The 144179-nt window shown below is 40.6% G+C and overlaps 2 protein-coding genes and 1 pseudogene across 3 annotated transcripts; 1 reads left to right on the forward strand and 2 right to left on the reverse strand.

Moving 5' to 3' along the window:
- The first annotated feature begins 16640 nt into the window (after positions 1–16640).
- LOC134758756 (uncharacterized) lies at positions 16641–18198 on the forward strand (annotated as a pseudogene).
- Positions 18199–19901: 1703 nt separating this feature from the next.
- On the reverse strand, positions 19902–87576 carry LOC129525331 (neuroblastoma breakpoint family member 1-like). Of its 2 annotated transcripts, none has more exons than XM_055355299.2 (46): positions 87452–87576; positions 84732–84856; positions 83054–83246; positions 72362–72621; positions 66678–66887; positions 64764–64869; positions 63714–63928; positions 62586–62658; positions 61911–62122; positions 60336–60545; positions 58446–58551; positions 57396–57610; positions 56268–56340; positions 55593–55804; positions 54018–54227; positions 52125–52230; positions 51075–51289; positions 49947–50019; positions 49272–49483; positions 47697–47906; positions 45801–45906; positions 44751–44965; positions 43638–43710; positions 42968–43173; positions 41631–41682; positions 37683–37735; positions 36478–36529; positions 35672–35844; positions 34901–34952; positions 34131–34303; positions 33370–33421; positions 32569–32741; positions 31746–31854; positions 30943–31115; positions 30172–30223; positions 29400–29572; positions 28640–28691; positions 27831–28003; positions 27008–27116; positions 26217–26389; positions 25446–25497; positions 24674–24846; positions 23914–23965; positions 23107–23279; positions 22284–22392; positions 19902–21659 (listed from the first exon to the last, which is right to left on the reverse strand). In XM_055355299.2, exons 4-46 carry the CDS (start codon positions 72525–72527, stop codon positions 21416–21418), a joined length of 6021 nt encoding a protein of 2006 aa, XP_055211274.2. In that variant the 5' UTR covers positions 72528–72621; positions 83054–83246; positions 84732–84856; positions 87452–87576; the 3' UTR covers positions 19902–21415. The 2 variants fall into 2 exon arrangements, with proteins under 2 accessions (XP_055211274.2, XP_055211270.2); XM_055355295.2 differs by having other exon boundaries at positions 37572–37735.
- A 2213-nt stretch (positions 87577–89789) lies between these two features.
- Positions 89790–119018, reverse strand: LOC129525374 (membrane-associated guanylate kinase, WW and PDZ domain-containing protein 3-like). The gene is made up of 5 exons (XM_055355474.2): positions 118993–119018; positions 113810–113904; positions 110643–110831; positions 91575–92180; positions 89790–90348 (listed from the first exon to the last, which is right to left on the reverse strand). The coding sequence occupies exons 3-5, from the start codon at positions 110827–110829 to the stop codon at positions 90248–90250; spliced, it is 894 nt and encodes a 297-aa protein (XP_055211449.2). The 5' UTR covers positions 110830–110831; positions 113810–113904; positions 118993–119018; the 3' UTR covers positions 89790–90247.
- Between the last annotated feature and the right edge of the window lie 25161 nt (positions 119019–144179).

A 144179-nucleotide genomic window follows, 5' to 3' on the forward strand; every position in this document is an offset into this window, starting at 1 on the left:
AAGACGGCGCCCGGAGCCAGCCGGGAGCTGGGCAGCAGCGGCCGAGGAGGAAGAAGCAGCTGCGGCGGCCACACCCTGCATGAGGTGAGAGCATGGCCAGCTCCTGCCTCTGGAGCCCGGGAGGCTGAGGAACGCGATAGGGGTGGCAACGCACGGTGCGCTGGGCAGGAGAACCGCGCGGAGGGCTGGGGCCCCGGACTGAAGATCCCGACGCCTGAGAGGGGTTGGCGCTGAGTGACTACTGCTTGGAGAAGGGTAGGGAGGTAATGGGGCCCGTGCTGGAGGCAGGAGGAGGGACAGTGTTGAGTTGCCCAGAAATAAAGGTGTGCCCCTGGAAGGGTTAAAGCATAGGAAGCTCTATCTCCAGGTCTTTGAGACACAGACATTTGCTGTGTTGATGGAGGTGAGATTGCAGGCTGTGTCTGTTGGGTTGAGCCAAAGGAGAGATGAACACATGACTCAGAAGGCTATACCAGGATGGAAACATCAGAGATGGGCATGAAAGATGAAGGATCGGGAAGTGCACCGGGACGAAAGCACACACTGCCATCTCTTATAGCTCTTCTTTTCAGGATTATTTCTCTTAGTTACAGATCGCAGGGTGGGGTGGGTGGTGATGCCCTCTTCCTGGGCTATCTCTTTTTCCCCTGCAGAGCTGGAGCCCTGCCTGATGGCTGGATGGAGGCCATGCAGGACAAGTTCCTTCTAAAATCAATCCTTTGCTTTGGCCTGGAAGACCGAACATATTAGGCTCAATTTTCTTCGTGTAGCAGCAGTAACATTAAAAATCTGTCATACATACGATTTTTGGGAGAAGAGATAGATTGTGCTGCAGGCTTTTTAGAAATAAACATGTCCTCATCACAGCATTTTTAGCTTTTTATCTCATGGAAGGTAGTACTCATAAATCAAACTACCAGGCCTAGTGATTCCAGCCTCTGAGCTAACGGGTCTGTAAAAAGTTACTTCATTTCTCTAGGCCTCAGTTTCCCATGCATAAAATTGGAATTTGAATTAAAACAGTGCTAATTATAAAACTAAATGTTCATTGGATCTGTATTCTATGTTCAGGATAGCTATATTTGTGAACTATGAAATTTAGCCTATTCACTGACAATTTTATTTTTTCATAACACTATCCACTGTTTATGTCAGAAAACAGACTCACATTCAGTTAATAGAGCTTAAATAAATCACATGTCTTCTAAGGAACCCATAATAAATTACTGCTCCTAAGAAAGAATTAAGCAAAAAGTATTCATTGTTTGATTTTTTTATAAAGTAAAATTTTTATTGCCTTATACAAATTACTTTTATAGACATAATTACTTTTTTAAAAAAGCATATCTATGGGATGTTAATTATTTTATAAAATACTTTGAAATTTTATTCAAAGCTTAGAACAAAAAAATTAATCTGAATGTGTATTTATAATTCCAAGGCTCCTTAATCACTTTACGCACACGGGGTGAATTCTTCTTATCTGGAAAGCAGCATTAATCCTGCAGAATTTAAAATGAATTATGACTCCTTATCACAAGAGTATGATTTTTCTCCCTGTCTTTGGTTAAAAAAGAGTTTGTAGGGTTAGAATTTGATCCTCTAAATTGTGGTTTAATTGTGAAAGTAGATAGCAAACATTCATGGTTTCCTTAATAGTTACTCATCTGACAAACTACACCTATATTCATCTTCGTTGATGTAATGATAAGTCTTGAAATGTTTTTAAAAAATTTCACAATTCCCAAATGAAACACTTACAGTAACTTGACTGAGGTTAGTGCTACTTTGCCCTTCATTTAAAAATCAATTCCCCAGTTTAGCGTACTTTAAAAAATGTAACAACTTTAGCTATAGTGTTAGAGGTTTAATGAATGTTAGCGTATTAGAGGTTATACTTGGGGAGTGGTGTTTTTGGTACGATTTTCTAACTCTCAATCAACTAAAAAATGTAAAAAAGCAGCTTTGCACGTTATCCAAATTCAGTTCAGTTCAGTGTTACTTATTGAGCAACGATGGTGGAGGCCAGCACAAACTGGATACAAAACTACCCTCAGGTAACTCAGAATCTGTAGTTCTATAATATGCTTCAGTAACTGGAGTATGGAGTAAGTGCTGTAACAGAAAGATGAACTGTAGACATCTCTCTCTCTCTCTCTCTCTCTCTCTCTCCAAGGAAAGCTGACTTCCCTAACAGGCCATAGAAAGTGGCATTATCTTGGAAAATATGTTGAAATCTGGTCTTTAACTTGTTAAGTCTGTTTCTTTTCTTTTTCTTTCTTTCTTTCTTTTTTTTTCAGAGATGGAGTCTCACTGTGTTGCCTAGGTTGGAGTGAAGTGGTGCAATCATAGCTCCCTGCAGTCTCCAACTCCTGGGCTCAAGGGATCCTCTTGCCTTGGCCTCCCAAGTAGCTGAGATCAGAGTTGTGTACCACCATTTCCGGCTACTTTTAAAAAATTATTTTGTGTAGAGATGGAGTCTTGCTATGTTGCCTAGGCTGGTCTCAAACTCCTGGCTTCAAGCAATCCTACCACCCCACCCTCCCAAAGTGCTGAGACTATAGGCATGAGCCACTGCACCCAGCCAAGTCTGTTTCTTAAACTGATAAATCACAGGACTACTATATAAACCCAGAATAACAAATTACTAATTTATAATGAGAATTTTAACATCTTAGGGAACTAGACTCTCTTTTATGATCCCAGCAAAATATCTCTTGGTATATGTGCCACATTTGAGAGCCAAATTACAGCCAAAAGGTTGTTTTTGAAACTTGAATCTAGAGCAAGAGGAATTAATAAGTGGATTCTAAATTTCAAATAATTTGATAGCTTCAGAGCATCAAGGTGTACACATAGGTTCTTTTTTCCTGGACAGTAAGTGTCCACTGATGATTGTCCTCCCTTCTTAGGTACATCTCTTTTTCTATCTCTGACATGCTAATATTTTCAGTCAGATTATAATCTGGTTTGGGGATCCTTGTGACTGTTTCAAGTGTCTACATTTATTCTCTAAATCAGTTTATCTTAATTGTAAAGTTTAAATTCTAAGTGGCAAGCTTATTTTCTTTAAGAAAAAATAATGATGGGGTAGGGAGGTGGGGCTGGGGTACCATATTACAGCCCCTACATGCTGGCAATATAAACCAGGTGGTTAATGGCACCTCTCTATGGTGCTAAAAGGCAGATGAGGCCGGTCACGGTGGCTCATGCCTGTTAATCCCAGCACTTTGGGAGGCCAAGGCCGGTGGATCACTTGAGGTCGGGAGTTTGAGATCAGTCTGGTCGACATTGTAAAACTCCATCTCTAATGAAAATACAAAGAATTAGCTGGGTGTGGTGGTGCGCCTGTCATCCCAGCTACTCAGAAGGCTGAGGAAGGAGGATCACTTGAACCAGGGAGGCGGAGGTTGCAGTGAGCCGAGATTGCACCACTGCACTCCAACCTGGGTGGCAGAGTGAGACTCCATCTCAAAAAAGAAAAATTAAAAAATTAACAAATTAAAAAAGGCAGATGATCAGAGACGGCTTTATACAGGAGGTGAATTTTTGTCTGGCTTGACAAGATAACAAAGCCAGGTTGAGTGGGAAGAAAATTTTGCCAAAAGAACACAAGCAGATTTATGACAGTGGGAAGATGCTTTATTGAAGTGAATCCCATGCTGTGATAGAAATTTTCTGTGAGGATTTAATTCAAACTCGATCCTTTTTCAAGTATATAACTATTTAAAAAGAGAAATTAAGTGAATTGTCAGCTGTTGGCCATCTGCCTCAATGTGTGCTTTTGAAGCCCAGCAGATTGCACATTCTGTGTAGGTGGATAGCTTGAAACCTGCAGACAACTGTCAGAGGACAATGACTTCAGAGAAGATTCAGTGAATTTCTAACATCAAACTTCAACTACTGTAATATGCTTGTCTAGCCATCTCTTTGTTGTTGCTGTTCTACAGCTTTATTGAGATATAACTGACATACAATAAACTGGGCAAATTTAAAGTGTGCAATTTGAAGTTTCAACGTATGTATATACCTGTGAAATCATCACCACAATCAAGATGACGAACTTATCCATGATCCCAAAAAGTTTCCTTCTGCCCTTTTTAAATTCCTCCTTCCCGCCCCTCTGCTTTTGTCATTATATATTACTTTGCATTTCCTAGAATTTCATATAAATGGAATCATACAGTATCTACTCTTTGTTGTTGTCTGGCTTCTTTCACTCAGCATAATTATTTTGAAACTTATCTATGCTGTTGTGGGTATCAGTAGCTCATTTCCTTTTGTTGCTGAGTAGTATTTCATTGTATGAATGTGCTACACGTTATTGATTCACCATTCGTTGAGTTGTTTCCAGTTTTATGGCTATTACAAATAAAGTTGCTATAATTATTTGTGCACATGTCTTTCATTTCTCTTGGGCACATTTCTCGGGGTATATAACACTAGGCATGCTTTTAAAGAAACTGCCAAATCGTTTTCCAAAAGGGTTGTACCTTTTACATTCCCACTAGCAATGTATGAAGGTTCTCATTTCTCCACATCCTTCTCAATACTTGTTACTGTACATCTTTTATATTATAGCCATTCTAGTGGGTGTGAAATCTTATTATGGTTTTTTGACTTAAATTTCCCTAATGATTAATGATATTGAGCTTTTTTTTCATGAGCTTGATTATTATCTACATATTTTTGGTAAAGTGTCTGTTGAAATATTTTGCCCATTTTCCATTGAGTTGTTTGGGTTTCACTGAGTTCATTGGGTTCATTTCATATTCTAAGTGCAAGTTTTATTATATATGTTCTTTGCAAATATTTTCTCCCACTGTGCAGATTGTCTTTCCATTTTAGTAACAGTGTCTTTTGAAGACCAGACATTTTAAAATTTTGCTGTGGTAAATAAACATTATCAGTTTTTTCTTTTATGGTTCTGCTTTTAATGTCATATCTAAGAAATCATTACTTAATCCAGATTACAAAAATATTCTATTTTTTTCTAGAAGTTTTATAGTTTTGCATTTTTACATTTAGGCCTATGATCCATTTGAGTTAACTTTTGTATATGGTGATCAAGGTGTGTTTTTTTTCTTTTATATCTTTTTTTTTTTTTTTTGCATGTAGATGTACAGTTGTTCTAACACTGTTTGTTAAGAGCACTATCCTTTTTCCATTTAATTGCCTTAGCACCTTTGTTCAAATCAATTGACCACATATATAATTGTCTGTATCTGGGTTTCTATTGTGTTTGACTGATTTATTTATCTGCCTTTTTTTTTTCTTTTTCTTTTTTTGAGACGGAGTCTAACTCTGTTGCCCAGGCTGGAGTGCAGTGGCACGATCTTGGCTCACTGCAACCTTCGCCTCCTGGGTTCAAGCAATTCTACTGCCTCAGCCTCCCTTATCTATCTTTAGACCAATACCAAACTGATTTGGTTACAGTAGCTTTATATGTTTTGAAATCACGTAGTCAAATTCTTGAGCTTTGCTCTTCTTATTCAAAATTGTTTTCATTGTGTTAGGTTCTTTGAATTTCCATATACATTTCAGAATTCACTTGTAAATGTAGACAAAAAGCCAGTGGGGTATTTGATTGGGGTTACATTGAGTCTATAGATCAACTTATAGAGAATTGATATCTTAACAACATTGGGTCTTCTGATGCATGAACATGACATATTATTTCATTTATTTTGGTTAATGGTTCTCCGCTAAGGGCAATTGTGCATCACAAGGGACATTTGACAGTATCTAGACACAAACAATTAGAGCATCAGAGCCCCTTTGCTGTACCCACAGTCTTGTATTTACAGTCTATACTTCCATTCTTTCAGGAGGTTTGCTCCCAGAACTGGTGATATAAAGAAGGAAAGTAGCAGTATGAGCACTCTGAGGGCTAAGCAATGGGATAATATCTTTCTAAGGGAACAGTTAAATCAACTTCATTTGGTCTTCCATGGACATGAGTTTCAAGTGGCTTTCTGGCCTTTCTTCTGTTGGCCTCTTCGCTATTATGTGAAGACTTCATTTATACTCAATCTAATTCAGCTACCATGGGCCATATCACCAGTGCCCATTGTGTTCTATGCATCCTAATATTTTCATTAATCTGAAGGGGAGAGGGTTTTAACTTTGAAGGATACTCAAGAGGACTTTCTTATGAACTCAGATGGAAAGTGTCCTGAAATTTGTCCTTTTAAAAATATCTGTGCATTTTTTTGTGCTATGACATTCTTACATGTATCATTCTGTGATCAAATCTCCAGCTTACTATAAATGATACCTACATTCTAAAGAGCCAATTCTAGTTGTACCAGCATGGCCTTAGAGAAAAGTAAGGGAATACAATTTTTATTTATCTTCTATTTGGTCGCAGTTAAGTATTTAAAACAGTAAGGTAGATCTCAGATCCACCACCATTAAAAATAAATAAATAAATAAATAAATAAATAAATAAATAAATAAATAAAATAGTGAAGTAGAAAGAAGAGACAAAGATCCAAACCTTTCAAAATGAAAAATGAATTTTAAATATAAGGTTATATTTTATTACCTACTGCTGAGACCATCATTGCATAAATGAATAAATAGAACTAAATAGTCCAGTCACAGTGGCTTACGCCTGTAATCCCAGCACTTTTGGAGGCTGAGGCACGCAGATCACGAGGTCAGGAGACACAGACCATCCTGGCCAACATGGTGAAACCCTGTCTCTATTAAAAATACAAAAGTTAGCTGGGCGTGGTGGCATGCGCCTGTAATCCCAGCTACTGAGGCAGGAGAATCGCTTGAACCAGGGAAGCAGAGGTTGCAATGAGCCAAGATCACACCACTGCACTCCAGCCTGGTGACACAGCGAGACTCTGTCTCAAAAAAAAAAAAAAAAAGAACTAAATAAACTCTTCTTCCCCCACAAATTTACCAGTTTAGCCATTTTAAGTGTACAGGTCAGTAGTTGCATTAAGTACATTCACATTATTATGCAACAAGTACCACCATCCATCTCCAAAATTTTCTCTTTTTCCAAAACTGAAACTCTGTATCCATTAAACAGTAGCTACCCATTCTCCCTCCCCTACCTCCTGGTAACCACTATTCTACTTTCTGGCTCTATGAATTTGACTACTCTACTCTAGCCACCTTTTATAAGTAGGATCATATATTTGTTGTTTTGTCTCCAGCCTATTTCACTTAGCATAATCTCTTTTAGGGTCATCCGTGTTGTAGCATGTGTTGTAATTACGTACTTTTTTGTGTGTGAGGTAGAGTCTTACTCTATCATCCAGGCTGGAGTGCACTGGCACAATCACGGTTCAATGCAGCTTTGACCTCCTGGGCTCAATCGATCCTCCCACATTGGCCTCCCAAATGGCTGGGATTACAAGCAATTTTTTTGGTATTTTTGTAGAGATGGGGTCTCAGTTTGTTGCTCAGGCTTATAATGATGTACCTTTTAAAAGGCCAAATCATATTCCATTATATGTTTATACAACATTTTATTAATCCATTCATCTGTTAATGGAAATTTCAATTGTTTCCACCTTTTGCCACTGTGAATAATGCTGCAACACATATGGATGTACAGATGTCTCTCTGTGTCCCTGTTTTCAATGCTTTTGGGTTGCAAAAGAAGAGGGATTATTGCATATATGGTAATTCTATATTTAATTTTTTGGAACGACCATACTGTTCTCTACAGCAGCTGCACCATTTTACATTCCCACCAACAGTGTACAAGGGTTTCAGTTTCCCCATATCTTCATGAACACTGATATTTTCTGTTTTTGTTTTTTAAAATAATTGCCATCCTAATGGGTATAAAGTGAAATATCATTGTGCTTTTGATTTGCATTTCATTACTGATTAGTGATGTAAAAGATATTTTTAAAGTTTCATATTTACTGACATATTTACCATTTCCAATATTCTTCATTATTTTCATCTGGTATCATTTTCCTTCTGCCTGAAAGAATTTCTTTAATCCTTCTTATTCTTGTGCAGATTTGCTGGTGGGAAAATTCTTTCAGCTTTTGTATGTGAAAAAGTCTTTATTTCACCTTCATGTTTGAAAGATATTCTTGCTGGTTATCAGGACTGACTACATACTTTGTGGGGCTCAATGCAAAATAAAAATGTAGACCCCTCTTCAAATATTATTAAGAATTTCAAGTCATCAACAACAGAGCATTAAACCAAGCCAGTCCTTCTGAGTGCAAAGCACTGTGTGACTACACGGGTTGTATGCACAAGAAATCTACTCTGCTGGTTGTAGAATTCCAGGTGACTGCTCTTTTTTTCCTTCAGCTCTTTAAAGATGTTGCTCTGTTGTCTTTTTTTTTTTTTTCTGAGATGGAGTTTCGCTCTTGTTGCCCAGGCTAGAGTGCAATGATGCCATCTTGGCTCACCGCAACCTCGACCTCCCGGGTTCAAGTGATTCTCCTGCCTCAGCCTCCTGAGTAGCTGGGATTACAGGCATACATCACCATGCCCAGCCAATTTTGTATTTTTAGTAGAGATGGGGTTTCTCCATGTTGGTCAGGCTGGTCTCGAACTGCTGACCTCAGGTGATCTGCCCTCCTCAGCCTCCCAAAGTGCTGGAATTACAGGCACGAGTCACTGCACCTGGCTTCTCTGTTATTTTTTAATTTTCAAGTTATGCTCTCATTCTTATCCTTGTTTCTCTCTATATAATGTTCTTTTTTCTCCTGAATACTTATAAATTTTTCTCTTTATCACTGATCTTAAGCAATTTGATTAAAATGTGCCTAGGTGTGGTTACTTTCATGTTTCTCGTGCTTTGGATTTGTTACGCTTACCGGATCTGTGTGTTTACAGTTTTCATTATACTTGGACAATTTTCAGCCATTGTTTTTTCAAAAATTTTTGTTGCCCTCTATAACTCCTTTCCTTTAGGGACTTCAGTTATATATATATTAGGTCATTTAAATTTTTCCCATTGATCACTGATGCTCTGTTCACTTTTTGTCTTCTTTCTCTTGTTTTATTTTTGGATCATTTTCATTGCTATGTCTTTAAGTTCACTAACTTTTTCTTCTACAGTGTCTAATCTGTTGGTAATTCCATCCAGTGTATTCTTCATCTCAGATATTGTCTTTTTCATCTCTAGAAGTTTGTAACTTTCATGTATTAATTTTTTTTCTTTTTTTTTGAGATGGAGTTTCACTCTTGTCAATGTTACAATCTCAGCTCCTTGCAACCTGCAATCTCTGCCTCCCGGGTACAAGCAATTCTCCTGTCTCAGCCTCCTGAGTAGCTGGGATTACAGGCACCCACCACCACGCCTGGCTAATTTTTGTATTTTTAGTAGAGATGGGGTTTCACCATGTTGGCCAGGGTGGTCTCAAACTTCTGACCTCAGGTGATCTGCCCGCCTCCTCCCAAAGTGCTGGGATTACAGGCGTGAGGCACTGTGCCCACCCATGTATTAATATTTTACTTCATTTGATCAATCTTTGTCCTACTTTCTTGAACATTTGAAATACTATAATAACAATTCTAACATTTGTTCAGTTCTGAGTATGTTTCTGGTAATTGATTTTTCTCTTCATTTTAAGTACTGTTTCCTGCTTCTTTGCACACCTGGCAATACTTTGATTTGATACCACACATTAAACATTTTACATATTGGGTGTTAGATAGTTTTGCATTCCCATAAACATTATTGAGCTTTATTCTGGGTCACAGTTAAGTTAGTTGGAAACAGATCCTTCTTGATCTTAAGCTTCATTATGGGGAACCCAAGCAACTTTTTAAAGATGATTAATTTTCCCCATTACTTGGGTGATACCCTTCTGAGTACTCTAGCCATTATCCTGTTAATTATGAGGCTTTTCCCACTTTAGTAGATGATGAAACAAACTACTTCCAGCCTTGTATGAGCCAAGAGGATTGTTTAATCTGATTCTCTTGTGTGGTTCTTACCCCAACCTTGGTAATTTCCTGATATACTGATCAGTATTCAGCTGAATATTCAGGGAGACTCTCCACAGATCTCTGGAATTTTCTATTCTTTCTGGTACTCTTCCCCATGAACTCTACCTGCCTTGGCCTTCTCAAATCTCTGCATGATCTCTTCAACTCAGGGAGATCACCAGGCTCTGCCTGGATTCCCTCTCTGTGAGCTCTGGGGCAGTTAAGTAGGACAGTGATATGGCTTACTTTGCTTGTTTCTCTCTTCTCTTGGATAACTTTCCTATGTTGTCTGATATCCAGTGTCTGAAAATAATTATTTTATACATCTTGTCCTATTTTTTAGTAATTTCTGTCAGGGGTGAAGGGGAATGAATACCAACCCTATTACCGCATGCTGTCTGGAAGTAGAAGTGTCTCTCTAGCCACATTATAAATTAGTAGTTTTCAACCCTGACTACATATTAGAATTATTTGGGGGAGCTCTTTAAAAGGCTGATGTAAGGCTTCATTCCAGACCAATTAAATCAGACTTTTTCAGATTGAGGTTCCGCACAAGGGAGGGACTGTTCTCAGTAGGAGGCTGGACTCAGAGCGGCGCGGCGCCCGGGGCTGTTTCGTGAGCAGGAGCCAGCGGCTGCCCGGGTGGCGGTGCGCGCACTCTCCAGGCTGAGACACGACTGGCTGGCACGAGTTGCTCGGCACCAGCTGAGCTGTCAACCGCGAGCGGAGGCGGGGCTCCCGACAACCAGTGTGCTGGGGCAGAATCGGCCCAGGTTGCACGCCCCCTGAACCACCCTCGCGTCTCCCCGACCCCTCTCTCGCTGGCTCAGATGAATGATGACGGCAGAGGGCAGAGAGCTTAGAGGACGCCGTACCAAGCCCCGTCCCTCGCCCATCCCAACGAAGGTCTTAGAATACAATCAACCAACTACAGGAAGAATTTGTAGAGGAGGTTTTCCTGTGTGTCTGCATCGCCCCACCCACAGGTAACCCCAGAGCCAGAGATGGAGTCTAGGAAGGTTTAGGAGCAATCCCGGCTGAATGCAGATGTATACCCTACGTGGTCATGGAACACGATGTTGTTTTCCTAGAGATGTGACATGCCAGTTTCACCATTAATCCAGGGACAGGACCCTTCATCAGGAAGGGAAGCATCCCAACAAAACCTTACAGCCCTATTAGCTGCCTGTATCTCAGACATCTCCTGTTTTAGGGTATTCTACCTCCTCGTTTTTCAGTTTCGCCAGCAACTGGGCTCTACCAATAGCTTCAAGGAGGGAGAAGCTTCCTGACTCCCAGAACACTAGAAAAGCCTCAAGACAGTAGCCATCAGGACCTAGACACTCCCTTGTGACTGTTTTAAGATCATGGAAAAGGGCTCTTTGGAGATGGCATTGCCTCAGGCCCTGTACCATGTACTTATGTATCAAGATTTAAACAAGGCAGACATACTATAATTAGAGTGCTTGCCGCCCTGAAGCTCCTTTTTAGCTTTCAAATAAGACCGTTTTATTAAATGACATAATCACTGTTATTATTAGCACTATCACTGACCTTTTTTTTATTTGAAAAAGGCTTTATAGTGCCCACATGTGGCAATGTTAATTTCATTGTAATTGTTTCAGAGATGATAAATTTGAGACCCCAAAAGGCCCAAAGTCTCTGCTAAGGTTCTGATACAGGCTGTGTTCTCCATTGGATGGCCCCAGAGATATGTTCCCTGAATTTCTAAAGCTACGACCCACAAGACTTCTCCAGGATGAATTTATTCTTTCAGGCCTCCTAGGCATTTAACTCAGGAAGAACCTGGCATGCCTGGGTATTGGTGAGACTGTGGGGAGTCTGTGTTCTTGGGGGAACATGTCATCTGTCTGTTATCTCTTGGATTGGTTCCCCTACATACTAGTACAAAGTAGGGGTGGGGAGGAGAGGATAACAAAACATTTGAAGGTTTAGCAGAACTGTCTAAAAAGCCCCTAGTCTAGACTCCTCCAACACTTGATTTATTGGTAGGATCACACTGCTCCAGAGCTCAAAATGTTACCAGGAAAAATTTCAAGGTCCAGTTTGATCTTAGACAAGGCTCACAGGCCACCTGTCTTTAAAAGAATATCCTGTTGCCTCTGATGGGGGGGAAGAAAAGGCAGGGAGAGTCAGATTCCCATCCTTCATACCAAAGTTGGGGCTATATTTAGCTTTGTCTCAAATCAAATTATGGGCTACCGAGTTGTGGAGAGGAACTCTGTCTACAGGCAGCTCACTGGATTCAAGAAATGGTAGCACTAACTAGGTGAGCTGTGGGGTCTCAGAATTGACGCTAGAAAATACGTTCACGTATTTTTAAAATAACTTTTTTCAAAAGTTTATAGCACATTCATTGTAAAAACATTTGAAAAATACAGAAAGTTATATAGATTACTCAGAATACCCAGGGATCTTCAATATTAAAAATGTGTTGCATTTTTTCCCACTCTTTAAAAAATGCATCTTTTAATCCAAACACCAACTCTTTCTTACACACATGGGTATATTCTTGAGAAGAGAAATTTCCTTGTTGTTTTAAAAATTATACTTATTGTCAAAATAACAATTTTTTTGCGTTAGATTTCAGAAGAAAAATATTCACCCATATAACCACTGCTACAGCACAAATGTTTAAATTTCTCCAAATTCCCTTTAGTCATTATCTATATATATTAAATATCTATTTACATAATTACAATTACAGCTTAGGTATATGTTTATATTCTCCTTCTTTCACTTAGTAAATATTTGTCCATGTTTTTAGGGAAAGTTCATAGTTATTATTCTAATGAGTGTACAATATTTTATAATATTAGTAGGACCATAGATTACTTAAAATATTCTACTATTGCATAGTTATGCTGTTTCTGATATTAGACTGTTATAAATAATGCCTTAATGAAGAGCTTTCTGCCTTTATCATTCTCCTTTTTTGAATTATGCTATGGTTGAATGTATGTATGCCTTCAAAATTCATACATTGGTACTTAATACCGAGTGTTATAGTACTACAGGGTGGGGCCTTTTAGGAATATGTCTTAGGAAGTGATAAGGCATGAACACTCCACTCTCATGAATGGGATTAGTGCTCTTAAAAAAGAGGTTGAAAGGATTGCTCTGGTCCCTTTTGTCCTCTGTCCCTCCAGCCATGTGAGGACACAGCATCTGTGGCAACAAGGAGCCATCTTGGGAGCAGAGAGCAAGCTCTTCCAGACACTGAATCTGCCAGCACCTTGATCTTGGTCCAGCCTTCAGAACTGTGAGAAATAAATTTCTATTATTTACAAATTACCCAGTCTAAGCTATTTTGCTATAGCAGCAGGAATGGACTAAAGACGATTTTCATGGGATAAAAGGACTTCCTAATTTTATTATCTTAGCCCCAAAAGCACTAGAAATTCTCCTTTTATTTTTTTCTTATTTAATTTGTAAATAATTGGATAGTTATATTTTAGTTCTATATCTAGCTAGTATACAAATAATGTAACACCATCTCATTTTGCTTTACATTTCTTAGAATACTAGCTAGTAAGGTCTTATTTCATATCCTTTCTTGGAAACCATATGTGTAGTAGCCAGTCTCATGAAATCCTTGTGTTGAGTCACTGTATTAGTCATCTTTTTGCTGAAACAGTGCTGCTCAACAAAGAACTCCCCAATCTCAGTATTATACAACACACATCCATTTCTCCCTCAAGGATCTATAGTTTAGGTATGGATTGGTTTAAGTCTGTCATTTTCATGGCAGAGTGCAGGAGTGCAAGAGAGTTGGCAGAGACTCATGATGACTGGTCTCTGCTCAGAACTGGCACAGTCTCGCTTCTGCCATTTTCCGTTCACCAAAGTAAGTAACATGGCCAAGTCCAAAGTCATTGGTGCAGAAAAGTACAGGCTGCCCACAGAGTGCAGGAGGGGAGAGTAATATTTGTGGAACAATAATGCAACCCACCAGTCACTGTATATGCTGCTTTCTTGCTTTTTGTTAAGCTTTTTTCCTTGTAGATACATGGTAACTTTATTCTTCCTCATCCCATTTTAACTTAGCTATGACTTTTGAACAGTGAAATGTAACTTGTTTCGTTGGCTGAAACGTGAGAGGAAGTCTCATGTGGTCACTTCTGGGAAGAACGCAGACATTTTTAAGAGCTAGTACATAATTGGCCCTTTTCAGTTTCCACTGTTTTATTGATCCTTGAAGATCAATAAGATGAAGCTTTCATCAACCTAAGTCCCTGAGTTACTGTGATGGTCAGAGCCTTCCTGCTAACCCTAATTGAACATGTAGAATGAGCAAGAAATTCATTTTTGTTGTATTAAGTTACTGAGATTTGGAGATTATTTATTACTGGAGCATAATCTAGCCTATCCTAACACATTGCTTTTTATTTCCATTTTGCAACCAAGTATTGTTATGTGTGTGTCTGCTCTCAGTTTTCTGGCTTAGAACTCAAATAACCGGCCGGGCGCGGTGGCTCACGCCTGTAATCCCAGCACTTTGGGAGGCCGAGGTGGGTGGATCACGAGGTCACGAGTTCAAGACCAGCCTGGCCAAGATGGTGAAACCCTGTCTCTACTAAAAATACAACAAGTAGCCGGGCGCGGTGACGGGTGCCTGTAATCCCAGCTACTCAGGAGGCTGAGGCAGGAGAATCTCTAGAAGCCAGGACGCGGAGGTTGCAGTGAGCTGAGACTGCCCCGCTGCACTCTAGCCTGGGCAACACAGCAAGACTCTGTCTCAAATAAATAAATAAATAAATAAATAAATAAATAAATAGAAAGGGAGAGTTGGAAGTAGATCAAAGAGAAGAAAAGAAATCCTAGATTTCCTATCTGAAGGCACCATGAAGATGAAGGCCACCTCTTCTGGGCCAGGTCCTCCCGTTGCAGGTGAACCGAGTTCTGGCCTCCATTGGAGACCAAAGGAGATGACTTTGGCCTGGCTCCTAGTGAGGAAGCCATGCCTAGTCCTGTTCTGTTTGGGCTTGATCCTGTAGCACTTGATTTTCTCTCCTGGACTTTCCATGGATTCCAGGGATGCAACTGAGAAGTTTATTTTTAATGCACTTACTTGAAGTAAGAGTTATTTTAAAACATTTTAGCAAAGGAAATGAATTCTGACAGGTTTTGCACTGAAGACATTCACACGTGAGGAAAACAGGAAAACCACTATGCTAGAAAAAGCAAATGCTATTGAGATTGTCTCACAAACACAAATTGCATGCCAGCAGGTAGGTTTGAGCCTCAGGTTGGGCACATTTTACTTTAAGCGCACTGTTGGTGGAACTTAAGGTGACTGTAGGACTTATATATACATACATACATATAATATATATACATATTTATGTGTATATATATACACACACATACACACACACACACACACACACACACACACACACACACACACACACACACAGGGTCTTGCTATCTTGCCCAGGGTGGTCTCCAACTCTGGGTCTCAAGCGATCCTCTGCCTCCCCTTCCCAAAGTGCTGGGATTACAGGTGTGAGCCACCTCGCCCAGGCCATTTTAATTTTAATTTAATACTTTTAATTTGAATACACAATCCAAAAATCATATAATAAGTACAGGAAACCCACTTTATGCCAAGTTTACAAAAACAGGAAAGATATGTCCATGACAAAGCGTCAAAGTGGCAACATCCTAAAGTACTGAGAGAAAAAAAGTTATTCTAGAATTCTATGCCAAATTGAAATATCTTTCAAAAACGTGACTGAAATCAGGACATTTAAAGACATACAAAAAAATGACAGAATTCACCGAACCACACTACAAGAAATAGTAAAGGAGTCCTCCAGGCCTAAGGATGAGGATACCAAACAGAAATCTGAACCTACACAAAGAAATGGAGACGACTGAAAATCGCTATGTACGTACTTGGATGTTGGGGTTTATAACATGTCCAAAATCAAATTCCCTGACAACACTAGCATAAAGGCCAGAAGGGGAGGTATAATGTCACTTGATGGCAGACGGATAAAGATGTATTCTAGGGACACTAAAGCCATCACTGACATAACAAAAGAAAGAGTTACAGCTAATAAGCCAAATAAGGAAAGAAAATAGAATGATATATAAAAAAAAAACATGTAATCGCTGGGTGCGGTGGCTCATGCCTGTAATCCCAGCACTTTGAGAGGCCAAGGCAGGCAGATCACTTGAGGTCAGGAGTTTGAGACCGGCCTGGCCAAAACGGTGAAACCCCGTCTCTACTAAAAATACAAAAATTAGCCCAATGTGGTGGCTCGCACGGACCTGTAATCTCAGCTACTTGGGAGGGTGAAGCAGGAGATTCGCTTGAACCTGGGAGGCGGAGGTTGCAGTGAGAGCTGAGATGGCGCCACTGCACTCCAGCCTGGGTGACAGAGCGAGACTCTGTCTCAAAAATAAATAAATAAATAAATAAATAAATAAATAAACAAACAAACAAAAACTGTGTAATCCCTATGCTGGAGCAACTGCTCTCCAGGCCTCTACCCTATAGAAATACACAAATGGCCAATGAGAAGTGTACAAGAATGATCACTGCCACATTATTTGTAATCATAAAATAGTAGCGCCAAAGTAATTTCAAAGATACATGAAAATCGTTTTATTTATTTAACAAACACAAACAATTGAACAAACAATGGAAGCAAGTCCTTTTGCCTAAAAGAACACAGAGGGTCATGCGGATGTTGCTCCTCCAAGGATTTCGGTGTTCCCCAATGGCTAGTTTTGGGTCTAGTTCTTCTGGAAGATCTTATTCTTGGAGAGCTACAGGTTCTGGCGTTTGGGGCTCTTTCAGGTTCTATCTCCATTTTCCCCTCAATTCCTCCCCATTCTGCTATAATAAAAAAAAATTCTCACCTCCGGAAGATCCCGCCTGTGCCTCCCCACCAGCCTTTCAGGAGGTCTGGACGTCTGGTCCACCGCTCCCTGGCTTCTTTCCCCGCTTTTGCTTTTCCCCTCCCCTGCTCCCGCCCTCCGGCCTCAGGACCCGACCACCGCCCAGCTGAGCCCCCACGGCTCCACCGCGCAAAAGGTGCACTGGAGGCCCTGCCCGTTGCCGCCCCGCGGGGTGCCAAGAAGTCAACATAAATAAATGCTTTGTAAAAGGAACTTCCCCATGGAAAAATCTCTCATGATTTCCATTCTCAAGGCTCTTCAAAGGACTAAAAGCTAAAAGGATGGATTCATTCGACAAGTCCTAGTCCTGCGCCCTGGTGAGTGCCAGACCCTGCTCCCCGCGAGGGGGACCCACGAGCCACCCTCACCACGATCCCTGCCCTGGTGGAGCCCCCGTGCGGAACACAGGATCCGAAGATGGCAGCGGAAGCTCCGCAGCGGCCCCAAAAGCGACTGGGCAGGGAGGGCACAGGCTCCCTCACTGGGTGAAGGCGGCGCAAAGAACGGGAAGAGCCATCCCGGGAGCCACCGGGCATTCAGCCTCCCTAGGGCACCCAGGCGGCTCGGGCCGGGGTCTCAACCGGGGCGTTTCCGGGGGTTTCTGAAGCAGGCGAGCAGCAGGGCGGGCGAAGGCCATTCGGCTATCCTTCCGGCTCCAGAATCTCCCAACGCGCAGGTGTCCAACGTGACCAGCGCGACTTACCGCTCCAATCTCTCCGGTCTTCCAAGGCCTTGCTCAGTCGTCCTGCCGGGCGGGCCCTGAGGATGCAAGGGACGGAGGAAGTTTCGTGCGTGCCCCCTTCCTATAGCGCCCAGTAGAACTGATAGTACCTGTCTCTGTGGCGCAATCGGTTAGCGCGTTCGGCTGTTAACCGAAAGGTTGGGGGTTCGAGCACACCCAGGGACGCTTGTTCGAGCTTTTAAAGTATTCATGCATTGTCAATCACTAGATAAATGGGGAAGATTTTATCTTCCTGGAGTCCTAAGCCACTAATTTGTGACTTATCCATGTCAAGGGCCAGCCCACCTCCCCGACCGGATTCTTAACCGGGTATCTCCTGAAATCCTGGGTTTATACGTGTGTAACTCAGGAATCCTGAAACAGAGACCCAGGAACCCACTTCTGGTGTGATAAAATTCTAATTCAGTCCGTTATACGCTTAAACGAGTAATTTACATGCCTCCATTTTTTCATATTTTAATAATAGGAGGTCAGTAATATCCCGAGGATGTGCCTGGATTTACTGATTGCTCTATCAATAACGTGACCAGTGGAATCATTCATCATCATAGTGATCCTCTCCATCATTTTTGAAAAGAGTATTTTTCCTCACTTTGTGCATGATTTATTTAACCCTTTTCAAAATGTTTTTGTTAGCCAGGCATGGTGGCATGTGCCTGTAATCCCAGATACTTGGGATTCTGAGGCAGGAGAGTCATTTGAACCTGGGAGGTGGAGGCTGCAGTGGAGGCTGCACCAGTGGAGGCTGCACCGCTACACTCCCGCCTGGGCAACAGAGCGAGACTCCATCTCAAAAAATAAAATAAAATAAAATAAAGTTTTTGAGATGAGGTAGGTTTCATTGTTTTAGGATTACAAAGAATGCTGCAGCCACCTTTCTTGTACACATATCTTTGGCCATTGTGGAAATGTCTACACCACAGATATTTCTATAGTGTAGGGAAGTTGATGCACTATTGCTATATTATAGGGTTTACATGATGCTTCTAATTTGAGTACATTCTGCAAATGTATCTTTCACGGGAGCCGTACCAAATAATATTCCAATAGCAATATTTATAGGAGGAAAAATGTGCAGAAGTGCAATTGAGCTTCGTGCCTCTCCATGGGGCCCATGTTCATAAAATGGTGGCATTAGCAATCATCTGAGAGTGGAGTTTGTGGCCCTCTGACATCAAAAGCTGAAGCAGAGGACATGAAAACCCTCACTGTGCATCCTCTCTAGTCTGGCCAGAATCACTCCTAGGTCAGGAGGGAATGCTGCTTGCTTGTTTTGTCAAAATCACAAAACTGAGGGAAAGCATCAGGCCGTTGGTTGATAACAGTGGTGAAGCAAGTCTTTCCAAAGGGCTGGTTTGTTGTTAACCCTTAGGGAAAAAAAAAAAGCCTAATTCTTTTTTTTTTTTTTTTTGACACGGAGTCTCTCTCTGTCGCCCAGGCTGGAGTGCAGTGGCATGATCTCGGCTCACTGCAAGCTCTGCCTCCCGGGTTCAGGCCATTCTCCTGCCTCAGCCTCCCAAGTAGCTGGGACTACAGGCGCCCGCCACCACGCCCGGCTAATTTTTTTTATTTTTAGTAGAGACGGGGTTTTACCATGTTAGCCAGGATGGTCTCGATTTCCTGACCTCGTGATCCGCCCGCCTTGGCCTCGCAAAGTGCTGGGATTACAGGCATAAGCCACCGCGCCCGGCCAAAAAAGCCTAATTCTTACCAGCTGGTGCCGTGCAGTTCCAGGCTCTTGGTGTCCCAAACAAAGACACCAAGAGCCTGGAACTGCACCAAAAACCAAAACCAAGGTAGGGGCAAGATGATAATCACAGAATGTCACCGGTATATGTTTAGGTTCAAATACTATTATGAGAAGTGGCAGGTAAAGGAGGTAGGAAAAAGAAAACACATCATGTAATTGACTGTTGTATGGAAATATTTGATGCTGAAAGTTATAATTTAAAACTATAAACCAAATATTAGAATTGTGTCTAGTTCAAAGGGAGGAAAACCATCAAAAACATTTTTAGTGCAATATTTAACATGAGCTATACAACCCTTCCTAAATGCCAAAGGCACACACAGACACACACACACACACTCACACTCACAAAGAATACAAATGACTAGAACCAAGAAATGTAAATACATTCTGCTATGTATGGTAAACATAGCCTACAATGTGGAAGAGATTACAAAATAAACATGGAAATGAAATGTTTTTATTAATTCGCATCAGTACCCACCAAAACCAATCAGCATAATCAAATATTATAACACTGAATGTAAAAAACAATCCAAAAGTCCAGAGTGATAGGCAAAAGGTTTTAATTGTATAGATTAAAATTAACTTTGGACAAAAATTAAAACTCAGGCAGAGAATGTTTTCTTCCTTTTGCAACAGCAGACACTAGTAAAAACAAAGGCACAGTAAAAATTGAGACCCAAAATTTGCAGTGTAGAGATATGAATATAATAATAGACACAGGGAGGATTAATAAATGATAAAATGTTTAGAGGATGATCATTAGAATACAGGATATTTATACTCTTGAAAACCGCTTTCCCAAGTACTTCATTATAAGTAAGGTGTCTCTAAAAGGGACAGATCTCCTAGACCCCTCCTTAACCAAGTAACCAGTCCTGATATCATAATGGTGATGGACAAACTAGACCTTCTCTGCCCGCAGATGGGCTGAGGTTGGGAACTCACAGCATTGTCTCTGCAGTGTTCCCGGCAAAACGTTTAGGCTGAATTTAATCATGAAGACATTTTCAGACAACTTCAGAATGTAGATCATTGAGCCAGACAGCTGACCTGTCCTCTATAAACAAGTCCATGTCACCACCATCCATGACAACAACAAAAAGATGAGGAAATATTTGGGGTTCAAAATAACTAAAGAAATGCAGCTACATTATCTTTTTACTTTTTTTGAACCCAAAATATCTCTTCTCCTTTTTGTTGTGTGATTTGTGGTGATATGGACTATGTGAAGGAGACAGGTCAGTTGTCCTGCTCAGTGTTCTACATTCTGCAGTTGTCTGGTGATTACCTCCTATGAAACTCAGGCTAAGCGTTTTCTGCAAGAACATGGCATTGTTCATATTCTGCACCGGCAGAGTCCTGGGTGACATGCTGTCTCCTGCCAGTGGCTCCTGACTCCTGTTCTCTACAGGATGGAAATGAGAGGAGCAGGGCTAAGGCCTCCCAATGCTGTTTGTCCATCTAGCTGTGGTCTTCCTAAGTACTGACACCAATTGGAGGCTGAAGGACTGTGGCTTCTCTAACCAAATGAGCCTAGCGGGTTAACAATTGTCAAGAGCAGTTGGTGGTCCTGAAATACAATCCTCAGCCAAGGATCCCTCCTGTGTTACAGATGGATCAGCTAAAACAAGCCAACACTGAAGACACAAAGAATGAGGTTAGGTTCATTGAAACCAGGGTAACACCTTTGGATGAGCTAAACACAAAGATGACACTGACCTTGAGCAGGTATAGAAGCTCAGAGACATGCCTGCAAAATGAAATCCCTGAGGAATTTTGTAGCTACCCAGAGATACGTGGTTCAAATTAAAATGTCTGACTGATCACTCCCGGCATGTGCTGCACAGTTATGTGAAAGTGTCACACCTAACGTGGGTCCATTGTCTTCAGACTGAGCACAGGTTGCCAATGGCATGGTTTGAGAATAGGCATAGAGCCATGCCCACTGACCCATCCTATGTCTGGGCTTCCAAATGGAACTGTACTTTCATTCAAATCTTCACGTGCCTATAGGTCCTGCCTGCAGGAATGACATCTCTCGGCTTAGTAAGGGCTGCTTATTGTGGGAATATGACTTCCATCTGGAACACCAGGTGGAGACTTGTCACCGTCAAAGTAAAAAACCTATTGTCCACGTAAAGGGCGAAGCTGATGTGCTGTTCCTCAAATGAGTAAAACACACTGCTGTAGGGCTGGAATGAGTCAGGTAGTTCAAAGTACATTGACGGAGTCGAATAACATCTATCCAGTGAGTCCTGTAAGACTTCAGGCTCTTGCACTTCCATCAGCACGCCGTTGAGCCTGGAAAAGGACACAAAACTAAAGAAGCAGCCAGGGAAAATCAGACACCACACAGCCCCACTAGATTTCAGAAGTAACATAAGGAAGTGGTTAGAAAAGAAAAAGGATAGATCCATTAATGAGGTAAAAAAAAAAATTTATTGCCTTCATGTTGGGATAGAACAGGGCCAGGTAGAAAACAATGAAAGAGAAACACAGAGAGACAGAGACAGAGACAGAGACAGAGACAGAGACAGAGAGAAAGTGAGCTAGTGAATTGGCCAGGTGACATACTGGTAAGGGAGTAAAAGGACACTCTGAGTTAGTGCCCTCATGACACACAGCAAACTGTGATCATGAAAAGAGTGAGCTCAATAGTTTTCCATAAAATATGCTCAAAATTCGATGCAGTGGCCATGAGAGTACAGCTTTTGAAGTATGGTCAACCTATGGTACGTTAGTAAATGATAAGGGGAGGAAGAAATGGAAACCTAAACATCTACTGCAATGAAAGCCAACAGCAATGACAGTAGGAGTAATTCAGCCTTCGTTGAAAACGTGACATCAAACACACTCTGGTTTCCCTGAATCTGTTGCCTCCAGGTGTTAACACAGAATTAAGCATCCACAATTGCTGAAAGTTACCTGGGGCATGGTGGGTTTTGATCTTCTTCCCCTTCTTTTCTTCCCCTTCTTCTTTTCTTCTTTGATCTTCTTCCCCTTCTTTTCTTCCCCTTCCCCTTCTTTTCAATTTCTGCAATAAATTCAGACATGGACAGACACATTAAGCTGATTCCCCTACACATATAACAATCCACTGTCTAATCCTCACACAGGGACCTCAGGCTCCTCAGCATAAGAATAGGACACTGTGAGAGATATATTTCAGGAGGCCTGAAGGCTGGTCATGATAGAAATTCCTCGGTTTTTCTCCCAGAAACTGTGGGTAAAATGTCCCTATACTAGTAGATCGTTATCCCAATATCATTTGTCCCAAGTTTGTGCAAACAGTTATGACATATTTTTCCAATCAATTTAAAGCAAATACCCTCAAATGATTTCTAGGAGAAAAACTGCAATATTTAGCCCTGTCTCATCAAATACTCAGATTGTTCATGGTTGGGAGGACTTTAGACACTGAAATTAGAGTGAAAAAGGAAATCTACAAACCCTTGAGTCAAAATCATAGTTCTCTGAATTGGTCACATCTGCCCAGGTCCAATGTCATGAGAATAGAATCAGAGTGCCACAGGTATGGCCTGAGACTAGGAAGAGAGCCATGTTCACTGACCCATCCCATGTCTGGGCTTCCAGGTAGAACTAGAGTTTCATTCAACCTACATGTGCCTATAGGTCCTCACTGCAGCAATGACATCTCTCAGCTCAGTAATGGCCACTTGGAGCAGGAATATGATCTTTATATGGAAGACTCAGTGGAACCTTATCACCTTGATAGAAAGGTACTCACCTCCCACGTCAAGAGAAAAGCCAACATGTTTTTCCTCCAATGCATAAAAGGAACTTCCATAGGGCTGGCAGGAGTCAGGCTGTTCAAGACAACTGGAAGGAGTTGAATAACATCTATCCAGTGAGTCCTGCAAGACTTCAGGCTCTACTACCTCCAGCAGCTCCCTGCTGAGCCTGGAAAAGGAGGAAAAAGTAAAGAATAAGCCAGGGGAAATCAGACACAACAGAGCCCCAACTAGGTTTCATGGGTAGCATAAGGAAGTGGTTAAAAAAGTAAAAGGATAGATCCATTAATGAGGTAACACATTATTGCCTTCATGTTGGGACAGAACAGGGCCAAATGGAAAAGAATGAAAGAGAATGGCAGATAGACACACACACACACACACACACACACACACACACACACACACACACAGAGAACGAGCTCAGTGAATTGTCCAGGTGACACACTGATGAGGGAGTAACAGGACACTCTGAGTTAGTGCCCTCAGGACACACAGCATACAGTGATCATGAAAAGACTGTGCTCAATAATTTTCCATAAAATGTGCTCAAGTTTCCATGCAGCCGCCATGAGAATAGGTTTTGAAGTCTGGTCCACCTACAGTAGGTTAGTAAATGATAAGGGGAGGAAGAAATGGAAACCTAAATATCTACTGCAATGAAAACCAACAGCAATGTTAGTAGGAATAATTCAGGCTTGGTTGAAAAGATGTAATCGATAATGTCAGCCCGCTCTGTTTTCCCTGAACCAGGAGTCTCCAGATGTCAACACAGAAGTAGCTGTTCACAATTGCTCGGTTACCTGGGGCATGGTGGGCCTTGGTCTTCTTCCTCTTCTTGGTCCTTTTTAATTCCTGCAATACATTCAGACAGGGACAGACAAAATAAGCCAATTCACCTACACCCATAACAGTCCACCGTCTAATCCCCACACAGGGATCTCAGGCTCCTCAGCATGAGAACAGGACAATGTGAGAGATATACTTCAGGAGGCCTGAAAGCTGGTCATGATATTCTTTGGTTTGCATCTCAGAACCAAGGGTGAAATATCCCCATTCTGGTAGATCGTTATCCCAAAATCATTTATCCCAAGTTTGTGCAAACGGTTATGCCTCATTGTTCCCATCAGTTCAAAGAAAATGCCCCAGATGATTTCTAGGAGGAAAACTGAAGTATTCAGCCTTGTCTCATCAAATGCCCAGCTCGTTCATGGATGCAAGAATTTTAGACACTGAAATTAGAATGAAGGAGGAAATCTACAAACCCTTGAGTCCAAATCATAGTTCTGTGAATTTTTTACATCTGCCTGGGTCCAATGTGCTGAGAGCAGGCTCAGGTTGCCACAGGCATGGCTGGAGACTAGGAATAGAGCCTTGCTCACTGACCCATTTCATGTCTAGGCTTCCAACTGAGACTACGGTTTCATTACAACCTATATGCGCCCATAGGTCCTGCCTGCGGCAATGACATCTCTCGGGTCAGTAAGGGCCACTTGGAACAGGAATATCACCCCTATCTGGAAGACCAGGTGAGGCTTATCACCTTCATAGTAAGGTACTCACTGTCCACGTCAAGAGCCAAGCCAAGGTACTGTTCCTCCAATGAGTAAACAGCACTGCTGTAGGGCTGGCCTAAGTCAGGCAGTTCAAGATAACCTGAAGGAGTCGAATAACATCTATCCAGTGAGTCCTGCAAGACTTCAGGCTCTTTCTCATCCAGCAGCTCCCTGCTGAGCCTGGAAAAGTGGGAAAAAGTAAAGAATAAGCCAGGGGGGAATCAGAAACCACACAGCCCCAGCTAGATTTCATGGCTAACATAAGGAACTGTTTAAAAAGAAAAAGGACAGATCCATTAATGAGGTAATGAATTATTGCCTTTATGTTGGGATAGACCAGGGCCAGGTAGAAAAGAATGAAAGAGAAAGACAGGGAGAGGGAGAGAGAGAGAGAGAGGAGAAAGTGAGCTCAATGAATTGGCCGGGTGACACACTGATGAAGGGGTCAAAGGACACTCTGAGTTAGTGCCCTCGGGACACACAGTGAACAGTGATCATGAAAAGAGTGGGCTCAATAATTTTCCATAAACTTGCTCAAGATTCCATGCAGTTGCCATACAGCCTTTGAGGTATGGTCAACTTACAGTAAGTTAGTAAATGATAAGGGGAGGAAGAAATGGAAACCTAAACATCTACTGCAATGAAAACCAACAGCAATGTCAGTAGGAGTAATTCAACCTTCGTTGAAAACATGAAATTGAACACACTCTTGTTTTCCCTGGACCTGGCATCTCCAGGTGTCAACACAGAATTAAGCATCCATAATTGCTCAAAGTTACCTGGGGCATGATGGGTCTTGGTCTTCTTCCACTTCTTGGTACTTTTCAATTTCTGCAATAAGTTCAGACATGGACAGACATATTAAGCTGGTTCTCCTACACACACAACAATCCACTGTCTAATCCTCACACAGGGACTTCAGGCTCCTCAGCATGACAATAGGACACTGTCAGAGATATTCTTCAGGAGGCCTGAAGGCTGATCACGATAGAGATTCCTTGGTTTTTGTCCCAGAAACTGTGGGTAAAATTCCCTATTCTGGTAGATCGTTATCCCAATATCATTTGTCCCAAGTTTGTGCAAATGGTTATGCCATATTTTTCCAATCGATTTAAAGCAAATGCCCCCAAATGGTTGCTAGCAGAAAAACTGCACTATTCAGCCCTGTCTCATCAAATACTCAGATTGTTCATGGTAGCGAGGATTTTAGACGCTGAAATTAGAGTAAAGGATGAAATCTACAAGATCTACAAAATTGAGACAAAATCAGAGTTGTGTGAATTTGTCACATCTGCCCAGATCCAACATCTTGAGAGTAGGATTAGGGCGCCACAGGCATGGCCTGAGACTAGGAAGAGAGCCTTGCTCACTGACCCATCCCTTGTCTGGGCTTCCAAGTGGAACTAGAGTTTCATTCAACCTACATGTGCCTATAGGTCCTCCCTGTGGCAATGACATCTCTCAGCTCAGTAAGGGCCACTTGCAGTAGGAATATGACCCTAACCAGAAGACTCAGTGGATCCTTATCACCTTCATAGAAAGGTACTCACCATCCATGTCAACAGCCAAGCCAACACGCTGTTGCTCCAATACGTAAAAGGCACTTCTGTAGGGCTGGCATGAGTCAGTCAGTTCAAGACAACCTGAAGGAGTTGAATAACATCTATCCAGTGAGTCCTGTAAGACTTCAGGCCCTTTCTCATCCAGCAGCTCCCTGCTGAGCCTGGAAAAGTGGGAAAAAGTAAAGAATAAGCCAGGGGGAATCAGAAACCACACAGCCCCAGCTAGATTTCATGGCTAACATAAGGAAGAGTTTGAAAAGAAAAAGGACAGATCCATTAATGAGGTAACAAATTATTGCCTTTATGTTGGGATAGAACAGGGCCAGGTAGAAAACAATGAAAGAGAAAGACAGAGAGAGAGAGACAGAGACAGAGACAGAGACAGAGACAGAGAGAAAGTGAGCTAGTGAATTGGCCAGGTGACATACTGGTAAGGGAGTAAAAGGACACTCTGAGTTAGTGCCCTCATGACACACAGCAAACTGTGATCATGAAAAGAGTGAGCTCAATAGTTTTCCATAAAATATGCTCAAAATTCGATGCAGTGGCCATGAGAGTACAGCTTTTGAAGTATGGTCAACCTATGGTACGTTAGTAAATGATAAGGGGAGGAAGAAATGGAAACCTAAACATCTACTGCAATGAAAGCCAACAGCAATGACAGTAGGAGTAATTCAGCCTTCGTTGAAAACGTGACATCAAACACACTCTGGTTTCCCTGAATCTGTTGCCTCCAGGTGTTAACACAGAATTAAGCATCCACAATTGCTGAAAGTTACCTGGGGCATGGTGGGTTTTGATCTTCTTCCCCTTCTTTTCTTCCCCTTCTTCTTTTCTTCTTTGATCTTCTTCCCCTTCTTTTCTTCCCCTTCCCCTTCTTTTCAATTTCTGCAATAAATTCAGACATGGACAGACACATTAAGCTGATTCCCCTACACATATAACAATCCACTGTCTAATCCTCACACAGGGACCTCAGGCTCCTCAGCATAAGAATAGGACACTGTGAGAGATATATTTCAGGAGGCCTGAAGGCTGGTCATGATAGAAATTCCTCGGTTTTTCTCCCAGAAACTGTGGGTAAAATGTCCCTATACTAGTAGATCGTTATCCCAATATCATTTGTCCCAAGTTTGTGCAAACAGTTATGACATATTTTTCCAATCAATTTAAAGCAAATACCCTCAAATGATTTCTAGGAGAAAAACTGCAATATTTAGCCCTGTCTCATCAAATACTCAGATTGTTCATGGTTGGGAGGACTTTAGACACTGAAATTAGAGTGAAAAAGGAAATCTACAAACCCTTGAGTCAAAATCATAGTTCTCTGAATTGGTCACATCTGCCCAGGTCCAATGTCATGAGAATAGAATCAGAGTGCCACAGGTATGGCCTGAGACTAGGAAGAGAGCCATGTTCACTGACCCATCCCATGTCTGGGCTTCCAGGTAGAACTAGAGTTTCATTCAACCTACATGTGCCTATAGGTCCTCACTGCAGCAATGACATCTCTCAGCTCAGTAATGGCCACTTGGAGCAGGAATATGATCTTTATATGGAAGACTCAGTGGAACCTTATCACCTTGATAGAAAGGTACTCACCTCCCACGTCAAGAGAAAAGCCAACATGTTTTTCCTCCAATGCATAAAAGGAACTTCCATAGGGCTGGCAGGAGTCAGGCTGTTCAAGACAACTGGAAGGAGTTGAATAACATCTATCCAGTGAGTCCTGCAAGACTTCAGGCTCTACTACCTCCAGCAGCTCCCTGCTGAGCCTGGAAAAGGAGGAAAAAGTAAAGAATAAGCCAGGGGAAATCAGACACAACAGAGCCCCAACTAGGTTTCATGGGTAGCATAAGGAAGTGGTTAAAAAAGTAAAAGGATAGATCCATTAATGAGGTAACACATTATTGCCTTCATGTTGGGACAGAACAGGGCCAAATGGAAAAGAATGAAAGAGAATGGCAGATAGACACACACACACACACACACACACACACACACACACACACACACACACAGAGAACGAGCTCAGTGAATTGTCCAGGTGACACACTGATGAGGGAGTAACAGGACACTCTGAGTTAGTGCCCTCAGGACACACAGCATACAGTGATCATGAAAAGACTGTGCTCAATAATTTTCCATAAAATGTGCTCAAGTTTCCATGCAGCCGCCATGAGAATAGGTTTTGAAGTCTGGTCCACCTACAGTAGGTTAGTAAATGATAAGGGGAGGAAGAAATGGAAACCTAAATATCTACTGCAATGAAAACCAACAGCAATGTTAGTAGGAATAATTCAGGCTTGGTTGAAAAGATGTAATCGATAATGTCAGCCCGCTCTGTTTTCCCTGAACCAGGAGTCTCCAGATGTCAACACAGAAGTAGCTGTTCACAATTGCTCGGTTACCTGGGGCATGGTGGGCCTTGGTCTTCTTCCTCTTCTTGGTCCTTTTTAATTCCTGCAATACATTCAGACAGGGACAGACAAAATAAGCCAATTCACCTACACCCATAACAGTCCACCGTCTAATCCCCACACAGGGATCTCAGGCTCCTCAGCATGAGAACAGGACAATGTGAGAGATATACTTCAGGAGGCCTGAAAGCTGGTCATGATATTCTTTGGTTTGCATCTCAGAACCAAGGGTGAAATATCCCCATTCTGGTAGATCGTTATCCCAAAATCATTTATCCCAAGTTTGTGCAAACGGTTATGCCTCATTGTTCCCATCAGTTCAAAGAAAATGCCCCAGATGATTTCTAGGAGGAAAACTGAAGTATTCAGCCTTGTCTCATCAAATGCCCAGCTCGTTCATGGATGCAAGAATTTTAGACACTGAAATTAGAATGAAGGAGGAAATCTACAAACCCTTGAGTCCAAATCATAGTTCTGTGAATTTTTTACATCTGCCTGGGTCCAATGTGCTGAGAGCAGGCTCAGGTTGCCACAGGCATGGCTGGAGACTAGGAATAGAGCCTTGCTCACTGACCCATTTCATGTCTAGGCTTCCAACTGAGACTACGGTTTCATTACAACCTATATGCGCCCATAGGTCCTGCCTGCGGCAATGACATCTCTCGGGTCAGTAAGGGCCACTTGGAACAGGAATATCACCCCTATCTGGAAGACCAGGTGAGGCTTATCACCTTCATAGTAAGGTACTCACTGTCCACGTCAAGAGCCAAGCCAAGGTACTGTTCCTCCAATGAGTAAACAGCACTGCTGTAGGGCTGGCCTAAGTCAGGCAGTTCAAGATAACCTGAAGGAGTCGAATAACATCTATCCAGTGAGTCCTGCAAGACTTCAGGCTCTTTCTCATCCAGCAGCTCCCTGCTGAGCCTGGAAAAGTGGGAAAAAGTAAAGAATAAGCCAGGGGGGAATCAGAAACCACACAGCCCCAGCTAGATTTCATGGCTAACATAAGGAACTGTTTAAAAAGAAAAAGGACAGATCCATTAATGAGGTAATGAATTATTGCCTTTATGTTGGGATAGACCAGGGCCAGGTAGAAAAGAATGAAAGAGAAAGACAGGGAGAGGGAGAGAGAGAGAGAGAGGAGAAAGTGAGCTCAATGAATTGGCCGGGTGACACACTGATGAAGGGGTCAAAGGACACTCTGAGTTAGTGCCCTCGGGACACACAGTGAACAGTGATCATGAAAAGAGTGGGCTCAATAATTTTCCATAAACTTGCTCAAGATTCCATGCAGTTGCCATACAGCCTTTGAGGTATGGTCAACTTACAGTAAGTTAGTAAATGATAAGGGGAGGAAGAAATGGAAACCTAAACATCTACTGCAATGAAAACCAACAGCAATGTCAGTAGGAGTAATTCAACCTTCGTTGAAAACATGAAATTGAACACACTCTTGTTTTCCCTGGACCTGGCATCTCCAGGTGTCAACACAGAATTAAGCATCCATAATTGCTCAAAGTTACCTGGGGCATGATGGGTCTTGGTCTTCTTCCACTTCTTGGTACTTTTCAATTTCTGCAATAAGTTCAGACATGGACAGACATATTAAGCTGGTTCTCCTACACACACAACAATCCACTGTCTAATCCTCACACAGGGACTTCAGGCTCCTCAGCATGACAATAGGACACTGTCAGAGATATTCTTCAGGAGGCCTGAAGGCTGATCACGATAGAGATTCCTTGGTTTTTGTCCCAGAAACTGTGGGTAAAATTCCCTATTCTGGTAGATCGTTATCCCAATATCATTTGTCCCAAGTTTGTGCAAATGGTTATGCCATATTTTTCCAATCGATTTAAAGCAAATGCCCCCAAATGGTTGCTAGCAGAAAAACTGCACTATTCAGCCCTGTCTCATCAAATACTCAGATTGTTCATGGTAGCGAGGATTTTAGACGCTGAAATTAGAGTAAAGGATGAAATCTACAAGATCTACAAAATTGAGACAAAATCAGAGTTGTGTGAATTTGTCACATCTGCCCAGATCCAACATCTTGAGAGTAGGATTAGGGCGCCACAGGCATGGCCTGAGACTAGGAAGAGAGCCTTGCTCACTGACCCATCCCTTGTCTGGGCTTCCAAGTGGAACTAGAGTTTCATTCAACCTACATGTGCCTATAGGTCCTCCCTGTGGCAATGACATCTCTCAGCTCAGTAAGGGCCACTTGCAGTAGGAATATGACCCTAACCAGAAGACTCAGTGGATCCTTATCACCTTCATAGAAAGGTACTCACCATCCATGTCAACAGCCAAGCCAACACGCTGTTGCTCCGATACGTAAAAGGCACTTCTGTAGGGCTGGCATGAGTCAGTCAGTTCAAGACAACCTGAAGGAGTTGAATAACATCTATCCAGTGAGTCCTGTAAGACTTCAGGCCCTTTCTCATCCAGCAGCTCCCTGCTGAGCCTGGAAAAGTGGGAAAAAGTAAAGAATAAGCCAGGGGGAATCAGAAACCACACAGCCCCAGCTAGATTTCATGGCTAACGTAAGGAAGAGTTTGAAAAGAAAAAGGACAGATCCATTAATGAGGTAACAAATTATTGCCTTTATGTTGGGATAGAACAGGGCCAGGTAGAAAACAACGAAAGAGAAACACAGAGAGAGAGAGACAGAGACAGAGACAGAGACAGAGACAGAGACAGAGACAGAGAGAAAGTGAGCTAGTGAATTGGCCAGGTGACATACTGGTAAGGGAGTAAAAGGACACTCTGAGTTAGTGCCCTCATGACACACAGCAAACTGTGATCATGAAAAGAGTGAGCTCAATAGTTTTCCATAAAATATGCTCAAAATTCGATGCAGTGGCCATGAGAGTACAGCTTTTGAAGTATGGTCAACCTATGGTACGTTAGTAAATGATAAGGGGAGGAAGAAATGGAAACCTAAACATCTACTGCAATGAAAGCCAACAGCAATGACAGTAGGAGTAATTCAGCCTTCGTTGAAAACGTGACATCAAACACACTCTGGTTTCCCTGAATCTGTTGCCTCCAGGTGTTAACACAGAATTAAGCATCCACAATTGCTGAAAGTTACCTGGGGCATGGTGGGTTTTGATCTTCTTCCCCTTCTTTTCTTCCCCTTCTTCTTTTCTTCTTTGATCTTCTTCCCCTTCTTTTCTTCCCCTTCCCCTTCTTTTCAATTTCTGCAATAAATTCAGACATGGACAGACACATTAAGCTGATTCCCCTACACATATAACAATCCACTGTCTAATCCTCACACAGGGACCTCAGGCTCCTCAGCATAAGAATAGGACACTGTGAGAGATATATTTCAGGAGGCCTGAAGGCTGGTCATGATAGAAATTCCTCGGTTTTTCTCCCAGAAACTGTGGGTAAAATGTCCCTATTCTAGTAGATCGTTATCCCAATATCATTTGTCCCAAGTTTGTGCAAACAGTTATGACATATTTTTCCAATCAATTTAAAGCAAATACCCTCAAATGATTTCTAGGAGAAAAACTGCAATATTTAGCCCTGTCTCATCAAATACTCAGATTGTTCATGGTTGTGAGGACTTTAGACACTGAAATTAGAGTGAAAAAGGAAATCTACAAACCCTTGAGTCAAAATCATAGTTCTCTGAATTGGTCACATCTGCCCAGGTCCAATGTCATGAGAATAGAATCAGAGTGCCACAGGTATGGCCTGAGACTAGGAAGAGAGCCATGTTCACTGACCCATCCCATGTCTGGGCTTCCAGGTAGAACTAGAGTTTCATTCAACCTACATGTGCCTATAGGTCCTCACTGCAGCAATGACATCTCTCAGCTCAGTAATGGCCACTTGGAGCAGGAATATGATCTTTATATGGAAGACTCAGTGGAACCTTATCACCTTGATAGAAAGGTACTCACCTCCCATGTCAAGAGAAAAGCCAACATGTTTTTCCTCCAATGCATAAAAGGAACTTCCATAGGGCTGGCAGGAGTCAGGCTGTTCAAGACAACTGGAAGGAGTTGAATAACATCTATCCAGTGAGTCCTGCAAGACTTCAGGCTCTACTACCTCCAGCAGCTCCCTGCTGAGCCTGGAAAAGGAGGAAAAAGTAAAGAATAAGCCAGGGGAAATCAGACACAACAGAGCCCCAACTAGGTTTCATGGGTAGCATAAGGAAGTGGTTAAAAAAGTAAAAGGATAGATCCATTAATGAGGTAACACATTATTGCCTTCATGTTGGGACAGAACAGGGCCAAATGGAAAAGAATGAAAGAGAAAGACAGATAGACACACACACACACACACAGACACACACACACACACACAGAGAACGAGCTCAGTGAATTGTCCAGGTGACACACTGATGAGGGAGTAACAGGACACTCTGAGTTAGTGCCCTCAGGACACACAGCATACAGTGATCATGAAAAGACTGTGCTCAATAATTTTCCATAAAATGTGCTCAAGTTTCCATGCAGTCGCCATGAGAATACAGTTCTTGAAGTCTGGTCCACCTACAGTAGGTTAGTAAATGATAAGGGGAGGAAGAAATGGAAACCTAAATATCTACTGCAATGAAAACCAACAGCAATGTTAGTAGGAATAATTCAGGCTTGGTTGAAAAGATGTAATCGATAATGTCAGCCCGCTCTGTTTTCCCTGAACCAGGAGTCTCCAGATGTCAACACAGAAGTAGCTGTTCACAATTGCTCGGTTACCTGGGGCATGGTGGGCCTTGGTCTTCTTCCTCTTCTTGGTCCTTTTTAATTCCTGCAATACATTCAGACAGGGACAGACAAAATAAGCCAATTCACCTACACCCATAACAGTCCACCGTCTAATTCCCACACAGGGATCTCAGGCTCCTCAGCATGAGAACAGGACAATGTGAGAGATATACTTCAGGAGGCCTGAAAGCTGGTCATGATATTCTTTGGTTTGCATCTCAGAACCAAGGGTGAAATATCCCCATTCTGGTAGATCGTTATCCCAAAATCATTTATCCCAAGTTTGTGCAAACAGTTATGCCTTATTGTTCCCATCAGTTCAAAGAAAATGCCCCAGATGATTTCTAGGAGGAAAACTGAAGTATTCAGCCCTGTCTCATCAAATGCCCAGCTCGTTCATGGATGCAAGAATTTTAGACACTGAAATTAGAATGAAGGAGGAAATCTACAAACCCTTGAGTCCAAATCATAGTTCTGTGAATTTTTTACATCTGCCTGGGTCCAATGTGCTGAGAGCAGGCTCAGGTTGCCACAGGCATGGCTGGAGACTAGGAATAGAGCCTTGCTCACTGACCCATTTCATGTCTAGGCTTCCAACTGAGACTACGGTTTCATTACAACCTATATGCGCCCATAGGTCCTGCCTGCGGCAATGACATCTCTCGGGTCAGTAAGGGCCACTTGGAACAGGAATATCACCCCTATCTGGAAGACCAGGTGGAGGCTTATCACCTTCATAGTAAGGTACTCACTGTCCACGTCAAGAGCCAAGCCAAGGTACTGTTCCTCCAATGAGTAAACAGCACTGCTGTAGGGCTGGCCTAAGTCAGGCAGTTCAAGATAACCTGAAGGAGTCGAATAACATCTATCCAGTGAGTCCTGCAAGACTTCAGGCTCTTTCTCATCCAGCAGCTCCCTGCTGAGCCTGGAAAAGTGGGAAAAAGTAAAGAATAAGCCAGGGGGGAATCAGAAACCACACAGCCCCAGCTAGATTTCATGGCTAACATAAGGAACTGTTTAAAAAGAAAAAGGACAGATCCATTAATGAGGTAATGAATTATTGCCTTTATGTTGGGATAGACCAGGGCCAGGTAGAAAAGAATGAAAGAGAAAGACAGGGAGAGGGAGAGAGAGAGAGAGGAGAAAGTGAGCTCAGCGAATTGGCCGGGTGACACACTGATGAAGGGGTCAAAGGACACTCTGAGTTAGTGCCCTCGGGACACACAGCGAACAGTGATCATGAAAAGAGTGGGCTCAATAATTTTCCATAAACTTGCTCAAGATTCCATGCAGTTGCCATACAGCCTTTGAGGTATGGTCAACTTACAGTAAGTTAGTAAATGATAAGGGGAGGAAGAAATGGAAACCTAAACATCTACTGCAATGAAAACCAACAGCAATGTCAGTAGGAGTAATTCAACCTTCGTTGAAAACATGAAATTGAACACACTCTTGTTTTCCCTGGACCTGGCATCTCCAGGTGTCAACACAGAATTAAGCATCCATAATTGCTCAAAGTTACCTGGGGCATGATGGGTCTTGGTCTTCTTCCACTTCTTGGTACTTTTCAATTTCTGCAATAAGTTCAGACATGGACAGACATATTAAGCTGGTTCTCCTACACACATAACAATCCACTGTCTAATCCTCACACAGGGACTTCAGGCTCCTCAGCATGACAATAGGACACTGTCAGAGATATTCTTCAGGAGGTCTGAAGGCTGATCACGATAGAGATTCCTTGGTTTTTGTCCCAGAAACTGTGGGTAAAATTTCCTATTCTGGTAGATCGTTATCCCAATATCATTTGTCCCAAGTTTGTGCAAATGGTTATGCCATATTTTTCCAATCGATTTAAAGCAAATGCCCCCAAATGGTTGCTAGCAGAAAAACTGCACTATTCAGCCCTGTCTCATCAAATACTCAGATTGTTCATGGTAGCGAGGATTTTAGACGCTGAAATTAGAGTGAAGGATGAAATCTACAAGATCTACAAAATTGAGACAAAATCAGAGTTGTGTGAATTTGTCACATCTGCCCAGATCCAACATCTTGAGAGTAGGATTAGGGCGCCACAGGCATGGCCTGAGACTAGGAAGAGAGCCTTGCTCACTGACCCATCCCTTGTCTGGGCTTCCAAGTGGAACTAGAGTTTCATTCAACCTACATGTGCCTATAGGTCCTCCCTGTGGCAATGACATCTCTCAGCTCAGTAAGGGCCACTTGCAGTAGGAATATGACCCTAACCAGAAGACTCAGTGGATCCTTATCACCTTCATAGAAAGGTACTCACCATCCATGTCAACAGCCAAGCCAACACGCTGTTGCTCCAATACGTAAAAGGCACTTCTGTAGGGCTGGCATGAGTCAGTCAGTTCAAGACAACCTGAAGGAGTTGAATAACATCTATCCAGTGAGTCCTGCAAGACTTCAGGCCCTTTCTCATCCAGCAGCTCCCTGCTGAGCCTGGAGAAGTGGGAAAAAGTAAAGAATAAGCCAGGGGGAATCAGAAACCACACAGCCCCAGCTAGATTTCATGGCTAACGTAAGGAAGAGTTTGAAAAGAAAAAGGACAGATCCATTAATGAGGTAACAAATTATTGCCTTTATGTTGGGATAGACTAGGGCCAGGTAGAAAAGGATGAAAGAGAAAGACACACACACACACACACACACACACACACACACACACACACACACACACACAGAGTGAGCTCAGTGAATTCGTCACGTGACACACTGATGAGGGAGTCAAAGGACACTCTGCATTTGTGCTCTCAGGACACACAGTGAACAGTGATCATGAAAAGCATGTCCTCAATAATTTTGCATAAAATGTGCTCAAGTTTCCCTGCAGTTACCATGAGAATACAGCTTTTGAGGTATGGTCAACCTTCACTAGGTTAGTAAATGATAAAGGCAGGAAGAAATGGAAACCTAAACATTTACTCTAATGAGAACCAAAAAGCAATGTAGTAGGCATAATTCAGACTTGTCTGACAAGACAAAATCATTATTTTCAGCATGTACTGTTTTCCCTGGACTTGGCATCTCCAGGTGTCAACATCAAATTAACTGTCCACAATTTCTCAGACTCACCTGGGACCTGTTGCCTCTTGGTCCTCCTTTTTCACTTGATCCCACCGATGTCCTGCAAATAAATTCAGATGGGCCCTCTTACATTAAGCAGTTTTTCCTTGCACACAGAAACATTCCTCTGTCCAATCCTAACACAGGGACATCAGTCTTGTCAGTGTGAGAACAGGAGACTTTGAGAGAAATATTCCAGTAGGCCTGAGGTCAAGTCTTGAGAAAACTGGCTTGGGTTCTTTCATGAGCCTTGGGCAAAGTTCCCCTGTTTTGGAATGTTATCTTCCCTATGTGCTCTGTCCTAGGTTTATGTACACAAATGAGCAATTTTTTCCCCAATAAATTGTAGGCAAATAGTTCTAACACCTCATAGGAGAGATACTTCAATATTAAGCTTTCTCTCATTAAATACCCAGAATTTGATAGCTTATGAGATTGTGGACACAGAGATTTGATGAAGGGGTGCAATGTACCAGTTCTTGAGTCAAAATGAAACTTGGTTCTACACAGAAGCATCAGCTATTATGGCTTTTGTGGGTGAAAAGTCAGCCATTTATCTAGAAAACATACCAGGAACATGATGGACAGATGAGCTAAAACAAGCGAACTTAGAACACACAGAAAATGGGACTAAATTCAGTGAAACCTGGGTCACATCTTTCACTGAGACGTAGACAAGGGTGACACTGGCCTTGGGCAGGTAAAGAACCACACAGACATGCTTTGGGAACAAAACTCATAAGGAATTTTGTAGGTGGCAAGAGACATTTAATTCAGATGAGCTGATCTGACAGACAACTCCTGGGCATGTGCTGCATAGTTTGGTGTGAGTTTGCCACACCTGCCTTGAGTTCAATGTCGTGACAGTCAGTCCAGGTTGGCACGGGCATGGCCTGAGACTAGGAAGAGAGCAAAGCTCACTGACCCACCCCATGCCTGTGCTTCAGACTCGACTCCAGAGTGATTGAAATCTACATTGATATATAGGTTCAGCCCACGGTGATGGCAAATCTCAGCCCAACAAGGGGCACAAGGCCCAAAGATTATGGGGTCTATCTGGGCCATGAAATGGAGCTTTATCACCTTCACAATGGAGTACTCACTGCCTATGTCAACAGCCATGCAGACTTGCTGTTCCTCTAATGAGTGAAATGTGCTGCTGTAAGACTGGTACGAGGCCAACATTTCAGGAGGAATTGAGAGAGTCGAATAACCTTCATCCCAGGACTCCTGGGGGACTTCCTCCTCTTCAGACTCCTGCAGATTCCTGATGAGCCAGGCAGGACAGGGATGATAGAAGATTTAACCAACAGACATTAGACAACAAAACCTCCCAGATGATCTGATGGGAGACAGAATGGAGTGGTCACAGAAACCAAAGGCATTTTTCCTTCAAGAGAAATAAAACTATCCTTCTAAATACAGGGTGGAGGGTGACTGCTCTGGGGACAGAGCAAAAATGGGCAGCATGTGCTCAGTACATTTGCCACAGATGAGCCAACTCAGGGCACCCAGATTCTCCCTGTAAACTACCATCATGACTTGCAGCACAGAGAACTGACACAGGGCTTCAACTACTTTGCATAAATTGGGTTGAATTTTACATGCAGCATTCAAGTGAAGAGAGTTCTTGACGCAGTGCAGACACAGATCTTGTGTATTAAGGGCCCCATTTTCCCAATATTTTGATGTAACATATTTACTTTTTCAATTTCTTTTCTTGCAAAAATACTAGCCAACATACTACCAACAAATAGGAAGAAAGCATATATACACCTCTCCCTGGATTTAAACACATGGGAGAGAATAGGCAACACCAAGAAATCCCTGTTTGAGGGTCTGGAGTGGACTTCCAGCAAACTCCAACAGACCTGAAGCTGAGGGACCTGACTGTTAGAAGGAAAACTAACACACAGAAAGGAATAGCATCAACATCAACAAAAAAGACATCCACCCCAAAACCCCATCTGTAGGTCGCCATCATCAAAGACCAAGGGTAGATAAAACCACAAAGGTGGGGAGAAACCAGAGCACAAAAGCTGAAAATTCCAAAAACCTGACATCCCTTCTCCTCTAAAGGATCGCAGCTCCTCGCCAGCAATGGAACAAAGCAGGATGGAGAATGACTTTGATGAGCTGACAGAAGTAGGCTTCAGAAAGTCGGTAATAACAAACTTCTCTGAGCTAAAGGAGGATGTGTGAACTCATCTCAAGGAAGCTAAAAACCTTAAAAAAGATTAGACGAATGGCTAACCAGAATGAACAGTGTAGAGAAGACCTTAAATGACCTGATGGAGCTGAAAACCATGGCACGAGAACTACGTGATGCATGCACAAGCTTCAGTAGCCAATTCGATCAAGTGCAAGAAACGGTATCAGTGATTCAAGATCAAATTAGTGAAATGAAGCGAGAAGAGAAGTTTAGAGAAAAAAGAGTAAAAAGAAATGAACAAGCCTCCTATAAATATGGGACTATGTGGAAAGACCAAATCTACGTTTGATTGGTGTACTGAAAGTGACGGGGAGAATGGAACCAAGCTGGGAAACATTCTTCAGGATATTATCCAGGAGGACTTCCCCAACCTAGCAAGGAAGGCCAACATTCAAATTCAGGAAACAGAGAACACCATAAAGATACTCCTCGAGAAGAGCAACCCCAAAACACGTAATTGTCACATTCACCAAGGTTGAAATGAAGGAAAAAATGCTAAGGGCAGCCAGAGAGAAAGGTCGGATTACCCACAAAGGGAAGCCCATCAGACTAGCAGCAGATCTCTTGGCACAAACCCTACAAGCCAGAAGAGAGTGGGAGCAATATTCAACATTCTTTTTTTTTCATATGTATAGTTTTCCTTTATTATTTCTTGTGTGTATGTATATATATATATTTTTTAATACTTTAAGTCTTAGGGTACATGTGCACAACGTGCAGGTTAGTTACATATGTATACATGTCCACATTGGTGTGCTTCACCCATTAACTCATCATTTAACATTAGGTATATCTCCTAATGCTACCCCTCCTCCCTCCCCCCACCCTACAACAGGCCCCAGTGTGTGATGTTCCCCTTTCTGTGTCCATGTGTTCTCATTGTTCAATTCCCACCTGTGAGTAAGAACATGCGGTATTTGGTTTTTTGTCCTTGCAATAGTTTGCTGAGAATGATGGTTTCCAGCTTCATCCATGCCCCTACAAAGGACATGAACTCATCATTTTTTATAGCTGCATACTATTCCATGGTGTATATGTGCCACATTTTCTTAATCCAGTCTATCATTGCTGGATATTTGGCTTGGTTCCAAGTCTTTGCTATTGTGAATAGTGCCGCAATAAACATATGTGTGCATGTGTCTTTACAGCAGCATGATTTATAATCCTTTGGGTATACACCCACTAATGGGATGGCTGGGTCAAATGGTATTTCTAGTTCTAGATCCCTGAGGAATTGCCACACTGCCTTCCACAATCGTTGAACTAGTTTACAGTCCCACCAACAGTGTAAAAGTGTTCCTATTTCTCCACATCCTCTCCAGCATCTTCAACATTCTTAAAGAAAAGAATTTTCAACCCAGAATTTCATATCCAGCCAAACAAAGCTTCATAAGTGAAGGAGAAATAAATCCTTTACAGAGAAGCAAATGCTGAGAGATTTTGTCACCACCAGGCCTGCCTTACAAGAGCTCCTAAAGCAAGCACTAAACATGGAAAGGAACAACCGGTACCAGCCACTGCAAAAACATGCCAAACTGTAAAGACCATTGACGCTAGGAAGAAACTGCATCAACTAACGGGCGAAATAACCAGCTAACATCATAACGACAGGATCAAATTCACACATAACAATATTAACCTTAAATGTAAATGGGCTAAATGCCCCAGTTAAAAAAACACAGAATGGCAAATTGGATAAAGAGTCAAGACCCATCAGTGTGCTGTACTCAGGAAACCCATCTCACATGCAGAGACACACACAGGCTCAAAATAAAGGGATGGAGGAAGATCTACCAAGCAAATGGAAAACAAAAAAAGGCAGGGGTTACAATCCTAGTCTCTGATAAAACAGACTTTAAACCAACAAAGATCAAAAGAGACAAAGAAGGCCACTACATAATGGTAAAGGGATCAATTCAACAAGAAGAGTTAACTATCCTAAATATATATGCACCCTATACAGGAGCACCCAGATTCATAAAGCAAGTCCTGAGAGACCTACAAAGAGACTTAGACTCCACGCAATCATCATGGGAGACTTTAACACCCCACTGTCAATATTAGACAGATCAATGAGACAGAAGCTTAACAAGGATATCCAGGACTTGAACTCAGCTCTCCAGCAAGCAGACCTAAAAGACATCTACAGAACTCTCCACCCCAAATCAACAGAATATACATTCTTCTCAGCACCACATCACACTTATTCCAAAATTGACCACATAGTTGGAGGTAAAGCACTCGTCAGCAAATGTAAAAGAATGGAAATCACAACAAACTGTCAGACCACAGTGCAATCAAATTAGAACTCAGGATTAAGAAACTCACTCAAAACCGCACAACTACATGGAAACTGAACAACCTGCTCCTGAATGACTACTGGGAAAATAACAAAATGAAGGCAGAAATAAAGATGTTCTTTGAAACCAATGAGAACAAAGGCACAACATACCAGAATCTCTGGGACACATTTAAAGCAATGTGTAGAGGGAAAATTATAGCACCAAATGCCCACAAGAGAAAGCAGAAAAGATCTAAAATTGACACCCTAACATCACAATTAAAATAACTAGAGAAGCAAAGCAAACAAATTCAAAAGCTAGCAGAAGACAAGAAGTAACTAAGATCAGAGCAGAACTAAAGGAGATAGAGACACAAAAAACCCTTCAAAAAATCAATGAATCCAGGGATGGTTTTTTGAAAAGATCAACAAGAAAACCCTGTTTGGCTAGTTCACCTGGCTCATCTGATGGCAAGTTCCTATCTTGAGAGGACTATGAAATTAAAACCAAAACAAGTGCCACAAATAACATACAACATTGTAAATCAGCACAATTTGTAGCTGGGTGAATGGAAGAAATAGTTCTATTCATCACTTCCTCATTTTCCCTAAATCTACAATCTCCAGATGTCACTACTGAATTAACAGCCAACAATTCCACAACATTACCTGGGAGACACTGGCCCTTTTTCTTCCTCTTCCTCATCATCACTTTCATTTTCTGTAAATAAATTCAGAGAAGCAGGTCACATTAAGCAATTCATACTTCACATATGAACAAATCACTGTCCAGTCATAGCACAAGGACATAACTATTCTCAGTGCAAGAATAAGGATTCTGACAGGAATATTCTAGGGTGTCCTAGATTAACTTTGGTGAGAATTAGATGACCCTGCTTTCCAGACCCACAGGCCAAAATCTCCCTCTACGTGTAGACCATAATGCCATATTCCCTGCCTGAGTCAAAGTTAAACAAAATTTTTTCCCCAAAAAAAATCTCCAAAAATTGGTCAAACAATTTTCTAAGAGTGTTGCTGCAATACGGACTTATATCATCAGGTAACATGGACATTAAATGTTTACAGGCATCTATACATGAAACACGACTGATAGATAAATTTGAACAACTCTTGCTTTAAAAAGAATCTGTGATTTGGGAGGCCAAGACAGGTGAATCATTTGAGGTCATGAGTTCAGGACTACCCTGGCCAATATGGGGAAACCCTGTCTCTACTAAAAATACAAAAATTAGCCAGATGTGATGTTGTGCACCTGTGGTCCCAGCAACTCAGGAGGCTGAGGCAGGAGAATCACTTGAATCTGGGAGGCAGAGGTTGCACCAAGCCAAGATGGTGCCACTGCACTCCAGCCTGGGTGACAGAGCAAGACTCCATCGCAAAAAAAAATATATATATATATCCACGATGCTACAAAGAAACATTGGATCAGCCATTGCATTGACAGGGTGGAAAACCAGAGTCCAGCCTTGCTTTATGGAAATATATCAGCAAAGTAAAGAAGAAGTTTCCGTCCTGATTTCAGGGTGACTGTGCAGCTAAGCAAGCTGACTTAAAGGAGATCCAGATGAAAGCTGAGAGCAGTGAAGCCTGGGGAACAATATTTCCAAATACAAAGGCAAGGCTGCCAGCTTCCTTAAACAGGCATAGAAACTCCATGGACATTGTTCAGGGACAGATGACTTAATCACAGATGACAAGAGATACTGAATCGAAGCTAGGAGGCCTGACAGATACTGCCTGCGCACCTCCTGCACTCAGGTGACTATGAGATTGTCACACTTGCCTGGGGTTGAGTAACTTGATACTGGGGACTGGCAGACAAAGGCATGACATTAGCTAAGAAGGACAAAAAAACTCCCTGATATCTGTTTAGAAACACATCATAGTTTTTTATTCAAATGAATTTGTGTTTATAGAGCCTGTCTTCAGAGTTTATCTTCCTCAGCCTAGAGAGAGGTATGAGACACGAGGAAAACAGAGGCTACCTGGAATAATGTGTACAGCATCCTCCCATTCAACATGAGAGGATGAGCCAATGAGAGTTGAGTCGACTTTGTCTTCCTCAAATGTGATTTTGGTTTTCCTATGTGGCTGGTTGGAGTCAAAAGGGCCATGGCTATTTGAACAAGTGATGGCACATTCCTCCAGTGAGTCCTCAGGGACTTCCTTTTCTTCAGCCTTCTGCATCTCCCTGATGAGCCAGGTGGGACAGAGATGACAGAAGATTAAACACAGAGGGATTGGACCCCAGGGAGTCCTAGCTGGTTTTGACAGGCGGCATTAAGAGAGTGGTCCCAGAAAGCAAAATGGAGGTTCCCTTAAAGAGGGAACATGCAATCCTGTTCTCTCTGAAACAGAGCATGGCTGCCATGGGAAACAGAGAGGAAGAGAGCAGCTGGTGTTCATTGCACTGGACAGATAGGAGCTGAGGAGGATGAAGACTCAGCTATCCCTGTACGGTGCAGACATGACACTCGGCACACATAGAGAAACATGACAGCTGCCGCACCCTGTGTCTAACCTGGGATATATTTCACATACTGTGGCCAAGCGAATGCGGGTTTTTGGCCCATCATAGATGCCAGAGAGGGTGTGCCTCCTACATATTCCTCATATGTTACCATCCATTAATTGTTCCTGAGTATTCAGTGTTACCTGGGGGCAGACGATTCCTGCACTTTCTCAGCCACCTCAACTTGAACATCTTCATCGTCATCGTTGTCATTTTCTGTAAATACAGAAGTGTTCATTCAGATATTTCCCACTTCACAGTCTGCAAGCACAGTCAGCCCAATGTGCAACAAAGACATGAACATCTAGGCATGGGTCACCGTTCAACTGAAAACTCTCACGTTTTATCTTTAACAGAATGCCCTGGCATGGTTTCCTGATCCATCAGGCAATGCATTTCTGATGTGGAGGGCCACCATCAAGATGTGGCCAAATATTGAAAAGACCTTTTGCTTCCCATATCACTGGAGGCTTGTGCAGCCTCTCTCTGGACTTTGGCAGCTGTCTCCCCAATCGTGCCAGATCTGATTCCCAGGCACAGGCTTGGTGTCCTGTCACAGTTTGCATTTCAAACCTAATTCTTTCTCTTAGAAGCAGACAAACTTGTCCTACAGTCCTCTATCCATCAGAAAATTTCAAGCCTCCAAGTGGCTTCTGCTGTGTTATTCAGGGACATTCTATCCATGGGGAGTGCTCCAGTCTGAAGCACTTCCTACCACAAAATGCCCCCACATCAAGTGCCTTCTCCAACATCACACGGCGAGGGGCTTCATCTCATTTTGGAAAGCAGTTGTAAGTGTTCCCACATTTGAATGCTTCAGAACCTTGCAAGAGACAATTTGTCTGCCACGGAGAGAGAGAAACTCAGGAAGGACAAGTCATTCACTCTCTGACAGTTACTAAGACCATTGCCGAAAGACAGCCTGGGAACCTCCATTCTTAGTCCAGAGCTCTTTTCACTCTAACAAGCCTGCTCCCATCGCAGCCTCCTTCCTGTCCTTTAAAACTAGACAGATGCTGCCTCTCACTCCAAAGACCACCTTCCATCAAGGGAGGAGGGACACTTCTAATACTGTGACCTCCAACCCCATGGGTTTCCCATCTCCGTTCTTACCCAAGAAGTCCTGGTCATGTCATGGCCACATAAGCTTAGTGGAAAAAAACACCATGGATACAACCGTCATTGTGAAAGTATGGAGGTCTGGAGCCTCTCATAAGCCTGGGGTTTTGGGTCATCAGGGCCTATGGCCACCTTACCTGGGCTGAGCTTTTGGACAAGTTGCTGTGCCAGTCTACACCCCTCAGCCAGCTGTTCTTGGAGGTCCTGCCCCTGGGACTTGTCCGGCTCATCCGGAGTGAGGAGGGCCTGGAGATGCTCATTCAATGAGCGGGAGGCATCTCTCCCTTCCCGTAACTTCTCCTTTAACTGGGTCAGCTCTCGTTCCTGAGAGTGAACCAGGACTTTATATTGCCTAAGGTGAGACGGTAGAGAAAATTTAAGAGTAGAAAGGGTTGAGTGATCCGTTCAAATATTGCAACAGAGACTTCTGAGACAATGTCCTCAAGGAGACCTTCAAGCAGAAGGTCAGCACATGTTGAAAGGAATGTCTGTGGCCAAGAGAAAGAATAGAAAATGGTTTACAGGCTTCCTCTGTATCAGAGAGGGCTCCTGCAAGATCCTCGATGATGTTCCATTCATCTTTCCCTTCTGTAAACAAAAGTAAGTGTCTTCCTAATTCCGTTTCAAAAAGACATCCTTTCAGTTCCTCACTCTGGCCATGGACATTTCCATGTGAAAATACACATAGTGCATCTTGCGGCCACTAGATACAAAGCCATGTACAGAAATGAGGCCAGATGCAGATGGGGCGAATTGAAAAGACGAAAGAAGAAAAGAATGACAGGGTCGAGAAGGCAACATTGATTGAGTGAAAGAATGAGAAGCCGCAGTCAGTCAGGAGGTGATTCTCACTAAGGGTAAGTGGGGTGGTGATGGCACACCATTTTGAGTATACTGAATGCTGCTGTGTGGTTCACACTCCTTTGGTTAATTTTGTGTTATGTAAATTTCACATCAACAATTACTTGTTTGAAAAAGAGAAAACAAAGCTCTGAGAAACAACTGCAACCCATACATTTTTATTATACCTCTTCTCTGCTTGATAAATACTTGTGTGTTGCGAGCCTGCCATGGCAATTCCTGCCCTTCCCCTGGCCCAGCTTCGTTCTTACTTCTCCCCACCGAGCTGTTGTACTTCAGAGATTTACACACCTGCCCCCCTGCCTGCCCCCATGGGGTCCCCTCACCTGAGCTCCTCAGCTTGCTTGAGCTGCTCCGCAAGCTTCTCCTCCTTGAACTGTCGTCGCTCATTCCTCAGCATAGATTTTATGAGGTCTTCGCACTCTTCGTATTCTGAGAAAAGACAGACACGCCTGCCTCAGTGGAAGGCTGGACATGCTGCTGTGGTCATTGCCTACAGGACAGGAGCCAGGTCCATCCCAAGGACAAAACTCTCCCCAGTACCAGGGTCTAGACAGGGATTTCCACATCTTTACTCTTCAGTCTCCTGACTTTCTGGCATCTGATCCTCCAAAATTTAGAGATGAAGAAAGAGAACCTCAAGGGCACATCAAGGAAGTTGACAAGATGATTCAACCACAACGAAGTGGAGTCAGAATTCACAGTCCCTGAGGTCTGACTCTGAATGCGGGGCCACTTTCCCAAGCCTTGCAGCCTCTCCTCTAAAACACTGCACTGGGGCATGAAGTAGTGATTTCTTGTACAGTCGGGAAGGCCCCTAGGACTATGGGACTGATGGTTTCCCTTTTACTGGGAATTTCAAGGACAAGTATGCGAAAGATTTTTAAAATCTTTGATTTTTAAATCATATCTTCAGTTATGATTTTAACAATCATATCTGAAGCATAAAGAGTGACACATAACACCATAAGGCCATGAAGGAAATATGCCCAAATGCTAATAAAGTGTGTGTTAATTTAGAAACAGCAGAATGAAGAACTAATAGATAGTGTTTACTGTGTGCCAATAAATGTTCTAGGAGATTGACAAGAAATAGCTCATGTAATTCACTGCAGCAATTTACAGAGGTAGGTATTATTGTAGTACCCTCTGAACAGGTGAGGAAACTGAGGGACAGACAAGACAAGCAACTTGGATGGAGCCCAGGAGACAGGCCCACGGTCCCTGCTCTGTACACTGCACTGCTATCTCCACACATTCTCGGGTGCGATCTTTCTTCCTCTTTAGCAACAAGACTCTGTGCCCCAGGAAGCAGGACTTCACTCTCACCAAGCTACTCTCTGCTTTTTATTCTTATTTTTATTTATCATTATTATTATTATTATTATTATTATTATTTTTACCAGTCTCGCCCTGTCGCCCAGGCTGGAGTGCAATGGCAAAATCTTGGCTCACTGCAACCTCAGCCTCCTGGGTTCAAAGGATTCTCCTGCCTCAGCCTCCTGAGCAGGGGTGATTACAGTCACCTGCCACCACGCCCATCTACTTTTTGTATTTTTAGTGGAGATGGGGTTTCTCCATGTTGCCCAGGCTGGTCTCAAACTCCTGACCTCATGATCTGCCCGCCTCAGCCTCCCAAAGTGCTGGGATTACAGGAGTGAGCCACCATGCACGGCCCCTACTCCCTGCTCTTGATGCTGTCACTTATAGACAGCACAGGCTCTATTAGGAGTAGACTCCTCTTGAAGCCCCTCAGAGCAGGTACTGGCTACTATCACCAAGTTTCCCTCAGTCACTAGAACAGAGCTTTGCCTGTTGGGCCTCAACAGAAACTTGAACTGAATAAAAGTTCACTAGTCTCAGACATTTAGAACAACAGACTAGATGTTATTTGTCTGCAGGATCTTATATGGTACAGAGAGGATTCTGGAAAACACGATTGAGCCTCTTGGAGAAAACAGGTCATTCTGTGCCTGTGTCAGAAATCAATAAATGGCAGTTTAACTCTAGTCCCACCCCCACCTGATTGCAAACATGGAAAGTTGCTAAATACTTTGGTACCTCTGTCTTCCAACTTTAACAAAATGTTAAAATACCCATTTCTGTTTTCCTAGAAGTACAGGAAGGATGAAATTATTTTTGATGGAGAGAGCATTTAGTGTCTCAGAGAGAAGACAGGACATCATTCATCACTTTCGTGATGGTGAGCCTATAGATCTTACTGTATTTCTTCTGTCCGTTGGCCAGGAAGCCGGCCAGTTGAGTTACAAAACATTTCTCTTGGAGGCTTCTGAACTGCTGTTTCTTCTCTGCCAGCTGGGGGTGCAATTTCTCATTGATTTCTAGAATGTTCACCTCTGCCTTCTCGCTGGACAAAGGGCCGGCTGATACCACCATGCTGACGTTTGTGGCAGAAGAGGTGGGGCCAGGGACTGGGGAGAAGAAAGGCAAACACATGATGAGTTAAAAACTGGTGAAATCAAATAGGCTTAATCAGGACTGAGGGATGTCACTGGCAGCCTTGTCTACTTATTTGAAGATGTTGTTTCCCTGGTTTCACTCTTGTCATCTCCAGTCTTGATCTCCTTTAAGTCAACTTGTCTTAGCTATGCAGTCACCTTGAAACCAAGATATAAACACTTCTACACTTTTCTTGCTTATACGTTTCTATAAAGCAAGGCTTGGCCCTGAGATTTTTACCCCATGAGTGGCCAATGTTTCTGTGTAGCACAAAAGATTTCATTTTGCTTTTTAAATTTTTTTCTTTTTTTGTTTTTTTGTTTTTTGTTTGAGACGGAGTCTCACTCTGTCACGCAGGCTGCAGTGCAGAGGCACAATCTCAGCTCACTGCCACCTCTGCCTCCCGGGTTCAAGCGATTCTCATCCCTCAGCCTGCCAAGCATCTGGGATTACAAGCGCCAAGTAACATGCCAGCTAATTTTTGTATTTTTAGTAGAGATGGGGTTTCGCCATCTTGGACAGGCTGGTTTCGAACTCCTGACCTCAGGTGTTCTGCCTACCTCAGCCTCCCAAAGTGCTGGGATTAAGATGTGAGCCAGCGCCCCTGGTCAGAGACTTTTTTTTTTTTTTTCTTTTTTTTGAGATGGAGTCTCGCTCTGTCTCCCAGGCTGGAGTGCAGTGGCACAATCTCGGCTCACTGCAAGCTCCGGTTCCTGGGTTCATGCCATTCTCCTGCCTCAGCCTCCCGAGTAGCTGGGACTACAGGCGCCCACCACCGTGCCCAGCTAATTTTATTTTTTATTTTTTTGTATTTTCAGTAAAGACGGGGCTTCACCGTGTTAGCCAGGATGGTCTCGATCTCCTGACCTCGTGATCCACCCGCCCCGGCCTCCCAAAGTGCTGGGATTACATGTGTGAGCCACCGCGCCAGGCCGAGACTTCTTATTAATAGCTAAGACAAGCCAATGAAAAGGAGAGAGAGTCTAGCCTGCGAGGAGTGAACGAGGGTGGGAGGAACATCTCAGCCGATCCTCCCACCTAAGTCTCCTGAGCAGTTGGGACTATAGGCATGCAGCACCATGCCTGCCTAATTTTTTGTATTCTTTGTAAAGATGGGTTTCACCATATTGTCCAGGCTGGTCTTCAACTCCTGAACTCAAGTCATCCTCCCACTTGGGCCTTCCAAAGTGCTGTGATTATATGTGTGAGTCACAGCACCTAGCTCCATCCTAGTTTCTGACTAAAACAATAACAATATGTGTATATACAGCCTGTCCTCAGAATTGATCTTCCATAGCCTAGACAGAGGTATGAGACGCAAGGAAAATAGAGGCTACCTGGGAGAATGTTTAGAGCATCCTGACATTCATCATGAGAGGATTCTCTGTCTACAACCAGAGTTGAGTTGACTTCGTCTTCCTCAAATGTGATTTTGATGTTCTTGTGAGGCTGGTTGGAGTCACAAGGGCCGTGGCTATTTGAACAAGTGATGGCACATTCCTCCAGTGAGTCCTCAGGGACTTTGCTCTCTTCAGCCTTCTGCACCTCCCTGATGAGCCAGGTGGGACAGAGATGACAGAAGATTAAACACAGAGGGATTGGACCCCAGGGAGTCCTAGCTGGTTTTGACAGGCGGCATTAAGAGAGTGGTCCCAGAAAGCAAAATGGAGGTTCCCTTAAAGAGGGAACAGGCAATCCTCTTCTCTCTGCAACAGAGCATGGCTGCCATGGGAGCCAGAGAGGAAGAGAGCAGCTGGTGTTCAGTGCACTGGACAGATAGGAGCTGAGGAGGATGAAGACTCAGCTATCCCTGTATGGTACAGACATGACACTTGGCACACATAGAGAAACACGACAGCTGCCGCACCCTGTGTCTAAGCTGGGTTCAATTTCACATACTGTGGCCAAGGGGATGCGGGCTTTTGGCCCACCATAGATGCCAGAGAGGGTGTGCCTCCTAGACATTTTCATATGTTACCACCCATTACTTGCTCCTGAGTATTCAGTGTTACCTGGGGGGAGATGATTTCTGCACCTTCTCAGCCTCCTCAGCTTGAACATCTTCATCCTCATCTTCGTCATTTTCTATAAATACAAAATGTTCGTTCAGATATTTCCCACTTCACATTCCACAAGCACAGTCAGTCAGCCCAACGTGCACAGAGACATGAACATCTACGTATGGTTCAGCATTGTACTGAAAACTCTCATGTTTTATCTTTCACAAAATGCCCTGGCATGGTTTCCTGATCCATCGGGCAATGCATTTCTGATGTGGAGGGCCACCATCAAGATGTGGCCAAATACTGAAAAGACCTTTTGCTTCCCATATCACTGGAGGCTTGTGCAGCCTCTCTCTGGACTTTGGCAGCTGTCTCCCCCATCCTGCCACAGATCTGATTCCCAGGAACAGGCTTGGTGTCCTGTCACAGTTCGCATTTCAAACCTCATTCTTTCTCTTAGGAGAGGACAAACTTGTCCCACAGTCCTCTATGCATCATGAGACTGCACAGGCCCTCCATGTGGCTTTTGCTGTGTTATTCAGGGACATTCTATCCTTGGGGAGTGCTCCAGTCTGAAGCACTTCCTACCACCAAATGCCCCCACATCAAGTGCCTTCTCCAACACCACATGGAGAGGGGCTTCATCTCATTTTGAAAAGCATTCGTAAGTGTTCCCATATTTGGATGCTTCAGACCCTTGCAAGAGACAATTTGTCTGCCTTTGCAGATGGAGAGAGAGAAACTCTGGAAAGATAAATCACTCACTCACCGACACTTACTAAGAACATTGCCCAAAAGACAGCCTGGGAACCTTCATTCTTAGCCCAGAGCTCTTTTCACTCCAACAAGCGCCCTCCCATCACAGCCTCCTTCCTGTCCTTTAAAACTAGATAGATGCTGCCTCTTGCTCCAAAGACCACCTTCCATCAAGGAAGGAGGGACACTTGCAATACTGTGACCTCCAAACCCATGGGTTTCCCATCTCCGTTCTTACCCAGGAAGTCCTGGTCATGTCATGGTCACACAGGTGTAGCAGAAAAAAACCCCGCTGATACAACTGTCATTGTGAAAGTATGGAGGTCTGGAGCCTCTCATAAGCCTGGGGTTTTGGGTCATCAGGGCCTATGGCCACCTTACCTGGGCTGAGCTTTTGGACAAGTTGCTGTGCCAGTCTACACCCCTCAGCCAGCTGTTCTTGGAGGTCCTGCCCCTGGGACTTGTCCGGCTCATCCGGAGTGAGAAGGGCCTGGAGATGCTCATTCAATGAGCGGGAGGCATCTCTCCCTTCCCGTAACTTCTCCTTTAACTGGGTCAGCTCTCGTTCCTGAGAGTGAACCAGGACTTTATATTGCCTAAGGTGAGACGGTAGAGAAAATTTAAGAGTAGAAAGCGTTGAGTGATCCGTTCAAATATTGCAACAGAGACTTCTGAGACAATGTCCTCAAGGAGACCTTCAAGCAGAAGGTCAGCACATGTTGAAAGGAATGTCTGTGGCCAAGAGAAAGAATAGAAAATGGTTTACAGGCTTCCTCTGTATCAGAGAGGGCTCCTGCAAGATCCTCGATGATGTTCCATTCATCTTTCCCTTCTGTAAACAAAAGTAAGTGTCTTCCTAATTCCGTTTCAAAAAGACATCCTTTCAGTTCCTCACTCTGGCCATGGACATTTCCATGTGAAAATACACATAGTGCATCTTGCGGCCACTAGATACAAAGCCATGTACAGAAATGAGGCCAGATGCAGATGGGGCGAATTGAAAAGACGAAAGAAGAAAAGAATGACAGGGTCGAGAAGGCAACATTGATTGAGTGAAAGAATGAGAAGCCGCAGTCAGTCAGGAGGTGATTCTCACTAAGGGTAAGTGGGGTGGTGACGGCACACCATTTTGAGTATACTGAATGCTGCTGTGTGGTTCACACTCCTTTGGTTAATTTTGTGTTATGTAAATTTCACATCAACAATTACTTGTTTGAAAAAGAGAAAACAAAGCTCTGAGAAACAACTGCAACCCATACATTTTTATTATACCTCTTCTCTGCTTGATAAATACTTGTGTGTTGCGAGCCTGCCATGGCAATTCCTGCCCTTCCCCTGGCCCAGCTTCGTTCTTACTTCTCCCCACCGAGCTGTTGTACTTCAGAGATTTACACACCTGCCCCCCTGCCTGCCCCCATGGGGTCCCCTCACCTGAGCTCCTCAGCTTGCTTGAGCTGCTCCGCAAGCTTCTCCTCCTTGAACTGTCGTCGCTCATTCCTCAGCATAGATTTTATGAGGTCTTCGCACTCTTCGTATTCTGAGAAAAGACAGACACGCCTGCCTCAGTGGAAGGCTGGACATGCTGCTGTGGTCATTGCCTACAGGACAGGAGCCAGGTCCATCCCAAGGACAAAACTCTCCCCAGTACCAGGGTCTAGACAGGGATTTCCACATCTTTACTCTTCAGTCTCCTGACTTTCTGGCATCTGATCCTCCAAAATTTAGAGATGAAGAAAGAGAACCTCAAGGGCACATCAAGGAAGTTGACAAGATGATTCAACCACAACGAAGTGGAGTCAGAATTCACAGTCCCTGAGGTCTGACTCTGAATGCGGGGCCACTTTCCCAAGCCTTGCAGCCTCTCCTCTAAAACACTGCACTGGGGCATGAAGTAGTGATTTCTTGTACAGTCGGGAAGGCCCCTAGGACTATGGGACTGATGGTTTCCCTTTTACTGGGAATTTCAAGGACAAGTATGCGAAAGATTTTTAAAATCTTTGATTTTTAAATCATATCTTCAGTTATGATTTTAACAATCATATCTGAAGCATAAAGAGTGACACATAACACCATAAGGCCATGAAGGAAATATGCCCAAATGCTAATAAAGTGTGTGTTAATTTAGAAACAGCAGAATGAAGAACTAATAGATAGTGTTTACTGTGTGCCAATAAATGTTCTAGGAGATTGACAAGAAATAGCTCATGTAATTCACTGCAGCAATTTACAGAGGTAGGTATTATTGTAGTACCCTCTGAACAGGTGAGGAAACTGAGGGACAGACAAGACAAGCAACTTGGATGGAGCCCAGGAGACAGGCCCACGGTCCCTGCTCTGTACACTGCACTGCTATCTCCACACATTCTCGGGTGCGATCTTTCTTCCTCTTTAGCAACAAGACTCTGTGCCCCAGGAAGCAGGACTTCACTCTCACCAAGCTACTCTCTGCTTTTTATTCTTATTTTTATTTATCATTATTATTATTATTATTATTATTATTTTTACCAGTCTCGCCCTGTCGCCCAGGCTGGAGTGCAATGGCAAAATCTTGGCTCACTGCAACCTCAGCCTCCTGGGTTCAAAGGATTCTCCTGCCTCAGCCTCCTGAGCAGGGGTGATTACAGTCACCTGCCACCACGCCCATCTACTTTTTGTATTTTTAGTGGAGATGGGGTTTCTCCATGTTGCCCAGGCTGGTCTCAAACTCCTGACCTCATGATCTGCCCGCCTCAGCCTCCCAAAGTGCTGGGATTACAGGAGTGAGCCACCATGCACGGCTCCTACTCCCTGCTCTTGATGCTGTCACTTATAGACAGCACAGGCTCTATTAGGAGTAGACTCCTCTTGAAGCCCCTCAGAGCAGGTACTGGCTACTATCACCAAGTTTCCCTCAGTCACTAGAACAGAGCTTTGCCTGTTGGGCCTCAACAGAAACTTGAACTGAATAAAAGTTCACTAGTCTCAGACATTTAGAACAACAGACTAGATGTTATTTGTCTGCAGGATCTTATATGGTACAGAGAGGATTCTGGAAAACACGATTGAGCCTCTTGGAGAAAACAGGTCATTCTGTGCCTGTGTCAGAAATCAATAAATGGCAGTTTAACTCTAGTCCCACCCCCACCTGATTGCAAACATGGAAAGTTGCTAAATACTTTGGTACCTCTGTCTTCCAACTTTAACAAAATGTTAAAATACCCATTTCTGTTTTCCTAGAAGTACAGGAAGGATGAAATTATTTTTGATGGAGAGAGCATTTAGTGTCTCAGAGAGAAGACAGGACATCATTCATCACTTTCGTGATGGTGAGCCTATAGATCTTACTGTATTTCTTCTGTCCGTTGGCCAGGAAGCCGGCCAGTTGAGTTACAAAACATTTCTCTTGGAGGCTTCTGAACTGCTGTTTCTTCTCTGCCAGCTGGGGGTGCAATTTCTCATTGATTTCTAGAATGTTCACCTCTGCCTTCTCGCTGGACAAAGGGCCGGCTGATACCACCATGCTGACGTTTGTGGCAGAAGAGGTGGGGCCAGGGACTGGGGAGAAGAAAGGCAAACACATGATGAGTTAAAAACTGGTGAAATCAAATAGGCTTAATCAGGACTGAGGGATGTCACTGGCAGCCTTGTCTACTTATTTGAAGATGTTGTTTCCCTGGTTTCACTCTTGTCATCTCCAGTCTTGATCTCCTTTAAGTCAACTTGTCTTAGCTATGCAGTCACCTTGAAACCAAGATATAAACACTTCTACACTTTTCTTGCTTATACGTTTCTATAAAGCAAGGCTTGGCCCTGAGATTTTTACCCCATGAGTGGCCAATGTTTCTGTGTAGCACAAAAGATTTCATTTTGCTTTTTAAATTTTTTTCTTTTTTTGTTTTTTTGTTTTTTGTTTGAGACGGAGTCTCACTCTGTCACGCAGGCTGCAGTGCAGAGGCACAATCTCAGCTCACTGCCACCTCTGCCTCCCGGGTTCAAGCGATTCTCATCCCTCAGCCTGCCAAGCATCTGGGATTACAAGCGCCAAGTAACATGCCAGCTAATTTTTGTATTTTTAGTAGAGATGGGGTTTCGCCATCTTGGACAGGCTGGTTTCGAACTCCTGACCTCAGGTGTTCTGCCTACCTCAGCCTCCCAAAGTGCTGGGATTAAGATGTGAGCCAGCGCCCCTGGTCAGAGACTTTTTTTTTTTTTTTCTTTTTTTTGAGATGGAGTCTCGCTCTGTCTCCCAGGCTGGAGTGCAGTGGCACAATCTCGGCTCACTGCAAGCTCCGGTTCCTGGGTTCATGCCATTCTCCTGCCTCAGCCTCCCGAGTAGCTGGGACTACAGGCGCCCACCACCGTGCCCAGCTAATTTTATTTTTTATTTTTTTGTATTTTCAGTAAAGACGGGGCTTCACCGTGTTAGCCAGGATGGTCTCGATCTCCTGACCTCGTGATCCACCCGCCCCGGCCTCCCAAAGTGCTGGGATTACATGTGTGAGCCACCGCGCCAGGCCGAGACTTCTTATTAATAGCTAAGACAAGCCAATGAAAAGGAGAGAGAGTCTAGCCTGCGAGGAGTGAACGAGGGTGGGAGGAACATCTCAGCCGATCCTCCCACCTAAGTCTCCTGAGCAGTTGGGACTATAGGCATGCAGCACCATGCCTGCCTAATTTTTTGTATTCTTTGTAAAGATGGGTTTCACCATATTGTCCAGGCTGGTCTTCAACTCCTGAACTCAAGTCATCCTCCCACTTGGGCCTTCCAAAGTGCTGTGATTATATGTGTGAGTCACAGCACCTAGCTCCATCCTAGTTTCTGACTAAAACAATAACAATATGTGTATATACAGCCTGTCCTCAGAATTGATCTTCCATAGCCTAGACAGAGGTATGAGACGCAAGGAAAATAGAGGCTACCTGGGAGAATGTTTAGAGCATCCTGACATTCATCATGAGAGGATTCTCTGTCTACAACCAGAGTTGAGTTGACTTCGTCTTCCTCAAATGTGATTTTGATGTTCTTGTGAGGCTGGTTGGAGTCACAAGGGCCGTGGCTATTTGAACAAGTGATGGCACATTCCTCCAGTGAGTCCTCAGGGACTTTGCTCTCTTCAGCCTTCTGCACCTCCCTGATGAGCCAGGTGGGACAGAGATGACAGAAGATTAAACACAGAGGGATTGGACCCCAGGGAGTCCTAGCTGGTTTTGACAGGCGGCATTAAGAGAGTGGTCCCAGAAAGCAAAATGGAGGTTCCCTTAAAGAGGGAACAGGCAATCCTCTTCTCTCTGCAACAGAGCATGGCTGCCATGGGAGCCAGAGAGGAAGAGAGCAGCTGGTGTTCAGTGCACTGGACAGATAGGAGCTGAGGAGGATGAAGACTCAGCTATCCCTGTATGGTACAGACATGACACTTGGCACACATAGAGAAACACGACAGCTGCCGCACCCTGTGTCTAAGCTGGGTTCAATTTCACATACTGTGGCCAAGGGGATGCGGGCTTTTGGCCCACCATAGATGCCAGAGAGGGTGTGCCTCCTAGACATTTTCATATGTTACCACCCATTACTTGCTCCTGAGTATTCAGTGTTACCTGGGGGGAGATGATTTCTGCACCTTCTCAGCCTCCTCAGCTTGAACATCTTCATCCTCATCTTCGTCATTTTCTATAAATACAAAATGTTCGTTCAGATATTTCCCACTTCACATTCCACAAGCACAGTCAGTCAGCCCAACGTGCACAGAGACATGAACATCTACGTATGGTTCAGCATTGTACTGAAAACTCTCATGTTTTATCTTTCACAAAATGCCCTGGCATGGTTTCCTGATCCATCGGGCAATGCATTTCTGATGTGGAGGGCCACCATCAAGATGTGGCCAAATACTGAAAAGACCTTTTGCTTCCCATATCACTGGAGGCTTGTGCAGCCTCTCTCTGGACTTTGGCAGCTGTCTCCCCCATCCTGCCACAGATCTGATTCCCAGGAACAGGCTTGGTGTCCTGTCACAGTTCGCATTTCAAACCTCATTCTTTCTCTTAGGAGAGGACAAACTTGTCCCACAGTCCTCTATGCGTCATGAGACTGCACAGGCCCTCCATGTGGCTTTTGCTGTGTTATTCAGGGACATTCTATCCTTGGGGAGTGCTCCAGTCTGAAGCACTTCCTACCACCAAATGCCCCCACATCAAGTGCCTTCTCCAACACCACATGGAGAGGGGCTTCATCTCATTTTGAAAAGCATTCGTAAGTGTTCCCATATTTGGATGCTTCAGACCCTTGCAAGAGACAATTTGTCTGCCTTTGCAGATGGAGAGAGAGAAACTCTGGAAAGATAAATCACTCACTCACCGACACTTACTAAGAACATTGCCCAAAAGACAGCCTGGGAACCTTCATTCTTAGCCCAGAGCTCTTTTCACTCCAACAAGCGCCCTCCCATCACAGCCTCCTTCCTGTCCTTTAAAACTAGATAGATGCTGCCTCTTGCTCCAAAGACCACCTTCCATCAAGGAAGGAGGGACACTTGCAATACTGTGACCTCCAAACCCATGGGTTTCCCATCTCCGTTCTTACCCAGGAAGTCCTGGTCATGTCATGGTCACACAGGTGTAGCAGAAAAAAACCCCGCTGATACAACTGTCATTGTGAAAGTATGGAGGTCTGGAGCCTCTCATAAGCCTGGGGTTTTGGGTCATCAGGGCCTATGGCCACCTTACCTGGGCTGAGCTTTTGGACAAGTTGCTGTGCCAGTCTACACCCCTCAGCCAGCTGTTCTTGGAGGTCCTGCCCCTGGGACTTGTCCGGCTCATCCGGAGTGAGAAGGGCCTGGAGATGCTCATTCAATGAGCGGGAGGCATCTCTCCCTTCCCGTAACTTCTCCTTTAACTGGGTCAGCTCTCGTTCCTGAGAGTGAACCAGGACTTTATATTGCCTAAGGTGAGACGGTAGAGAAAATTTAAGAGTAGAAAGCGTTGAGTGATCCGTTCAAATATTGCAACAGAGACTTCTGAGACAATGTCCTCAAGGAGACCTTCAAGCAGAAGGTCAGCACATGTTGAAAGGAATGTCTGTGGCCAAGAGAAAGAATAGAAAATGGTTTACAGGCTTCCTCTGTATCAGAGAGGGCTCCTGCAAGATCCTCGATGATGTTCCATTCATCTTTCCCTTCTGTAAACAAAAGTAAGTGTCTTCCTAATTCCGTTTCAAAAAGACATCCTTTCAGTTCCTCACTCTGGCCATGGACATTTCCATGTGAAAATACACATAGTGCATCTTGCGGCCACTAGATACAAAGCCATGTACAGAAATGAGGCCAGATGCAGATGGGGCGAATTGAAAAGACGAAAGAAGAAAAGAATGACAGGGTCGAGAAGGCAACATTGATTGAGTGAAAGAATGAGAAGCCGCAGTCAGTCAGGAGGTGATTCTCACTAAGGGTAAGTGGGGTGGTGACGGCACACCATTTTGAGTATACTGAATGCTGCTGTGTGGTTCACACTCCTTTGGTTAATTTTGTGTTATGTAAATTTCACATCAACAATTACTTGTTTGAAAAAGAGAAAACAAAGCTCTGAGAAACAACTGCAACCCATACATTTTTATTATACCTCTTCTCTGCTTGATAAATACTTGTGTGTTGCGAGCCTGCCATGGCAATTCCTGCCCTTCCCCTGGCCCAGCTTCGTTCTTACTTCTCCCCACCGAGCTGTTGTACTTCAGAGATTTACACACCTGCCCCCCTGCCTGCCCCCATGGGGTCCCCTCACCTGAGCTCCTCAGCTTGCTTGAGCTGCTCCGCAAGCTTCTCCTCCTTGAACTGTCGTCGCTCATTCCTCAGCATAGATTTTATGAGGTCTTCGCACTCTTCGTATTCTGAGAAAAGACAGACACGCCTGCCTCAGTGGAAGGCTGGACATGCTGCTGTGGTCATTGCCTACAGGACAGGAGCCAGGTCCATCCCAAGGACAAAACTCTCCCCAGTACCAGGGTCTAGACAGGGATTTCCACATCTTTACTCTTCAGTCTCCTGACTTTCTGGCATCTGATCCTCCAAAATTTAGAGATGAAGAAAGAGAACCTCAAGGGCACATCAAGGAAGTTGACAAGATGATTCAACCACAACGAAGTGGAGTCAGAATTCACAGTCCCTGAGGTCTGACTCTGAATGCGGGGCCACTTTCCCAAGCCTTGCAGCCTCTCCTCTAAAACACTGCACTGGGGCATGAAGTAGTGATTTCTTGTACAGTCGGGAAGGCCCCTAGGACTATGGGACTGATGGTTTCCCTTTTACTGGGAATTTCAAGGACAAGTATGCGAAAGATTTTTAAAATCTTTGATTTTTAAATCATATCTTCAGTTATGATTTTAACAATCATATCTGAAGCATAAAGAGTGACACATAACACCATAAGGCCATGAAGGAAATATGCCCAAATGCTAATAAAGTGTGTGTTAATTTAGAAACAGCAGAATGAAGAACTAATAGATAGTGTTTACTGTGTGCCAATAAATGTTCTAGGAGATTGACAAGAAATAGCTCATGTAATTCACTGCAGCAATTTACAGAGGTAGGTATTATTGTAGTACCCTCTGAACAGGTGAGGAAACTGAGGGACAGACAAGACAAGCAACTTGGATGGAGCCCAGGAGACAGGCCCACGGTCCCTGCTCTGTACACTGCACTGCTATCTCCACACATTCTCGGGTGCGATCTTTCTTCCTCTTTAGCAACAAGACTCTGTGCCCCAGGAAGCAGGACTTCACTCTCACCAAGCTACTCTCTGCTTTTTATTCTTATTTTTATTTATCATTATTATTATTATTATTATTATTTTTACCAGTCTCGCCCTGTCGCCCAGGCTGGAGTGCAATGGCAAAATCTTGGCTCACTGCAACCTCAGCCTCCTGGGTTCAAAGGATTCTCCTGCCTCAGCCTCCTGAGCAGGGGTGATTACAGTCACCTGCCACCACGCCCATCTACTTTTTGTATTTTTAGTGGAGATGGGGTTTCTCCATGTTGCCCAGGCTGGTCTCAAACTCCTGACCTCATGATCTGCCCGCCTCAGCCTCCCAAAGTGCTGGGATTACAGGAGTGAGCCACCATGCACGGCCCCTACTCCCTGCTCTTGATGCTGTCACTTATAGACAGCACAGGCTCTATTAGGAGTAGACTCCTCTTGAAGCCCCTCAGAGCAGGTACTGGCTACTATCACCAAGTTTCCCTCAGTCACTAGAACAGAGCTTTGCCTGTTGGGCCTCAACAGAAACTTGAACTGAATAAAAGTTCACTAGTCTCAGACATTTAGAACAACAGACTAGATGTTATTTGTCTGCAGGATCTTATATGGTACAGAGAGGATTCTGGAAAACACGATTGAGCCTCTTGGAGAAAACAGGTCATTCTGTGCCTGTGTCAGAAATCAATAAATGGCAGTTTAACTCTAGTCCCACCCCCACCTGATTGCAAACATGGAAAGTTGCTAAATACTTTGGTACCTCTGTCTTCCAACTTTAACAAAATGTTAAAATACCCATTTCTGTTTTCCTAGAAGTACAGGAAGGATGAAATTATTTTTGATGGAGAGAGCATTTAGTGTCTCAGAGAGAAGACAGGACATCATTCATCACTTTCGTGATGGTGAGCCTATAGATCTTACTGTATTTCTTCTGTCCGTTGGCCAGGAAGCCGGCCAGTTGAGTTACAAAACATTTCTCTTGGAGGCTTCTGAACTGCTGTTTCTTCTCTGCCAGCTGGGGGCGCAATTTCTCATTGATTTCTAGAATGTTCACCTCTGCCTTCTCGCTGGACAAAGGGCCGGCTGATACCACCATGCTGACGTTTGTGGCAGAAGAGGTGGGGCCAGGGACTGGGGAGAAGAAAGGCAAACACATGATGAGTTAAAAACTGGTGAAATCAAATAGGCTTAATCAGGACTGAGGGATGTCACTGGCAGCCTTGTCTACTTATTTGAAGATGTTGTTTCCCTGGTTTCACTCTTGTCATCTCCAGTCTTGATCTCCTTTAAGTCAACTTGTCTTAGCTATGCAGTCACCTTGAAACCAAGATATAAACACTTCTACACTTTTCTTGCTTATACGTTTCTATAAAGCAAGGCTTGGCCCTGAGATTTTTACCCCATGAGTGGCCAATGTTTCTGTGTAGCACAAAAGATTTCATTTTGCTTTTTAAATTTTTTTCTTTTTTTGTTTTTTTGTTTTTTGTTTGAGACGGAGTCTCACTCTGTCACGCAGGCTGCAGTGCAGAGGCACAATCTCAGCTCACTGCCACCTCTGCCTCCCGGGTTCAAGCGATTCTCATCCCTCAGCCTGCCAAGCATCTGGGATTACAAGCGCCAAGTAACATGCCAGCTAATTTTTGTATTTTTAGTAGAGATGGGGTTTCGCCATCTTGGACAGGCTGGTTTCGAACTCCTGACCTCAGGTGTTCTGCCTACCTCAGCCTCCCAAAGTGCTGGGATTAAGATGTGAGCCAGCGCCCCTGGTCAGAGACTTTTTTTTTTTTTTTCTTTTTTTTGAGATGGAGTCTCGCTCTGTCTCCCAGGCTGGAGTGCAGTGGCACAATCTCGGCTCACTGCAAGCTCCGGTTCCTGGGTTCATGCCATTCTCCTGCCTCAGCCTCCCGAGTAGCTGGGACTACAGGCGCCCACCACCGTGCCCAGCTAATTTTATTTTTTATTTTTTTGTATTTTCAGTAAAGACGGGGCTTCACCGTGTTAGCCAGGATGGTCTCGATCTCCTGACCTCGTGATCCACCCGCCCCGGCCTCCCAAAGTGCTGGGATTACATGTGTGAGCCACCGCGCCAGGCCGAGACTTCTTATTAATAGCTAAGACAAGCCAATGAAAAGGAGAGAGAGTCTAGCCTGCGAGGAGTGAACGAGGGTGGGAGGAACATCTCAGCCGATCCTCCCACCTAAGTCTCCTGAGCAGTTGGGACTATAGGCATGCAGCACCATGCCTGCCTAATTTTTTGTATTCTTTGTAAAGATGGGTTTCACCATATTGTCCAGGCTGGTCTTCAACTCCTGAACTCAAGTCATCCTCCCACTTGGGCCTTCCAAAGTGCTGTGATTATATGTGTGAGTCACAGCACCTAGCTCCATCCTAGTTTCTGACTAAAACAATAACAATATGTGTATATACAGCCTGTCCTCAGAATTGATCTTCCATAGCCTAGACAGAGGTATGAGACGCAAGGAAAATAGAGGCTACCTGGGAGAATGTTTAGAGCATCCTGACATTCATCATGAGAGGATTCTCTGTCTACAACCAGAGTTGAGTTGACTTCGTCTTCCTCAAATGTGATTTTGATGTTCTTGTGAGGCTGGTTGGAGTCACAAGGGCCGTGGCTATTTGAACAAGTGATGGCACATTCCTCCAGTGAGTCCTCAGGGACTTTGCTCTCTTCAGCCTTCTGCACCTCCCTGATGAGCCAGGTGGGACAGAGATGACAGAAGATTAAACACAGAGGGATTGGACCCCAGGGAGTCCTAGCTGGTTTTGACAGGCGGCATTAAGAGAGTGGTCCCAGAAAGCAAAATGGAGGTTCCCTTAAAGAGGGAACAGGCAATCCTCTTCTCTCTGCAACAGAGCATGGCTGCCATGGGAGCCAGAGAGGAAGAGAGCAGCTGGTGTTCAGTGCACTGGACAGATAGGAGCTGAGGAGGATGAAGACTCAGCTATCCCTGTATGGTACAGACATGACACTTGGCACACATAGAGAAACACGACAGCTGCCGCACCCTGTGTCTAAGCTGGGTTCAATTTCACATACTGTGGCCAAGGGGATGCGGGCTTTTGGCCCACCATAGATGCCAGAGAGGGTGTGCCTCCTAGACATTTTCATATGTTACCACCCATTACTTGCTCCTGAGTATTCAGTGTTACCTGGGGGGAGATGATTTCTGCACCTTCTCAGCCTCCTCAGCTTGAACATCTTCATCCTCATCTTCGTCATTTTCTATAAATACAAAATGTTCGTTCAGATATTTCCCACTTCACATTCCACAAGCACAGTCAGTCAGCCCAACGTGCACAGAGACATGAACATCTACGTATGGTTCAGCATTGTACTGAAAACTCTCATGTTTTATCTTTCACAAAATGCCCTGGCATGGTTTCCTGATCCATCGGGCAATGCATTTCTGATGTGGAGGGCCACCATCAAGATGTGGCCAAATACTGAAAAGACCTTTTGCTTCCCATATCACTGGAGGCTTGTGCAGCCTCTCTCTGGACTTTGGCAGCTGTCTCCCCCATCCTGCCACAGATCTGATTCCCAGGAACAGGCTTGGTGTCCTGTCACAGTTCGCATTTCAAACCTCATTCTTTCTCTTAGGAGAGGACAAACTTGTCCCACAGTCCTCTATGCATCATGAGACTGCACAGGCCCTCCATGTGGCTTTTGCTGTGTTATTCAGGGACATTCTATCCTTGGGGAGTGCTCCAGTCTGAAGCACTTCCTACCACCAAATGCCCCCACATCAAGTGCCTTCTCCAACACCACATGGAGAGGGGCTTCATCTCATTTTGAAAAGCATTCGTAAGTGTTCCCATATTTGGATGCTTCAGACCCTTGCAAGAGACAATTTGTCTGCCTTTGCAGATGGAGAGAGAGAAACTCTGGAAAGATAAATCACTCACTCACCGACACTTACTAAGAACATTGCCCAAAAGACAGCCTGGGAACCTTCATTCTTAGCCCAGAGCTCTTTTCACTCCAACAAGCGCCCTCCCATCACAGCCTCCTTCCTGTCCTTTAAAACTAGATAGATGCTGCCTCTTGCTCCAAAGACCACCTTCCATCAAGGAAGGAGGGACACTTGCAATACTGTGACCTCCAAACCCATGGGTTTCCCATCTCCGTTCTTACCCAGGAAGTCCTGGTCATGTCATGGTCACACAGGTGTAGCAGAAAAAAACCCCGCTGATACAACTGTCATTGTGAAAGTATGGAGGTCTGGAGCCTCTCATAAGCCTGGGGTTTTGGGTCATCAGGGCCTATGGCCACCTTACCTGGGCTGAGCTTTTGGACAAGTTGCTGTGCCAGTCTACACCCCTCAGCCAGCTGTTCTTGGAGGTCCTGCCCCTGGGACTTGTCCGGCTCATCCGGAGTGAGAAGGGCCTGGAGATGCTCATTCAATGAGCGGGAGGCATCTCTCCCTTCCCGTAACTTCTCCTTTAACTGGGTCAGCTCTCGTTCCTGAGAGTGAACCAGGACTTTATATTGCCTAAGGTGAGACGGTAGAGAAAATTTAAGAGTAGAAAGGGTTGAGTGATCCGTTCAAATATTGCAACAGAGACTTCTGAGACAATGTCCTCAAGGAGACCTTCAAGCAGAAGGTCAGCACATGTTGAAAGGAATGTCTGTGGCCAAGAGAAAGAATAGAAAATGGTTTACAGGCTTCCTCTGTATCAGAGAGGGCTCCTGCAAGATCCTCGATGATGTTCCATTCATCTTTCCCTTCTGTAAACAAAAGTAGGTGTCTTCCTAATTCCGTTTCAAAAAGACATCCTTTCAGTTCCTCACTCTGGCCATGGACATTTCCATGTGAAAATACACATGGTGCATCTTGCGGCCACTAGATACAAAGCCATGTACAGAAATGAGGCCAGATGCAGATGGGGCGAATTGAAAAGACGAAAGAAGAAAAGAATGACAGGGTCGAGAAGGCAACATTGATTGAGTGAAAGAATGAGAAGCCGCAGTCAGTCAGGAGGTGATTCTCACTAAGGGTAAGTGGGGTGGTGATGGCACACCATTTTGAGTATACTGAATGCTGCTGTGTGGTTCACACTCCTTTGGTTAATTTTGTGTTATGTAAATTTCACATCAACAATTACTTGTTTGAAAAAGAGAAAACAAAGCTCTGAGAAACAACTGCAACCCATACATTTTTATTATACCTCTTCTCTGCTTGATAAATACTTGTGTGTTGCGAGCCTGCCATGGCAATTCCTGCCCTTCCCCTGGCCCAGCTTCGTTCTTACTTCTCCCCACCGAGCTGTTGTACTTCAGAGATTTACACACCTGCCCCCCTGCCTGCCCCCATGGGGTCCCCTCACCTGAGCTCCTCAGCTTGCTTGAGCTGCTCCGCAAGCTTCTCCTCCTTGAACTGTCGTCGCTCATTCCTCAGCATAGATTTTATGAGGTCTTCGCACTCTTCGTATTCTGAGAAAAGACAGACACGCCTGCCTCAGTGGAAGGCTGGACATGCTGCTGTGGTCATTGCCTACAGGACAGGAGCCAGGTCCATCCCAAGGACAAAACTCTCCCCAGTACCAGGGTCTAGACAGGGATTTCCACATCTTTACTCTTCAGTCTCCTGACTTTCTGGCATCTGATCCTCCAAAATTTAGAGATGAAGAAAGAGAACCTCAAGGGCACATCAAGGAAGTTGACAAGATGATTCAACCACAACGAAGTGGAGTCAGAATTCACAGTCCCTGAGGTCTGACTCTGAATGCGGGGCCACTTTCCCAAGCCTTGCAGCCTCTCCTCTAAAACACTGCACTGGGGCATGAAGTAGTGATTTCTTGTACAGTCGGGAAGGCCCCTAGGACTATGGGACTGATGGTTTCCCTTTTACTGGGAATTTCAAGGACAAGTATGCGAAAGATTTTTAAAATCTTTGATTTTTAAATCATATCTTCAGTTATGATTTTAACAATCATATCTGAAGCATAAAGAGTGACACATAACACCATAAGGCCATGAAGGAAATATGCCCAAATGCTAATAAAGTGTGTGTTAATTTAGAAACAGCAGAATGAAGAACTAATAGATAGTGTTTACTGTGTGCCAATAAATGTTCTAGGAGATTGACAAGAAATAGCTCATGTAATTCACTGCAGCAATTTACAGAGGTAGGTATTATTGTAGTACCCTCTGAACAGGTGAGGAAACTGAGGGACAGACAAGACAAGCAACTTGGATGGAGCCCAGGAGACAGGCCCACGGTCCCTGCTCTGTACACTGCACTGCTATCTCCACACATTCTCGGGTGCGATCTTTCTTCCTCTTTAGCAACAAGACTCTGTGCCCCAGGAAGCAGGACTTCACTCTCACCAAGCTACTCTCTGCTTTTTATTCTTATTTTTATTTATCATTATTATTATTATTATTATTATTATTATTATTATTATTATTATTATTTTTACCAGTCTCGCCCTGTCGCCCAGGCTGGAGTGCAATGGCAAAATCTTGGCTCACTGCAACCTCAGCCTCCTGGGTTCAAAGGATTCTCCTGCCTCAGCCTCCTGAGCAGGGGTGATTACAGTCACCTGCCACCACGCCCATCTACTTTTTGTATTTTTAGTGGAGATGGGGTTTCTCCATGTTGCCCAGGCTGGTCTCAAACTCCTGACCTCATGATCTGCCCGCCTCAGCCTCCCAAAGTGCTGGGATTACAGGAGTGAGCCACCATGCACGGCCCCTACTCCCTGCTCTTGATGCTGTCACTTATAGACAGCACAGGTTCTATTAGGAGTAGACTCCTCTTGAAGCCCCTCAGAGCAGGTACTGGCTACTATCACCAAGTTTCCCTCAGTCACTAGAACAGAGCTTTGCCTGTTGGGCCTCAACAGAAACTTGAACTGAATAAAAGTTCACTAGTCTCAGACATTTAGAACAACAGACTAGATGTTATTTGTCTGCAGGATCTTATATGGTACAGAGAGGATTCTGGAAAACACGATTGAGCCTCTTGGAGAAAACAGGTCATTCTGTGCCTGTGTCAGAAATCAATAAATGGCAGTTTAACTCTAGTCCCACCCCCACCTGATTGCAAACATGGAAAGTTGCTAAATACTTTGGTACCTCTGTCTTCCAACTTTAACAAAATGTTAAAATACCCATTTCTGTTTTCCTAGAAGTACAGGAAGGATGAAATTATTTTTGATGGAGAGAGCATTTAGTGTCTCAGAGAGAAGACAGGACATCATTCATCACTTTCGTGATGGTGAGCCTATAGATCTTACTGTATTTCTTCTGTCCGTTGGCCAGGAAGCCGGCCAGTTGAGTTACAAAACATTTCTCTTGGAGGCTTCTGAACTGCTGTTTCTTCTCTGCCAGCTGGGGGCACAATTTCTCATTGATTTCTAGAATGTTCACCTCTGCCTTCTCGCTGGACAAAGGGCCGGCTGATACCACCATGCTGACGTTTGTGGCAGAAGAGGTGGGGCCAGGGACTGGGGAGAAGAAAGGCAAACACATGATGAGTTAAAAACTGGTGAAATCAAATAGGTTTAATCAGGACTGAGGGATGTCAGTAACTGAAATTCTTAACTTACTGTTATGGAAAATGTGATCACTCCCCACAGCACTTTAGGATCCTTCACCACAAAAACAAGGTTCGAGGTGCCTGAACACAGAGCTGAAAGCACTGCCAGTAGCTCAGACTCTGATAAGAGTGAGGTAGAATGTGGCCAGCGTGCCAGGTAACCGTCTGCAGTTGCCATAACAGAATTAGAAGGTGGGGGTGTCATGGAATCTTAGGAGCCCTGCATTGCCATTGCCCAGGCTTTGCTGAAACACAGGCACCCTAGTCTCACCTGAGGGTCACCACCAATGGGGATCATTCCTTGAGCATTCACTCTCAGTATTCGTGTACCCTTGTGACAATGCCACAGACCCCTGTCTTTCCCAATACATCTAAGCACATTCCTCACTGTTTATCTCTTGTCTGTACAACATCATCAAGGCAGAAACAGTTTCCCAACAGGTTATATTTTCTTAATGGTAGTCATGAAGTCACCCCACCTGCTCTCAGTTAAAACAGAGCTTAAGGCTTTTCCACAGGTGTAAGATATCAAACTTTTAGCCTGCTCTGCTATCCTCCGGGTCTTCTGCAGTTTTTTCTGTATCCACTAGAAAGTGAATGAATAATTCATTTTTTTAAAATGTTTTCTTTCCTGTCCCAGTATTCTTGCTGCTGCATCCCATTGTTAGACTGATTTCTTCTTTCTTACTGGGGCACCTTCTTGGGTTTTCATTACATTCTAGACCAGTTTGACATCCCTACGTCCAAAGCTCTTCCTCTATGTGGGTTGATTTGTTTTTTAATGTCACTGAGCACTACATTTTATACTTGTCACTTATAGATGTCATTCTAGTGCCACAAGACCTCTTTTCAAGGTATCAAGTGATCAAAGTCATTTATATAGAGGTCTCCTGAAAACATGTGTGACCATCTATCTTGGGAAGTTTTGTAAACCTGATGCTATTTTGTTGTTTCCATTTTGTTTTGCCATATACTGAAAAGAACAGGGCCACGAGCAGTTCTTATGGAATATGGTTTGATATATATTTTGTTGAGATGACCTAACACCATTGATTTTGGGTTGCATTCCAGTAACAGAACATGGCAAGATCAAGGTTATGGTCAGGGTTGGTTGGCGATCCTCAGTGTTGCTGTGCAGTAGAAGGTGAGTTTGAGGTGAGAGGAACAAGTAGGAAAGAGTGATCCCCTGAACCACCTCTTCGCTTTCTCAGCTTTCATCCCCACCTAGGTTTTGTGAGCCTGGAACTTGAGAGACTCTTCTGTAGCCCAGGTCTCCTAAGATTGGCTGCTGGACTTGCCTGAGTTGAGGGTGCAGTGGGTTGACCCTGGGCTGCCCAGCATTCATGTGGAAGGGAAGGAAGGAGGACTGGTTAATCCCATTTGAAAGCATCCCTCTCTGCAGCCCGCACCATCTTCCAGTGACATTGTAAGGTTACTGCTTTGAGATGTATCAAAGGCTTTAAGTCAATGTATTTTCTAGGGTCTGGGAGACCTGACATTCTGTGTCAGAATGAAAATCTGTCAAGTTTCTAAATGAAAAAACTCGGTGGAAAGCTGACCTGGCTACTGCCACTGCAGAGTGCCCAATTTGCCAGCAGCAGAAACCAACACTGTGCCTTTGATATGGCACTATTCCTCAGGGTGATCAGCCAGCTACTTGGTGGCAGGTTGATTATGTTGGACTTCTTCCATTGTGAAAAGGGCAGATGTTTGTCCTTACTGGAATAGACACTTACTCTGGATATGGGTTTGCCTATCCTGCATGCAATGGTTCTGCCAAGACTACCATCCGCGGACTCATGGAATGCCTTATCCACTGTCATGGTATTCCACACAGCATTGCCTCTGACCAAGGCATTCACTTTATGGCTAAAGAAGTGCAGCAGTGGGCTCATGCTCATGGAATTCACTGGTCTTACCATGTTCCCCAACATCCTGAAGCAGAACGGTGGAATGGCCTTTTGCAGTCACAATTACAATGCCAACTAGGTGAGAATACTTTGCAGGGTTGGGGCAAAGTTCTCAAGAAGGCTGTGTATGCTCTGAATCAGCGTCCAATATGTGGTACTGTTTCTCCCATAGCCAGGATTCACAGGTCCAGGAATCAAGGGGTGGAAATGGAAGTGGTACCACTCACCATCACCCCTAGTGATCCACTAGCAAAATGTTTGCTTCCTGTTCCCGCAACATTAAGTTCTGCTGGCCTAGAGGTCTTAGTTCCAGAGGGAGGAACGCTGCCACCAGAAGACACAACAACAATTCCATTAAACTGGTAGTTAAGATTGCCACCAGGACACTTTGGGTTCCTACCTTTAAGTAAACAGGCTAAGAAAGGCGTTACAGTGTTGGCTGGGACATCAAGGCTATCAAGACCCAGGCTATCAAGATGAAATCAGTCTACTACTCCAGAACGGAGGTAAGAAAGAGTATTCATGGAATACAGGAGATCCATTAGGGCGTCTCTTAGTATTACCATGCCCTGTGATTAAGGTCAATGGGCAACTACAACAGCCCAATCCAGGCGGGACTACAAATGGTCCCGCCTGGATGAATGAAGGTTTGGGCCTCTCCATCACGAAAAAAAAAAACACAACCTGCTGAGGTGTTTGCTGAAGGCAAAAGGAATACAAAATGGGTAGAAGAAGGTAGTCATCAATACCAGCTACTACCATGTGACCAGCTGCAGAAATGAAGACTGTAATTGTCCTCAGTATTTCCTCCTTCCTTTATTAAAAACATGTCTGTGCTTGCACACACTTGTATTAAGAAAATATCTTCATTTTATTTCCTTTCTCCCTTATCATGTGACATAAGATTTATTGACTTCACATCAGCATTTAAGTATCGTTAACTTTATGTAAGAGTGTTTCAGTTGGGGACTGGTGTGTTTGCGGATGTACGAAGAATAGTTGTACTACATTAGGTGTAATTATGACCTAATTATTGTCTTTATTTGAAGATTATGTGTGATCTCAGGAGATGTGTATGGGTTCAAGTTGACAAGGGGTAGATTTGTGGTGGTTAAAACTGAGTGTGTCAACTTGATTGAATTGAAGGATACAAAGTATTGATCTTGGGTGTGTCTGTGAAGGTGTTGCCAAAGGAGATTAACATTTGAGTCAGTGGGCTGGGGAAGGCAGACCCACCCTTAATCTGGATGGACACCATTTGATCATCTGTCAGCAAATATAAAGCAGGCAGAAAAACATGAAAAAGCGAGACTGGCCTAGCCTCCCAGCCTACATCTTTTTCCCGTGCTGGATGTTTCCTGCCCTCAAATATCGAACCCCAAGTTCTTTGGTTTTGGAACTCAGACTGGCTCTCCTTGCTCCTCAGCCTGCAGACAGCCTATTGTGGGACCTTGTGATCATGTGAATTAATACTTAACAAACTCTCCTTTATATATATATATAAAGATTGCCAATATATATATATTAAGATTGCCACCAAGACACTTTGGATTGGAATATATATACATACATATATATTCCATTAGTTCCATCCCTCTAGAGAACCCTAATACAATGAAAAATTAATATAACAGTATTCTACACTAACTGATCCAGTATAGTTTTCTGAGGACATTTTTCACTTTTTTGCTTATTGCATTTATAGAACTCTTGGTTTAGTGCTTAAAGCAGGAGAAAAAATGAAGAATGTTCCTCCTTTTCTCATCTAATTTAATAAACACTTTTGAATAAAGCTCAGACCCACCTAGAAAAACCCACAATCTATTCAGGTGAGATATGTGTAAAAAAAAAATTACAATAAAATGTGATACATAAAAATAATAAAACTTAGAGACCATTTGCCTAAAGGAATCATGAAAGGGTCACTAAGACACAGTTTTAAATAACATTGGACAATCACCAGTTGTAGAAAAGGGCATTCCAGGCAAAAGGGTGTGTAACTGTATGAAAGCAATAATAAGTACAACATTTTCAGGAAATAAGGAGAATTTGGTGTGACTAGGCCTAGATGCTTGTGGGGAGGCCAGGCTACAACAAGATGTAAAGTCTAGGCTGTAGAGAGCTATGGAAGTCATGTAAAAGAGTTTGCAGTTTATTCTGCGGATGATGAAAAAATATTAGACATTGTAAGCAGGTGAGATTGTTAGAATATTTGCATTTATAATCAAAGATGTAGTAATATCATGGGTGAATGAGATGGGGAGAGAATAAAGGCAAGAAAACGTATTCAGAAACTACTTCAGAAGTCCAGGTGAGAGATAACATGGCCCTCAACTACAGGGTAGCAGAGGAAATGGGAGGAATAGACAGGTGAAAGGCAACTCAGAAGTTGGCTTGGGTGACTGAGTTGAAATGAGGTCAGAACAAGGGACAGGGAGTTTCTAGCGTGGGTATTTGGGATGTACATGGTTGCTACGTATTTCTGTCAACAAGGTGAGCTGAAAGTACCTGTAGAATATCTCCAAGGAGAACATACAAAGGATAGCTAGAAACATGAGCCTGAATGTCAGGGTTGGGTGGAGCTAAGGGAATGATGGTGAGATTCATCAGCAAGCTAATGAAGACAGTGGCAGTGGAGGCGAATACAGACAGGGAAATTCCCTAGGGAGAGCTGTGATGTGGCTCAAAAGAGGGCGCAAAACAGTGCTCCAGGGAGCACAGACATTTAATGGATAAGAACAAAGTAATGAAGAAGCAAAAGGAACAGGGTTCAGAAAACCAGAAAAGCCAGTGCCCTGAATGTCTAGGGAGGGAGATTTCTAAAAGCAAATAGTCAATAACATCAGCAACTTTTCCTCTGGTGACAGTGTACTTATTTCTTTTAGTGAAGTAAACTCTGATTCCCCATCCTGGTGTACATTTTTTTTTTTTTTTGAGACAGGGTCTCACTCTGTCACCCAGGCTAGAGTGCAGTGGTGCGATCATAGCTCACTGCAGCCTCAAACTCCTGGGCTCAAGCAATTCTTCCACTTCAGCCTCCCAAGCAGTTAGGACTACAGGTGCACACCACCACACATGACTAATTTTGTTTTATTTTTATTCTTGTTTTTTTGTAGAGATGGGGTCTTGCTATGTTTCCCAGGCTGGTCTCAAACCTCTAGCCTCAAGTGATCTTCCTGCCTTGGCCTGCCAAAGTGCTGGGATTGCAAGCGTGCGCCACCGTACCTGGCCCTGACATATATACTTTAAGCAGTCAAAGTATTTGGTCCTTTTTCTTTCTCTTTCTCTGCCCCCTGAAACTCTTAAAAGGAAGTTAGGGATAGTTGTCTGGAACATCCCAGTTCCTTATCACAATGCTAAATGTGCACCAGAGCTGGGGGACATTTAAGAGCCAGACACCATGATCTAAAAGATGCTAAATAAAGGTATCTGCTGAAGGTAGGAAAGCACTGGCTTTGGTCTCATTAGTTACCTGTAAACCCGACTTGACAGGTGCACTCATAGGTATCCCGGCTGAGCATATGGCATGTGCCGCCATTCAGGCAGGGTCGAGACACAAAGCATGGATGAGATGTCGAGTACTGGCAGTCCTCTCCTGTAAACCCTGAGGCACATCGGCACGTGGCTTTCCCCAGCATGGCCTGGGCCACACAAGTCCCACCATTCTGGCAGCGGTTCTTCTCACAGGGGTCTCGATGTTGACAATATTCCCCCAACAAGCCTTCTGGACATCTGTATGGAAAAGAGAAGAGTCCATGAAAACACCTGACTTCTTGTAAGTCCAAAAAATTACAGTAAAACAATACAGTCCAATCAAGAAAGCATGAGATTGTGAATCAACAGACCTACAAGTACCACCTATAAAACTGCTTCCCTTTAGAAGAAAGAGTCCTTAGAGAACTTAACCACATACTCCCATGTCCTTTTGAGTCCTGGCAGGTGACAGAGTATCAGGTGTATGGTCTAGCAGGGTCTGCCATGGCCAGTCAACATGACCCTTATTCAAACGCAAAATGCACCCCAGCTTTTTTTCATGTGTGTACAGGTTGGGATAGTGTAACAGCACCTTTTTTAGAGCACTGTTCGTACTTGTCTGCTTAAATTCATTTACTTTCTCATTTTGACTAAGCCATTTGATAGGATTAAGATGGCCACAATATAATGCATGAACTTGACCCTATTATCCCTTCCAATTTAAAATATGTAAGATATCATGTGCTTTTCCTCAATTAAGCATTGAGAAACAGTAAGTGCTTCTTTCTCTTATTTCCACTGAAACATCAATTGGCTGATACCTAGTTTTCTGGGTTATGTTCAGGTGGCTGACATTACAACGGAAAAAGGGAAAGGAGGTACAGGAATGGGGAAGAGTTCAAAGGGATATTTAAAAATCTGTTAATATTTAAGTAGTAGGCATTTTTAACCAAATAAAAAGGCACAAAATATAATTAAAATAACATAAAATATCTAAGATACCATATAAACACCAAAGTGAAGGAAGGAATCAACTGAAGAATAACATTCTATGATATTTTCCACATTGAGGCACTGAGGAACCTTTTTACACGCCACCCCTTGATTCATAAGATGTACAACCATTTCAAACTGTGTGTATTATTTATGACAATTTTCTCTGAACAATATCAAAAAGGCATGGTAAGTCTCCATTTTCATAATGAAGTTGTTTAAATGGAATCTCTGAGAAGCATTTAAATTAAGAAACACAAACACTTTGATTCTAACTATAAATGCTGCTATATATTTGGCTGGTGCCCCAAATATGTGATTCAACTTATTCCTCGTTTTAGTTTTCAGGGACTAGAAAACTGAATCTAGTAGGCTGTTCCACCGTTACCTCAAAGATTACACATTTAAACCAAACTCTAAATCCCCCTCTCAAAAACCAGCTCTTCTGTGCCCAAGCCTTGTTGTCCTGATTTTCCTAATCATTGTGACCTGAAACATTGGGGTCACGAGTGCTTTTGTCTTTGACAGTCATATCCAAGACCTTTCATTAACCATTGGTTGGCAAGGCTAGCTAGCAGGGGTCACAGTTACTGAGAAAAGAAGGAAGGCCAGATACTAGGGAACTAAGACAGAAAATGCCCAGAAGAATTGTGTAGTAGCTAAAATGGCTAAAGGAGAAAACAGGGTGGTGAATAGCTATAGTGGTAGTGAGGTAACTGGCCACAGCCTCTTCACCCCTCCCAGAGCTGCATAAGATAAGCATGGCGGAGCAAGGAGCGGCTAAGGCTCTGGGCATCTTCATGAGTAGGTGTAGCTACAGACCAACAGGCAGTGAAGAAAGTTCATAGCACTGAAACCAAAGATGGCATGCAGGTGACTGTGAGGAGTCTGTATCAAGAAGGTCAGAAGGTCTGGTTTGGAGTTCTGGTGCTGTGACCTTGGACAAGTTACTTATCTTCACTGACTATCCATTTTCTCACATTGTAAATAGTTAATAAGGTCACCTACATCATGAGATTATTCTAAGAACTGAACAAAATCAAGTATGTAAAAAACCTTATAAATGTTAACAAGTTTTGCAAGTGGGCTGGGCACAGTGGCTCACACCTGTAATTCCAGCACTTTGGGAGGCTGAGGTGTGAGGACCATCTGAGGTCAGGAGTTTGAGAATAGCCCGGCCAACATGGTGAAACCCTGGCTCTACTAAAAATACAAAAATTAGCCAGGGTGGTGGTGCACGCTTGTAATCCCAGCTACTCGGGAAGCTGAGGCATGAGAATTGCTTGAACTCGGGAGGCGGAGGTTGCAGTGAGCCGACGAGATTGTGCCACTACACTCCAGCCTGGGCAACAGAGTGAGATTCCATCTCAAAAAAAAAAGTTTTGCCAAGTGAAAACATCTTTTCTCTCTTCTTTGTGCTTATTGAGGAAAATACAATGCCCCATCCAAATCACAGCTTGATTTGAGAATAGTTTCTTGTGTTGGTTTTTTGAAGTGGAGGAGCAAAAAGTGCCAATGTAGCATAGCTAAAATTAACTCTGAGATATATTATTAAAAGCATTTGCAGCTTATTCAAGAAATGTGTTATGAATGTTAAAAACTGCAACACAATTCTCACTCACAGTGCAGCCCTCTGGGCATTATTAGATGACTCTTCATTCTCCCATATGGGAATTATGCACCTTCTAAATAATGGCAAATTTTTTAATGTGGGTGGGCTTTGCTCAGCTTTGCTCCTGAACTATTACACCACCCTAACACTATCATGTGGCATATGCTAAGAGAATGCAAAGTCATTTAAATGGTAGCATCATAAACATATAATGGAAATATAAGGTTCCCAGGAAAACAAAAATGAAGCAAAATGGAAGTTTCTAAAGCTAAACAGATGTATTTCTGAATTATTTGTTTCTACAGTTTAATTCACATTGTTGCTCCCTATCAAGTATGGAAAAATAAGTTTTAACCTAAGATATATTCAAGAAATCAGTAAAACCAGAGATTGACAAAGTACAGTTTGCAAGTCTAATTTGGACCACTGCCTGTTTTTGTTTGGCCTGTGAATAGTTTTTTACATTTTTAAATGATTAGAAAAAAAGAACAAAAGAAGGATATTTTCTGACATTTCAAAATTATATAAAATTCAAATTTCAGTGTCCATTAATAGTCTTACTGGAACACAGCCATGCTCATTCATTTATAGATTGTCTATGGCTGATTTTCCACTACAACAACAGAGTCAAGTAGCTGTAATGAGACCACAAAGCCTGCAAAAATAATTACTCTCTGGCACTTTACAGAAAAAGTTTGCCAACTTCTGAGTAGAGAACATATGAAGGCTAATTCTATAAATACCATCCAATATGCTTATTAATAATGATCGGTTTCTGATAGGAAATCAACCTTATTAGTTTCCACAAAGAATATTAAACTTATAATCATTCATTCACACAACAATTAGTAAATGCCTATTATGTGCCAGGCATTTTTCCAGTGCTAGAAAAATTCTTACACTCTTGGAGTTTACATTCTAATAGCGGAAGACGAAAACAAAATTACTAAGTAAAAGATGCACAATAGATGGAGTTAAGTGCTGTGAAAAAAAATTAAACAGGAAGGAATGGAGCTGGGGATGAGGGTGTGGGGTGAGCAAAGAGAAGTATCTCAGTTTAGAATAGGAAAATCAGAGAAGACCTTCACTGACAATACTCGAGTTGAGACCTAAATAAGGTGAGAGTAATCATGCAGGTATCTTAGGGAAACACATTCATGAGAAAGGGAACAGCAAATGCAAAGGCCATAACACAGAGAGCAGCCCTAGCGTGTTTGAGAAACAGCAAGAATATCTGGAGCAGCAGAAAATAGATGAGAGCTGTAACTGGGATGTGGATCAATTGGGGCCTTTAAGCCACTGTAAAGAAAGACTTAGGGTTTTCCTCTAAATGGGATAATACTTACATATGAGGTACAACAGACTTACTCTCCTAAAGCCCGTGTACAGAACCACATATTTGCTTTATGTGAAACTAGACCTACTGTATTAAAAAAGTTTGATTTCTATTTAAAATGTTTTAGAGGGCTGGACATCAACTTAGTTCTTTACTTTTACCTTAGAAGATATACAAGTCTCTTTTAACCCACATTTTCATGAGGTCCCATTTCCCTTTCCAAATTATTGTTTCACAGCTAACCTTCTATGACTGTAGCCTAATTTCAGATATTTCTCTTTCTTTTCCATCTACTTCTGGACTGCACTGCTCTTTCTCTCAAATGCATTTGTTACTGTTGTTGTTCACTTGGTTTTAAACAACTTCCTTCCTGTAACTGACTCCAAAATACACTGTTCCAGTCCCATATGTTCAGTTTTTTAGAAGTCATCTCTCTATCCTAATATGTGCTGCCACTATTTGAAACTAAACATTTGTAAAAGGAGATCATCTTCCCAAAAAACTTTAATTATTCAATTTTTCTAAGGCTTCCACACACAATTTAAAGTAACTTCATCTCTTTAAGTTGTATATAATTTATTACCACATTCTGACAAGACTTGTTAACTGAATTCCTATAATACTTATCATTCATGTTCACAGTTTCCTTTTTGATACAAATTCTGATCATCTTAAAAGCCTCAGGCCAGACATCATCTTGTTGCTGGCTTTTCCCCCATTTCCAGCCATCCTTGGAATAACAGAACCTTCAGATTCAAGAAATTTAATTTCTATCCAATTAAGTAATCATTTCTAAAATATTTCTAAAAGATGATCACCAGCCTCTGCTTGAATACAAGCATGTAGCATGGTGCCGGATAAATCTTGAGAATTTAATAAATGCTTCGAGTTATTATTGTGCTGCTCTTAAGAGTACAGACTCTGGAACCAGACCACCTGGATTTCAATCCCAACTCCACCATTTACTCAATGTGTAATCTTGGGCAAGGTACTAAACTTCCCTGTTGTAAAAGAGATGTAATAACAGTGCCTACTTCATAGGATTTTTAAATAAGGGTAAAGCACTTAGAACACTATCCAGCACATAGTAAACACTATGCATTTGTTAAGTGAAATTACTGGCTGACTACTTCAACAAAAGAACAGTCTTCAATGTGGGTGGATCCCACTGTGAGAAAGCTCTTTCTTTCTTAATTCTTCAAATTCTGCCTCCCTTCCTAGGTATATACCCGAGATAACTGAAAACATATGCCCACATAATAAAAATGTTCATAGCAGCATTATTCATAATAGCTAAAAAGTAGAAACAACCGAAATGCCTATAAGCTGATGAACAGATAAATAAAATGTGGTATATCCATAAATGAAATATGTGGCCATGAAAAGGAATGACATTCTGATACATGCTACAACATGGATGAACCTTGAAAACATGCCAAGTGAAAGAAGCCACACACAAAAGGCCACATATTATATAATTCCATTTATATGAAATGTCCAGAATATGCAAATCCGTAGAGATAGAAAGTAGATTAGTGTTGCCAGGAGCTGTAAGGAAAGGGAAATAGACAGTGACTACTAAGCAGTAGAGAATTTCTTTCAGGGTGATAAAAATGTTTCGAAATTAGATAATGGTGGTGGTCTCATAACTCTGGAAATACTAAAGTCTACTAAATTAAACACTTTAAAAGGGTAAATTTTATGATACATAAATTATGTCTTAACTTTGAAAAGAACAAACTTTGTCTCTCTACAATTTCCAGGTTATCTCTACCGTCTAGAACAAAAAAGAACAAGCCTTCTTCTTCTCTTACACGTAGCCCTTCAAGAATCTGAAGATAGTGATGTGGGCCTTTTGTTTTCTTTTTTCCAGGATTCAATGGTTTGGCGTATTCCTCAGTATAGGGTTATTTCCAGGCTTCTTCACCTTTTTAGTGGTGCTTCTATGCTTAATAGTAGTAATAATAATCAGAATGACCAAAATTTTCTGTCTCCCTTCCCAGGTATATACCCGAAGTAACTGAAAACATATTTTCTAAGTACTTAACTATGTATTGTGTATTTGCTAAGCATTTGATAGCTATTGTCTCTTGTATTACTCGCTCCAGTGCTATATTATAATCTCCATTTTATATATGAGGAACTCAAAGCTTAGAAAGATTAAGATTTTACAGCTAGGCCAGGCGCGGTGGCTCACACCTGTAATCTCAGCACTTTGGGAGGCCGAGGCAGGCAGATCACCAGGTCAGGAGATCGAGACCATCCTGGCTAACACAGTGAAACCCTGTCTCTACTAAAAATATAAAAAATTAGCCAGGCGTGGTGGCGGGCGCCTGTAGTCCCAGCTACTCGGGAGGCTGAGGCAGGAGAATGGCATGAACCCAGAAGTTGAAGGTTGCAGTGAGCCAAGATCGCGCCACTGCACTCCAGCCTGGGCGACAGAGCGAGACTCCCTCTCAAAAAAAAAAAAAAAAAAAAAAAAATTCACAGCTAGTAGATGGAAGAGGCAGGATTCAAACTCGAGTAGACTCTAGAGTGCGTGTGCTTCAACACTAGGCTATCCTGCCTCCCCATCACTGGATGACTCCAGTTCATCAAAAACCTCTTTAAAAAGTGAGGCTCAAAATGGAAAAAGGCTTAACACATGTTCTTACCAGTGCAGCACAGAGCTGAACCATGACCTCCTGATCTGGACACTATGCTTTTACTATTTCAGAGTAAGTTCTTAAACTGAGGAGGCATCGTGAGAGCGCAGTTCAAGAAAGAATAATGCTCTGACTCATACCCAATGGATATGTGTACTTTTTTAGAAACCACAAAATACTACTATGTGCTATGGAATACACACTAAGCTAAAATATTCAGAGCCTTATTTCACATGAACTACTAGTGTACCCTATTTTTCTCATCTTATACTTGTAGCACATGTTTTTTGAACCCAATAATTGGAACTGTCATTCATTCCTTTTAAATCCATCATATTGAGTCTTTACTCCAAGTTTCCTTGATTGAGACAACTTTTACATTATACTCATACAATCACAGAATTTCAGCAGTGATCTCAGAAACCAAATGGTCTGAACCCCTATAGCACTGAAAAGGACACCAAAGCTAACTGATCTACCCAAAGTTGGTCATCTGTGAATCTAGCAATTTCCCCAGTTTTACAAATATATCCCTATCTTCACCTAGACCTTGCAATGAAATAGTACTTAACTGAAAGTGTATGACTAAGTCTTACCCCAAGACTAGCACCTATTCAATCAGCTCTAACATCCTAAATGGACCAGCATCCTATCCATACCTCTCCTCTCCCTAAGGACAGTCTGGAAATTCCTTGCTGAACCTAAGCATATGACTAAAAGAATAATCTTTCCTAAGCATAATTTTCATGTCATTCTTCTGCTCAGAAACTAGCAACAGTATTAATACCAAGCCTTTCAAATCCAAGTTCTTTACAATCTCTGATCTGCTTGTCTGTCCCATTCCAATCATCTAACCATCTTACTCTTTAGTAATCCATAACTCGAACACTCCATATTATTTCCACAATCTTGTTTACTGTCCCCTATATTAAAATCTTTTTAATTTCCAGTGAGAAACATCATGCTTCCCTTCTGGTATATCTCCAACTTAGGTTCCTTTCTTCCACCCTTTTTTCAAAAATCTGCTGTAAACCTGTCCTATAGTAAGCCTTCTACAAATCATCCCACCTGTCTCTGATCCTTCCAACAGCAGATGTAGTGCCATGTCATGCACTACATTGTCTCCACTGGTATGGTTCTTCTTTATTTAAGCCACTGTTATGTCTTTGCTGTACCTTTCTCAAACTCCCATCTAGATAGTTTTTGTGGGGAAGAGCCTGTCTTGAACCCTTGGTGTAGGTTCCCTGAATACCTGAGTACCTAAACCCCACTAAGCAGCTGGTTCCAAAGCAGGCTAAATTTCATGTGATGGATAAAGTCAGTCTCTCAATCCAAATGTTCCACAAAATCCATCTCTACTCTGTGATCTGTCTGGTAGAATAACAGGCCAAATCAACCTAATAGTCATCCTGAGGTATAGAATTATCCTTCACACCCCAGGAAGCTAAGCAGCATTATGGACATGGGAAGAAAGGGGAGTAATAGGTAAGACAGTCAGAAATGACAGACCCTTGTTTCCTAAGGCAGGAGATCTTTCAACTTGCAAATCCCTGTTCAACTGTGGTATAAGGAGAAAACATACTCTGTTAGTCTTGGTGGAAAGTAAGGTTCTCTGCTTGAAAACAAGGTCTTAAATAGCTGTCTTCTTGAGATGGCTAAAGTTGAATTTGGTTAGAGAGTGAAAACATGGCTAAACACCCAACATCCCTTACATATCTATAATTCCATTAAGCTACCCAGCACACATTTTGGAAAATAGTCTACCACTTGAACTAAAGGTGTACATTCTAAAAAATAACCACAAAAATCTAACAGATGCCTTTCATCCGCAAAACTATATGAATGTTTCCTTCCTGTAGAGAGTTTATTAATTATTTTCATAACTGTCTTTTCAATGTCTCTCAGTGACTTCTACTTACTCTCTCTTCTCTAGCATTGGAACTCTGAAAGAACATACTTCGCAGATGAGGTTGTGAATACAGAGAAATGTTTGGGGAGCATTTTTCCATTTTAAACTCCATAAACTAATCTGAATACTTACCAGGTCCATAAAGATATATTTATGACTTTTTCTTTAAAAGTCTCAGCTGGGCACAGTGGCTCACACCTGTAATCCCAGCACTGTGGGAGGCCAAGGCGAGCAGATTGCTAGAGCAGAAGTTTGAGACCTGCCTAGGCAACACGGGCAACATGGTGAGAACCCCATCTCAAAAAAAAAAAAGTGTCATTTCTGACATTGAGAGGTCCACATTTTCATTGTTACTGTTCAAACATACGCATGGGGTTGGATGTAGAAAAGCAAAGGAAGGAAGAAAACAGAGAAAAACAAGGGATTCCTCCTAATGGAACTAGAAAACATTCCATTTGAAGGATACCCCTACAGTTTCCTCTCACTTAAGCAGATGAAAACCAGACCCCAACCCTCACATCTCACTAGCAGCCTGGATTAGTTTACATGTAGCCACTTTACAGATTTCAACGAAGCTGGGATCTGAATAGCAATTCCAATCTATCTGGCAATGGCTGCAGTTCAGGATCAGTCTCCCTAGTAATACAGGACAGAAAAATTTGTTCTTTCACGTTCCCTAAGTGAATAGCCACTCGTCTACAGAAAAGCTTAAAACAGTGTAGCAGCTTGTGTCAGCTCCAAGATGACTGAAGTCTGAGCAGGAAATAAGCCCCTTTTCCAAAGAAAAGCCAGTGTTCTCTCCCCTTGTTTTCTCCACCGAATGTTCTGTATCAGCAGGGTGAGGCCAAATTGCATCCAGGGCTTTGCTGCAGCTCTGTCTTTAGCTTTTTTTTTTTTTTTTTTTAAACGAGGATTTGGCCATTCAAAAAACAACAACAACAACAACAAAGCAAAATCCCACCACATACAAGAAGAAAAAGAGAGGCATGCTTTACAAAACAGCTATTTCAAAATCATGATTTTTAAAAAAACTATACAGAATGTGGAACGAAGGGGAAAAAAAAGTCTCGTGTGGGTTGCGTCGGCACCGCAGCTGCTCCTCATTAAAGCTCCTCTTTACTCCCTCTGGGCTAGTTTCCAGCAGAAAATTCTTTAAACAGAACTCTGCTTTCAACCCACTTTCTTCTTGCGCTGGGCCTCTTGGCCCCCCAATCCGCAGTGGCAGCCTGCCCTAGCTGAGCTCTAGAGGCGGGAGCTATCATTAAGGTAAATGAGGTAAGGGCAGGGGAAAAAACGAACAAAACCCAGAAACCAAATTAAGCATCGGTCAGTAACAAAGGTCTGCAGTTTGAAAGGCTCCAAATCAGTCTGTTCTTTCCTGTGACCATAATGCCAGCTTAGTTTCCTGCCCCCCTACTCTGTCCCCCCTGTTAAAGTAGATAAAAATAATTGCTAACAGCCAAGGCTAGCTGGAAACAGTGAAAGTTCCTATGTAACATTCAATTCCCAAGGCTCCGACTACAAACTTGTAGGTACCCCAGAGTCTATAGAATCAAGTCTAAACTTCTAGGCTGGCATTCAGGAGGCCTAACCCACCTATTGGTCTAGACTCACTGGTCTCCCTCCTTTCAGTACCTCCTGGCTGAGGTCTGATGGGCTTCTCAACTTTTTAATTCTGTCACTCTGTGTAAAGGTAACTAACTAGGTTATGCTAATTACCAACTTTGTTTTAAAAACATGCATGAGGACTTCTAGTTAACTTCCCAGGCTACTCCCAGCTACTCAGGAGGCTGAGGCAGGAGAATCGCTTGAACCCAGGAGGTGGAGGTTGCAGTGAGCTGAGCTCATACCACTGCACTCTAGCCTGGGTGACAGAGTGAGACTCTACCTCAACTCAACAAAACAAAACAAAACCGGATTTAAATCAATACTCCCACCTATAATACATTTGCAAAATGCATCAATATATGAAAATAATCTTAATATAGAAGCCCAAAATTTATTTTTTTATAGTAGTATTATTTCTGAATCCTTTTGTGTTTGCATAGCCTTCCACAGTGAGGCCCTGGATCACACCAAATGGGTTATCTTAGATACTACTGAATGTAATAAAATAACCTGCAAAACTTCACAGGAAGTAGACTAGTATCTTTGTTTCTTTTTTAACTTTTCAGAGCAGGAACAAGTTCACACACCTCCATAGAAGATCTTCCGTCTGACAGTTAGTAACACATGGCCATTTCGAGCAGCAGTTGTCATGAGGTCCAAGACTTGTTTGTGTGATTTCCCTTTAACAGGAATTCCATCAATGCACATTAGTTCATCAGCTGCGCGGAGCCGACCATCTTTTTCAGCTGCTCCCAGGGGAATAATAGCCCCAATATATATCTGATAAGATAACAAAGTACAGTTTGGTCCACAGTGTAAAGTTTAGCTGAAGAGTTAAGGAATTCCTAACTTAGCATTGTGCAAACCAACAGATTTTTGCAGTTCAACTATGAAAACAGTTATATTTTAAAAAGGTATTATCTGAGAAAGTGCCCATTCTCCAAAATGGCACTTCAAATAACCACATTGTATTATGTAATCCCTTATAGATCCTCAGGACTGTGTACAAAGAAAATAGAAAATACAAAGTTGTTCGATAACTCAAAAAGCACAACCATTATCCCTATCATTGCAATGAAACAAAACACTAAACTCAGAAAATATAAATCTGCAGAGTAGCTATTAAAAGTCTGTTCAATGTCATCAGGCAAGATTTTCTACATACTGTTCACAGCAACTGGGATCATTCTCAACGGTACTCCCATCACATATGACTAACGGTACAAGTTCAATATACACAGCACAGAGACATTTCTTGTTTCTAATCTCAGCGGGAACAGAGTGGCCTGAAGCTTCACATGCATCTAGGTGAACAAATCTGGTTCATTTTGCTCACCAGCATTAGAATCCTATAATTAGGCAATCCTGAATGTTTAGGCTAGTTTCAGAGCTGCTAAAATCTGACATTTAAGAGAATTTGTTCTACATAGGGCAACCTGCCTTAAGCTTTATGTGTCTCCAATGACTGTTGTAAATGTAACCAATATGACGAATTAGAACAAATTTATACTACATAAATCAAATGTTCTATTCAGAAATAAGAAGCCTGTAATTTTTAAAGATTATTGTTCTTCACCTAACTTCCAACCATATTTTTTGATACATAATATATTGATATTATATAAAATAAAATGCAAATATGTTCTTAAAAATGCTACAGAACACATTACTTCTTTGTTATTCAAATCAAGAGCAAAACTTAGAAACAAAACCCACTACATTTGTTCTCTAAAACAAGTTTATGTGAGAATCATGTGTAAACAAAATCCTAGACTTCAAATGCTTTGCAAATATAACCCTTATGCCTCTGGACAAAAATATTAATTATTTTATATTCGTCTAGTTTCAAAGGTAACAGATGAAATGACATGCAAAGTACTGAGCATGAAAATGCCAACCTATTAATAAGACGAGGTGAAACAATATGCACAGGCTCATGCCAAGCATTTATGGAGCATCCAGAAGATAGAGTAATAGTGGGAAAGAGGACATGGGATTATAGGCTTCTTAGAGAAGGAAAATGTCTTAGACTCTGTTTAATGAGGGCAAAGGAAAATATAAACTTAAAATAAGCTTTATGTAGTTATTCACACAGAGAAGTAAATAAATTAATCACTGTCTAATTTGCAGCTGACATATTCAGTTTTTACCCACAGTTTTTAACCTCAGCTACACCACAATAACTGAGGGACTATGATAATAATAGAAATGCAGTTATTCTTCATATTAATGAAACTGTTAGAGAAAAAAAAACTTAAAACACACCATAATCCACCAAATCGCCACTCAAAACGTTTGAACAGGAAACAGTCCATCTCCTCCTAGCACCCTGAAGCCAAACCCTGACTCTTGTTTTCGAAGAAAAACATCCAAATCTTTGGTGTTTGGTGCTGAGGAAAATCAGAAAATATAAATACTATGATTTATTTTAAAAGGATTAAAACAAAACAAAGTTCAGTATTTAGTAGGATATTATAGAGTAACTCAATAAACTATAATCTCAGAACTTTTTAATATGGAAAATTTGCACAAGAGTGTAACACACACACAATTCAACTATAAATCCTTGTTTTGAGCTCTAAACAAAACTGTATGAAGACTGTTTAGAAACATTTACTCTCACTTCCATATACTCAGTATTACACTGCCATTAACTTCTAATGCTGTCCAATCAATATAACAATGTTGAATTCAGAATGATCAAACTTGAGTTTGATATTTGACAGGTGCAAATGACCTAAGTTAACACTTGGGTAAGGTACATTAAATCTGTACAGGCGCTCCTGTATAGAGTGCCTGTAAAATACCTTATTCCTGCTCTCAAGCTAATACCTTTCTCTCAGAAAATTATTCCATATGAACTACTTACCTAGCCTAGTTTTGCAAAATAATAGCATTTTAAAGGAAAATAATTAAGCGCTAACATTTATTATTAGCCCCATTTTCTAGGTGGGAAAACTGAGGGTGTAAGTAAGTTGGCCATCGTCACATAGCAAGTGGTGAAGCTAAGATTTAAATCCAGGTTGATTTCCAGGGTCTAATCTCCTAACTCATACTGTCCTACCCTCAAAGGGTAGGTTGTATTCCTTAGAATATTAAGCAGGAGGATTGCTTGAACCTAGGAGGCAGAGGTTGCAGTGAACTGAGATCGTGCCACTGCATTCCAGCCTGGGCAACAGAGCAAGACTCCATCTCAAAAAAAAAAAAAAAGAATATTAAGTCACAAAAATCTATTTCATGACTAAAATTTTTTCTTTGGGAAAATATTAATGTTATTTATAGGTAAGAAGTATTTACTGTAAAGAGAGAAGAAATAAACATGTCAAGGAACTATGTAAAAAGTGAGATTAGTAAATTCCTGATAATATTCTATAGAAGCAGTATCTTTTGATATATACTTCCTATTAAAATTGTAGAACTTTAGAGATTAAAAGAGTCCACTTTGGGAGGCCGAGGTGGGCGGATCACGAGGTCAGGAGTTTGAGACCAGCTTGACTAACATGGTGAAACCCCGTCTCTACTAAAAATGCAAAACTTAGCCAGTCATGGTGGCATACGCCTGTAGTCCCAGCTACTCAGGAGGCTGAGGCAGGAGAATTGCTTGAACCTAGGAAGCAGAGGTTTCAGTGAGCTGAGATTGTGCCACTGCACTCCAGCTCCGGGTGACAGAGCAAGACTCTGTCTCAGGGAAAAAAAAAAAAAAAAAAAAAGAGTCATCAGTTCAACTCACTTATTTTATGGGTGAAGCCTGATGGGACTGCAGAGTTTATATCAGTATTAATAATGTATCAGGCTATGAATGGAAAGTATGAAGAAAGGGATTCTACATAGTTATGCTAATTTAAATTATTGCTTTGCTGGGCGTACAACTGGTTTTCATCTCTCTGAATATGGCTTGGGATTATCAAGATGTACTTCTGCAACTAGTTAAATAAGCATTAAGTCAACTATATATATATTCCACTTGTACATATCTTTTCCAAGGTAGATTTACATCTCTTTCTAAGAACAAATAAATTTTAAAAAATTATACCTACTCAAATCTACAATTTTACTTCGGAAAAGATTTATCATTAGTAAGTGAATTAGTAGGAACATGCATGAATTTCTGCCTTATGCAGTCTCTCTTTTTATCTCTCAGCTGGACTCCTTTAAGGAGTCAACTCTTTAGTTTCTTCTTCAAATTGCACACCCTCCCTCAGATTGCATACACCTCTGATTCATCCTTCATACTCCTGCCAGAAAAACCTTTCTAAAACATAAAACTATGCCTTCCTTATAGTTAAAGGCATTCTGTGGTTCTCTGTTATTTATATGACCAACTCCAGCTCCCTTGGAAGGGCATCATTGGCCTTCCTCAATCTGTTCCTGCTCTCCTCTGTGACCTTCCTTGCCAATTGCACCAAGCGAAAGTGAACTACTTGCAGAGCCCAAGTCATGCAAGGCCAGTGTGCATGTGCTATTCCTTCTATCTTTCCCTTTTATCTTCCTCAAAGACACTTTTTCATCCCTGATGACTTAAAGCTTTGCTTCCAGTATGAAGCTTTTCCTGACACTTCCTACTGCCCACACTGATAAAACTGAATATTCCTTCTTTGGATCCCAATTTATCCATTTCATCTTTCTATCACTGTACCTGTTAGGCTTATTATGTGTACTTATTTGTATACTATTTGATTACATATTTGTCTTTTTCCATTTAGTTCTAATAATATTTTTGGGTGCAGGTCCTATGTAACCTATTTATCTCTGTATTCTGGTTACCTAGTATGGCATCTGGTAGATAACTAGCACTTAAAGCATGATTTTGAAAAAAATGAATGTGTGAATGTTGAATATACATGGAAGAAGTCCAGAGTTCTATTAAAATGGTAATGAAGGAATAACTTTTCAATACGCTTCTGAAAGATGGGAAGGTCCTAGTCTAAAATAAATCCAAATTTATCTTGTTATATGCTCTCCTGAAATATTCCACAACTACTTACGTTTATCTTCATATAAAGTCTTAGATTTCAGGTAGACCTCGGAAGGATCCAATTTTGGGGATCCTGACCTGATAATGCTCGGTGGAAAAGGCATAGGCTGAGGAATAGGCTCATTTATGGCCTCCAAACTTCCTGCATTTTCCTTTTTATCTGTTTTCTGAAATGGAAAAGAGCCTTACTTAGTATTTTTTAAAAAGCAGATGGTTGATTAATTCATAAAACTGATATCTGAAATGGATATGTCAACTGATTATAGTTGTATAGGTGGCAGGATCAAAGACACAGCAGATTTACAGTTACAGGAATTCATTTTCATAGCAATATGTATTTGGTTGAAACATATTTAACTTAAATTAGAAAAAAGTTTATAGTAATATCAACTGAAGAGCCTTAGTTAGTCCTATGTTTAAACAATTTTGCCCTTTTCTCCACCACCAAGACACAAATTGACTTTGAGATGAAGATAAATAGAAATACAACACAAGGCAGCACTTCTAAGTAAAGTAAGAGGGAGATTCAGAGAATATCTTCATAAAATTCTTAGCATGGCCCACCTCCCATTCACTGAGTTTAATTTCTAAGGAAGATGTTTAAGATAATACTCTCTCTAAGAAAACAGGAGAGGTTAACTCTAATTTAGGTTATAAAGATGGCACTGTGAAAACCCTGTCTGGCCAGTTCACATATATTAAGAGAAAATGTACCATGCAAGACAATTAGATAAGGGAAAGCATAGTAGCATATTTTGATATTTTTCCTATTCAGATAGAACTTTCCCAAGATAACAGCCAAGCAAAATGACTTATTTAATAAAATGTTAACAATGAAATCCAATAAATGGCCTAAGAAATATGGTTTTGAGACCAGCTTGTTTTCCTGGATTATTGTTAGGAGAGGGAGATTATGGATGTTTGTGATCATTAACAATGACTAGAATGCAGGGGCACCAGTCTGTCAGGGAGTAATCAGGGGTCAGCCACTACAAAGTGTTGTGCTAGAGGGGACCCTTCAATCACCCAGACCCAATGAGAAGGCAGAGAAGCTAACAGTAGTCTCCTACCCTTCCCCATACATCTTAGCATTCTGTCAGAGGCGGTTAAAGTTCATCAGACCCCTCCATCAATTATAAAGCATTAGGGCCACTGCGACTGCAGTGGCATCCATTATGAAATAAATATGGTGGCACAGGAGTTAAAAATGATTACTAGAGGAACCAGAGAAATGTAGAATACAGTGCAATTTGAACTGAATGGACAAAAACAATTTCTGTTCACACTGGACCCAAGTAGTATAAGCAGTCAATGAAAAGGGCAGAAGCTGGCCGGGCGCAGTGGCTCATGCCTGTAATCCCAGCACTTTGGGAGGCCGAGGTGGGCAGATCACCTGAGGTCAGGAATTTGAGACCAGCCTAGCCAATGTAGTGAAACTCCATCTCTACCAAAAATATAAAAATTAGCTGCATGTGGTGGCGTGCACCTGTAATTCCAGCTACTGGGAGGCTAAGGCACAAGAATTGCTTGAACCTAGGCGGCAGAGGCTGCAGTGAGCCAAAATCACACCACTGCATTCCAGCCTGGGTGATGGAGTGAGACTCTGTCTCAAAAAAAAAAAAAAAAAGGCCAGAAGCTGAGGGATTCTTTTTAATCTATAAAACATCAAATTTGCAGAGGATTCCTACTTGGTGGGCTAGAAAGAACTAATTCATTTAATATAACCGTCTATAGTCTATGGTTATGGAAGGCCATCTTTTGATTTTGAGATAAAAGACTCCAAATGAGCAAACTAGAACTAAATTAGAATTTTAAATAAAACTGTCTTTATATCCAAAACATTGTGGATATTTAAATAGCTACAAATGTGCACCTTGTAGAGTTTCTTCCACAACAGCAGTATTTGATGCACTCCTTTTTAAAGTTCTTATTCTCTGCACAGGTCCTTAAACAGGCTACGTGATTATTTAGAAGAATGCCAAAGAAGACACTGTTTCAGGTCTTTCACTTTGACAACAAGCAAATTTAGCATAGAAGGCCACAATTACTCTAGAAAGTCTTGTTTAGTCAGCCGGACGTGGTGTATCATGCCTGTAATCCCAGCACTTTGGGAGGCCGAGGCGGGCAGATCATGAGGTCAAGAGATCGAGACCATCCTAGCCAACATGGTGAAACCCTGTCTCTACTAAAAATACAAAAAAATTAGCTGGGTGTGGTGGCGTGCACCTGTAGTCCCAGCTACTTGGGAGGCTGAGGCAGGAGAATCGCTTGAACCCCGGAGGCGGAGGTTGCAGTGAGCCGAGATAGCACCACTGCACTCCAGCCTGGGCGACAGAGCAAGACTCCGTCTCAAAAAATAAATAAATAAATACAAAATAAATAATAAAAAAAGAAGCCTAATGTAGTCTTAAAAGTAAGAAGATTATCTAAAGATGCATGCATATTTATAGTCCCCACAAAATTATGTGAACTAGTACGTCTTCTCTTCAGGCAGGGGCAAGACGATGTAATAGTTTATCATCTGTCTTAACATTTAGGTCCTTCCTACCTTGTTTCTCTGAAACACAAAAGTAAAAAGACCTCTAGGTTGGTTCTTTAATGTGTTCACATTTTATAACTTAGAGAACAGGATTATTGGTACAATAGGCCTTTAGTAATCCTCCAGTTGCAATACTTAACCAGTGGAGCACATCTCCTCACTAGGGGGCTTTTTCAAACGCTTCCCTAGTTTCTAATAAACACAAGCCAAGGGCAGCATGCCTCCTAACTTCTCCCAGTCGATAATCATCACCACAGTGAGCTCCACTTACAGAGGGGAATGTGGCATCTCTCTCAGTGTGTTGGGGAAAAGATTTGAGGACCAGTGTATACTCATCATTTTGGCAGTTTTGGTTGGTGAAGGAGGACCTTAAAAAAAAAATGAGCCAAAGTTTAAAACCAGAGGATGCATTCCCAGATCACAAATACTGCTAATGTTTACGATAAAACTAGCTTCAACTTTTAGTACACTAGCAAATTCTGTGTCTAACCTCCTATGTACCAGGCATTATACATATATTATCTCATTTCATTTTTATAACAATATGAAGGCACAAATGTTATGACCATCTTACAGAGAAGGTAAACTAAGATTCTTTCCTATACCAAAGAACCAGTAAGTGGCAAGGCAGGAAACTGACATCAAACCTGTGTGACATTGAACTTTGGTGTCTTTGTTATACTTGTTGAAGCCCTGGATTACTCTCAAGCACTCACAAAGAGATTTCTACCTTACTTGGAGCACATTCCACCATCACTCAGAGAAGAAACCCATGTGAATCAAAGAAACGAGATTAAGAAACAACTCCCAAAGAAGCTGAAGTGCTCGTTTGCCTCAATAGTGAAAAGTAAAATCCAGAGAGATAAAAGAGTAAGTGGCTTTTATTCTTTAAGATACTAGTCACTTATAAGTATGGATTTAAGAAAGCATATTAAAATTCAACTTTGTGATTATTCCTTGGAACTGAATTTGTAAATGTCTGGGAGGAGTTCATGTCAGCTGATGACCTTGGAAAATAAAAATTATATTTCTCTCACATAAGCACTGTGTGGTTTAATTAACATTTACAGGCAGATACTAGAGCTTAAGATAAAAACTTTATGAGCACGTGCTATCATGATTGCCTCTGCAGAACAGATTAACACACCATCCAACATTTTACTTATCCACAGAGATGCTAGCTCTTTCAAAACATCTTTGGTGCATTACAGAGGTCCAGATGACGCACCATTGGTTGAAAGAGTCAATTTCTATTACTGTCATCAACAGAGAAATGAAATTAAGAGGATGTATTTCATTTGAAGTATCACAATGCTGTGACTCTCTCTAATCATTAAAGCCATGAATCAGATTTTCAAAAGAATACAGAGGGAAATAAATCCATAATGGACATGAATGAAATCACTAATAATTTTTTTAAAACTGCTGAAAAAGATACTGCTTATGGAAACAATCAGACAGAACCTTAAGGAAAATGCACACTAATTACTATTTAAGTCTGCTGGGAAAAAACGTTCTAAACTGTAAGGAAAGACAATCAGTAGATATAAATGCTTGAACACTGAAACTTTTTCTATGTTGTGCTTTTACTTACCTCCTCTTAAGATAAGCAATGGTACATCAGCACCTACTGGAAACTGCTTTAGCACCTCTACCACTTGGAGATGTGTTAAATTCTGCACATTTTGATGGTATATTTCCTTAATTATATCTCCTTTCTGAAGGCCTTGACACCACTGACTATCCAGTATCATTTTCACCTTCTGTCCAGTAGGGCTGTCAGCAATTGCAAACCCAAACCCTTTAGGGCCCTTAATCAAAGGGATAGTCACTAGTTCAGGCTGGGAGCTGCCTGACGATGCCATGGATACTCTCTGCTCACTTGTATCTGATGGTCCATTGAGACCATCACCAGTCAAAGTGTGTCCCGATTTTCCATTCTGCTCCAGAACCATTGCTCCTGGCTTAAAATCCTGAGGATTCATGCAAGCCTCTCCCTTGGTTAATGACTGTCCATTGATGACAGGGGTAGCAGCAACAATGTCCACAACAGGATCTTCACTGTCATCAGGAAGTGGATAACCACGACATAAAGTGAGGTTTACATACTGATTGACAGGTACCAATTGAAACATCCGGACAACATCTGCATGAGTGTGACCGAGGACACAGTTGCCATTGATGTCTACAATAACATCGCCTGGAAAAACATAATCATGTTAAAAATATTAAAATCAACAAATAAGTTAATTTTTTTGCTAGAAGGGCAAAAATAACTACAATTTAGCAACTAAATTTGAATTTTGGAAACCTCTATTAACTGCGGAAAAGATAGATTTCTAACACAGACCTTCTCCCTTTTCTAACTCCTCTCTAAAAAGTATGTATAAATGTCTAAAATCCTACTTATTTCAGTAGCAAAGAATTTTGACTTCAAGCTCAAGTGAATCATTAAAAAAAAAACCCTGATAATTTATATTATCATTGTTAGTATACCCTCTGAGTCATATCTAAATATCCATGCAAAGCTAGGCACATTGCAGTAGGTATTTAGTACAGAAGCAAATAACTCCACTGACTACTTGTACAAACTGTATTATATTTTTTGAATAAATTAATTTTATTTATATATCTGTATGTATGTATATATACATACACTGAAAAAGACGCTGTCCTTAACCAAACTCTAGACAGGTTCCTCTGAGCTCTTTTTTCAGTAGGCCTCATCCTTGGCATGTCCTCCAGAGCCCAGCTTTAGCAGGAATCCTGCTAAGTTGGTTTAGCCAGAATCACCCACTCTTGATATATGATCTAAGTCCTCATTCCCCACCATTCTCCAGGTGATTACCTGATCACCTCAGCCTGCATTCAGCAAGAATCCTGTCAAGTTCCTATAGCCCCTATAGCCAGAAATCCTCCTCCACCCCTGATATATATATATAGATTTATATATATCTCATATATATTTATATATCATACATATTATATATATCTCATATATATCATATATATTATATATCATATATCATATATATTATGTGTATATATATTATATATCATATATATTTAATATGATATATATTTATATATGATATATTTTATATATCATATATATAAATATATATATATATTTAAATTTTACTTTAAGTTCCAGGATGCAAGTGCAGAATATGTAGATTTGTTACATAGGTATACGTGTGCCATGGTGGTTTGCTACACCTATCAACCTGTCATCTAGGTTTTAAGCCCCACATGCATTAGTTATTTGTTCTAATGCTCTCCCTCTCCTCTTCCCCCAACCCCCGACTGGCCCTGGTGTTTGTTGTTCACGGCCCTGTGTCCATGTGTTCTCATTGTTCAACTCCCACTTATAAGAACATGCAGCATTTGGTTTTCTGTTCCTGTGTTAGTTTACTGAGGATGATGGCTTCCAGCTTCATCTATGTCCCTGCAAAGGACATGATCTCATTCCTTTTTATGGCTGCATAGTATTCCATAGTGTATATATACCACATTTTCCTTATGCAATCTATCATTGATGGGCATTTGGGTTGGTTCCTGTCTTTGCTATTGTAAATAGTGCTGCAATAAACATACGTGTGCATGTGTCTTTATAGTAGAATGATTTATATTCCTTTGGGTATATATCCAGTAATGGGATTGCTGGATCAAATGGTATTTCTGGTTCAAGATCCTTAAGGAATTGCTACACTGTCTTCCACATTAATTGAACTAATTTATACTCCCACCAATAGTGTAAAAGCGTTCCTGTTTCTCCACAGCCTTGCCAGCATCTATTGTTTCTTGACTTTTTAATAATCACCATTCTGACTGGCGTGAGATGATATCTCACTGTCATTTTGATTTGCATTTCTTTAATAATCAGTGATGTTGAGCTTTTTTTCATATGTTTGTTAGCCGCATAATTGTCTTTTTTTGAGAAGTATCTGTTCATATCCTTTGCCCACTTTTTGACAGGGTCAGTCTATCTTTAAATACCACCTAATTTCTTGAGTTTAAGAAGCCATTGGCTGGGCGTGGTGGCTCAGGCCAGGCGCAGCGGCTCATGCCTGTAATCCCAGTACTTTGGGAGGCCAAGGCAAGTGGATCACCTGAGGTCAGGAATTCGACACCAGCCTGGCTAACATGGCGAAACCCCATCTCTACTAAAATATAAAAAAATTAGGCCAGACGCGGTGGCTCATGCCTGTAATCCCCGCACTTTGGGAGGCTGAGGCAGGTGGATCACCTGAGGTCAGGAGTTCAAGACCAGCCTGGCCAACATGATGAAACCCTGTCTCCACTAAAAATACAAAAAATTAGCTGGGTGTGGTGGTATGTGCTATAATCCCAGCTACTCAGGAGGCTGAGGCAGGAGAATTGCTTGAACCCGGGAGGCAGAGGTTGCAGTAAGCCGAGATTGCAGCACTGCACTCCAGCCTGGGCAACAAGAGTAAAACTCCATCTCAAAAAAAGAAAAAAAATTAGCCAGGCATGGTGGCGTGCGCCTGTAATCCCAGGTACTTAGGAAGCTGAGGCAGGAGAATCACTTGAACGCAGAAGGCGGAGGTTGCAATGAGCCAAGATTCTGCCATCACACTCCAGCCTGGATGACAAGAGATTTGGTCTCAAACAAACAAAAAAACTAAACAGGTGGGAGGCGAGATGGCCGAATAGGAACAGCTCTGATCTACAGCTCCCAGCGTGAGCGACGCAGAAGATGGGTGATTTCTGCATTTCCATCTGAGGTACCGGGTTCATCTCACTAGGGAATGCCAGACAGTGGGTGCAGTGCACCGTGTGCGAGCTGAAGCAGGGTGAGGCATTGCCTCACTCGAGAAGTGCAAGGGGTCAGGGAATTCCCTTTCCTAGTCAAAGAAAGGGGTGACAGACGGCACCTGGAAAATTGGGTCACTCCCACCCGAATACTGCACTTTTCTGACGGGCTTAAAAAACGGCGCATCAGGAGATTATATGCCGCACCTGGCTCGGAGGGTCCTACGCCCACGGAGTCTCACTGATTGCTAGCACAGCAGTCTGAGATCAAACTGCAAGGCGGCAGTGAGGCTGGGGGAGGGGCGCCTGCCATTGCCCAGGCTTGCTTAGGTAAACAAAGCAGCCGGGAAGCTCGAACTGGGTGGAGCCCACCACAGCTCAAGGAGGCCTGCCTGCCTCTGTAGGCTCCACCTCTGGGGGCAGGGCACAGACAAACAAAAAGACAGCAGTAACCTCTGCAGACTTAAATGTCCCTGTCTGACAGCTTTGAGGAGAGCAGTGGTTCTCCCAGCATGCAGCTGGAGATCTGAGAACAGGCAGACTGCCTCCTCAAGTGGGTCCCTGACCCCTGACCCCCGAGCAGCCTAACTGGGAGGCACCCCCCAGTAGGGGCAGACTGACACCTCACACGGTCGGGTACTCCTCTGAGACAAAACTTCCAGAGGAAGGATCAGACAGCAGCATTCACGGTTCACGAAAATCCGCTGCTCTGCAGCTACCGCTGCTGGTACCCAGGCAAACAGGGTAGGGAGCGGACCTCTAGCAAACTCCAACAGACTTGCAGCTGAGGGTCCTGTCTGTTAGAAGGAAAACTAACAAACAGAAAGGACATCCACACTAAAAACCCATCTGTACATCACCATCATCAAAGAACAAAAGAAGATAAAACCACAAAGAGGGGGAAAGAACCGAGCAGAAAAACTGGAAACTCTAAAAAGCAGAGCGCCTCTCCTCCTCCAAAGGAACGCAGTTCCTCACCAGCAACGGAACAAAGCTGGATGGAGAATGACTTTGACGAGTTGAGAGAAGAAGCCTTCAGACGATCAAACTACTCCGAGCTACAGGAAGAAATTCAAATCAAAGGCAAAGAAGTTAAAAACTTTGAAAAAAATTTAGACGAATGTATAACTAGAATAACCAATACAGAGAAGTGCTTAAAGGAGCTGATGGAGCTGAAAGCCAAGGCTCGAGAACTACTACGTGAAGAATGCAGAAGCCTCAGGAGCCGATGCGATCAACTGAAAGAAAGGGTATCAGTGATGGAAGATGAAATGAATGAAATGAAGCGAGAAGGGAAGTTTAGAGAAAAAAGAATAAAAAGAAATGAACAAAGCCTCCAAGAAATATGGGACTATGTGAAAAGACCAAATCTACGTCTGATTGGTGTACCTGAAAGTGATGGGGAGAATGGAACCAAGTTGGAAAACACTGTTCAGGATATTATCCAGGAGAACTTCCCCAACCTAGCAAGGCAGGCCAACATTCAAATTCAGGAAATACAGAGAACGCCACAAAGACACTCCTCGAGAAGAGCAACTCCAAGACACATAATTGTCAGATTCACCAAAGCTGAAATGAAGGAAAAAATGTTAAGGGCAGCCAGAGAGAAAGGTCGGGTTACCCACAAAGGGAAGCCCATCAGACTAACAGTGGATCTCTTGGCAGAAACTTTACAAGCCAGAAGAGAGTGGGGGCCGATATTCAACATTCTTAAAGAAAAGAATTGTCAACCCAGAACTTCATATCCAGCCAAACTAAACTTCATAAGTGAAGGAGAAATAAAATCCTTTACAGACAAGCAAATGCCGAGAGATTCTGTCACCACCAGGCCTGCCCTAAAAGAGCTCCTGAAGGAAGCACTAAACATGGAAAGGAACAACTGGTAACAGCCACTGCAAAATCATGCCAAATTGTAAAGAACATCGAGGCTAGGAAGAAACTGCATCAACTAACGAGCAAAATAACCAGCTAACATCATAATGACAGGATCAAATTCACACATAATAATATCAACTTTAAATGTAAATGGACTAAATGCTCCAATTAAAAGACACAGACTGGCAAATTGGATAAAGAGTCAAGACCCATCAGTGTGCTGTATTCAGGAAACCCATCTCACGTGCAGAGACACACATAGGCTCAAAGTAAAAGGATGGAGGAAGATCTACCAAGTAAATGGAAAATAAAAAAAGGCAGGGGTTGCAATCCTAGTCTCTGATAAAACAGACTTTAAACCAACAAAGATCAAAAGAGACAAAGAAGGCCATTACATAATGGTAAAGGGATCAATTCAACAAGAAGAGCAAACTATCCTAAATATATATGCACCCAATACAGGAGCACCCAGATTCATAAAGCAAGTCCTGAGTGACCTACAAAGAGACTTAGACTCCCACACAATAATAATGGGAGACTTTAACACCCCACTGTCAACATTAGACAGATCAACGAGACAGAGAGTTAACAAGGATACCCAGGAATTGAACTCAGCTCTGCACCAAGCAGACCTAATAGACATCTACAGAACTCTCCATCCCAAATCAACAGAATATACATTTTGTCCAGCACCACACCACACCTATTCCAAAATTGACCACATAGTTGGAAGTAAAGCTCTCCTCAGCAAATGTAAAAGAATAGAAATTATAACAAACTGTCTCTCAGACCACAGTGCAATCAAACTAGAACTCAGGATTAAGAAACTCACTCAAAACCGCTCAACTACATGGAAACTGAACAACGTGCTCCTGAATGACTACTGGGTACATAACGAAATGAAGACAGAAATAAAGATGTTCTTTGAAACCAACAAGAAGAAAGACACAACATACCAGAATCTCTGGGACACATTTAAAGCAGTGTGTAGAGGGAAATTTATAGCACGAAATGCCCACAAAAGAAAGCAGGAAAGATCCAAAATTGACACCCTAACATCACAATTAAAAGAACTAGAAAAGCAAGAGCAAACACATTCAAAAGCTAGCAGAAGGCAAGAAATAACTAAAATCAGAGCAGAACTGAAGGAAATAGAGACACAAAAAACCCTTCAAAAAATTAATGAATCCAGGAGCTGGTTTTTTGAAAGGATCAACAAAATTGATAGACCACTAGGAAGACTAATAAAGAAGAAAAGAGAGAAGAATCAAATAGATGCAATAAAAAATGATAAAAGGGGATATCACCACCAACCTCATAGAAATACAAACTACCATCAGAGAATACTACAAACACCTCTACGCAAATAAACTAGAAAATCTAGAAGAAATGGATAAATTCCTCGACACATACACCCTCCCAAGACTAAACCAGGAAGAAGTTGAATCTCTGAATAGACCAATAACAGGCTCTGAAATTGTGGCAATAATCAATAGCTTACCAACCAAAAAGAGTCCAGGACCAGATGGATTCATAGCCGAATTCTACCAGAGGTACAAGGAGGAACTGGTACCATTCCTTCTGAAACTATTCCAATCAATAGAAAAAGAGGGAATCCTCCCTAACTCATTTTATGAGGCCAGCACCATCCTGATACCAAAGCTGGGCAGAGACACAACCAAAAAAGAGAATTTTAGACCAATATCCTTGATGAACATTAATGCAAAAATCCTCAATAAAATACTGGCAAACCGAATCCAGCAGCACATCAAAAAGCTTATCCGCCATGATCAAGTGGGCTTCATCCCCGGGATGCAAGGCTGGTTCAATATACGCAAATCAGTAAATGTAATCCAGCATATAAACAGAACCAAAGACAAAAACCACATGGTTATCTCAATAGATGCAGAAAAGGCCTTTGACAAAATTCAACAATGCTTCATGCTAAAAACTCTCAATAAGTTAGGTATTGATGGGACGTATCTCAAAATAATAAGAGCTATCTATGACAAACCCACAGCCAATATCATACTGAATGGGCAAAAACTGGAAGCATTCCCTTTGAAAACTCGCACAAGACAGGGATGTCCTCTCTCACCACTCCTATTCAACATAACGTTGGAAGTTCTGGCCAGGGCAGTTAGGCAGGAGAAGGAAATAAAGGGTATTCAATTAGGAAAAGAGGAAGTCAAATTGTCCCTGTTTGCAGATGACATGATTGTATATCTAGAAAACCCCATTGTCTCAGCCCAAAATCTCCTTAAGCTGATAAGCCAAAAGTCTCAGGATACAAAATCAATGTACAAAAATCACAAGCATTCTTATACACCAATAACAGACAAACAGAGAGCCAAATCATGAGTGAACTCCCATTCACAATTGCTTCAAAGAGAATAAAATACCTAGGAATCCAACTTACAAGGGACGTGAAGGACCTCTTCAAGGAGAACTACAAACCACTGCTCAATGAAATTAAAGAGGATACAAAGAAATGGAAGAACATTCCATGCTCATGGATAGGAAGAATCAATATCGTGAAAATGGCCATATTGCCCAAGGTAATTTATAGATTCAATGCCATCCCCATCAAGTTACCAATGACTTTCTTCACAGAATTGGAAAAAACTACTGTAAAGTTCATATGGAACCAAAAAAGAGCCCACATTGCCCAGTCAATCCTAAGCCAAAAGAACAAAGCTGGAGGCATTACGCTACCTGACTTCAACCTACTACAAGGCTACAGTAACTAAAACAGCATGGTACTGGTACCAAAACAGAGATATAGATCAATGGGATAGAACAGAGCCCACAGAAATAACGCCGCACATCTACAACTATCTGATCTTCGACAAACCTGAGAAAAACAAGCAATGGGGAAAGGATTCCCTATTTAACAAATGGTGCTGGGAAAACTGGCTAGCCATATGTAGAAAGCTGAAACTGGATCCCTTCCTTACACCTTATACAAAAATTAATTCAAGATGGATTAGACTTAAACGTTAGACCTAAAACCATAAAAACCCTAGAAGAAAACGTAGGCATTACCATTCAGGACATAGGCATGGGCAAGGACTTCATGTCTAAAACACCAAAAGCAATGGCAACAAAAGCCAAAATTGACAAATGGGATCTAATTAAACTAAAGAGCTTCTGCACAGCAAAAGAAACTACCATCAGAGTGAACAGGCAGCCTACAAAATGGGAGAAAATTTTCGCAACCTACTCATCTGACGAAGGGCTAATATCTAGAATCTACAATGAACTCAAACAAATTTACAAGAAAAAAACAAACAACCCCATCAAAAAGTGGGCGAAGGACATGAACAGACACTTCTCGAAGACATTTATGCAGCCAAAAAACACATGAAAAAATGCTCACCATCACTGGCCATCAGAGAAATGCAAATCAAAACCACAATGAGATACCATCTCACACCAGTTAGAATGGCAATCATTAAAAAGTCAGGAAACAACAGGTGCTGGAGAGGATGTGGAGAAATAGGACCACTTTTACACCGTTGGTGGGACTGTAAACTAGTTCAACCATTGTGGAAGTCAGTGTGGCGATTCCTCAGGGATCTAGAACTAGAAATACCATTTGACCCAGCCATCCCATTACTGGGTATATACCCAAAGGACTATAAATCATGCTGCTATAAAGACACATGCACAAGTATGTTTATTGCGGCAGTATTCACAATAGCAAAGACTTGGAACCAACCCAAATGTCCAACAATGATAGACTGGATTAAGAAAATGTGGCACATATACACCGTGGAATACTATGCAGCCATAAAAAATGATGAGTTCATGTCCTTTGTCGGGACATGGATGAAATTGGAAATCATCATGCTCAGTAAAATATCGCAAGAATGAAAAACCAAACACCGCATATTCTCACTCATAGGTGGGAAGTGAACAATGAGAACACATGGACACAGGAAGGGGAACATCACACTCTGGGGACTGCTGTGGGGTGGGGGGAGGGGGGAGGGATAGCATTAGGAGATATACCTAATGCTAAATGACGAGTTAATGGGTGCAGCACACCAGCATGTCACATGTATACATATGTAACTAACCTGCACATTGTGTACATGTACTCTAAAAGTATAATAATAATAAAAAAAACAAAACAAAAAAACTGAACAAAACAAAAGCCATTGCTAACAATGTATTTTAAAAATTCATTCTAGTTTGACAAATTTTGAACTGAAGATTAGAATGATGTTAATTTGTGAGTGTATTTTCTTGTAGTATCCTTCTTTTTGCAGCAATTTTGAATTTGATGTATAAATCAGATTTCAAAAGGTGAAACAAGCAACAAAAAATTCAACAGAAGCAAACAATGCATTATTGAAGACACTGACAAGGCAGCTTAATAAATCCCTCTAAAAGTTGGTTTTGCTTTCCTGATTTGACATTAGTAAGACTATTTTGGTTGTAGAATCATTACCAGTTGACGGTCATCAGTTGGGTATTTTTTAATACAGTCTTGACTTAAAATTTGGCCCCTGTTGTCTCATCAATTAGCTTTTATTTGAATATGATTATTTAAAAGGTTATTGCCAAACAAAGGTGCTTTAATTTGTTCTGATGGCTTTTAAAAAACTCAATGTGGTATTAAAGCTCCCAGAATTTTCACAGAAATATTGTATTGCCATGCAAATTAGATAAGCATATTAGGCAAATATGAAACTACATTTTGAAATCCTGACAGCATACACAATAGCTAAGACATGTGTTTCATGGATAAAATGTTGAAAAGGTCAAAACTGAAAACAAAAGAACCTTACTATTAATTTTAATCTCTAAAGTTTGTTAACTTTATAAAGTAATAAAGTAGAAAAAAATAATTTTCTTTACAAGTATAATTTGATTATTTTAAGTTTTCCTGTTTTAAGTTTTTGTTACCTCAATGGGAAAGCATAATGTGAGAGATCAAAAAATACTATGACAATTCAACCATCTGAATGTTGGTCCATATTTTCATGGTATGTGAAATAACAGAGGATTAGAAAAGTCTAGCAAACACTGCAAAAAGCAACCTCAGTATTAATACTAAAATCTTTCTGGAAAACAATGCTTAAACTTCCCCCCGCAATCAGAAACTAGTCCTCAACCTTCTCCAAGTTCCTGAACCACAAACACTCCCAGCCATATTAAAATATCCAGCAATTACCAAGTAAAGCCTTTAGGAAACTATAGAAAAGACAAGTTTACACTACTTTGTGAAAATGGTAATGTTATGTCTACAATTCTTAACATAGGAGTTCAATTTAATAACCAGTAAGATTAAGGAAGCAAACAAACTTGGGGAAAACGGCAAGATTTAACAATTTGATACCATGATAAACACCACACAGGACCTTTTTTCAAATAAGGTTATAGGTAAATGTTTGCTCCAAAAGTATCCTTTATAATTCAAGAAAATCAAACAAATACTTTTCTGAGATGATTAATAAATCTTTAGTTTTATACAGCAAAAGGATTATCTCAAAGTTATATAAAATATTTCAAAATATTAATAAATTTAATGTTTTCTCCAACAGTTTTCACCTGTTTGTAAAATGGCCCACCATCAAAGATAATATGCATTTAGTTTAGAGGATAGATGGTGATGGAGGGCAGAGCAAAGTGGCGGGATAGAAGCCTACACTACTCATCCCCCTACCCCCACAGAAACACCAAATTTTAACAACTAACTACACACTAAAAGTACCGTTACAAGAGACAAAAAGCAGGAGAGCAATCACAGTGCCTGGTTTGGACTTCATATCACTGAAAGAGACACTGAAGAAGATAGGAAAGGCAGTCTGGAATTGCCAGTGCTACCACTCCCCCATCCTCCCTGCAGTGGTGGTGAGAATTTGCATGCTTGGGAGAGGGTGAGCACAGTGATTGTCAGGATTTGCATTGAACTCAGTGCTCCCCTGTCACAAGGGAAAGCAGAACCAGGCTGTACTCAGCTGACATATGCCAACAAAGGGAGCATTTGGGTCGACCCTAGCCATAGGGGAATTGCCCATTCCAGTGGTTGGAGACTGAGTTCCAGCAAGCCTCACCACTGGGGGCTGGAGTGCTCTGGGCCCCGAGTGAAATGAGGGGCAGTCTAGGCCACAAGGACTGCAATTCCTAGACAAGCCCTAGTGCTGAGCTGGGATCAGAGACACCTGACTGCAACCTATGAGACACCAGCCAGGGCAGCTAAGGGAGTGCTTATGCCACCTCTCCCTTAGCTCCCGGCAGCAGCCACCTGGTATGGAGAAATCTGTGTGATTGTGAGAGGGAGAGCACAGTGGCTGACAGACTTTTCATTGAACTCAGTGCTGCCCTGTCACAGCAGAGACCTGGCAGGTTTCATCACCTGCCTGCTCAAGAGCCCCTGGGCCCTGAATAACCAATAGCAATACCCAGGTAATAAATACACCACGGATACTGGGCTCTGAGACATGCTGGCTTTAGGCGTGACCCAGCACATTCCCTGCTGTGGTAACTACGGTGAAAGACTGCTGCTTGAGAAAAGTAGGGGGAAAGGTAAAGGTGACTGTGTCGTGCAGCTTAGGTACCAGCTCAGCCACAGTAGGGTAGAGCACCAAGCAGGCTCTCGGGGTCCCTGAGTCCAGGCCTAGGCTCTTGGTCAGCATTTCTGGACCTAGCCTGGATCAGAGGAGAGCCCACTGTCCTGAAGGGTGAGTCCCAGGCCTGACAGCATTCATCACAAGCTGACTGAAGAGCCCTTGTGCTTTAGGTGAGCATTAGCAGTGGCCTGGCAACACCCCCACACACCCACATGGGCCAGTGTTGGTGGCCACAGGGAGAGGTTTCTCTGTCTGTGGAAGGTGAAGAATGGGAAGAATTCTGTCTGTCTTGTGGTTTGAATGCCAGCTTAGCCAGAGTAGAATAGAATACCAGGTAAATTTCTAAGGTTTTTGACTTCAATCCCTGGCTCCCAGACGATATCTCTGAATCCACTCGTGGCTTGGGGAAACTCACCATCCTGAAGAGAGGGACACGAACCTAGCTCACTTTGCCACCTGCTGATCATAGGGCTCCAGGGCCTTGAGTTAATTTAAGTGGCAGCCAGGTAGTGGTTACAGCTGGCTGTGGGCAAGATCCAGTGCTGTGCTGGTTTCATGTCTCACCGAGCGCAGTCCCAGTGGTGGTGGCCACAGGGATGTTTATGTCCCCCAACCCCCAGTTCCAAGAGGCTCAGCACAGAGAAAGAGAAAGAGAGAGACAGAGAGTGAGGGAGGGAGAGAGAGAGAGAGAGAGAGACTGACTTTGTTTGTTTGGAAGAATGTAAGGGAAAAGAACAAGAGTCTCTGCCTATTAATCCAGATAATTCTTCTGAATCGTATCCAAGAATACTAAGGTGGTACTTATTGTTATTGGGTTTAGGACCTAGGTCCCTTCGAATACCTGGAAAGCCTTCCCAAGGATGGGCACAAAGAAGCCCAGCCTGCAAAAACTACAATAAATGCCTAACTCTTCAATGCCCAGACACCAACAAACATCTATAAGGATCAAGACCATCCAGGAAAACATGACCTCACCAAATGAACTAAATAAGGCACTAGGGACCAATCCTGGAGAAACAGAGATATGTGACCTTTCAGATAGAAAATTTAAAATAGTTGTTTTGAGAAAACAACAACAAAAAATCAAGATAACAGAGAGAAGAAATGCAGAACCCTGTCACATAAATTTAACAGAGACTGAAATAATTAAAAAGAATCAAACAGAAATCTAGAGTTGAAAAATACAACTGACATGCTAAACAATGCATCAGAGTCTCTTAACAGCAGAATCGATCAAGTAGAAGAAAGAATTAGTGAGCTTGAAGACAGCCTATTTGAAAATACACAGTCAGAGGAGACAAAAAAAAAAAACAAGAATAAAGAACAATAAAGCACACCTACAGTATCTAGAAAACAGCCTCAAAAGGGCAATTAAGAGTTATTGGCCCAAAAGAGGAGGTACAGAAAAAATGAGGTAAAAAGTTTATTCAAAGGGATAATATCAGAGAACTTCCCAAACCTAGAGAAAGATACCAATATTCAAGCACATGAAGGTTATAGGGCACCAAGCAGATTTAACCCAAAGGAGACTACCTCAAGGCATTTAAAAATCAAACTCCCAAAGGTCAAAGATAAAGAAAGGATCCTAAGAGCAGCAAGAGAAAAGAAACAAGTAACATACAAAGGAGCTCCAATATGTCTAACAGCAGATTTTCCAGTGGAAACCTTACAGGGCAGGAGAGAGTGGCATGACATATTTAAAGTGCTTAGGAAAAAAACCTTTTACTCTATAATAGTGTATCTGGCACAAATATCCTTTAAGCATGAAGGAGAAATAAAGACCTTCCAGACAACAAAAGCTAAGGGATTTCATGAACACTAGATCTGTCCTACAAGAAATGCTAAAGGGGGTTCTTCAATGTGAAAGAAAAGGACATTAATGAGCAATAAGAAATCATCTGAAGGTACAAAACTCACTGGTAATAGCACACAGAAAAACATAGAATATTAAACTGTAATTGTGGTGTGTAACATACTCTTAAGTAGAAAGACTAAACAATGAACCAATCAAAATAATAACTAGAACAAATCTTCAAGACAAAGTACAATAAGACATAAAGAGAAATAACAAAAAATTTAAAAGGAAGGGATGAAGTTAAATTGTACAGTTTTTATTCATTTTCTTTTTGCTTGTTTGCTTCTTTGTTTATACAATCAGTGTTAATTTGTCCTCAGTTTATAATTATGAGTTATAATACAGTATTTTCAAGCATCCTGGTAAACTCAAATAAAAAAAATACATTGGATACACAAGAAAATAAAAAGCAAGAAATTAAATCATACCACAGATAAAATCACCTTCACTAAAAGGAAGGAAGGAAAGAAGGAAGAGACGATCACAAAACAACCAGAAAACAAATAACAAAATGGCAGGAGTAAGTCCTTACTGATCATTAATAACACTCAATCCATATGGACTAAACTCTCCAATCAAAAGACATAGAGAAGATGAGTGAATAAAAAAAGCAAGACCTGATGATCTATTGCCTAGAAGAAACATATGTCACCTGTAAAGGTACACATAGAATGGAAATAAAGGACTGGAAAAAGACATCCCATGCCAGTGAAAACCAAAAAACAGTAGCAGTAGCTACATTTATATCAGACAAAGTAGATTATAAGACAAAAACTGCAAGAAGAGACAAAAAGGTCATTATATAATAATAAAGGGGTCAATTCAGCAAGAGGATATAACAATTGTAAATGTATATGCATCCAACACTGGAGTACCCAGACACATAAAGCAAGTGTTACTTGCTTTACTAGAGCTAAAGAGAGAGGTATTTTATCATATATTACAATTATATATTTTATATATATAATTATTATATAATATATGATATATATTATTAGAGCTAAGGAGAGAGAAATAGACCTCAATACAATAATACCAGGAGACTTCAACATCCCACTTTCAGCATTAGATCTTCCAGACAGAAAATCAACAAGGAAACATCAGACCTAATCTGCACTATAGACTACATGGACCTAATAGATATTTACAGAACATTTCATCCAATGGCTGCAGAATATATATTCTCCTCAGCACGGCATCATTCAAGGATAGACCATATGTTAGGTTACAGAACAAGTCTTAAAACATTCCAAAAAATTAAAATTATATCAAGTATCTTCTCGACTGCTATGGAATAAAATCAGAAATTAATAACAAGGGGAATTTTGGAAACTATACAAACACATGGAAATTAAACAATAGGTTCCTGAATGACCAGTGAGTCAATAAAGGAATTAAGAAGAAAATTGGAAAAATTTCTTGAAACAAATAATAATGGAAACAAAACACACCAAAACCTATGGGATACAGCAAAAGCAGTACTAAGAGGGAAATTTATAGCTATAAGTGCCTATATATGTAAAAAAAGAAAAACTTCAAATAAATAACCTCATGATGCATCTTGAAGAACTAGAAAAGAGCAAATTAAGCTCTAGATTAATAGAAGAAAAGCAGAAAGAGTAGAAATAAGTGAATTTGAAATGAAAACAACACAAAAGATCAAAGAAACAAAAAGTTGGTTTTTGGAAAAGATACAATTAACAAACCTTAGACTAACAGAAAAAAAGAGATAAGATCCAAATAAATAAAATCAGAGATGAAACAGGAGACATTACAACTGATACTGCAGAAATTCGAAGGATTGTTAGAGACTATTATGAGCAACTATATGCCAACAAATTGGAAAACCTAGAAGAAATGGATAAATTCCTAGACACACACAACTTACCAAGATCAAACCACAAAGAAAACTAAAACCTGAACAGACCAATGACAAGCAACAAGATTGAAGCCATAATAGTCTCCCAGTAAAGTAAAGCCCAGGATCTGATGGCTTTACTGCTGAATTCTACCAAGCATTTAAAGGAGTAATACAATTCCTACTCAAACTATTCTGAAAAATAGAGGGAAGAATAATTCCAAACTCATTCTGTGATGCCAGTATCACCCTGATATCCAAATCAAAGACATATCAAAAAAAGAAAACTACAGGCCAGTATTTCTGATAAGTACTGATGTAAAACTCCTCAACAAAATATTAGCAAGTCAAATTTGGCAATACATTAAAAAGAACATTCATCATGACCAAGTGGGATTTATCCCAGGAATGCAAGGATGGTACAATATATGCAAATAATCAGTGTGATACATGGTATCAACAGAATGAAGGATAAAAACTATAATCATTTGAAGCAGATGGATCACCTGAGGTCAAGAATTCGAGACCAGCCTAGCTAACATGGTGAAACCCCATCTCTACTAAAAATATAAAATTAGCCAGGCGTGCTGGTGAGTGCCTGTAATCCCAGCTACTCTGGAGGCTGAAGCAGGAGAATCACTTGAACCCAGGAGGTGGGGGTTGCAGTGAGCTGAGATCACGCCACTGCCCTCCAGCCTGGGTGACAGAGACTCAGTCTAAAAAACAAAACAAAACAAAACAAAACAAAAACAAAAAAACTATAATAATTTCAACTGATGCTGAAAAAATTTAATAAAATTCAACACCCCTTTATGATAAAACCCTAAAAAAAACTGGGTATATAAGAAACATACCTCAATATAATAAAAGCCATATATACAACAGAGCCACAGCTAGTATCACACTGAATGAGGGAAAAACTGAAAGTCCTTCCTCTGAGATCTGGAAAATGAAGATGCCCACTTTCACCACTGTTACTCAACACAGGACTGGAAGTTCTAGCTAAAGCAATCAGCAGGAGAAAGAAATAACAGGCATACAAATTGGAAAGGGAGAAGTCAAATTATCCTTGTTTGCAGATGATGGGATCTTACATTTGGAAAAACTTAACAACTCCACAAATAAAAAAACTATTAGAACTGATAAACAAATTCAGTAAAGTTGCAGGATACAAAAGCGACATACAAAAATCAGTAGCCTTTCTATATGCCAGTGAACAATCTGAAAAAGAAATAAAAAAGTAATCCTATTCACAATAGCCACAAATAAGATTAAATACCTAGGAATTAACTTAACCAAAGAAGCGAAAGATCTCTGCATTAAAAATTATAAAATGCTGATGCAAGAAACTGAAGAGGACACAAAAAATGAAAAGATATTTCATGTTCATAGTTGGAAGAATCAATATTCTTTTCAATACTACCCAAAGCAATCTAGAGATTCAATGCAATCTCTATCAAATCTCTATCAAAATACCAATGACATTCTTCACAGAAATAGAAAAAACAATTCTGAAATTTATATGGAACCACAAAAGACCCAGAACAGCCAAAGCTAGCCTGAGGAAAAAGAACACAACTGGAGGAATCACATTACCTGACTTGAAATTATACTACAGAGCTATAGTAACTAAAGGAAGATGGTATTGGCATAAAAACAGACACATAGACCAGTGGAACAGAATAGAGAAATTCATACACCTACAATGAACTCATTTTCAAGAAAGGTGCCAAGAACATACATTGGAGAAAAGATAGTCTCTTCAATGGTTCTAGGAAAATTGGATATCCACATGTAGAGAACGAAACTTGACTTCTATCTCTCGCTGTATACAAAAATCAAATCAAGGTGAATTAAAGACTTAAATCTAAGACTTCAAACTATAAAACTAAAAAAAGAAAACATTGGGGAAACTCTCCAGGACATTGTTCTGGGCAAAAATTTCTTCAGTGATACTCCACAAGCCTAGGCAACTAAAGCAGAAATGGACAAATGGGATCACATCAAGTTAAAAAGCTTCTGCATAGCAAAAGAAACAATCAGTCAAGTGAAGAGACAGCCCACAGAATGGGAGAAAATCTTTGCAAACTATCCATCTCAAAAGAGATTAATAACCAGAATATATAAGGAGCTCAAACAACTCTATAGGAAAAATCTAATAATCTGATTAAAAAATGGGCAAAACATTGGAATAGACATTTCTCATGAAGAAGACATAGAAACAGCAATATGAATAAGTGCTCAGGTCATTGATCATCAGATAAATACAAATCAAAAGCACAATGAGATATCTTCTTGCCCTGGTTAAAAATGGCTTTTATCCAAAAGACAGGCAATAACAAATGCTGGAGAGGGTGTGGTGAAAAGGGAACCCTCATACACTGTTGCTGGGAATGTAAATTTGTACAACCACTATGGAAAACAATTTGGAGGATTCTCAAAACACTAAAAATAGAGATACCATACAATCTAGCAATCCCACTGCTGAGTATATACCCACAAGAAAGGAAATCAGTATATTGAAGAGATATCTGCACTCCCATGTTTGTTACAGCACTTTTCACAATAGCCAGGATTTAGAAGCCACCTAAATGTCCATCAACAGATAATTAGATAAAGAAAACATGGTACATATACACAATGGAGTACTATTCAGCCATAAAAAGAATGAGATCTTGTCATTTGCAATGACACAGATGGAACTGAAGATCATTATGTTAAGTGAAATAAGTCAGGCAAAGAAACACAAACTTTGAATGTTCTCATTTCTTTGTGGATGCTAAAAATTAAAACAACTGAACTAATGGAGCTAGAGAGTAGAAGGATGATTACCAGAGGCTGGGAAGGGTAGTTAGGGTTGGGGGGGCGGTGAGAGGGAAGTGGAGATGGTTAAGGAATATAAAAAATATATAGCTAGAAAGGATGGGTGCGGTGTGGCTCACGTCTGTAATCTCAGCACTTTGGGAGGCCAAGGCAGGCGGATCACGAGGTCAGGAGATCCAGACCATCCTGGCTAACACGGCGAAACCTCGTCTCTACTAAAAATACAAAAAATTAGCCAGGCGTGGTGGCGGGCGCCCGTAGTCCCAGCTACTCGGGAGGCTGAGGCAGGAGAATGGCGTGAACCCGGGAGACGGAGTTTGCAGTGAGCCAAGATCGCGCCACTGCACTCCAGCCTGGGTGACAGAGCAAGACTCCATCTCAAAAAAAAAAAAAAAAAAAAAAAAAAAAAATATATATATATATGTGTGTGTGTGTGTGTGTATGTGTATATATGTGTATTATATATATGTGTGTGTGTATATATATATAGCTAGAAGGAATGAATAAGACCTAGTTTTTGATAACACAATAGGGTGACTACAGTCAGCAATAATTTAATTGTACATTTTATAACTAAAAGAGTATAAACGGGTTGTTTATAACACAACAGATAAATGCTTGAGGAGATGTATACCCCATTTTCTATGATGTGGTTATTACTTATTGCATGCCTGTATCACAGTATAATATCTCATGTATCCCATAAATATATATACCTACTGTATACCCATACAACTTTTTTTTAAATTAAAGGATAAACTATTTTAATACTGGAATCTCTTTCTTTAGTTATATAATTTAATTATTTCTCTCTCTTTATGTATATAAAATCTCTTCACTGTAATTTTTGTTATAGTATCACTACTCTTCAAATAATTATGAAAAATTTCTTACCTGGTGCAATTTTCCCATCCTGAGCTGCGGGACCATCTTTCAGCTCATTTTTCACTTGTAGGAACTTGTCAGGTCTATCTCCGCCAATAATAGTAAAACCAAATCCCATTGCGCTTTTTTTCAGTGATGCTCGAACAAGGACACCTTTAAGCTGGGATGGATCTCTTGTGAAGTGTGATTTTTCCATATCTGTGCCAAAATGAGAAGTGGGTTTGAGAACAAAAATAATTACAACGAATATAGCACTCAGAGTCAATCTTTTATACGACTTTTTAATGTTATTCTCAACTTAATCTCTTTCTCATTGCCTTGTCTGTGCTTACTTTCAACCCAGTCGATTATATGAAGTCAAAATGATACAACCTGTAGCACTCAATTCCTGAAAGTTTGGATACTATTCAACTGTACTATAAAACTCAGCATCTACTGAGTTTTATGTGCAAAGTACTATACCAGGAAGATGAAGTCAAGTGTCACAAACTTATGAAAGAGAGTATATTGAGAATTTTTATAATTCACAGCTCAGGCTTTCTGCAGTCTTTGATTTATAACTGATGGAAGGAGTGAATCTTTTTACTATCAGTAAATAGCTTCATATTTCTATCCCTTTCACTCATGTTTAGTGGATAATTTAGGAAAAAAAATACATAGTTCTTTTGAAATGCCCATTATTAGGGGTTAGATGACCCTAGTGATTCACATCTGCAAATAACAACTTCCTTCCAGAACCTCTTCTCTCTTCTCCTCAACCATGCCTGCCATTAGGAAAGTGACAAAAACTGAGAGAATCAAATTGTGCAGGTTTATAATTTATGAAGTATTAAATTAACTGTAAAAAAGATTTTAAATGTTCTGCCATTATCTATTTTTTAACAAATTTATTGAGATATAATTCACATACCGTAGAATTTAGCCCTTTCAAGTGTACAATTCAATGTCATGCGACTATCAGCATAATCTAATTTTAGAACATTTTCTTCCCTCCTCAAAGGAAATCCCCATGCCCATTAGCAGTCATTATCCAATTTCTCCCCAACCCACATCCATATCCTAGCCTTAGGAAACCACGAATCTACTATCCATGTATAGACGTGCCCAATATAGGCATTTCATATAAACAAAATCAGACAATATGTGGTTTTTTGAATGGTTTCTTTCACTTGACAGTGTTTTTGAGGGTCATCTGTATTGTAGCATATGTCAGTACTTTATTGCTCTTTATTATTAATATATAATAAATATTAAATTAAATATGTACTTACTAAAGATAAAATATACTTATTATATTATTGCCAAATAATAGGCCACTGTATGGATAAACATCACATTTTGTTGATCCATTCATTAGTTGATGGACATTTGGGTTATTTCCACTTTTTGGCTATTATGAATAATGTTGATATGAACACTCACAAGGTTTTGTGTGGACATAATTTCATTCATCTTGGGTATACACTGAGTGGAATTCCAGCAGTTACTATAAATATATGGTAATTATGTTTATCATTTTGCCAACAGTTGTACTGTCTGACCTCCCATACCCTCTTCATTCTATTGCAATTTTACTTCACTCTCTACTTGCTCTTCCTAGAGTGACTAATGACCTCCCTACTGTCAAATCCAACACATATTTTTCAATCTTCAACTTCCTTGACATTCCAGCAACATATGACATACTCAACCTCTTCTCATGGCTGCCTATCCCTACAACCTCATCGCTTGTTACTACCCTACAAAGACCCTATGCTGTAACCACACCTACTTGCCTTCTGGCCTTTCGGCACACCATTTCATGCTTCTGTGATTTTAAACATTCTGTTCCTTCTACTTGGTATGCTTTCTTGCTCCTTTAAAATTTTTGTCTGCCTGCTTTAACTTTTCTTGACTTTTCAAGACCTAGTTTCTATCTCTTCTGCTTTGAAATTTCTCCTGCCCCCTTGACATTTCCCACCAAAGCAGAGTTGGGTACTCCCATCTTTATGCCACCACTGTAACTTGTACATGTCTATTAATAACAATGAAACTATCATTTATTAGTCAACATGTGCTTAATACCATTGTAGGCACTTTACATCTGTTAATTTACATACTCATAACCACCTTAAAAGGTGGGTACCATTATTATTCCTATTTTATATATGAAGAAATAGGAGCATTTAGAGATTTAGGAAACGTACCCAAGATTACACAGCTGGGATTCAAACCTGCTCCTCAGCTTACCATTATAACTACTATTCTATGATGGCACCTATCTCCATGTATTATAACCATCAGTTTCCTGTATTAGACTATGAACTCTTGAGGGCAAGCCCTGTCTTACTCTTAGTCATTTTTGAATACCTAGAGCCTAGGAAAGCACTGGGGATATAGTCAGTGCTCAAAAGTATTTGTTAAACTCAAAATGTTTGCTAAACGAAATGCAGAACTTTAGGAGGAGGACGATGTTTTTGTAGAGTAACTATAAGAAAGAATTATTTCTCTCATAGGCAACCGAAGTGGAGAATCTACTGGATTACTACAATATGGCCATATATACCCCTGGTTATTAATGACAAATGAGGGCTGGAAAAGGGATGGGGAGGGATAAGTAGAATGTAAGAACTTCCTGAGCAGTGTTTTCAAAATACACATGACTTGACTCATCGAAATTTCTGGATCTATATTTTTAAAAAAATGCTCCCTAAATGAATCTGATGTTACTAATAGCTACCATCCCACTTGAGACTCAATGATATAGGTAAATCATTTGATATATTTAGTATTTATTAATATTGGTTAATGAAGAATCCTCAGTGGTTACAGATACCATACTTAAGCAATTAACTTGGGAAAAGCTAACGATGAACTGGATACCTAATATTGGTCTAGCCTTAAACATATAAGGAAACATTCCAATCTTCAAAACAAAATCTCAAATTCATAAAAAAGCTGCCCAAATCCCTTCTCCCAACAACTTCATGCTTTTTGTATACTCCTGAGAAAAATCTCAGTATTCTCATAATGTTCAGATGTTTTATTAAGATTATTCATATCTTTACAGTAACAACTAGACACTCTTTATCTAGTGTCAAAGCCATAGAAATAAAAAGTTCAAACTCACTTTTATTAACTCAGCATACAAATTTCACAAGTTATTCTTAGAAGAAAAGACTGAAAAGAATGCTTACCTGGTTTTGAAGACCCAATTTCAGCCTGTCCTAACTGCTTTTTCCTTTTGGCTTCCTCCACTGGATTTTCAAACTGGGTTTTCTGGTTAAGGTGACTGTAGAATGCAGAAAAATATACATTTCAGTTTAAAATAAAACAGTAACATATTCTTAAATAGTCTATCATACCATTCCATCATCATAGATTAGGGGACAAATATGTATCTTTAGGCTATGGAACATGGAGAGACTGACAGATGATAGCAGAGGGGCTTTCTGTAGCTAAATAAAGTCCTGCAGAAGATGCCAAGCTGTGAAGCTTTTGATATTATATTTACTATAGCTTCTTCATAAACCTACCCAATATAGCCAATAACAGTTTTCAAAACTATAGCCTTCTTATCTGATGCAATCAGAAGTACTTGTTCTTGGTAATTTAATTTTTTTAAAAAAGGCAGTTAATGATAGAAGGGTTTTAATTTAAGTTTCTCCAAAATGAAGCAAGCTATAAAGGCACTTTGAAAGAAATTTGTGTATAGAATCCTTTTTAAATTATATTACTATTACTTTTCCACTGACTCACCTATATCCGTTCAGTAGCAACTAAGAAAATGACTTGCTTTTATCAACTATAGTATAGAATAACTCTTTCACACTTAAATTTCTTCATAATTATATCATAATTAAATGAATAATTATAACATAGGTTCAACTGGCATTTATGATTTGGGAACATTCACTACTGACTCTTGGAATGCATACAACTCTCTGAGAGAAAGCAGGAAGCCTGGGGAGACTAGCCGCTAGGAGATTAGCCAAACTATTCAACACGCTATGGGCAATAGTATGTTTTACAGAAGAAAAAGAGCACTATTCTTCTGGCAAGCCAGTTAAGTGGAGTTGGTTAAGAAAGGAAATGCTGTAAAAAAGATGTTTAGGACCTCGAATAGGTCTAATTCAGAAGCAATGGAAATCATATTCTAACACTTCCATAGTACAAATATATTTCAGCATATGCTACAGTTTTCCACTTTAATTAAAGAAGTGAGGCCGGGTGCAGTGGCTCACGCCTGGAATCTCAGCACTTTAGGAGGCCAAGGCAGGCAGATCACAAGGTCAAGAGACAGAGAGCATCCTGGCCAACATGGTGAAACCCCATCTCTACTAAAAATACAAAAATAAGCTGGGCATGGTGGTGCATGCCTGTAATCCCAGCTACTCAGGAAGCTGAGGTAGGAGACTCACTTGAACCCAGGAGGCGGAGGTTGCAGTGAGCCGAGATCATGCCATTGCACTCCAGCTTGGGCGACAAGAGTGAAACTCCATCGCAAAAAAAATAAAAAATAAAAATAAAGAGGTGACATGAGTGAACACCAACAATTAAATACCAAATCATGAGAATTTCAGAACACGATTGTCTTTAGGTAGACTGAATATTACAAAATGTACATATAAATAGTCACACAAGTTGAACATTTACTTTGCCTTTTTATTTATTTATTTATTTATTTTTTTGGAGACAGGCACTCATTCTGTCACCCAGGCTGTAATGCAGTGGTCCAATCACAGCTCACTGCAGCCTCAACCTCTCAGGCTCAAACGATATTCCCACCTCAGCCTCCTGAGTAGCTGTGACCACAGGTGTGTGCCACCATGCCCAGCTAATTAAAAAAAAAATTTTTTTTGTAGAGATGGGGTCTTACTATGTTGTCCACACTGGAGCTTTGTCATTTGTAAACATTAAGAGTGGTGGTAGAGAAATGGGCAGCAGGGACTAAAATAAAAATTTAAAAATTAAAAAAACACTTTCAAAAAAAGGAATGTTAGCTTTCTCCATGTCACTCAGGCTACTACTACATATCAGTTCCACAACAGACGTAGTTACTTATTAAACAGTTTAAGAGCTCTAAATATGGTAAGTGCCACTGGACATTCTTTGGGTTCTGATTTCACTGACACTCAAGTATGCTTCTGCTTCATAATATGTGGGGGATACCCTGTCCATTGAGTTAACTGTTTAACTCTGTGAAAATAAAAATCCTAGGAACTACTTTAAAAAATTTATTTAGGTACTGATATTTTACATATTCTTTTGAAAAACAACTAAAAATTGACACTCAGAAAAGAATAAACCTGTTCAGAAAGAACGTTGGCTCACTTTCACTTTAAAGTCATTGGCTAGAATGACTCACTTTGCCACCCAGGCATTAGAACATAAAAAGTAGTAATTTGTATTTATACCCTTTGTAATGTGTGGGAGAGGAGAGCAGACATATGCAAATGAGTAATCCTTTTCCTAAAAATTTGACAAAAGAATATAAGATTTACTGAAGGAAGTTATTGTCTTCATTATCTTAGACTATCTAGACTAAAATGCCACTCAAAAAAAATCAAAAAATAAAAAAGTGAAAATACTGTCCTTTTCATTTAATTACTTATACCTGCACTATTATTAAGATACAACAAATTTTGTTTTCCAAATAACTAGCTGTGGGAAATAAGAGAGGAGAATATTACAGATTATCAGAAAGAAACAAAGCAAACAAGAATGATTAAATATTAGTACACAATTTGACACATTATCTGTATTAAAATTTTATGTCTAATATCTGGATTTAAAAATTTATCTCAACAAAATATTCTTTCATAAAGAGTTTTAGATGGCTGGGCATGGTAGCTCACGCCTGTGATCCCAGCACTTTGGGAGGCCGAGGTGGGTGGATCACTTGAGGTCAGGAGTTTAAGACCAGCCTGGCCAACATGGTGAAACCCCATCTCTACTAAAAATACAAAATTAGGTGGGTGTGGTGGCGCATGCCTATAATCTCAGCTACTGGGGGGCTGAGGTACGAGAATCACTTGAACCTGGGAGGCGGAGGTTGCAGTGAGCCAAGATCGTGCTGCTGCACTCTAGCCTGGGCAAGAGTAAAACTCCGTCTCCAAAAAAAAAAAAAAAAAAAAAAAAAAAAGTTTTAGTTGTGAAAGCAAGTATATATTTTGACTTTGTCACCTAGGTGCATCAAGACATTTAATGCTTATCACCCTGATCTAATCACTATATATTATGTGTACTGAAACATCACTACGTACCCCCAAAATGTGTATAATTATATGTTAATTTTAAAAAGACATGTAATGCAATATAATCAAGACCGCATTTCTAAATATATAAGCATATTTATAGCTTATGCATATTTATATTTATGCATATTATAAGCATATTACATTTTTGGAACAATTTTATTTTAAAAAATAACTTCATCCATTTCAGAATCCCATCCTCTAAAATAAATACAAAGAAAAACTACCACTGCAGTTGGTGTTACTACTATAAGGCTCCTGCCAAGAGCAATCATCGTGCCATCTGGTTTGACAAACTAAGAGAGCCAAAGAGTAGCCATTCAAGTAACAGCTTTTTATCTCCATCAGTGAACTCACTGCAGATTACTATGGTTGAGATTCAAAACCTAACTAATCTGGGAATCAAGCCACACTCCACAGCTCAGCTGACTCCATACTAATGTGCATCTTGAGTACAGTCTGCTCCTTCTTAGTCTAATACAAAACCCTCCTGTAAAATGAGCTCATTCTGGGAATAAGCATACAAAATCATGTCGCTGCTGCTGTTGCTTCTAATTCAGGCTATTTCATGTACCTCCCTGACAACTAGGAGCAGGTCGCTTCAGGATTTGCCCTAAAGTTGCTTTAATATTATATCTTTGCATAATGGGGACCAGATCATTCAGCTCAAGGTTTTATAACAGGCAAATGACTTTCACCTTTTGACCATGTATTCAAATTCACTTGGAATGGATAATAAAGAGAATGAGAATCATTATCTCAGAAATGTTCAGCAGTGTCAATGGCAAATAGATGACTAGAGCCCAATTTAAATAGACTAAACTTTGAGGGGAAGAAAAAAATCCCGCAAAACTTTTTCAGTTGGCCCCCAAATACTCCTTTGATGTGAAAAATGATTGTTTCTTCCTTTAACAAAATATGTCTTAGGAAAAAATAATAATAAAAGAGCTGCTGTATACTTTTTACATCACAGTATCAGTAAGACATTAAGTAACACAATGGAAACAAAATTAGCATAGCTTTCAAAGGAACCAAGATATTGAAATTCTAAAGTTATATACTTAAGTGTCAATCTAATTGAGTTGACACATTTCCTTAGGAGACACATTTAATTTTAAGAAGTCATTCCAAAAATCCCTCTAACCACAGTGACTCAAGTAACAACCTGCACAATAGAATAAAGACTACAGTTGCAACAGGAGTCAGAGATGCTTACTTTAGGGATAACTACCAGGAAATGGCATTGGTTTATGCCTGTAAGTGTTGAAACATTAAGAAACAATTATAAAATTAAAGATGATTGTGTTTGTTACTTTTTCAGGTAATAATAACATTTTGTCTTTGCTACCTAGGCAGCAGGTTTAACTCCTAGTCTCCAGGTAAATAGTAATGTTTCTGATACAAGTATTTGCCTGCTGCTAGACGCTTGAGGTCAAATTCAATGTTTAGCATCTGGAAAGAAAGCAATCCCAATGGTCATAACATTGTAGCAATTAGATAAAGAAAAGAGAAGGCAAAATTAGACATTGATATTAGCTTAATTTCTCTGGCTAACATAGGCAGGTGTCTGGCACTCCTCTCCAATATATATTTATGTTTAAATTTAACCATAACAGCTGCCTAAGAAGCAACTTTCACCCCTAAAAAGAATACTAAGTTTTCCTTGAATAACTCCTTAAAAGAGAGCACACCTTTAGGTGTATGCTTCAAAACTTCGGATAATTATGTTATAATGCCCTAAAGATCTTCCACTGCTTTCAGAAGGATACAGTGGTAGTAGTGTTGGAAATGACCTTGATAATTCATCTAGTCCGTTGCCCTCATTTCAGTTTTCTATCAACTGACTTTCTCTTTAGAGGCTGTAGTAGTAACAATACCATCTCTAGCTATTAATCCTCTAGGCAACTTCCCCCTTATTCTCTATATTTAGAAACTCAAAGCCAACTTCCAGGAAGCCCAAGGTCAATGAAGCAAATGCTCACTGCCCCTACCTTTTCATTCCCCTAGTTGAAAAACTCAACAGCTGGATCACAGAAGCATAAAGTGCTGTATCCAGTATTCTCTAAAGCTATATGCTGAAAGGAAAATATTTGGGAGAATATTAACTGAGGTAACAAACTTACTCAACATAGTATGTCCCATACTGAGGGTCCTCTATTTTCTCCCAGCCATAAGGAAGCTCTGTAGATAAAGAAAATTGAGTGAAATGCCAGATTCAAAACTGACAAAAAAGAATTCACCAGTGAGTGAATTTATTATTTCATTATACTAATATTTGGGTGTCAGAAAGCTGAGGGCTCACTTTCAAGGAACAAACACAATTTAAGTCTGAGTGGCTTCTTCACCAGCCAGTGAGAATTTCAGCAAGCAATCAGAAGCCCAGAACAGAAGATGGCATTAAACAAAAAGGTGTTCATATGAACCACAAGCCATAAAAATGCTAATAAAAATTACTGTGTACTTCTTTCATTTAAAAACCTTGATCATGCTGACACGAGACATATTTACCCTTGTAGTCCAATAGAAGAAGCATGTATCTGTTCAATTTTTTACTATTATACATAGTCATTTTTGATGTTCAGACCCACTTCTCCTCAAAGGAAACCCTAGCCTTGGACTTTTGTCATTTCAAGTGAGCAATCTAGATTTGCTTAAAACCTACAAAAGTACCTGCTTTCTCTTGGTGAACAAGATCTGAGTATCTGAAGGAACACTAATCTAACTACCACAGTGCTTTGTGTAATCTGTATTTGTGAATGATAACAAATAAATACCTTACATAGCATTTTTATATATTACTAATTCTCAGTAAGTGACCAATAAAATATAACCAGAAATACTGAATGTAGTTGAATTTCTGAAAGTTAAAACAAATCTCTAGCCTTTTCAACATGAACTGACACGAGCTTTTCAATGTGAATGTGAATCTTTTCCCTCCCACTTTGTCTGCATTCCTTGTAAAGTTAAGGTTTCTGAAGAACCATCTTATTAGTAAAACATGGATAAGTTGGGAAGAATGTTCCTAGCAGGTGGTTCTAGTCCTATCCATTTTATATAGCAGTTGAGCAAAAAAGAATTTTTTTAAAAGTCCACTGTTGTGCACTATGATGTCCCACGCTTTTATTTTCAATTTCTCTTAAGAATGCTTCTGCTCTGCTGAAAGACACACACACACACACAAAGTACGCTGGACAGCACACATGTTTAGAAAGCATCACAAGACTTATTAGTTTTCTATCATTTAGCCTCAGTTATGACATACCAACTTTGTAAGTAAAAATTCCATTATAATAAATTTGACAAGCTATACTGTTTTACTCTAAGAAAAATTATTACTCTGCATTCAGAATATAAGAAAAGAACAGATGACTAGCCTCCTGGTGAAAATGTCTGAATTACCCCTACCCCATTTCTCCACCATACTTTTCTGCATATATATTGATTGGTGGTTTCAAAGTTTGATGAGTTTTTGTGTTTTTCCTTTGAAGGACCTGGTTGAAATGTCTCAGGTGGGAAAGATGAGAACAAATGAAATACTAAAATAGTTGAAATATGTGAGAAGAGAACAAAACATTAAAAAGAACTGAGATGTACTTTAGTTCACTTTAATCCTCCTTAGCTATGAAGCAAATCTATCAAATAGATATAATATTTTATTGCCAAACAACTGTTTCATGGATAAGAGTAATTTTTTTGGAATATATCTGTAAAACTGCACTATAACAGTTATGGATCTTCCATGAAAAATATTTTTTTCTTTAATAGAAATTTTCTTGAAATAGCATGGGAACTGAATAGAGCTGAGTAAGGAGGAATTCTACAACTGTACCACAATTAGATTTATGTTTTGTCTTTAGAGAAGTTTGGAGAAATTAAGGACTATAGAAATAGCTGAAATAGTCCATTTGATATCTGAAAAATTCACTAAAAGGGATGTACTAATAGTAAGGATAAAAGATCAACATAAATATATTTTAATCTTAACTTGAAAGTTGATTTAGCATTTTAGTTAGCACTCAAGGTAATTAGCAACTAAGAGATTAACAGTCCTTTCTTTAGGAGGGCAAACAAATGCAGCCATTTATCTTCTGGGTTACTTTATTAATTTTACACCTTTACCACTGATACCATTAGCAAGTTTTTTTTGTTTGGTTTTGTTTTGTTTTCACACAGGGCAATTTAATACAGATAAAGAAGTGGTTATTATTTGCTCATTTAAAGTGAAGGTAATAAAAATCAAGACTAAAATACCTAGCAATTTTATACACTATTTAGTGGATCAATTCATTTATTCATTTTATTTCTTTTTTCCTTCCTCCCTTCTCATCCTCCTCTCCCCATCACCCTTATGCAGAAATAAAAATTAGAAATATAACCCAGTTCTCGACTTCAAGGAGTTTATAGTTAGACAGGAAGACAGAAGAGATAAATGATAAGATAAAGATAAACATAATCTTTTTTGGGGAGTGCAGAGGAATACCAATTGCCTGGTAAGATTGCTATCAGGAAAGCCTTCTAAAAGCTGATGTTTAAGCAGTCTTTAAAGATAAGTTGGCTCACGCCTGTAATTCCAGCACTTTGGGAGGCCAAGGCGGGCAGATCATGAGGTCAAGAGATCAAGACCATCCTGGCCAACATTGTGAAACCCCGTCTCTACTAAAAATACAAAAATTATCTGGGTGTGGTGGTGCACGCCTGTAGTCCCAGCTACTCAGGAGGCTGAGGCAGGAGAATCGCTTGAACCCAGGAGGCAGAGGTTGCAATGAGCCGAGATCATGCCACTGCATTCCAGCCTGGTGATAGACCGAGTCAAAAAAATAAACAAATAAATAAATAAGTTGGGATTAGGGAGAGGGAGATGATTCCAGATAGATTAAAGGGCATTGAGGTATTAAGAATGCTTGGTATTTTCCATAATTACAAATAATTTGGTAAACTAGAATGAAAGTTGTATGCAAAGGGAAATGAATTTTATGAACAAGCACAAAATTCCAGCATTCTTAGAGTGCTGTGTTGAGAAGTTTGATCTTTATTTTGATGATGATAGAGAATTGATTAAGGTGAACTGTGACATAATTTAATTTATATTTGAAAAAGATTACGGGCAGCAGTAATAAAGGATGAAATAGATGGTGTGCAATGAGAATAAAGGCAGACAAATAAGATAAACACTAATAGACTGCATAAGAACTTGTGAAGACTGGAACTAAGGCAGGGGTAGTAGAATGGATAATAAAACAAAGAAGGTAAAGTAACAGAACTTAATGACTACCATGAGGATTGAGGAAGGGAAGGGGGGAAAGAGGCAAAGATGATTCCCAGGTTTCTAGCTTTTGTGGCATAAAAGTGATACATTATCAAATATTTATTGAATAATTATGAAAATGGGCCGGCACGGTGACTCACGCCTGTAATCCCAGCACTTTGGGAGGCCAATGTGGGCAGATCATTTGAGGTCAGGAGTTCGAGACCAGCCTGAGCAACATGGTGAAACCCCTATCTCTACTAAAAATACAAAAATTAGCCGGGCGTGGTGGTGGGTTCCTGTAATCTCAGGTACTCAGGAGGCTGAGGCAGGAGAATTGCTCGAACCTAGGAAGTGGAGGTTGCAGTGAGCTGAGATCTCATCACTGCACTCCAGCCTGGGCAACAGAGTGAGAGTCTGTCTCAAAAAAAAAAAAAAAAAAAAAAAAAAAAGAATAATTATGAAAATGGCTGTGGGAATAGAAATTAGAAATTAATGTGGATTTAGAGGAATTTAGGAGACAGATGATATATTAAAAGTGCCTAGTAATGTGCCTACCACCAATGGACACTCAAGAAATGGCAGGTTTTTATTTTTTATTTTTTTTTGAGATGGAGTCTTCCTCTGTCGCCAGGCTAGAATGCAATGGCATGATCTCGGCTCACTGCAACCTCCGCCTCCCCAGTTCAAGTGATTCCCCTGCCTCAGTCTCCCGGGTAGCTAGGACTAAAGGTGCGTGCCACCATGCCCAGCTAATTTTTTGTATTTTAGTAGAGACAGGGTTTTACCATGTTGGCCAGGATGGTCTTGGTCTCCTGACCTCGTGATCCACCCGAATGGCAGGTTTTTAAAAGTTAGAATTGATAGAACTTGGTAGTTAACTGCAACAGAGAGGAGACAGTGAGGAAAAGGCGAGGATGACAACCAGTTTTTGGCTCAAGCAGCTGGGGGGATGTCATATCTGTTGAAGACAGGAAGGGAAGGTGTTACATTTGAGTGATCTGTAGAACATCCTGGTACAGATAAATAATAAGCTCTTGGCCGTATGAACCCGGTACTCCAAAGAGAAATATAAGAAGATAAAGATTTGAGAGACATTGTAGTTAAAGCTATGACAGCAGACATGATTACCTAGATAAACTGAGCAGAGAAAGGTGAAGAACAGAACCTTAGGAGCACTAACATTTTAAGCGGCAGATGGAGAAAGTAAGAATCATCAGGGGGAATGGTGTAAAAGAAGACAGAAGAGGAAGGGCATGGTCAGCATTAAAAAATGCTTTGTTGGGGAGGCTGAGGCAGGAGAATGGCGTGAACCCAGGAGGCGGAGCTTGCAGTGAGCCGAGATTGCGCCACTGCACTCTAGCCTGGGCAACAGTGCAAGACTCCATCTCAAAACAAACAAACAAACAAACAAACAAAAAACGCTTTGTAAAGCTGTTAGGCATAAAGATAAGGGCTAAAAAGAGTATAAGATCAGGAGGTTACTGGTAACCGTGAAAAGGTAGGAGGCAAAAGTCAGAATATTGTAGTAACTGAAGAGAAAAATACAAAGTAGAGTCCTTAAGAATAGATGACTTAAAACAAAAATTTGCTTGTGAAAAAGATAGTATAAAAACTATGGGGAGGGTTAGGGCCAAGAGAAAATGTGTTTGTTTATTTTTGATACAGGAAAGACCTAACCTAACCATCTTTTCCTGTGTATGAAGCCAAAGTATTCCCCTAAAAAGCTATTTCAAAAGACAAAACTATTTTGGGCATATCAAGCAGCTGGTTGGTTCTAAATCCCATGAATTTATCTTTCTTTCCTCTTCCCAAAATAGGATTTTTCTTGTTTAAATGTAAGAATTACAATTATTTTCTCATGGTGGAGCTCTATTCAGTTGATAATTTTTTTAATCATTCTCTAAGCTCTGAAATGTCAACATTCAATATATTTGTAAGCTGCCTTTAGCAAAAATTTAATCTTTCTTTCATCATAAGAGAAATGGGATGGGTTGAGGGTAAAATGAATTCCTAATGTTGTATTTTCAAGATGACTACCTAACCAAAACACTATTTTATTTGAATAGAAGATAAAATGTACATCAATTAAACCAAGCTGTTCAAGCTGTGTCCTTACACTGTATTTGAATACACAGCTGGGTTCAGAATATCAGAAGACTGGGAAGAAAAGGGCATGTTTTAGAAACTGTAAGGTCTTTCTAGAAGATCTTAAATGTTCAGCAGAATGTAAACAATATCTTAACCTATAAAACCTACACTTAAAATATTATTCTTCTCTTTTCAGCATCTACTCTGTGCAAAGCACTGCAGAGAATACTAATGTGAATCACACATAGTTGATCCTGAAAATAGTCTTCTGTGGGGCTATTACGTGGGGAGACAAAGTGTAGAGGGGAAAGTGGTAAAGGCTGGCTGAGCATAAAACAAATAGACTCAATGTTCTAAATTGTAGGCTCCCCCGAAGATAAGTATAGGCAATGTTAAAAAGGTGTACCCAGTTTTGTGAATGGGAGAGTAGCCCATATTAAAGAGTTTCAAACATTCCCAGAATACTGAATGCAATTTTGATCATTCTATTTTAAGAAAAATATACTTAGGATGATCATAAAATGTACTGTCCACTTTTGAGAATAAAAGCGGATACTATTAATAATTATGCTGGGGCAACAGGAAAAAGCTGGATCAGTCCTGGGCCAACCAAGACATATGTTCAGCCTTAATGTAAAGAGCATTAGGGGGAAATGTTCATCCAATTCTTCAAATTCCTTAGAGAATAAAGAATGGGAGGAACATTTCCAGTTTCTCGGAGCCCCTTCACTTTCTTCCCCAAGGAAGAAAGAATGTCTTATCTGACTGGGGAGTTTTACACAATGAACTCAATATGCTTGGCTCAGGGACTCTTGAGTTCTCTCACTGTTTTGGTTAACAGCCTGCCTGCAGAGGCGTATTCTGGTCTGTTCTCTGCCATGTCTGCCCGTTGGGAGGAGGCTTGCAGTTGAACACAGAGGCCAAAGACTAAGTACTCATGTCTCCCTCCTGCAGGGGTAAAATAACAGCAAGGCCATGTACATGCAGGGCTAACATTCATTTGCTGACATTCTGACTTCATCTGTCTGTCTCTGGTGTCTTATTTCTCTATTGACTATAAACTGGTGAATGAAGACGGGCTTATTATTTATTGGCCCCTCAGAGCCTTATAGAGATTGAAAAGTATTTCCAAAAGGGCGACCAAAATAATCTGGAGGATAGAGTAGCTTCTTTCTTTTTTTCCCTTTCTCTTCCTTTTCCCTTCTTCCCTCCCTCCCTCTCTTCCCTCTTTCCCTCTTTTCAAACATTGAAGTCTCTACTGAAAGGATATACAGATGAATGTGTCAAAAATCACTGCTCTGAGTGTGGTATCTAGTTACAATGCAACATAAGTGCTACAAGAGAGACATGTCATATGGTACTACTGAGCACAGAGGAGAGGACATCTACTTCTGACTTGCAAGAAAATGACAGAAGGGGCTACAAAGAAATTATACTTTAGATTGGAGCTTACAAGGATAATAGGTATGAGCCAGGTAGACACAGGAAACAAGACTGGTTCCTGGCAGAAGAAATGGGTATATGGCAAAGACGAAAAATATGTCAGATTTATGACATGAGAATACTTTGAAAAATAAATATAGACTATGATTCAATTATAAAAAATCTTTAATACTTAACCAAGGAGTCTGGACTTTATTCTGCTGACAATGGACAGCAAGGGAGAGATAGATAGAAAATTAGTTTTAGAAAGATTAATTTGGTCTTACATAATATCTCCAAGGTTTTTTGATCATGTAGCCTTTTTAGTAAAAAATCTGACATCTGCCCCTCTTCTAATATGTATATAATAAAACATATACAAAAATAGATGTTTTTAAAGGAGGTGATTAAACAAGCAATTATCATGATTTTACCTTGAAGTTGAAAAAAGCTTATATATGGTCATATATGATACACAAACTGTATCAGCTCTTCCATTTTCTTGCTATTAGTCTGGGTTTGCATATTTGTATCATCTTCAATCAGTAGTGTTTTTGTAGAAATCTTTTAAAGTGACATTTCCATTTTATGTGAGGTTAGTTTAAAAACTATATAACTAGTCTATAAATCCACTTAACTGGGCACAAATCAACTGTAAAATTTCACAGTGTCCTTGAAAAAAGAGCAAAGGTGTCTCATCCATTCCTCCCTCAAGGCACTCTGGTTAGAGTATGTGATAATCTGACATACGGAATCAGTAAGAATGCCATTACCAATCTGTATGTAAAATAGTAGTGAAGCTTAGTTTGTTTCTTTTTCTTTCAGTAACAACATTATGAAAAATTAGTTCTAATATTTTCTACTGGGTACCAGTAGATAGTTTGAGTATGATCATTTTGGAAACCACTGGCATAAAAGATGTATTAAAGAGAGAGAAATAACTGGAGGAAGAAAGACCAACAATAATCCAAGTGTGTAGTGATTAGGAGAATGGAAAGGAATATATAAAAGAAAAATCACAGGTAGAGAAAGAATAAATGAATAATCATGTGAAGAAGCAAATGTAGCAAAATGTTAATTGTAATATCCTAGTGGTGGGCATATGTATGTTCACTGTATGATTCTTTTCATTTTCCTATATGTTGAAACTTTTGCATAATAATATATTGGCAAAAAGAGAAAAAAGAAAAAGCAACAGGACGTGAAAACTAAATCAGGAAGTAGAGCAAGAAGAGAGGAACAGGCAAACGTAATTGCAAAGATTTTGGCATAGATGATTATGAGAATGGTACGTATATGACAGAAAGAGGGACGGGGTTGTACTAGGAGAAAGATGTCAATTTAGTTTTAAATAAGCTTATTTGAAGTATTAGTAGGGAAATCAAAACAAAGACTCAAAAGCAAGAGGAAACAGAAATATAATTCAGAACAAAGGACAATACTAGAGATTTTGATAATGGGGCAGGCTATAGTAAACTGATAAAGCTATGAGAATAAATACTTTCTACAAAAGAAAACAAGAAAAGGCAGAAAACTGAACTGAAACAATTAGGGACCAGGAAAAAGAATGGAAGCCAGTAAAAGGGACATGCTCTAGAAGACAAATACCATGTTCACAATCTACCTAAAAAAACCCCATCCTAACCCCATCCAAAGGCCATCAGCATCAAAGATCAAAGGTAGATAAATCCACAAAGATGAGGAAAAACCAGTACAAAAATGCTGAAAATTCCAAAAACCAGAATGCTTCTTCTCCTCCAAATAATCACAACTCCTCTCTGACAAGGGCACAAAACTGGACAGAGAATGAGTTTGATGAATTGACAGAAGTAGGCTTCAGGAGGTGGGTAATAACAAACTCCTCTGAGCTAAAGGACCATCTTCTAACCCAATGCAAGGAAGCTGAGAACATTGATAAAAGGTTACAGGAACTGCTAACTAGAATAACCAGTTTACAGAAAAACATAAATGACCTGATGGAGCTGAAAAACACAGCACGAGAACTTCATGAAGTATATACAAGTATCAATAAGCAAATCAATCAAGTGGAAGAAAGGATATCAGAGACTGAAGATCAACTTAATGAAATAAAGCATAAAGACAAAATTAGAGAAAAAAGAATGAAAAGGAACAAAGCTTCCAAGAAATATGAGACTGTGTGAAAAGGCCAAACCTATGATTGATTGGTATACCTGAAAGTGACAGGGAGAATGGGACCAAGTTGGAAAACACACCTCAGGATATTATCCAGGAGAACCTCCCCAACCTAGCAAGAGAGGCCAACTTTCAAATTCAGGAAATACAGAGAACACTACTAAGATACTGCTTGGGAAAAGCAATCACAAGACACATGATCGTCAGATTCTCCAAGGTTGAAATGAAGGAAAAAATGTTAAGGGCAGCCAGAGAGAAAGGTCAGACTACCTACAAAGGAAGCCCATCAGACTCACAGCATATCTCTGCAGAAACCCTACAAGCCAGAAGAGAGTAGGCAACCAATATTCAACAATCTTAAAGAAAAGGATTTTCAACCCAGAATTTCAAATCTATCAAAACTAAGCTTCAGAAGCGAGGGAGAAATAAAATCCTTTACAGACAAGCAAATGGTGAGGGATTTTGTCACCAACAGGCCTGCCTTACTCCTGAAGGAAGCACTAAATATGGAAAGGAAAAATTGGTACCAGCCACTGCAAAGACATACCAAAATATAAAGACCAACGACCCTATGAAGAAACTGCATCAACTAATGTGCAAAATAACCAGCTAGCATCATGATGACAGGATACAATTAATACATAACAATATTAACCTTAAATGTAAATGGGCTGAGTACCCCAATTAAAAGACACGGACTGGCAAATTGGATAAAGGAGTCAAGACCTTCTGGTGTGCTGTATTCAGGAGACCCATCTCATGTGCAAAGAGACACACACAGGCTCAAAATAAATGGATGGAGGAATATTTACCAAGCAAATGGAAAGAAAAAAAAAAAGCAGGGGTTGCAATCTTAGTCTCTGATAAAACAGACTTTAAACCAACAAAGATCAAAAGAGACAAAGAAGGGCATTACATAATGGTAAAGGGATCCATGCAACAAGAGCTAACTATCCCAAATATGTATGCACCCAATACAGGAGCACCCAGATTCATAAAGCAAGTTCTTAGAGACCTACAAAGAGACTTAGATTCCCACACAATAATAGTGGGAGACTTTAACACCCCACTGTCAATATTAGGCAGATCAACAAGACAGAAAATTAACAAGGATATTTAGGATTTGAACTCAGCTCTGGACCAAGCAGACCTAATAGACATCTACTGAACTATTCACCCCAAATCAACAGAATATACATTCTTCTCAGCACATCACACTTATTCTAAAATCAACCACATAATTGGAAATAAAACACTCCTCAGCAAATGCAAAAGAACGGAAATCATAACAAACGCTCTCTCGGACCACAGTGCAATCAAATTGGAACTCAGGATTAAGAAACTCACCCAAAACCGCACAACTACTTAGAAACTGAAAAACCTGCTCCTGAATGACTACTGGGTAAATAACGAAATTAAGGAAGAAATAAAGATGTTCTTTGAAACCAATGAGAACAAAGACAAAATGTACCAGAATCTCTGGGACACAGCTAAAGCAGTGTTTAGACGGAAGCTTATAGCACTGAATGCCCACATCAGAAAACTGGAAAGATCTAAAATAGACACCCTAATGTCACAATTAAAAGAACTAGAGAAGCAAGAGCAAACAAATTCAAAAGCTAGCAGAACAGGGCTGGGTGCAATGGCTCACGCCTGTAATCCCAGCACTTTGGGAGGCTGAGGCAGGCAGATCATGAGGTCAGGAGATCGAGACCATCCTGGCTAAAATGGTGAAACCCTGTCTCTACTAAAAATACAAAAAATTAGCAGGGTGTAGTGGCGGGCACCTGTAGTCCCACTACTTGGGAGGCTGAGGCAGGAGAATGGTGTGAACCCGGGAGGCGGAGCTTGCAGTGAGCCGAGACTGTGCCACTGCACTCCAGCCTGGGTGACAGAGTGAGACTCTGTCTCAAAAAAAAAAAAAGCTAGCAGAACAGAAGAAATAACCAAGATCAAAGCAGAACTGAAGATGATAGAGACATGAAATACCCTCCAAAAAATCAATGAATCCAGGAGCTGGTTTTTTGAAAAGATTAACAAAACAGACAACTAGCCAGAATAAAAAAGAAGAAAAGAGAGAAGAATCAAATAAATGCAATAAAAAATGATAAAGGGGACATCACCACTGATCCCACAGAAATACAAACTACCTTCAGAGAATACCATAAATGCCTCTATACAAATAAACTAGAAAATCTAGAAGAAATGGATAAATTCCTGGACACATACATCCTCCCAAGACTAAACCAGGAAGAAGTCGAACTCCTGAATAGACCAGTAACAAGTTCTGAAATTGAGGCAGTAATTAATAGCCTACCAACCAAAAAAAGCACAGGATCAGAGGGATTCACAGCCAAATTCTACCAGAGGTACAAAGAGGAGCTGGTACCATTCCTTTTGAAACTCTTCCAAACAATAGAAAAAGAGGGACTCCTCCCTAACTCATTTTATGAGTCCAGCATCATCCTGATACCAAAACCTGGCAGAACACAACAAAAAAAGAAAGTTTCAGGCCAATATCCCTAATGAACATCGATGAGAAAAACCTCAATAAAATACTGGCAAACTGAAACCAGCAGCACATAGAAAAGCTCATCCACCACGATCCAGTTGGCTTCATGCCTGGGATGCAACGCTGGTTCAACATATGCAAATCAATAAACATAATCCATCACATAAACAGAACAAATGACAAAAACCACATGATTATCTCAATAGATGCAGAAAAGGCCTTCAATAATATTCAATACACCTTCATGCTAAAAACTCTCAATAAACTGGGCATTGATGGAACATATCTCAAAATAATAAGAGCTATTTATGACAAACCCACAGCCAATATCATACTGCATGGACAAAAGCTGGAAGCATTCCCTTTGAAAACTGGCACAAGAAAAGGATCCCCTCTCTCACCACTCCTATTCAACATAGTATTGGAAGTTCTGGCCAGGGCAATTAGGCAAGAGAAAGAAATAAAGGGTATTCAAATAGGAAGAGAGGAAGTCAATTTTTCTCTGTTTGCAGATGACATGGTTGTATATTTAGAAAACCCCATCTTCTCAGCCCAAAAACTCCTTAAGCTGATAAGCAACTTCAGGAAAGTCTCAGGATACAAAAATCAATGTGCAAAAATCACAAGCATTCCTATACACCAATGATAGGCAAACAGAGAGCCAAATCATGAGTGAACTCCCACGCACAATTGCTACAAAGAGAGTAAAATACCTAGGAATCCAACTTACAAGGGACATGAAGGACCTCTTCAAGGAGAACTACAAACCACTGCTCAAGGAAATACGAGAGGACACAAACAAATGGAAAAACATTCCATGCTCATGAATAGGAAAAACCGATATTGTGAAAATGGCCACACTGCCCAAAGTAATTTATAGATTCAATGCTATCCCCATCAAGCTACCATTAACTTTCTTCACATAACTAGAAAAAACTACTTTAAATTTCATACGGAAACAAAAAGACCTCATATAGCCAAGACAATCCTAAGCAAAAGGAACAAAGCTGGAGGCGTCACACCACCTGTCTTCAAACTATACTACAAGGGTACAGTAACCAAAACAATATGGTATTGGTACCAAAACCGATACATAGAACAATGGAATAGAACAGAGGCCTCAGACATGACACCACATATCTATAACCATCTCATCTTCAACAACCCTGACAAAAACAAGAAATGGGGAAAGGATTCCCTATTTAATAAATGGTGTTGTGAAAACTGGCTAGCCATATGCAGAAAACTGAAACTGGACTCCTTCCTTACACCTTACACAAAAATTAATTCAAGATGGATTAAAGACTTAAACGTAAGACCTAAAACCATAAAAACCCTAGAAGAAAACCTAGGCAATACCATTCAGGACGTAGGCATGGGCAAAGACTTCATGACTAAAACACCAAAAACAATGGCAACAAAAGCCAAAATTGACAAATGGGATCTAATTAAACTAAAGAGCTTCTGCACAGCAAAAAGAAACTATCATCAGAGTGAACAGGCAACCTATAGAATGGGAGAAAATTTTTGCATTCTATCCATCTGACAAAGCTATGATATCCAGAATCTACAAGGAACTTAAACAAATTTACATGAAAAAAACAAACTACCCCATCAAAAATTGGGTGAAGGATATGAACAGACACTTCTCAAAAGAAGACATTTATGTGGCCAACAAACATATGAAAAAAAGCTCATCATCACTGGTAATTACAGAGATGCAAATCAAAACCACAACAAGATACCATCTCACATCAGTTAGAATGGCGATTATTAAAAAGTCAGGAAATGACAGATGCTGGAGAGGATGTGGAGAAATAGGAACGTTTTTACACTGTTAGTGGGAGTGTAAATTAGTTCAACCATTGTGGAAGACACTGTGGCGATTCCTCAAGGATCTAGAACTAGAAATACCATTTGACCCAGCAATTCCATTACTGGGTATATACTCAAAAGATTATAAATCCTTCTACTATAAAGACACATGCACATGTATGTTTATTGCAGCACTATTCACAATAGCAAAGACTTGGAACCAACCCAAGTGCCCATCAATGATAGAATGGATAAAGAAAATGTGGCACATGGACACCATGGAATACTATCCAGCCATAAAAAGGAATGAGTTCATGTCCTTTGCAAGGACATGGGTGAAGCTAGAAACCATCATTCTCAGCAAACTAACACAGGAACAGAAAACCAAACACCACATGTTCTCACTCATAAGTGGGAGTTGAACAATGAGAACACATGGACACAGGGAGGGCAACATCACACACTGGGGTCTGTCGGGGTGTGGGGGCCAAGGGGTGAAAGAGCACTAGGACAAATACCTAATGCATGTGAGGCTTAAAATCTAGATGATAGGTTGATGGGTGCAGCAAACCACCATGGCACATGCATACCTATGCAACAAACCTGCACATTCTGCACATGTATTCCAGAACTTAAAGTATAATAAAAAATAAAATAAAATTGATTTATAATTCTTTATATTCTGAATATTATAGTAAATCATCAAATCTAAGTAACCAACCCCTTCTAAACTGCATCATTATTTTATCTCTAAGAAAGAAAAAACCCTGGCAATTATAATTGAAAGATTTCATCTATTCTAAGATGCTTCCCAACTGTAGAGATGTTAAAATGTGAAATAACTGTCTTAGTATTGATGAAGTACTGTGATCCATTGTCAGACATATGTATTGCAAATGGGGGATTTCTGTGAAATATGTTTTCTTGAAATAGTACTTTCTGAAAAATCATGCACCCAAAATAAGAGAGATTATGGGGAAAATAGAGTCATGGTTGACTTCTCAAAACCTTTGCAACTTTGTAACTAGAACACTAACAAAATAAATAATGGTCCTAATTTAAAATATTAATACAGTTTAAAAGACATGTTAAATTCCCAATTAAAAATAACAGAGTAAATAAAATACTGGTCTTTTAAGAAAATGAAAGGAATGAAAAGAAAAGGTGGCTTGACAGAAACGGGTATAAGAAAGGGTTAGGCTACTAAATAATGAAGATAGGGCAAATAGTGCAATAAAGATTTTTAAAACAGAACACACGGTCAAACAGAAAAGAGGATAAATTGAAGTGTATAGGTATCATATACACTGCCATATTCTTCCTCAGCTGCAATATTCAGTTGTGTTCTTTTATTTACTTGTAGCTATTTGATGATAAAAAACATTAGCTTGCTGAGGAAAATGGTATAGAAACTAGTATAACCTGAGTTAAATTCATGTCATTTTCTACATATGTGCCAATCACATGTAAACTTTTTTGTACTGCAGAAATAAATGTAGAGGAACAGAGAGTATCTTGTCACATTCTGATTTGTTCACCTTTTTAAGAAATTGTATTTTGATGACAGAAGCTCTTAATTTTAATGTAGTCAAATGTATAAATCTTTTCCTTTACAGCTAATGGTTTTTGTGTCTAGTTGAAAAAAATCCTTTCTTAAAGCTATGGAGATATTCTATATTCTTTTTAAAAAGCACTACAGGTTTGCCTTTCACACCTAGGACTTTAACACAAAAAACAGATGGTGGGGATGGGGGAGCTGGTGAGAAGTACCAGTCTAATTTCCTTTTTTTCCAAATGACTACTCAAAATAATTTATTAAAAGTCATTAATTTCCCTTCTGATCAGCCACAGCACTTCTTTCATGGAAATGTCTATATAAGCTTGGGTGTTTACTACTAGGCTTTCTATCTACTGACCATTCTGGTATCATTATCAGTGTTATAATTATTCTATTTTCCTAATAAATCTTGATATATAGTATAGCAAGTCCACCTATCTTGCTTTTTGTATTCAAAGCCTGTCCATATACATTCTAGAATCAGATAAACAGGCTAAAAAGGCTGAAATTTTTATGGAATTACATTGAATCTACCAGTCAATTTGAGCAGAACTGATATCTTTGCCATACTGCCTTTAATTCATGAATAAGAAATTTCTGTCAGCATATTTAGATCTTCTTTAGCATCCCTCAATTTCACACTATAGAGGACTTACGTTTCATTAGAGGTTAATTTCTAGGTATTTTTAAAAAACTTATATGCTATGGTAAGTAATATTTTCATAAACTTTCATTTTCTAAATATTGATGGTATGAAAGAAATAATTTACCTACAATAGAATGCACTAATTCTAATAGTACAATTATGTGAACTTTGGAAACCATTATCCCCGAGAGATTTTTTGGTTTAACCTTGAAGAGTCTGGTCCTACATATTCTCAGCTTAGTATTCAGCCACAGAGTCAAGGGGGTGCCTTTACAGATTGCTTGAGCTCTTTTTCTTCATAGCCCTCTCCTCTGTGACATTCTGTCCTGCAAATTCCAGATACCTCAGGCTTCTTGAACTCAGATTTCTGTCCCTTCAACTCAGAGTCCATTGTACTCTGCCTGGACTCTCCCTCCTTGTGCTGTGGTCCAGAAAGTGCCTCTAAGTAGAAAGTTGAGGAAATTATAGGATTCCTCTATGTGTGGTCTCCTTTCTTCTTCTCTCAGGGATCATAGTCCTCTTCCACCTACAGCTCAATATCTGACAATAATAGAAGTGCCCTCTTTTTTCAGCGTTGTTGCTCAAATTGTTTCAGATTTTTGGAGTAAGTATCAAGCACCCCTTCTAGGTGGCTTCTATGTCCTTCTGATATGTCTCTATAATGTTTTAAGCACTATATACTTTCTGATACACTTATATGCTCCAAAGCTCATCTTGTACTTTCCTTGTACCAGACCTAGAATCAGAACTATCTCCAAGGAGACCTCAAACTTTTTAGGAAAGTATGATATTTAGAGATCACATGTGACCCTTCAGTATGCTACCTGCTACTGATGTGTCATTGCGTCTAGGTTCCTAGAGGGAGCTTTGGACACTTCAATTTGTGTGTAAGTTAAGAGGGCCTGTTGAGATCTAAAAGGGCTACAGCTGCTTGGACCCTGTGAAACGAAACAAAATAAATTTTAGCTCCCTTCTAGGATAAAAACCTCACACTGAGGAAACTGCAAAACTGGAACAATAAAATTAAAAGAAAAACTTAAGTGAAAGTGGCAGAGGGCAGTAGAAAAAAAAGACCTATCTTAGAAAGTACAAGTACATATTTTTATTATCTTGTTTTAACAAGGGAAGAGGAAGCTCTAGAGCTATGAAACTAAAAATGAGACATCCCATACAGGCAAAATATCAAGTTACTTACAAAGGAATGAAAATGAGATTGCTACCAAACTCTTTAAGAGCAATGCTTTATGCCAAAAACAGTTAGATAGTTGACTAATATATTTAAGATAGTCAAGGAAAGAAAATGAGTCAAAAATTTTATATCCATCCAAACAAACATCAAAGTATAAAGGCCACAAACAAACTCCTAAGATGATCCTGTGAGCCTTTGCTGGGAAAATGAGTAAAGAAAAAGCTTTAGACAACTACAATTAGTGAAAAATAACAACATAAGGATTGGTGGTTATATTAAATATGTATTTACCCACAGAATAAAAGATAAATGATAATTATAAAGGAGGAAAGTACAGTAATGTAATGGCTATTTGCTTAGCCAATGTAGAACAACAGCCCAACTATCAAAAAAAGTAGGGTAAGAATGAGAAAAGCACATGCAAAGTGGAATACACTTACTGATTACCTTATATTTCGTAGGAATAAAAAGATATTACTTCAAGTCAGATGATGGGAGAGAAGGAAGGAAAAAGAAGAGATGACTAAGTAATTTTAATATTACTCATAGTAGAGACAGAAGCAAAAAAATAGGGAGGGAGGAACAAAGATTATTATATAAAGGTATCAAGGTAACCATTTAAAAAAAAGATCCCTACAAACCTTCCTAAAAAGAGATCAAATAAAATGACTACACAGTGAAAAGCTTTTCATACAAAAGGCTTATATATGGTAAATATAAAAACCATGACAGAACTGAGGCTAAAGATATTGATCACATCAATAAAAATTTAAGAAGTTTCACATTGGCTACTGAGTAAAGTCTAGAACTATTTGTAAAGCAGAGATTCAGAGACTTTAAGAAGAACAAGATGGACAAAGACACATCAGGCAAATACAAACTGAAATAAAGGCAGAAGTTACAATCTGCAGCTACAAGGTAGATTTGTAGGAGGAAATCATAGATAAGGAGGCAGATTAAAAAAACAAAAAATATTTTATGCGATGCTAAGGAGTCTGAACTTTGTCAGTAGAAATCTTTGAAGGATAAACTATAGATTTTGGACAAGAATCAGATGTCCACTTTATTTTTAAATTTTTTCCCCTTTCCTATAGTGCTGAGAAATGTGCACTTTAAAAACTGATTGAATCGAGGTGAAACGAGAGGGAGGAGATCCAGTTAGAATGGGGGAAGGGGACAAACACTGCTTGAGTGCCTCTCTAGGCCAAGCAGTTTACATATATGCTCTCATTTTAAATCCTAGTAACAGCTATATGAGGTAAGTCTTGTTATTCTAATTCTATATAGAGAGTTTCTGAGGATCAGGAACATTAAGTAACTTGCCCAAGTAAAGTAGCCAGTAAGATGCTAGAGTAAAGATTTTGAACTCAATTTTACTTAGCTCTTTGCCACTACATAGTCAAGGGAGGAAGGGAAGAAGCCACGGAGGGAGGGAAAAAAGAAATTATTCCAAGTAAGAGAGAGTCCCTTTCCTTTTTCTTCTTTTTTTTTTTTTCTTGTTGGGGAAGGGGCAGATTTTAAAATTATTTTAAAATAAAGTTCTAATAAAATACTTGTTCTTGGTATGCAAGGCACTGGGAGCTAAAAAGTCTTCTTACTGCATAAGGCTTTACAAATTGATTTACAGGAATAAAATCTAGTTAACAACATGTAAATATATATATATATAATTTTTTTCGTTTTTTTCTTTTTTTTTTGAGTTGAGGGTCTTGCTCTTGTTGCCCAGGCTGGAGTGCAACGGCATGATCTCGGCTCACTGCAATCTCCGCCTCCTAGGTTCAAGCGATTCTCCTGCCTCAGCCTCCCAAGTAGCTGAGATTACAGGCGCCTGCCACCATGCTCGGCTAATTTTTGTATTTCTAGTAGAGATGGGGTTTCACCATGTTGGCCAGGCTAGTCTCAAACTCCTGACCTCAGGTGATCTGCCCACCTCAGCCTCCCAAAGTGCTGGGATTATATAATCTTAAATTCTAGTCATCACTTTTTAAAACTCACAATATAGACTCTTCCAGTTTTTCTACTTTCTACTTTTTTTTTTTGAGACGGAATCTCGCTCTTTCACCCAGGCCGGACTGCAGTGGCGCTATCTCGGCTCACTGCAAGCTCTGCCTCCCGGGTTCACGACATTCTCCTGCCTCAGCCTCCTGAGTAGCTGGGATTACAGGCGCCTGCGACGCTCCCGGCTAATTTTTTTTTTTTTTTTTGTATTTTTAGTAGAGACGGGGTTTCACCGTGTTAGCCAAGATGGTCTCGATCTCCTGACCTAGTGATCCGCCCGCCTCGGCCTCCCAAAGTGCTGGGATTACAGGTGTGAGCCACCGCGCCCGGCCTTTTTTTTTTTTAGACAGAGTATCGCTCTGTCACCCAGGCTGGAGTGCAGTGGCATGATCTCGGCTCACTGCAACCTCCTCTTCCTGGGTTCAAGCGATTCTCCTGCCTCAGTCTCCCAAGTAGCTGGGATTATAGGTGCCCGCCACCACACTCGGCTAATTTTTTAATTTTTAGTAGAGATGAGGTTTCACAATGTTGGCCAGGCTGGTCTTGAACTCCTGACCTCAAGTCCACCCACCTCGGCCTCCCAAAGTACTGGGATTATAGGTGTGAGCCACTGCACCCGGCCCAGTTTTTCCATTTTTCTACTTTTAAAAACAAAACCTCTCAAGTTCTTTGAAAATTTTTCTTCTTATCCAATTTTTGTTTCATTCTTGTTCCCAACTTAGTCTTCACAATTTCATGAGAAATACTCCATCAAACTATCTGTAGATGTTTAATTAGTTAAGAAAGGACATTTCTGCTTCAGTTCTTTTATTCCATCACATACTTACATGGAATGGTTCTCAAGTAGAGATTATCTCTGATCACTTGCTGCAGTTTGTGGTCAATTGATCCTTTTTGAAACTGAAGACTTAGGTAATGCCGCAAATCTTTATTAATGACTTTGCCTGGAGCAAAGACAAAAAAAAAAACAGAAAATAAATGCATAATTTTTAGACGTTCACTTAAATATAGAAGCTAGTAACTGAATACTCTTAAACCAGTTAGCTATAAACAGGGTAAAGAAATCAGAATTTTACTAAAAAGAAAAGAACACCAAATTATTTATAGGTACTATAATTAAAATATGTACCTGCAATATAATGTGGGAATAATTTTACATGGTAAGGGAGGGAGAAGGTACAGGTCAGAGAAGGTGACAAAAATATTCAGAGTAATTTCATTTAGTCCCATGGCTTTAAATACTATCTATATAATGATAACTTCCACATTCATATCATGTATCCATCCTTGATCTACCTCTGCCAAGCTCTAAACTCATCAAACTGATGCATATATATTGCAGATATATTTGGAAGTCAAATAAGCACCTCAAGTTTCAGATAGCCAAAACAGAACTTTTAATTCCATCTGCCCCCAATGTTTCCTCCCCAACATTTTCCCTATTGTAGAAGGCACCATCAACTTGCAAAACAATCTCGAAATCTAGAAGTCATCCTTGATTTCTCCTTTTCACTTCTACCCATCCAGATCCAACACATTAGCAACTTTTGTCGGTTCTACTTCCAAGACATATTTGACTTTTCTTCATTTCATTTGCCACCACCCTAATCTAAGCCACCACTGATTCCTCATCTGGAATTCTGTCCCAGCCTTCTAATCGGCATCATTCTTGTCTCCTTCCTGCTGCCCACCACTTAGAAGCCAGAGTGAGATTTAAAACATAAATCTGATAATTACTACTCTGTTTAGGGTCCCCTCAGATATCTTATACTTGCAACAAAATCTAAAATCCCAAACAGGGACTAGAAGGCCCTACATGTTCTGGCTCCAGCCATCCCTGATCCTAATTTGGTCACTCTTCCCACTGTCAAACACTGCTCCACCTATTCTTGGCCATCTTTCTGATCTTCGAAAAGGCCAAACTGGCCCTACCTTAGGGTCTTCTTCCTATCACTAGATTGAACAGGCATTTTCTGTCCACTTGCTTGACTCCTAGATACAATGTGAATAATTAAGAAAGTCAAAAATTTTCTATTATTTGTGGGGAAAATGGGAAATAAATAGAGAGATATAAGGGCTCTCAAAGAAATATTAAGCAGAAAAAACAGGATTGCAGAAATCTGATAGCAATGAATTTATAGTAAGGGTTGAACTTAAAATAAAACTCCAAACAGTCCAAACCATTGTTCATTAGACAAGGCTTCAGATAATTAGAAAAAATCAACGCTAAGGCAAAATAGATTATTTTATTGAATAAGAACAGTTGATTAAAGTATACTCTTTTATTTAGAGCAACGCACTTATGACAAGTTTAGATAAACCAAATACTATTGATCAGCTAATTTTTTTTAACTATTATTCCACAATATTACATTTCTAACTCCCTCTTTTGCTCTTCTCATATGTATAAATGAACATAACATATGCAAGACGGTGTTAATATAAGCAGGAAATCAGTGTGTGTCAAAAGTTCAGCAAACATATTCAGATCCTAAACTAATAAACACAAACCCTAAAAAGTCCTTCTTTTGTCTTGCTAAAAATAGATGCTGAGCAAGGGGGAGCCTTTGTGATTTTAATAAACCTGAAAGATATTTACCAGGATGAACACAGAAGAATCTCTGGTCCCAGAGGTTGTTTCTATTAAGCATTTAGGGATCCCACTAACCCAAGCCTTATTTAGATAAAAATAATATTATTTCATTTTTTAAATGTATAATACAGAATCATACAGTATACTATTCATCACCGGATAGAATAAAATGCTAATTTATAATCAATACTGTATAGTCTCATTACTTATTGAACAAAAATATACCAAATAATGAATTCATTAAGTATTTTTAAAATCAGGTAAGAGATGTCTCAAATGTTTTGTAAATGTTATACAAAACTTTTGGTAGATCGCTATATAGTTGTCTAAAGGTGTTTTGTGATATTTGGGGAAGTTTGGTTAGGGTTTTTGAATGGACAGAGAATGCATCATTGTTTTTTCCCCCACTTAAAAACAACATAATGTAGGCTCCGACATCTAAAAATCTGCTATACAACATATTTTCAGAAAAAGACTTAATTTGGATAAAAGATAATACATGAATAATTTAAAAAGACAATCTGACTCAATACTTTGTTTTATTAACTCACGATTTCCTTTTTTTTTAAATTTGAAGCTTTACTGTCAGATATGGTATAACGTACAAAGATAACTATAAAATGCTAAAAACTCAGATTGCATTTTAATCTATAAAATAACAACCATTAAATTAGATATAATTAAGGACAAAGACACAATAAAATCATAAATTACAGCATAATGGGTCTCTTAAGGCAAAATAATTGAAACAACTCAATTCTTGCTTTTTTTTTTTTTTTTTAGATGGAGTCTCACTCTGTCGCCCAGGTTGGAGTGCAGTGGCGCAATCTTGGCTCACTGCAAGCTCCGCCTCCTGGGTTCACGCCATTCTCCTGCCTCAGCCTCCCCAGTAGTTGGGACTACAGGCGCCCGCCACCATGCCTGGCTAATTTTTTGTATTTTTTAGTAGAGACGGGGCTTCACTGTATTAGCCAGGTTGGCCTCGATCTCCTGACCTCATGATCTGCCCACCTCGGCCTCCCAAAGTGCTAGGATTACAGGCATGAGCCACTGTGCCTGGCCTCAATTCTTGTTTTAAGGGCCTACAAGATCTTAAGACTGAGAAGCCAAGGCTGGAATTGCACTCTGTTTTTCACCGTTCATTTCTACTGGGATTCTGGATGTAACACCGAGACGAACAGTTGTAAAGAAAAGTGTGAGGGACAATTTTGTAAGTGTGATATTTTGGCTGGGTGCGGTGGCTCATGCCTGTAATCCCAGCACTTTGGGAGGCCGAGGCAGTTGGATTACTTGAGGTCAGGAGATCGAGACCAGCCTAGCCAACATGATTAAACCCCATCTCTACTAAAAATACAAAAATTAGCAGGGTGTGGTGGTATGTGCCTGTAATCCCAACTACTCCAGAGGCTGAGGCAGGAGAATCGCTTGAACCTGGGAGGCAGAGGTCACAGTGAGACAAGATCGTGTGGCTGCACTTCAGCCTGGGCAACAGAGTGAGACTCTGTCTCAAAAATAAACAAATAAATAAATAATTGTGATATTTTATGTAAACATCTGCAAGTATTCAAAAAAGTTATCACACTTTTTTGAGGCTAGAAACAAAATATTACAAGCATCAAAGAAATATCAATTATGAAAGTTTAATAAGTTAACTATGGACTTGCATTCTCTAAAAGTAACAATTAATTAAAAAATATATTGGATGTAGCAGCCATCATGGACTGCCAAAAGAACTTCCTAAGGGGACAAAATATATGGTTCTCTCTTTGATATGATTCCAGGGAATTTGTATTTTTTAAAAAATATGTAAATATCTTGAACAGGCAGCTGACTGTGGGATTACCAGAAGGCCAACAGACACATTAACTCAGAAAGACACTGCTGAATATATCTGTATTATCAATTTGTATATAAACATCTGCCTTTTGTTTAGGGATAGTTCACAGGAATGACATTTCAAGGGTATGAAAAACATCCAAGTGAGCTTACTATAGTTGTTACTGAACAAAGAAAAGATTCTTCATAACGTTAGCATTCTTAACATAGCCAGACTTTGCTCTAAATGCTAATATTACGCCTTGGCTTCTAAGTAATTTATAAGTCAAGGTTACATATGTAAATTAAAAACAGATTTATATATCTTACAAATACAGCTTGGTTGCAAAAAAAGTCCCTAACAGAAACCTCAATCATGAATAAATCCAGGAACTCAAGTTTCAACATACAAATCCTTAAAAAAACTCGTTAACTACAAATCCATACTTTCTGAATATATGCAAGTTAATGTTCACCACCAGTTCTCTGTGAGGAACCAGTATATAAAGTAACTATTATTTAACTAAATGCTGGGCATGCTGGCATGGCAATGGCCAGGCAAGCAGCTGTAAATCAATCTAATTACAATCTAATTTTATCATGTTTCCACAAGGATAGTTAAGGAAACACTGTCAACCACTTGGCGAAAGTCAAGATACAACATGTCTTTACTATTCTCTAATCCAATAGCAATTATACAACTAAAAATAAAGCAAAAAAAAAATGAGGTCAGTTTGGCATGTCTTATTCTTATAAATTCATATTGATTCATGGTGATCATCCCATTCTCTTCTAAACACAATATTTCATTTTTTTACAATCTCTTCAAATTTTACCACAGTTTAAAGTAGGGAATTGGTCTTGGGTTTTTGCAATATACTTTATTCCTTTTTGGAAACTAGGACATTTGTCTCTCTCTTGTCTCCAAGTATTTACCCCATATTCTCAGTGATTTTGTAAACAAACAAACAAACAAACAAACAAAAAACTATATTTTGTTAAAAAAAAAAAGTGACAATAACCCTACGATTATACCTGAGTCCGTCAACTCCTGGGAGGCAATACATTTCAGTATTGAAAATTTAAATTCATTTAAAGTGAATGATACTCCATCTTCTCATATTTTTTGTTTGTTTGTTTAATTTTCTCTGTTTCAGGTTGTTTGTTTTACCTTTTACTATAGGAAAAGGATTTCTGCTATTGCAAGATTATAGAAGCAAAGTAAGAATTGTATAGGTCTGATTTTTACCTGTAAACAGATATTAAGAATATCTTCTTCAGAGAGTGAGCTATCTCTTCCCTCTTGTTGCTCTTGCTCCAAACACAACCTTAAAAGCTCTTTGTGCACTCGGAGGCATCTTAGTTCCTTTTAAATTTTGGCCTTTGAAGAGAAAATTCTTAAATGTTTATTTCTTAAAGTCTTAGCACTGTATAACTGTGTGATGATTATGTGCTCCTTTCATCTATTAATCATGCACATCCTTTAAGAAACCTGAGCTGTTCAGGGCATTTTGTACACCTATAAGAATTTCTTCTAATAATTTTTCTTTTAGAACTCTCTAGCCTTGAAATCACAGCCATAGATGCTATAATCTTGCAAATATCTGTTTTCCTTAAAGGCAAAGGATGGGCATAACCATGTTTCAGTTCTCTTCTTTACAATGATGTCTGTAAGACAACTTGGTGACTTTCCCAATAAACTGTTCAATACAACCACATCAACACACAACCAATATTACAAACTAGTCCTTTTCCATTAGACCAGGACTCAGAATAGCGGTCCCTCTTATTACTTCTTCTACCTCATGAGATCTATAGCAGTAAGGGAAGCCTCCATGAAAGTGGTGAGATTAGCCTAATGCCAGACTGGCTCCCTGGCTCAAGGAAGGGGATCCCTAAAAAATAATAAATCAAACTGTCTACTTCTTTGTAAAAATAAAAGTATTTACAATGCTTTTCTAGATAATCAGTATCTATACATTTCATAGTAAAACATATTCATTCTATGGCACAAAAGCTGTTCAAAAATACCATATACATTGTTAAACATAAATTGTCAGCTATCTAAAGGCCAAGGCCATGGTTTATTTTTATTGATTTAGTTTAGTTTTTATAGATTTAGTGTGTACCTAGAAAATAGAATAAGTGAATCAGTTTAATTTTTTTTTTTTTTTTTTTTTAGATGGGGTCTCACTCTGTCAACCAGGCTGGAATGCAGAGGTGCGATCTCGGCTCACTGCAACCTCCGCCTCGGGGGCTCCAGCAATCCTCC

The sequence above is a fragment of the Gorilla gorilla genome, chromosome 1 (assembly GCF_029281585.2).
Source record: "Gorilla gorilla gorilla isolate KB3781 chromosome 1, NHGRI_mGorGor1-v2.1_pri, whole genome shotgun sequence".
NCBI lineage: Eukaryota > Metazoa > Chordata > Mammalia > Primates > Hominidae > Gorilla > Gorilla gorilla.

What these genes read in the sequence shown, in the direction of transcription:
- LOC129525331 (XM_055355295.2), bottom strand. Translation starts at nt 72,527, where the DNA reads ATGCTGGGGAAAGCCACGTGCCGATGTGCCTCAGGGTTTACAGGAGAG. An exon ending in CAACGGACAGAAGAAATACA is followed by an intron (nt 52,231 to 54,017) that starts GTAAGATCTATA and finishes GTCTTTTCTCAG; the next exon opens with AATACGAAGAGTGCGAAGAC. An exon ending in TGCTCTAAACATTCTCCCAG is followed by an intron (nt 47,907 to 49,271) that starts GTAGCCTCTATT and finishes TCTTCTCCCCAG; the next exon opens with TCCCTGGCCCCACCTCTTCT.
- LOC129525374 (XM_055355474.2), bottom strand. Translation starts at nt 110,829, where the DNA reads ATGGAAAAATCACACTTCACAAGAGATCCATCCCAGCTTAAAGGTGTC. An exon ending in GGATGGGAAAATTGCACCAG is followed by an intron (nt 92,181 to 110,642) that starts GTAAGAAATTTT and finishes ATGTTTTTCCAG; the next exon opens with GCGATGTTATTGTAGACATC. An exon ending in ATTGCTTATCTTAAGAGGAG is followed by an intron (nt 90,349 to 91,574) that starts GTAAGTAAAAGC and finishes TTTTTTTTTAAG; the next exon opens with GTCCTCCTTCACCAACCAAA.